This window comes from Cyprinodon tularosa, unplaced genomic scaffold, assembly GCF_016077235.1.
Source record: "Cyprinodon tularosa strain WSP-4 unplaced genomic scaffold, ASM1607723v1 ctg136, whole genome shotgun sequence".
NCBI classification, from domain to species: Eukaryota; Metazoa; Chordata; class Actinopteri; order Cyprinodontiformes; family Cyprinodontidae; genus Cyprinodon; species Cyprinodon tularosa.
In genome coordinates this window covers 131,175-253,694 of record NW_024038178.1, presented here as the reverse complement: position 1 = coordinate 253,694, position 122,520 = coordinate 131,175, and the positions used below count along the sequence as shown (strand labels likewise).

Here is a 122,520-nt window from a genome sequence, read left to right as displayed (position 1 = left end):
TTTAAAAACAATAAGGTGATATATTCAGTGGTATTGAGATAAGATCCCAGTTTTCATCTGGTAAATGTTTTTTCAAAACAAAAAAACACTCTAATTTTTAGAGCTGAATTTATCAGTTTTTCTTGAGTTCTAATTCAGATTTTATAGTAAATGACTGTTTTAACTTAAATTAAGTCAAAAATATGTAAAATTGTGTAAATTATTAATGTATATTGACCCAATAAGAAAAATTATTTTAATTAAACCTAATTTCACAGAAATGTATCTTCACACAGCTCTCTTAATATATTTGAATCCTTTGCCCTGTTTTATTTCATGCTTTTCTGTGCCCCCATGGAAACACACTGGCCCCCTCCTGGCCCCCTGGTACATTTGGTCTAGAACCGCCACTTTCTCTGGTGAATTTGGTGTTGTGACTTAACATGAAAGCTTCCCCTTCTTTTAGCTGGATTTTGACAAATGTGTCATCCACATATCCAAGCCATTGTTTTAGATTTATTGATATTTAACTCCAAACTAAATATTTATTTAAAAAAGTAAGATTTTTATAAACGAATGAATGACATAGTGAAAAAATGACCCCCTTATTTTTCTCTTAAAACACGCTAAATAAGCATAAATATTTCTCCTATTTTTTGACTCCTTAACTTTACAAATTACACCGCAAAGATTTACTTTATTTGACCATCCTTGATCATTTCTACACGTATCCTAATGACACGTCAAGTCCAAGAGAGATGAAGTTAGGAGGTGATTGGAAAACTCAGTTAGTTCCCTTTAAACCGGAAGACAGGGTCCTTCTGACCTAAATTATGTAAATTAGACCGGGCGCTCAATTTGATTGGCTGACAGCCCTCCGTTTCTCGCTTTTCATTGGCTGCTTGTGTGTCGGCCACGTCTCCTAGCCACGTCGCTCTCCACTCGCCTTTTTCCCCTCTTTACCCGAGCCAAAACCCCTATTTTTTTACTAGCGTCACGTTTGCTCACACCTTAAACAGGTGGAAGAAGGGGGGTACTGTTTCCGGACAGTAACGGAGTTAATCTAAGAGCTTTCAGATAGGTCGGCTACTGAGGGGGCTTCCTCCAACATGAACATCTTCAGGCTAACCGGCGACCTGTCCCACTTAGCAGCCATCATCATTCTGTTGCTAAAAATATGGAAAACCAGGTCTTGTGCCGGTGAGTACATTTATTTTAATTTGATTTAGACAGCTTAAACATTTCATTAATTTCTATCGTTAAAATAATTGTAGTTTTCAGTCTCCTAGTTAAAGCTTACTTATAGCTCCCAGCTAACGTTAGCTTACTTGCTAATAGTGTTGCAAAGCTCCAGTTTCTGTTTGTAAATCTGTCCTTCCATGCCGACACTTCTACAGTGAAGAGCATTAGAGCACAGGAATGGACGCCTAGAGCAGAATGGGTTGTTATGGTTTGACAGCTGAAGGTGCTTCCTCTAGTGTGTTAGTTTGACACCTAAGGCCCCTTTTTTTAAACTTCACTTATTCACTAACAATGAATGAGCCTCCACGTTCCTCTACAAAGCTCTGTTTGCTCTGTGACGTGGCAGCGGGCCTTCACAGTCAATGCTTGGGTCCACGGTTTGGATGCTGCTGCAGAGGCAATTTGCTGTGTTTCCATATTTTTTTGTTGTTGTTTTGATCAAAGGTTACAGATTGTTTCCCTGCATCTCTGTGTTTTCACTGCTAGTTGCATATGATTCACAACAATGGCTCTTCATCATTGGAAGTCAGTCTTGTTGAAACTCCAGTGACCCAGAAACAAATGCATCACAGTCAAGGTCTAAAAAGTTAGTATTTACTAAAAAAAAAATTTTTTCCTGATATGTTGTCACCTATCTACATATCAGATAATCGTGCTTGTATGATGAATAGTGCCTTTAATATAAAAGTAACTGAAAAAATGACCACAGATTTAATTTTCTTTCATCATTTTTTATTTCTTTTACGGTGTCTTTAGAGATTGTACGCAGAGAATGACATAAAACAGGGCTTGCAAAATCTGTAGGTCAGAAAACCTCACTGCATACTTTAGGTGTTTCACACCTGCAGCTTTAGGTCCCTCTAAATTTAGATCGACCTAAATTTGGTCCTCTTTGGGTCAGTATGAAACTATTGTGGCCTGAAGAGGTGGTAGCTCCAGCCCAACTCTGGTGCGCACTGGTTAATATCTGAAAACAACCGTACTCTGGTGCGATAATATAATATATTGCATAGATAACCTGTGCCAGATGAAGATTTCACGGTGCTTGTTGAGTAGCATTAATCTGTGCCTTCTCCTGAACTGGGCTGAGGTTTGCATTCCTCGTACCCAGAGCATCAGCATCTTATTTTCAAGCACAATCTTTTGCCAATAGTTGTACGTGCAAACCATATAGAAAAATAAAGTTGAGAGCTACTAATAACCGGTGTACCTCAGTCTCCGTAATGGAAGTTTGTTCCATTTATCTCTTGTTACTCTTTCAGTAGCAGTGTTTCTGGATTTCAGCCGGTCGTCATGGAGACATGACACGCTCCATGTACTGCAGTGTTTGGTCCAGAGCGACACTAAATTTGTGTGAAAGCAACTGTAGTAGCTGGAAAAATGAAAAGATTTATTATTTTAACATTTGGAGCCGCACTACTGCGTGCACTAAACATTTGTGAAAACACCCTTAAATTGCCTGCTCTGTTTAATCCTTCATCTGAATGTGGAAAGGATATAGTACTTCTGCAAACCTACCAAAGCATGACTGCTCACCATGGGGACTTTCGATGAGCTCAGATGAGATCATCTTTGAATCTATTGATCTAGTGCGTCTCTGGTTGGTCACTTTTGGAGGAACAGATTCAAGCCAAACCATTTAATGACTGTAGCAGCAAAACGATCAGCCCCAATGGGAAACATGGGGTTGGTAGCACCATGCTGAGGGAATGCTTTTCCTCTGCCTAGACAAGAAAGTTGGTTAGAGTTGTTGGAATAATATGTGGGGCTAAGTGCAGCGTATTTATGACAGAAAAATGGTGAAAGTTCACCTCCCAGCAAGACTCATCCAAATCCAAGATGGCCAAACCTGGATACTATAGAGAATCTGCGGCAAAACTGAACCTCCACTCCTCAAAGATGTTCCCTATCCATTTGAATGGGCAACAAATAGTTTCTGGATCAAATACAACGTTCTTGGTGATTTATCCTTAGAGACTTTCAGCAAATTAGGTTATAAAATTATTCTAATTATAGCTTGTTAAAGCTAATCATGACAAATAAATGAATTCACTCTTTTTCCACTTTTGAATTATGCAGTGCAAAGGGTTAGAACAACTACATCCCCAATATTAAATGAAAATAAATGAAGACTATTGACATTGGTGCTTCATCAGTGAACATCTTCTAGGTGTTAAAATGATTGAATCAGAAGATCTTTTTCTTTTTGTAAAATTAAATGAAAGAGAAGATGACAGGCTTCCTCTAAATCCCGGAATTCATTAACTATTAAAAGAAAGAAGCTCGCCTAACCTCCAGTTTCTGCCCTCTGCTGTCTGCTTGCAGGTATCTCTGGAAAGAGTCAGGTCCTCTTCGCCTTGGTGTTCACCACTCGCTACCTGGACCTGCTCACATCCTTCATCTCCCTTTACAACACCACCATGAAGGTAAATCCCCGCACCATCAGCAATTCCCTCCAGGCAGGAGCACGTAGTGCTGAGGTGTTTCTCCCTCTCTAACTAACACACCTGTGTTTGCTGAAGGATGATCCGTCTCATCCAACCTGTCGTACTGTTTACGTTAAGCTAGCATCCTCACTGTCGTCCTGCAGATCATCTATATCGGGTGTGCTTACGCCACCGTCTACCTGATCTACATGAAGTTCAAGGCGACCTATGATGGCAACCATGACACCTTCAGAGTGGAGTTCCTGGTGGTCCCTGTGGGAGGGCTGGCTTTCTTGGTCAACCATGACTTCTCTCCTCTGGAGGTCAGAGATTTCTACTAATATACTCAGTATTTCTATTCATAATTTTACTTAAACCCAGAGGTGGGTTTATTTTACACATCTGTTGAACATGCTTTTTAGATTTCAAGTTTTTCTTATTTTTGTTTAATAAATGATTTGTTCAAATATTCTATTCTAGTCTTAAAAATACCAGAATTGCTGATGATCTAACTCAGTACTTTAGTAGCCCTTTTTCCAATAAAACATTTATATTTTTGAGTGTTTTTTCGGTAGGCTACTTTTTACTATTACTTGAATAAAAATATGATTAGATGTCAGGTATTTAATCTAAATGGCAGTGGTGTTTTTTTGTCTCCCTAGATCCTGTGGACATTTTCCATCTACCTGGAGTCTGTGGCCATCCTCCCACAGCTCTTCATGATCAGTAAAACAGGAGAGGCGGAGACCATCACCACCCATTACCTGTTCTTTCTAGGCCTCTACAGGGCCCTCTACCTCATCAACTGGATATGGAGGTTCTACTTTGAAGGATTCTTTGATATGATCGCCATTGTGGCCGGAGTGGTGCAGACTATCCTCTACTGCGATTTCTTCTATTTGTATGTAACAAAAGGTGAGAACTTAACATTTTTACAGAAAAGTTTGAATCTTAATTTATTTTAATTGTTCTGCATTAAATATTTAGGGTTCTTACGTGGTCACATGGACGTGATCTGGGAAGGGGGACATGTCCCCTGCACGTTTTAAGGCCAATTTATGCTTCGCATAGCCTCTGCCACCGTCAAATCTGTCTCTGTGCACGACCATGCCCCCCGCACAGAGGTTCTGCATCCTTCTTCGCGCAGCTCAAAAAAATCCTGACAACACACGGTCGCAAACCCACGCAGATCTCAAGCGGAAATGTGCAGACAAAAAGCAGCTGTGATTGGTCCTTGTTATGCCTATCCGGCTGTCTGTGTGGTCGTCCTTTTGGATCCTATGCCGGGGCCCGCCATTTTTAAAAAACAAAGAACAAATACAATGAACAACTACGCCGAAAGGTTTATCGGCCTTTTTGCCAACTCCATTAACAGAACCTTTTCCTCTTCAATGTCTAGCAACTCTAGATCCATCTCTGTGACCGTGATCTCTTGCAGACGAAGATAAACACTCAAGTTCCGCCCAAGTTCTCGTGACCATCTGCAGAAGTTCTCGCGAGTTCTCGAATAGTTTGCGACTAGACCCAAGCCACATTTGATGTGTGCGGTTGCAGAAGTATAGTCTGCCCTTACTGTCCTAAAATAAAAAACTGTAAAACGTGCAGTAAACGGACATTTGTCGTACAATAGGACCTAGTGGAAAACCGCAGCTCAAGCTGAAGCACACTTCCCTGAGTTTAGACCGCCCACAAGCTTCTGATTGGCCTTCTGTCCTCTCTTGTGTGATTGACTGTCACTCCTGAGAAGCTCAATTTACAAACATCTGATGCGCCCAAGAATCGGGTCTATGATTAGACGGTCAAACATCCTGAAGTTAGTTATTTAAAAAAGTGCGCGATCAGATGTACTAATGTAATTTTTTGGCAGATTTCATTGGTTCTGCTTGAGTTTTATAAAACTTTGCTTGTATTTTCTTTCATAGCAGATCAACCAAACCAAAGGCTGTGTTATCGTTCTGATCACTGCTGGCAGCCCTAACCCTTTTGCTCTGTCTGGTTTCAGTACTTAAAGGAAAGAAGCTGAGTCTGCCAGCCTAAGCGCCAAACGGAAGCGTCTCAGCAGATTAGGAGCGAGGAGAGGAGGAAAAGCATGGGACATCTTTGGAGACAAAGATCTAAAAAAAAAATAAAAACGAATAACTACAATGAAACCACGTTCCCTCTCTCCTTCACCTCCTCTTCCTCTCCAGTGTAAGATGCCTGAGACAGAGAGATGCTCTGGAGCTGCTGACGGCCCCTCTCGATTCTGAATTGGTGGACTGCAGATTTCTGTTTGAAGCATCTTGCCTTAACATTTTTTTATTGCTTGGTATAAAAGGGAGAAAAGCAGTTCATGTTTTCTATGTAAGTGTTTAATTGGCAGGTAAGAGGCAAAGATGTAAAATTGCTGAGATTTGGAAATGTCTGTTAATAAAATGGACTTCTTGTACTGGGATAATAAACTTTGTAATATTTACAATGAAAACATGTTTTTCATAAAATAATTTGGAAGATTTGTTGAATCCTTTAAAATGTTAATGTTTTTCCTCCCTCTTTTTAAAGTTTTACATTCCTGATTGTAAAGTTCCTCCTGAAATATAAATGCAATACATCTTAATACTTTGTCCAAAAGAAGAAAAAAAACGAAACAAATCCAAATATGTTTGTTCAGATTTTATCGGAACAGATTTCTGTATTTTAACTCTCCATATTAAAGGCTTATGAAGAGCGAACACAGGAAAGACGTGTAAAAAGAGACCAGTTAACTAATTTCTGTAAATGATTTTTTTTTCACATGCTACTTTCATTAAGCACACCATGTCACGTGTGATTAAACTATATTGCCAAGCTTGTTTATTTCAGAAAGTTTTTTTTTTTTTATGCCAAAAGTCAAGCTTATGTGCTGTATGTGAAGCCTCACTACAGAAAGTTTCCATCTTTTAGATGCTGATGTATTTATTTTTTTTTGTTGCTGATTCCAATAAACAGTCCAGAGAATTTTAAGCATTGTTCATTTTTAAATTGCCTCGAGAAAATATTCACATTCTTGACAGATTTACATTTTATTTTAATCCAAGAGTTTTTGTTTCTGACTGCACATTGTAACCTGGAAAAATAAATTCATTGAAAATGTTTCAGTCTGAGGATGGAAGATAAAAAGGTACAATTTGAACCCATTAGGTTAGGTTAATCATGTGATTCCCAGATTTTAATCATCATAAAATCACTTTTTCTACAGAAAGTTGAACATGTTACTTTTAAGTTTAAAGCAAGTAGTTAAAAGATTTAAGCACCATTTTAGCTAAATAGTTGCTTAAAAAAAGACTGTGTTCACAATCATTCACTTGAGAAGGGTTCATCACATTACATCAGTTTTAGGTTTCAGGATGATCCACTCCTTTGCCACCGGTGCAGAGCTTAATGAACTTTGGAAGCAGATGGGTGCGATTGCATGACATTAAACACTGAAAGAAATATTTTTTTTCCATCCCTACTATGTGATGATCTTAAAATGGTCTAGCATTATGGCAGTATTGAGACCACTAATGCATGTGGAGCCAACAAACTTATCACATTCTCCCAGGTGAGAAAAAGCATTAGTCATGTCTTCCAATGCCAGATATCAGTCATATTAGGCAAGATGATAGAGGTTATTATTTTGAAAAAAAAAAAAAAAAAAACTGTTTTAAATACTGAGCATTTATAGATTTCATATAATTACAAATAAAAAACGTAAACCCTTTAATTTCTCTCTGAGTAGAATTAAAACATTTTCAACAAATATTAACCCCGGAATGATTTATCAAAGCACAAGGCAACACGGACAGATAAAAACGTCGGACAAAGCTGCATTCTAAAAATAACCGAGGGATTTTGTTCAGTATATATGTCTATTTTTTTATTAAATGAAGTATAATTCCAAAAGCAGCATGGAAGATAATATTTCTAAGGAAAGTTTGTGCCACTCTTCGGGTAAGTTACAGCCTGCGTATGCGCAGAAGTTTAGCTAGCAGACGTAGCTTTGCTGCTAGATAATGCTGTAGAATGCTAACTGCTAAAGGTAAAATCTATTTCCGATTTTTTACTGTCTAAATGTGGTCCGAAGCTTTGTGTAATTAGCTTTTTATATTAAGAGAGTCATATAAAAAGCTTTATATTTAGTGTAAAGCGTCCTAATTAAACTTTGACCAGCCTGTTTCAGATTGGGAAATTTCTTAAGCTCTGCTACTGTAAGGTGTAGATGTGAGTATATGTTTATAATTATTTATAAAAAAAATGAAATAAAAAATTTTCATCTTATTTAACAACTAATAGTTACTAGTATTCAGGGCTACCAACATTTCACCAAACCTTGGGGTGAGATTTTAAAATAGTTCGGTCATGAAACCCTCCCAGGGTTAGATGAGTATAGGTGCAGCTACAGGTTGGAGTTTTTTAGAGGATTTAACTGAAACAAAGCAGCAACATGTGGAATTATTATAGCACAGTAAATGTTACTGAGTAAAAATAAGTGTTCTGTAGTTACGTGGAACATTTTTCTCACAATATACATTATTTTCTACATTCTTGTAATGTTTAGAGAATTGAAGTAAAGCAGAAAGGGCCCTACTGAAATACTTGCATCTTAAATATACTTTCAACTACCGGTAACAATTTCACAACTTTGTTCATTATTTATTCTCTGCAGTTCAAGTAAATTAAACAATGGGGAACTAATAAGCTATTACTGGCACTGATTCAGGAACCAGTGCAGTCGAAACCTATGCAAACTACACTGTGTATGAATATTTGGTAATAGGCTGAGGATTAAAAAGCTTCATTCATTATGCTATTAGTTTTTTTTTTTTTTTTGACAAAACAGGTAAACAAGGCTGTAGATTTTATAAAAACTAACCATGACAGGAGACGGCACTTCTCTGGATGTTGCAGTTTGAAAGGTGCGATGGAAATGGACCAAAATAAAGATAAATTAATATGATAAGTAATAATAAAAGAAGAACATCCCTGTGGTTTCTCCTCTATGAATCCAGGATAAACAAATTGTTCTCCACATCCTCTCTGAATGTGGTTGGTCTTTTCTTGGGTGACTGATCTTTTGAAAAATAAAATGCAATGTTATTTTCCTTTTTGTGGACCTCCTATGGGTTTGAGAGGCAAACCTGAAAGCTTTAAGAATTAAAATATTTGTGTTGGTTTAATTACTCCTAAATTCCAATGGGAATTTAGGAAAAACATGGACTATAACTGGGACTTAAAAAAGCACTAGGCAAAGAAAAAACAAACAATTGGATTTTATCCTACAACCAGTCTTCAAATCAATAACTTAAGCTAGCTGCTGTACTTTAAGTCATATTTACTCAAGTACTAGATTGCTTAAAATCTTCAATAATTTTCAAAGAGAATTATCCTAGTCCAGATGAGATTAGATAAAAATGAAAATGACATACCTCTTAACAACTGTCTTTTTCAATATCTGACACAGTTAATAGGATGGAATGCAGACTGGATATGAACCTGGCAAGTCCTCGTGTGTTAGCACTAAGGTTGTATTAAAAACACGGATTGGATTTTGATCACAACGTCTGTCGTTTTTCAGTGTGAGAAATTGGGAATATGGAGTGAGAATGTGTAAAGACACTAAGATGGGTGAGTCTCACCCCCAATGGGTCTTGTGTGAGATTATTCTCCTGTCAATAATCAATAGTTGTTCAAGTTGTTCTAGCCTCTTATTTAACAATAGCATAATTGGGTTGTCCTCGACTCAGTGTCTCAAAGGTGTCAAGGTCCTTCCTGCAGCCGCCAATCCAAAGCATATTATTGCAGAAGTCTTGTTCTTTTAGATGTACTATAACTCTTAGAAAAGCTGTCATTCTTTCTTCTAAAGATAATTTCTCTTGTCAACTATAAGACATAGTTGTCTGGAAGGAGACTATAGTCATTGGAAAAGTCACAAACTGCACTAAACTCTTTGAAGAGCTGGATTCATTAAATAACCACATCACTAGCTCATTTTATTTGTTTGGTATTTTTTGAAAATGCATCCATGTTCTTAATAAAACAGTAAAAAATGATCCTCAGTTTAATTGCAGCATCTGTTCACTTTCAGGTAAACAGATGCTACTTCCCCTCTCCGCTCTTCGTCTCCTGATCCCGCCGCTAAGGCTGGCCTCCGCTGCAGTCTGGCAAACCTTCCAGCAGAAAGTTGTTGCTGACTACGGCATCCTGGAGGAATTTGTGTCGATGGTTACAGAGATCCTTCCTGAGCTACTTACCAGACGGCAGAGAGCCCAGCTCACACTGGGCCTTAGAGCACGGGTAGGCACCTTTTTTTAAGGCATTGCTTAGAAAAGGGCAATAAATAATTGGGCGTTAAAATATAACAGTAATCATCCTGCAGGGGAAAATGTCACAATCACTGTTAATTTCAAAGAGTAAAATAATGTAAGCAATCTGTTGTTATCTTGTTGTTGTTATCAGCTGATCCTAGACTTATGCCAGAGGGAAACTACTCCTGATGCTAAGCTTGTTGAGCCACAGTTGGACAGGATGGAAACGCTCATCAGGTCATGGCTCGAGGAGGTGACTAAAGCTCTTTCACATAATTTCTGTCATTATTTACATGATCTTGTGAGGTAGGTACACGTTTAACATTGATAAAACATCTCAGAGTATAGTTAAAACCTGTAACCAACAGGAACTCACCAGGGGATAGTACAGAACTACAGTGAGTGTGGCATAATTCTAAAACAAGACCACATAACATGTTAGCAGATTGTATTATGCATGCACCTTTTCTTGTACTTTAATCCCAGACTGCATTTTGACAGCCTATTTTAGGATTACAACTAGGGCTGAAATCATTAATCGGATTAATCGATTATTGAAATAATCGTCAACTAATTTAGTAATCGATTAATCCTTAACTAGAGTATAGAGACTCTAAAAAAACCTTTAACTGACTGAGCGAACCACTTATAGCAGCAATTATACCAAGATTGTAAAAATATATAAACATTTTCCATTTAAGATATCAAAAAAATGCCTGTTAATAGGCTCTATCCAGAACTGCACAGGTATTTTAAATTTAAAAAAAAAAGTATTTTTTAATGAATCTTCAGCTATCCGATTATAAATTGATTAATCGAAAAAAATAATCAAGGGATGAATCGATTTGAAAAATAATCGTTTGTTGCAGCCCTAATTACAACACAATGCTGAGACAAATAAAGGGCAGTTCCCTGTGACACAACGCTTAAGAAAGTGCCTGAACTAATAGACACCAGCCCTTTGGTGCTGCAATCCCAGATGTATTCCCTGACGTCACACGTTGTCCATAATCTAACTAACATGACTTGTATTTTTTGTATAAAAAAAAAGGAATCTCTACTGGTAGATTATAGTTGCATGTTTATTAAACTGCTTCCTGAAAGGGAATTATTTCTTTCATTCATTCGTTGTTCTTCATTTCCCAGTAAATAGCTTTTATTAATTTGTGGGATGTATCATGCTTGTCTTTCAGACTGCTGGTTCAACTCTAGAAGTGTCTCATCTAGACTTTGTTAATCTAGTTAAGAAGTTGCTGGAAAGCCCTGATGAGAGGGAACACTTCTTTCAGGTTAGTGTTTATGTTTTTTTTTTATGACTCTATGCTGTGATCACTATCGTTTCAGTAGTCTATTAAATAATCCATTAAGGCCTATTAAATACAGCCATCTACTGTTTATAGCAAGCAGTGTTAGAATTTTTAATTCATAAGGAAATGTGTTTACTCCTCTGTCTTTGTTTTTGAATAATATATATATATTTTCTAATTTTCAGAGGGTTTTCCATGAAGATTTCGGTGCAACATATGATGAAGCCATTCATGCACTGATGTGGCTGTTTTTGTCAAGACTTGAAAATGTCCTTCCTGTTCATACCTTCCATCAGGTATTTATTAAGGAATCCCTATTTTTGTATGATCTTTATTTAATTTTTTATTAAGAATGACCATCTAATCTTTACTTTTTTAATTATTTGCAGGTTTCATCCATGTTCGGGGAGGTTTCCTCTGTGTTAGCCGAATGTGTGCAGTCTGTGTCTCAGTGCAACGAGCTTAAACTCCTTCTGGAATATCATGAGGACCTTAGCCAGCTGGATAACAATGGTTAGTCAATAATCAGAGGCCTAAGAAAAGATGTATTACTGATAAATGTAAAACTATTACATAACCTAAGTCTCTTCTGGGCTTTGCCACAGCCTGACCCAATGCGAAGCAATATGTGCCATTCTGGTCGTTAAATTAGGACTGCTACTTGGGTGAACACCTCTAAGTTGTCTTCAGGGTGGTTTGCATTGTTTGTTGGGAGACTAGAAACTGATTTAGAGCAATTCTGTTTACAGGATGCAGAATACCTGGATGGTGATTCTGAATTGGACTTTTAATTCAATTCAGTTTGTTTATATAGCCCCATGTCATCTCAAGGCACTTTACAGAGACAAGTCAACCAGATCATCCAGTCAGATTGATTCAAAGTTTTCTATCTAAGGAAAACCAGTTGATTGCATCGACTCATTGACTTGAAAGCAATCCCTCACACTAAGCATGCTTGTAGCGACAGAGGAGAGGAAAAACTCCATTTTAACAGGAGGAAACTTCCTGCAGAACCAGGCTCAGTGTGAGTGACCATCTGCCGAGGCTGACTGGGGTTCAAGGAGACAGAAGCAGACATAAAAAAGAAGCACAAAAAGAAGGACAGAAGTCACTAGACTGAAAAACAGTTCGAGCTCCAACATCTATGAACATAGGCGTTGATGGCAGCAGCACAGCTAATATTTCTCTCCAGGATGGTGTCGCAGCCAAACAGGAACAGAACAGATGAAGATACTAACTATAAGTTTTATTAAAAAGGAAATTAAGCATACCCTTAAAAGTAGACGGGGTGTCTGTCTCATGGAATAAATATGTGGAATATACAGGAAGTGAATGATTTGTGGATCACTGTATGTATGTTTTGGTCTTTACATTGTTACTAACCTTGATCCTTGATTAAGTTTATCTTTATTTATTTATTCTATTCAGTTGTTCATCTTTTTCTTCTCTTTCCCAGATATTTCTCTTGATGGTACCTGCATCATCTCTGCCCTCAAACTTCCTCATCCAGAAACAGGCAAGCCTTTAGAAAGACAAGACAAAATCAGTATTTCTGAAGATTTTCCATCCTGTCCATCACCTGTGGGAGTAGACACTGTAGTTGATGGATCACAGATAAATCCTGCTGCAGCTTCAGGTCCATTAATAGAATCAACTGATTTAACCCTTAAGGAAAGTACAACACAAATTATAAAGAATGTGGATGACGTCCTAGGTCAAGGGAAGGCTTTGTCTCGTGTTCTAAAGAAGCGTAAAGTTGCGATAAAAGAAGTTGAGAAACCTGCCTCCACAAATTCTCGACCTGTGAGGGCCAACAGGGGTCTGTTAATGAAGAAGATTCTTGAGGAGGAGAAAAAGGAGCTACAGGATGAGACCCAGCCGGCTAAAACCCCTCCTTCCAGGAAAATTTTGCAGTTGAGCAAAACTACCAATACAGTGTCTGATAGGAAAGATTCTAAAAGCACCGACAAATTGTCTTTACAAAAGCCTCCTGCAGCCACATGCAGTGAGGATGATTCCTGGTCTTACTACTCAGAGGACTCTCGGCAAGACGATCCCAGTTTCAGTGAGGCAGATTCCTGGTCTTACTACTCAGACGATCGTTCTTCGTTTGCAGAGCATATCAGCAGTGCCGATGAAAGCGATTCAGTTTCTAGCTGCTCTAATAATGACGCCTCTAAAAATACATTAGCTCCAACCCAAAAGCCCAAATGCTCCAATACGAAAGCCAACACTCTGAAGAAGACTCGTAATTTCCTGTGTTTTATCTGCAAACAGCAGGTAAACAAAAAGCTAAATGCTCACATAAAAAGCCACTTTCCCAACAATGACTACGCTTGCCCTCAGTGCAACACCAAGTTTCAACTCCTCTCCTCGCTGGAGAGGCACTTGAAAAAGACCTGCTTCGAGTACAACCTAAAGAACGTAGATCCCGACAAGCCGGAGGAAACTCAGGACCTTTTCAGCTGCGACAAATGCAGAGATACATTTCAGTACAAGGTGTCCTTGCAGAAGCACATGCTGACCCACCATGAGCTGTACTGCACTGTGTGCCGGACGGTCCTGCGAGACGCTGCGACTTTAGCCCGCCACAAAACCGCCCACACTCCGTTTCAGTGCACTCGCTGTGACCAGACCTTCACAATTTTCAAGCGCTTGGTTGGGCATTATGAAATCAGCCACCAAATCGGCAGGCCCTTTAAATGCAATCACTGTCCAAAGATTTCACCTAAGCTCAACGCTTTAATCCGCCACGAATGGCAGCACACGGGTCGTCTGCCCTTTCAGTGTGCGCAGTGCAGCTTGAAGTTCAAATCCTTCTCATACCTGGTGTCCCATGAGAAGGTCCACAAGCAGGAGAAACCGTGCTTGTGCTCCGACTGTGGCAGGACTTTCAACCACAGATCCAACCTGTACCGACACCAAAGACTCATTCACAGTGCTTCTAGAAATGAGAAGCGATATACCTGTTCCCAGTGCGACAAGAGCTTCAAAGAAAAGTCGTCCCTGAAAGTTCATCAGAAGACCAAACACTTACATCAGCTGTTCCGCAAACAGTGCCCCTTCTGTGGGAAGATGGTGGCTCCGTCAACTTTGGCAAGGCACAAAGTGATGCATACGGGGCAGAGTCCCTTTAAATGCATCGCCCCTGAATGCGGCCGCAGCTTCCGAACGGCTTCTGAGCTGAAAAGGCACGTCCTTCTACACCACACCGATGAGCGTCCTTACAGATGTGATGTCTGTGGAAAGGGCTTTGTACGACTCTGCGATCTCAACGCACACGCAAAAATCCACTCCAAAGAGAGGCCATTTGTTTGCCACATCTGTGGGAAGGCTTTCCTCAAGTCTTTTAGCATGCTGAGACATAAAAGGCTTCTACACCCATCTGTGGCAGATTAGTGACATTGAAGAAACCCTCAGTGGATTGGAGACATTTGTGTATTCAGCCACTGGAATAGACTGGAAGAACCTTAAAAATTAAAATTCTAAATTTTTTTCTTCTCCTTTTTATATCAGTAGAAAACTTGTAAAACTAATAAAGCAATGAAGGACTGTCTGGTTTGTTCTGTTTTTCTTTTTCTTTTTTTATTTTACTCTTGTGCTTTTACTGTCAAAATACGTGATAAAAAATTGCAGATTTAGAATCTGAAAGAATTCAATTTATAGAGGTTAAAATATAGGAATGACCAAACATAAATGTTTTCATAAGTTTCCTAGAGAAACAGTTGTCTAACCTGGATCTTGTTAATACAATTCAGCTTTAAACTCCTTACTTTCTTTGCTTTTTCAGATGTTGGCAAAATTATATATATTATTTATATATCCCAAAATATATATCTATGTGGGCTGGATATCCAAATTTCATAAGAAAAATGAATATAGAGAGACACTTTTACCATTTTCACTGTACGTTTGAGTTAGAATTCGCATTAATTATGACAGTTGTTATTCTGTTGTATTATTATTATTATTTTTTTAGCCCCAAAGAGACTTTACCCTACATCTCGCCAAATGACCACCAGCCCCTCGTTGGACAAGCAGTTAATCACCGTCTGATAGCTGACTGGAAACCCAGAAATCCATACGAGGTCAAGAGGTTTTTCAAATATAAGAAAACGAACACAATTCCAAAAGATTTGAAGAAAATCTCCTACAGACGTCCTAAACCTCTGGCATTTCAGTGATACCGGCATTTAGCTTATTCAACCTACGGTATATGGGGTATATGCGGTGAAAAATATTAAATTGAATTTGCCTATGTTTTGTTGATATTAATATTGTTTCAGATGAGTTTAGTAATCTGCCCCAGCTTTTGTCATCATAGTTGGAGTTTAAGTCCAATTCCCATTTCAATTTTTTCGAGTACTTGTCATATGCTGGTGAATCGTAAAAAACAATTTTGTAAACACAAGAAATAAGTCCTTTTGTAGTGGTACGTTTGGAATCTAATAAAGATGATTCAAGCAGGGTTTCCTCTGGTTTATTAGGAAATATCTCCAATGTTTGACTCTTAATCCAGTATCTGATCTGCCTATGCAAGTCATAAAATTCAGATAATTGACCGAAGCTGGCAAAGACATTATTGGTATAAAGATTGCCAACTGTTCTGCCTTTTCTGACCCAGGTTTGTAGTATACCATCTGCTATAGGCTGAGGAATGCTGGGGTTATCTTCAAGTGGTGTGTTAATCAACAATTGTATGTTTAGGTTTAAAAGAGTGTGTAACTGAAGCCATGCATTGTAGGCAGCTAAGATTAAATTATTTGATGTAATTGTAGAGAGCTGCTTTTTTGAACCGAAGAAATGGATGATTGCCAGTGTCATGGATTTCAGTTTTTGTTTTTTCGAGACCCACCTTGCATCATTGCTATTTGAATAAATCCACATCCATAGTGTACGAGACTGGGAAGCTAGGTAATACATTCTGAATTTTGGAAGATTGAATCCGTTCTGTAAAAGTTTACAAAAAACCATCCACTGTACTTGGTTTTCAAGGTTTGAAGACGTTTCGCTCCCTCTCCAGGAAGCCTCTTCTAAACTTTTACAGAATGACTATGACCTGGATGACTGAGAATCTTCATCAGCAAGATTGAATCCGCCTTTAGTATAGGGAGCCTGTAAAGAAATAAGTTTAACTCATGGGACCTTCTTTCACCATAAAAATCGAGATATTGCTTGATCCAAACCTTTAAAAAAAATATTGGGACTTTTAAGGGGACACATTGGAATAAGTAAATAAATTTAGGTAGTATAGTAATTTTGATTGAGTTAACTCTGCCAATCAAAGATAGTGGGAGATCCATACATCCATCCAGCTCTGCTTTGGTTTTATTAATTAATGAAGTATAATTATTTCGGTAAATTTGATCATATGAGTAACTAATATTAATACCAAGGTGTGTAAAACCATTAATGCACCATTTAAATGAACCTGGTAGCAGTGTCTCCTGTTCTGTCGTATTAAGTGGAAATGCTTATTTCATATAAATGTTTTATTTGGTTTAACATTTGGTTTTTGGATATATTGTTCTGCAACATTTCAAATACCTTATATATTTTATATTTGGAGGTAAAACGTTTACCCTACTCTTATTCTAGTTTTTATTCTATCTAAGCGGCTATTCCTTCATAAGAAAAATAGGTCATTCAACAGGTCGCCAAAATGTAAGAAAGTACTGAATATTATGAGGTGTGTGATGGCCAAATCCATGGCCACACTCTGAAGCTGAAAAAAGATGGGGGGCCCAGGGCTCAGCAAATTTGGATGCTGATTGGACTGCACCACTGGTCCTTGCTGGCGGGGGAATGTGTAGTTTCCTTCTTTAGATGAGTTTTTGCATTTAGGTGAATATTGGTATTTGGACTTTAATGGTTTTGATTTTCATTTTGTGAGTCTTTAGTTTAGTCAAACTTAGCTGTACTGTTATTTGTTTTGTTTGTAATTGTATTCTGTTTAGTTACCCCTATTGTGTCTAAATTGGTCTGATCAGCCAGTATATATACCCCTGTCTGTCATTTCTTTGTAGGTCAGTTATGTTTGTTTGTACAGCCAGTTTGTTTACATTTTTGCCTGAGTTCAGTTTTGTTTCTTTGACCTCTTTTATGAGCTCAGTTTATCTTTTGTCATCTATTTTTTGGGTTAAAATAAAAAACCCTATTTTTCTAATTAATATCCTGTGACTCCTCCTGTTTTTTTAACTCGGTCCATCACATGTGGTGTCAGAAGTGAGGATTTTGGGTTGAGGAGCCAGGATTTTTTTTCTGTTTTTTTTTTTTTTTTTGTGTGAGCAATTTTTCCCCCACCAACAAACTTTTTGAGCCATGCAGAACGGTCTGCGCCCAAGAAAAGGAAATAAGGTGGAGACCAAAGAGGCTTCCCAGCAATCAGAGAGAGAGGAAATGGAAGGAGGAGCTTCAGCAGCAGCAGCTGAAGCCACTGATGAGGAGGAGCCCAGAGAGCCAACTCTGCATGATATTGCTGGGATTCTTCAGGCTTTCATGGGACAACAGGAAGTTCGGGAGAAAAAGCAGAGAGAAGTTTCTGCACAACAAGAACAGCGCTTTAGGAGCTTGCAACATCAGTTTTGGCTTTTGCAGATGGAAATACAGGCCAGGACAACCCCGCCCCCTGAGCCCACATCAACTGATCCACCACCTGTTACAACTCAAATTGATCAGATTCAAACAACATCTCAACCTGCAAGAGTTAGAGCAAGTAAAATGTATTAAATTTCTAGGATTATGGTTTGATGATAAACTAAAATGGAATGTACATATCCAGAAAGTTGTTGATAAAAGTAAGAAAATCTTAAATATTTTGAGATGTTTGGCTGGAAATGATTGGGGAGCAGATAGGCAATCTTTGAAACAGGTTTATACAGGTATGATAAGAGCTAACATAGATTTTGGTTGTATTGTTTACGGTTCAGCAGCAAAAGCACATTTGGTTAAAACTAAGGTAATACAACTCAATGCTTAAGATTGGGGTTCTGGAGCGTTTAAAAACCACACCAAGAGCAGCAATGAAGTAGAGATGGGAGAAATGCCATTAGAATTAAGAAGATTAAAGGGTTTGGAATTAAATTATTGGTTAAATTTGCAGAGCAATAATTCAGATCATCCAGCTATGGAAATTTTAAAACCATGTTGGAAAAAAGAAACAAAAGATATGGGGTCTTGGATGGACAATTGAAAATAAAATAAAAGAATTTTAACTGAATAATCTGGAAATTAGTCATCCCAACACCAACATCATAATACCGCCATGGATTTTTACCAGAAGCAACAGTAGATAGACAATCATGGAAAAGAAGCAGGATAAATCTTTCATCAATGATAGTAGTTCAGTACAGGTACATTTAAACAATTACTATCAGAATATTCAAATCTATTACAAAATGCATCAAAGATAACTGAAAAGTATGAATACGCGTTTGTGCTTAAGTAGTTACCAGGGGAATTCTTACCATAAAAATCGAGATATGCTTGATCCAAACCTTAAAAAAAATATTGGACTTTTAGGGGACACGATTGGAATAAGTAAATAATTAGGAGTATAGTAATTTGATGAGTTAACTCTGCCAATCAAAGATAGTGGGAGATCCATAATCATCCAGCTGCTTGGTTTTATTAATTAATGAAGTATAATTATTTCGGTAAATTGATCATATGTAGTAACTATATTAATACAAGTGTGTAAAACATTAAGCACATTTAAATGAACTGGTAGCAGTGTCTGTTCTGTGTATTAAGTGGAAATGCTTATTTCATATAAATTTTTATTTGTTTAACATATTGGTTTTTGGATATATTGTTCTGCAACTTTCAAATCCTTATATATTTTATATTGGAGGTAAATGACGTTTGACCCTATCTTATTATAGTTTTATCTATCTAAGGGCTATTCTTCAAAAACAATTAGGTCATTCAACAGGTCGCCAAAACTGTAAGAAAGTACTGAATATTATGAGGTGTGTGATGGCTAATCATGGCACACACTGAAGCTGAAAAAGATGGGGGCAGGCTCAGCAAATTGGATGTGATTGAGACATACACCAGGTCCTTGCTGGCGGGGGAATGTGTTTATAAAATTCTTTAGATGAGTTTTTGCATTTAGGGAATATGGTATTTGACTTAATGGTTTGATTTTATTTGTGAGTTTTAAGTTAGGTCAAACTTAGCTGTACTGTTATTTGTTTTGTTGTAATATGATCTGTTTAGTTACCTATTGTTTAAATTGGTCTGATACAGCAGTATATAAACCTGTCTGTCATTTATTTGTAGGTCAGATATGTTTGTTGTACAGCCAGTTTGTTTACATTTTTGCCTAGTTCAGTTTTGTTTACTTTGACCTCTTTTAATGAGCTCAGTTTATCTTTGTATCTATTTTTTGGTTAAAATAAAAAACCTATTTTTCTAATAAATATTGTGATCCTCTGTTTTTTAACTGTCATAATGTGGTGTCAGAGTGAGGATTTTGGTTGAGGAGCAGGATTTTTTTTTTTTTTTTTTTTTTTTTTGTGAGCAATTTTTCCCCACCAACAAACTTTTTGAGCATGCAGAACGTCTGCGCAAGAAAAGGAAATAAGTGGAGACAAGAGGTTCAGCAATCAGAGGAGAGGAAAGAAGGAGGCTTCAGCAGCATGCAGTGAAGCTGATGAGGAGAGCTCAGAAGCCAACTCTGATGAATATTTTGCTGGGGATTGTTAGGCTTTATGGAGTAAACTAGGAAGTTCGGAGAAAAAGCAGAGAGCAAGTTTACTGCACAACAAGAACCAGGCTTTAGGAGCTCCAACCATCAGTTTTGGCTGTTATGCTAGATGGAAATTACAGTCCGTGACAACCCGCCCCTGAGCCCACATCAACTGACACACCTGTTACAACTCAATGATAGATTCAAAAACATCTCAACCTGAGGATTCAGCTTTCAGCTCAACAGGTCAGTCTGTGCACCTTCCTCATCCTAAATTGGAAAAATTGACTGCTGAAGATGATGTTGAGCACTTTCTGACCACATTTGAGAGAATTGCAGCTGCTTATCGTTGGCCACAATCGGACTGGGTTTTCCATCTCATTCCTCTTCTGACGGGTAAGGCTCGCTGTGCCTATGTTAACATGGATGTGGATGATTCCCTGGAATATGGAAAGGTAAAAGCTGCCATTTTACAAAAATATGATATAAATCCAGAAACTTACCGACAAAGATTTCGCTGCCTTGATGTTCTTGATGAGAGTCCAAAAGAATTATATTCAAGGCTGAAAGAACTTTATGAGAAGTGGGTTCAGCCTAAAGATAAAACTGTGAAACAAGTTGGTGAACTGATTATTCTGGAACAATTTTTGAGAATGTTGTGTCCTGAGCTTCAGGTTTGGATCAAGGAGCACGATCCGAAGTCTGCTGCAGAAGCTGCTACTCTCGCTGACGTGTTTGTGGCTGCCAGAAGTAGGAGTCAGCCATGGAGCAACAGTGCATGGAGAGCTGCCAAAGATTCACGTCGGTTACCACCTTATCAGCCTCATCAGAAGCTAGCAAAGGGTGGGGGTAAGCCTTTTTTAGGAGAAAACCAGCCTTCTAAGGCAGGAAAAAGGCCTCCAGTGTGTTACCTCTGTGGACAAGAAGGTCACACCAAACCCATGTGCCCTAAGAATCAGAGTAAGCTAACTCAAGTGTGTTTTGTGCCTCATCAGAATGTGGATGTTAAACTTGAAATAAAGCAGTCAAGTAAAATCATTACAGTGAAGATTGCTGGGCATGAAATAAATGCTTTAATAGATACTGGCAGCACACAGACTCTAGTGCACAAGAACCATGTACCAACTAATTGTATATGCCCTTCTGAAACGATAGCAGTTCGCTGTGTACATGGTGATGAGAAATCATACCCCACTGCTGATATGTTTGTTGAGGTGCAGGGAGCTCCCTATCTGTTGAAGGTTGGGGTAGCTGATAACCTACCCTATCCTGTAGTTTTGGGGGAGGATCTGCCTGTCATCTATGACTTATTGAGGGATGTGCAGAGCTGTAACGTGGCTGTAACCAGAGCCCAAGCTAAAAATCAAGATGAGCATTTTGCAACACTTAGTGCTTTACCTTTTTTCGAGGCTGAGTTGCAGACGGAACCTGGGAAGTCTCGGAAGCCACGCAGTCAAAGAAGGCGTGAGAAATTTCAACATGCATTGGGTGAGACTTCAGTTGAAGTGGCTCCAGATATGCCACTGGGTTTTTCAATACCCACAAACATCAGACAAATGCAGCAGAATGATCCAACTTTATTTGCCCTGTTGCTGAAGGCTAGGAGGGAGGCCTCTGTAGGATCTGACACAAATAAAGAGCAGTATATACTGCAAGATGGCATTTTATATCATCAACATGGCCAGTTTAAGCAGTTAGTTGTCCCTAAGGAGGCTCGTGAAACAGTGCTGACTTTGGGACACTCTATTCCCTGGGCTGGCCACCTTGGGAAGTATAAGACCACTGCTCGCATCAAGCGATATTTTTTCTGGCCTGGTTTAAGATCAGATGTTGCTTTATTTTGCAGAAGCTGCCCTGAGTGTCAGAAAACCTCAATGAGAGTCCCTAGCAAAGCACCACTTCAACCCCTTCCCATTATTGGTACACCCTTTCTACGCCTTGGGATGGATGTAGTGGGCCCGGTGGAAAAAAGTAAATCTGGAAATCGCTTCATGCTTGTCATCACAGACTATGCAACAAGATATCCTGAAGTTTTTCCACTAAAGACTGTTAAAGCAAAACATGTGGCTTCCTCACTGGTTCAATTTTTCTCAAGGGTTGGATTTCCACAGGAGATTTTAACCGATCAGGGCACTAACTTTATGTCCACACTCTTGAAACAGGTCTATAAGCTGTTGGGCATCAGGAGCATGAGGACAACACCATACCACCCACAGACGGATGGCCTGACAGAGCGCTTTAACCAAACTCTCAAACAAATGCTACGTAAGTTTGTGAATGATACAGGCTCTGATTGGGACCAGTGGTTGCCATACCTCCTTTTTGCCTACAGGGAGGTTCCTCAGGCTTCCACTGGTTTCTCCCCATTTGAGCTCCTCTATGGTCATGATGTGAGGGGCCCTCTGACCCTGCTAAGAGATGCATGGGAGGGAGATCAGAGTAAAGAGGATCCAGTCAACATTATTTCATTTGTTCTCCATATGAGGGATAAACTGCAGCAAATGAGTGAGTTGGCTCAGAGTCACATGGCAGCTGCTCAGAAACACCAAAAGGTTTGGTTTGACAAGAAAGCTCGCCACAGAAGTTTTGCTCCTGGCCAGAAGGTTTTGGTAATGTTGCCAACTTCTGACAGCAAGTTGCTAGCAAAATGGCAGGGACCCTTTGAAGTACTGAGGAAAACTGGACCTACTACCTATCAAGTCTCTACACCAGGTCTCCAGCGAGGGAGTCGAGTGCTCCATGTTAACCTTCTCAAGGAGTGGGTTCCAAGGAAGGAGAATGAAACTGAGGTGTTGCTTATTCACAGAGTGGAGGAGGAGGAAGAAGTTAATGACTATTTGCCCTCAGTAACATCCTCTGTGCTGGACCTAAGCCATCTCACCAGCGAGCAACAGTCTCAGGTAACACCTCTTATTACTTCTGACATATTTCAAGAGTGTCCAGGTCGCACCACTCTGGTGGAGCACAGCATTGTTTTAAAACCAGATGCTGCCATAAAGCGTATGAGTTACAGGATACCCGAACGCTTCCGGGTGGAGCTGAAGGAGGAGATGGACCTCATGCTGTCTCTAGGAATCATCCAACCTTCAACAAGTGAGTGGTGCAACCCTGTTGTGTTGGTTCCGAAAAAGGATGGCAAAATAAGATTTTGCATTGACTTCAGGTACCTCAACTCTATATCAAAATTTGACTCTTACCCAATGCCACGTATTGATGACCTCATTGAGCACCTGGGGGCAGCAAGATACTTAACAACTATTGATCTGTCTAAGGGGTACTGGCAGGTGCCTCTCACTAAACAGTCCCAGGAGCTGACAGCGTTTCGCACCCCCTGGGGATTGTTCGAGTTCACAGTCCTGCCATTCGGTCTCCATGGGGCCCCAGCAACATTTCAAAGACTAATGGATCAGGTACTCTCTGGGCTCTCAGCATTCACCTGTGCATACCTTGATGATGTTGTGGTTTTCAGTGCAACTTGGGAAGAGCATGTTCACCATCTAAAGGAGGTCCTGGATCGGCTGCGTTTAGCAGGCCTTACCATCAATCCAGCAAAGTGTGCTCTTGCCAGGACAGAAATACAGTACTTGGGGTACACCATTGGAGGTGGTACTCTGAAACCTCAAGTTGATAAAATCAATGCGATAGCATCCTGTCCGCTCCCACAAACCAGGAAACAGCTGCGGTCTTTTCTTGGCATGGCTGCATTCTACCACAGATTCATTCCTAATTTTTCAGCTAGAGCAGCATTCCTAACAGACAGGACGGGCTCCAGAAGTCCCACTAAAATTCAGTGGACAGCAGAGGCTATTGCAGCATTTAAGGACATTAGCCAATCTCTGAGTAAGAATCCAGTTTTGCACTCACCTGATTTTGCAAAAGACTTTGTGTTGCAGACTGATGCTTCTGAAAGAGGCCTTGGGGCAGTGCTTCTGCAGGGACCACCGGAGGACCAACATCCAGTTGCCTACATCAGCCGCAAGCTGCTGCCAAGAGAGGGGCGCTATGCAACCGTGGAGAAGGAAGCCTTGGCTATTAAATGGGCCCTTGACTCATTCAAATATTATTTGCTAGGAAGAGAATTCACACTTCAGACTGATCACAGAGCCCTCCAGTGGCTGGAAAGAATGAAGGACACTAATGGGAGAATCACCAGATGGTACCTTGCTATGCAGCCATTTCGGTTTAAGGTTCACTACATCCCCGGCAAGGACAACACCACTGCTGATTACCTTTCTCGGAGCCAGAGGGAAGATCAGGAAGTGGGGGAGTGTGTGATGGCCAAATCCATGGCCACACTCTGAAGCTGACAAAAGATGGGGGGGCCAGGGCTCAGCAAATTTGGATGCTGATTGGACTGCACCACTGGTCCTTGCTGGCGGGGGAATGTGTAGTTTCCTTCTTTAGATGAGTTTTTGCATTTAGGTGAATATTGGTATTTGGACTTTAATGGTTTTGATTTTCATTTTGTGAGTCTTTAGTTTAGTCAAACTTAGCTGTACTGTTATTTGTTTTGTTTGTAATTGTATTCTGTTTAGTTACCCCTATTGTGTCTAAATTGGTCTGATCAGCCAGTATATATACCCCTGTCTGTCATTTCTTTGTAGGTCAGTTATGTTTGTTTGTACAGCCAGTTTGTTTACATTTTTGCCTGAGTTCAGTTTTGTTTCTTTGACCTCTTTTATGAGCTCAGTTTATCTTTTGTCATCTATTTTTTGGGTTAAAATAAAAAACCCTATTTTTCTAATTAATATCCTGTGACTCCTCCTGTTTTTTTAACTCGGTCCATCACAAGGTGTTTATCAGGAAGTATATGGGGAGCTGATCGTATGGCGTTGAAAAATGTATATATTGCATTAATTAGATCAGTTCTAGATTATGGTTGTATTGTTTTTGATTCAGCTGCTAGTTCATCTTTAAAAAGGTTGGACATAATTCAGGCTCAAGCGTTGAGAATATGTTGTGGAGCAGTAAAATCAACTCCAATATCTGCGCTTCAGGTGGAGGTTGGAGAAATGCCATTAAGCCTTAGAAGGAAACAGTTGAGGGCAAATTATTGGACTAATTTACAAAGTCAAAAAGAAATGCATCCAACAAGAAGAGTATTAAGTGAAAGTTGGGAAAGCAGTAAAATTAAACGGGAGGTATTTAGTAAGGGAATTATTCAGATAATCAAGGAGTTAGAAATCAATAATTGGGACGTTAGTCTAACTGTCTTAATGCCAGCTATACCATCATGGTTACTACCTCAACCTAATGTTGATCTTTCTTTATTAAAGAAGATAAATTCAAGAAATAACATGTTTAGTATACAAACTTATGTGAACACTTTGATTCATGAGAGATATGGGTATTATGTACATATATTCACTGATGGGTCAAAAAATCCAGAGAATGGAAAAACAAGTTGTGCATTTTACATTCCTGAATTAAAAGTTAAGGTGTTTAAAAGATTAACTGATCATTTCTATTATACTGGATAGAGGAAGTCAAACCCCTGAGAATATTAATATGTTCAGATTCAAGTGCAGCATTGACTAGTCTTAAAAATACGGTATCTAAATGTAGGGAGGATATTATGCTAGAAAATTTGTTATCATACCGAGTACATAATCTGGGGATTGATGTTCAGTTTTTATGGATTCCAGCACATAGTGGCATTAAAGGGAATGAGATGGCAGATTCGTTAGCTAAGAAGGGGTTGTCGATAAATGAGGTAGAAGTAAAAGTACCAATTAGCAAAACAGAAATCAAATCGTACATACGAAGCAAAATTAAGGTACAGTGGCAAAAATTATGGGATAATGGAAATAAAGGAAGACATTTATATAGGATACAGCAAAAGGTGGGAGAAGAAGAGCCTCTTGGGAAGAGCAGGAGAGAACAGGGGATGTTTAGTAGAATTAGGTTAGGCCACACGAGGCTAAATGCATCACTGCATGTTATTGGGAAGCATCCAACAGGAAAATGTGACATGTGTAGTCAACCAGAAACCATAGAACATGTGCTGTTTGAGTGTATTAAATATGCAAGTCAAAGAATAGATTTAAGGAAAGGACTGGAACATGAAGGAATCAAACAACTGGACATTAAAAATATCTTCTCAAATAAATCCAGAAAGACAGTACTTAAAATCATGTCATCTTATCTTCAACAAACTGGACTAAACCTAAGGATTTAAGGAAATATAAATAAGAACAAGTAGGTGGCGATAATGCTCCATTTGGTTGCAAGTCGCCAATAAAACAAGAAGAAGAAGAAGAAGAACAGGTCGCCACAAAGCGGAACGGAACGTAACGAAGTAGCTTTCAGCCCGGACGGTGTTTTCAAACGGAACGTAAAGCGACCACTGACGCAGAGTTAGCGCCTGAAAGTCTTTTGGTATCGAATAGAGCCGGTGATAAAGAAATCCCGTTGCCTACGGAAGATTCCCAAACGGCAAATCTACGTACTGTAATGTTATTACAGTGAGTGTCAACGATGGACGGAGGAAGTTCTGCGTTACCCGGTTTGTAAAAAAAAACTAATTGACAGATTTGTTTATCTAGGCCGCAGCGTACCCCGCGCGCGGGAATAACAGCGTATTAAACGTGTAAAATATATGTTTTTCAACATTGTTTTTTAATTAATTTGATTCGTTGGAGTTATATATGTTCTTATCCGCCTTCTTGTGCCCCTGCTTCGATGCTGTAAAGTTGAAATAAAACAGCTCGTGCTAAAGGTAGCTAAGAAGCGGTTAGGCTAACACGGCTAAGGCTAGGTTATTGCTAGGCCAGCTACAGAAATGTCTCCCGTGTTTTTGCAGCTGTCTCTAATATTTCCGGAACTAAGTTTCGAAGTTGTTTATATTTTAGTAATGTAAATTGAGTTTTACTTCTTTGTGATATATTGTCATTGTAAATTGTTGACTTTCATTAGCTCAGTAAAACGCAGATATAAACAAGATAACTTGACACTTTTTTTCTTTTATCCTGTGAATATGAAGTATTAACCTTACTACCACTACTGCGTAATATACAAAAGATAATGTTAAATTTCACCATCCCAAATTTATGAAGAGTTTAAAAACGTGATGAAGATGATGCCAACACAATAGGTACTTCTGTCTGGTGCTTTGGGGGGTTATTCATTTTGCTTTACTTAAACATGTAAAACGTTCTCAAAACCACCAAAAAACAAACCAATAAAGGGAATTTTGATAAACATCTAGGCCTTTTAGTGGCTAGAATAAGACTCCTTGTATTATGTGACTTCCTTACTTAAGCTGCTTTGTTAAGGAAATATTTAGCCTTTCAGAACAACATCAAATAAACATTTGGCTTGGTTTTCTGTCCAAAGGTCATCATACATTTAAAACCCTGAAAGTATTTTTTATTTTATTTTAAATCTGATGTAAGCCAGACATTTCCTGGGCCAAAATATCATGGACTTGCTCATCATATCAGTTTATTTTTCAATTTTAAACTTCAGTGGAAGACCTCTATGTACACCCTCAAAAAGCATATTAATTTATTCTCTTAACAAACTCAAAGCCTCGTCATTATGTTGTAGCTAATGATGATCCTCTGAAATCTTACTGCTGATGCATGTGTGGCAGCGCAATAAACAATTGTTCTGACCCACAGAGAGGCTTGTCTTGTTGATATGACCATGCAAATTTAGAGCAGTCAAATGCTCTTATTGTCTTACAAAGGGTAAATTGGATTTGGTTTATCAGACGAATGAGTCACAGAGTAGGATAATGCAAATTTAGTGGCAGCTAGGAAGTTTGTATGTGTATGTATATACAGGTGCTGGTCATAAAATTAGAATATCATGAAAAAGTAGATTGATTTCAGTAATTCCATTTAAAAAGTGAAACTTGTATATTATATTCATACATTACATACAAACTCATATATTTCAGATGTTTATTTTGTTTAATTTTGATGATTACAAATGACAACAAATGAAAATCTCAAATTCATCATATCAGAAAATTAGAATATTACTGAAGACCAATAAAAACAAAGGATTTATAGAAATGTTGGCCAACTGAAAAGTATGAACATGAAAAGTATGAGCATGTACAGCACTCAGTATTTAGTTGGGCCTCCTTTGGCCTGTATTACTGCAGCAATGTGGCGTGGCATGGAGTCGATCAGTCTGTGGCACTGCTCAGGTGTTATGATAGCCCAGGTTGCTCTAATAGTGGCTTTTAGCTCTTCTGAATTGTTGGGTCTGGTGTATTGCATCTTCTTCTTCACAATACCCCATAGATTTTCTATGGGGTTAAGGTCAGGAGAGTTTGCTGGCCAATTAAGAACAGGGATACCATGGTCCTTCAACCAGGTACTGGTAGCTTTGGCACTGTGTGCAGGTGCCAAGTCCTGTTGGAAAATGAAATCTGCATCTCCAAAAAGTTGGTCAGCTGCAGGAAGCATGAAGTGCTCTAAAACTTCCTGGTATGTGGCTGCGTTGACCCTGGACCTCAGAAAACACAATGGACCAACACCAGCAGATGACATGGCACCCCAAACCATCACTGACTGTGGAAACTTTACACTGGACTTCAAGCAACGTGGATGAAGTGCCTCTCTTCTTTTCCTCCAGACTCTGGGACCTTGATTTCCAAAGGAAATGCAAAATTTACTTTCATCAGAGAACATGACTTTGGACCACTCACCAGCAGTCCAGTCCTGTTTCTCTTTAGCCCAGGCAAGACGCTTCTGACGCTGTCTGTGGTTCAAGAGTGGCTTGACACAAGGAATGCGACAGCAGAAACCCATGTCTTTCATACGTCTGTGTGTGGTGGTTCTTGAAGCACTCACTCCAGCTGCAGTCCACTCTTTGTGAATCTCCCCCACATTTTTGAATGGGTTTTGTTTCACAATCCTCTCCAGGGTGCGGTTATCTCTCTTGCTTGTACACTTTTTTCGACCACATCTTTTCCTTCCCTTCGCCTCTCTATTAATGTGCTTGGACACTGAGCTCTGTGAACAGCCAGCCTCTTTAGCGATGACCTTTTGTGTCTTGCCCTCCTTGTGCAAGGTGTCGATGGTCGTCTTTTGGACAACTGTCAAGTCAGCAGTCTTCCCCATGATTGTGTAGCCTATAGAACTAGACTGAAAGACCATTTAAAGGCTTTTGCAGGTGGTTTGAGTTAATTAGCTGATTAGAGTGTGGCACCAGGGGCCATCAATTTTGAACCTTTTCACAATATTCTAATTTTCTGATATGATGAATTTGAGATTTTCATTTGTTGTCATTTGTAATCATCAAAATTAAACAAAATAAACATCTGAAATATATGAGTTTGTATGTAATGTATGAATATAATATACAAGTTTCACTTTTTAAATGGAATTACTGAAATCAATCTACTTTTTCATGATATTCTAATTTTATGACCAGCACCTGTATATATCAGCCAGAATGTAAAGATATATATGTACATATATGGCATATACGGGATATGCACTGTCCAACTGAAATTCCAACCAAAAATATGATTCAAGAAAAAGAACATAGAACTGTGGGATTAAAAATAGCAACTTTAATTTGGGCAGTGCCAACATAAGAACATAAATGCAGTACATTTTTGTGGTTCTGATTTAGATATTATTTAGACTCAAATCTGTGGTATTTTTTTCCTTGCTGGTGCTGGAGCCCTTACTAACTTTAACCCTGCAAATGCTGCGTCCAACAGCTGCAACATCCTTCATGAAGTGGCTCCACACTCGACTGTTTCCCTCAAGATTCCCAGCTGTTCTGTTTTTAACAGTCATCTGGCCTTTTTCTATAGAACATCCTTTAAGTAAAAATGGCTATCTTTGGGTGCCAGGTTCATTTATTGGATGCCTGTCTTCACACGTTTGTCTTGACAGCAAAGACGAATCTCCTGTATTGAAAGATTCAAACATAGTTTGTTGGTGAAATCAGACTTTGTGTTTAGTTTAACTATTACTTCTTATATGTCCTTAGGTTTTATCATTCATTATAATGAAAAAGTAATAAATATACCCATTAACAGAAACAGCTGAGCAACCAAAGAGTTTTTTTTTATGTTTTCTAAATGCAGACCAACTGGTTTATACATTATTGTAGTTGCAATGAACTGGTCTGTCTGCTAAAGTCTCCTCTGAGGCACAATCAATGGTTTGTTAGGCTGCCAGCAGATCTCGGAGCAGAAGTTTTAATTAACTTGAGCACAGTCTAACTAACCTTTGCAGGCTGTGAGCAAGGCAGGACTAATTTTTTTATATGCTATGACAGATTTTATTCTGGCAAAGTATTGACAAAACGGGAAAAGACAGAAGTTAAAAACATGATGCCAAACATTTAGAAAAATTTCTAGTACATGGTTTCCGTGGGTCATTAAAAATCATTAATTCAATAAATACTTGAATGGCATTAAAATTCATTAAATGTAATCATGTATGTAAATATGACGGTGTGTGTGTATATATATCACTGATTCTTGGGAATTTGGATAAAACAGGTTTTAATTTTGAAAATAAAAAGTTAGTTGGATTACAAAATCTGAAGGTATATTGTTATAGACCAAGGTCTTGGCTGTTCAGCAGTGTACAGGTGCAACCTCCTCATTTTGTATTTCTTTCATAAAATAGGCATTTTTCCAGTTATTACTTTGTTTTTGTCAACACCATCAGACACAATTAAAAGCTAATTATTTTTTATTTATTTGATCTAATAAGTATTTAGAGTTTTTAAATCTTTATCTGGCATTGTTAGCACACATTTATGCTGTTAAATGTTGAATATTAATTTTTGTTAATTTTTTTTAACTGTTTCAAGTGTAGTCCTTTAAAATATCTAACATCAGATAACGTTTACTTTAAGCCTAAATAGAAAAAGTCATGTTTTTTTATTTAACAAACATATTTTTGTATTAAAAGAGACTATTACTTTAATCAGAGAACAGCACTGAAGAAACATATTGCAAGCATATTCATTTAAAACGAATAAAAAGCCCTCTGACGGTGGTGACTTTAGAACTGACGGTGGTGACAGTGGCCTCATTTCAACATACAATTCCAAACTGTATACAATTCAAGTCAATGGTTTCTTGCTTATTAACTTTATTTAACTATTTGGTCCAAAAAATAACAATCATGAGCACTGTGACAAATATTTTTCAAGGAATATAAGGTACAATTAAGAAATATCATTATCAGTCAGAATCATTCTCTGATGCTTTATTTTCTTGCGTGTGATTGTGTCCTGTTTGTCAGTTGTCATTCGTGCTGCATTATGGTAGAAATTTTGAACCTTCTGAGTAATTGCTTGAATATATGTAGGTTTTTTGTCAGTAGGCCTTCACACTTCTTTTGATATTCCCTGTTTCTTTTCCTTCTTTCCTTCACAGATAGCTGCTTCCTAGCCATAACTTCCTAAAATACATAAAGTCAAAGTTGAGTGTAATGACTATGAAATTGGGGGGAATTACAGTAAATGTTAGATTTGGTTAAATGTTGCCCTGCCATAGCTTACAAGGAATATTGTATACTATGTGCTATGTAGGTAGGTAGTAGGTGCACTATGTGCATCCCAAATGATGTAAACCAAATGAACATGGCATAATAGTGAATTGAGAGACAGGGAAGGCACACCCCATCCCCTAGGGTTATACAATATGGAAGAAATCTAGGCGGAATTACATAAATAAAAATATAAAAGAGGTTAATGAAACATTACAGATCAACAATTATTTTCTAGCCTCCGTTGAGAACCATTTGTAGTTTTTTGTCACCACCGTCAGACAGAAAATCTGACGGTGGTGACGTCTGACGGTGGTGACAAAATCCTATTCTTTCACATGATATGCATGAGTTTTTCACATTAGCCATCTTGTTTCCCCTCCGTTGCTAGCTACTTTAGACCTCTTCTTAAAAAGTAAACATTTATGTCATAATCTAATCTAATATTTTTTATTCAAAAGAGACGGTGTTGACATGTTATGGTTGTGACATTAGCAGTGTCCAAAAATATGAACAAGTTTAAGAGAAAATAGCAAACTTACAGGAGCTTGAGTGACCTTAAGGCATCCAGTAGAGCTTAAGATTTGAAAATGGGGTCCTCAGGAATGTAGTTGACCTTTTAGTTTCCTGATTTTATTGCTTTTTATAAATATCTGACGGTGGTGACAAATATGTGGGACACATTTTGAGCAATCACAAAATAATGGTTATTATTGTTCAAAACTCACTGTTTGTAGTTTTAAAAACATATTAAAATGTACTCTTTCATTTGGTAAAGATATTATTCAATTCAATTATTACTTTTTGTTTTTTTAATCATGTTGAAATGATTATCTCCTATCCAAGGACAATTGATTTTATAGGCAATGGGCCAGCATATAATCATTAAATTAACAATAAAATAAAAAAAAACTTTAAAAGAACCGTGCATTTGTGCAAAGGACCCCCTGATTATAACCTTGATTGTTTTTATTCATGAAAATGTTATTTCTTTCCAACAGAATTAGCACTTTTCTTAGTGGGACATGTTTTTGCCAAAGTTTCAAGAATCAGTGATATATATATATATATAGAGGGGGGGTACTTGTTGATGGCATTAAAAGAGCTTTAAAAAGCATAAAATTACATTCACTCATCCATGCATAAACCCTGTAGTATCTGTTCTAGTGCTCTGGTGTTTGAAGGCAAAAAAAAAGTGAAAATGAAGCTGGGTTTTATCTTACTGAAGGGTCACTTTCTGAAATTGAGAAATCTCTCACTCGGTCTGTGCAGCCAGTCTGAAATTGCTCTTCAGGGGGTAATATGCTGTCTTCTCAATAGTCGCACTAAAGAGGTTAAGAATTGTCTGGAGCATCAGGTTTAACCTTCAGAGTTGTAATGAGACATTGTCTGTCTGAGACTGCAGAGAAAATCTCAAGGACAAGTCTTGAGGGGCCTGCAGTGGCATTTTGATTAAACAGTTTCATCCTTATGGAGCAGAAAGGAAGGTTGTTTCATCTTAGTTTCAGAAAATGCTAATCTGCAAGGCAAGATGTTTTCATCTTTAAAAAAGTGAAAAAAGACTTAAGCTTGAGCAAAGTTACATTTTTAGATATGTAGGGAATTTTTAAGAATGTTAATAAACCATGTAGTTGCTTTTATCCAAAAATCTAAACTTTTGAAGCCGGTCATCTTTTCTAAACCCTCCCTGACTGTGTCTGTGTTTTAGGTCCTACCCTTCCCACCGCGGCTCTGCGTCTGCTGGTGTCCCCCATCCGCCTGGTGTCTGCTGCAATCTGGCACACTGTGGAGCAAAAGATTGTGTCTGACTATGGCCTGCTGGAGGAGTTTGTGTTCATGGTCACAGAGATGGTTCCTCAGCTTCTTTCTACAAGGCAACGAGCAGAACTCATTCTGGGCCTCAGAGCACGGGTAAGTCTAGTCCGGTTGGGCACAGATCCTTTCAAGTTTTGTAGCTCAGTTGAGTTAGTGAAAATTCTCCAACATTTATTTTTTGTCTGTGCTCCAAAATTAGAGATGCATCAATCTGATTCAATACCAATACTTGGGCTGAAAATATTGGCTCTTATTGATCCGGTACCGCTGTTTAATAAATGAACCACGTACCTCGTCATGTGATCTAACCCATCAGGCTTGACATAAAAATGTTTTTTTTTTTATTAAAGTGGGGCAACAAATTTACATAGATGTTAATGCATTTTATGTTATTTATTTACAAATAAAGCAAAAAGAAATAACACTATGATATAAAGTGCACCGCAAACAGAGGTAAAATAAGGTAAAATAATAATATATAGCTGCTGCCAGAAACCTGCTTCAGATCACTGTAACTGTATCTCTGTATATTAATTAGAGATGGGTATCAATTCACACCTCAAGATTTGATTAAGTCATGATATTAAAGATTTAAATCCAATTCTGTCGGATCTAAAATTAGGTGACTGTAATTTTTTTAGGTGTGGTCTAAATTACATGACTAAAGTTCTGCTATGTACTGGTTCTATTGATATTTTTAAAGAAATGGTTGTTTGTGGAGATTGTAAGGATGCTTTTTTTTTTATTAAATTTTTTTTATTGATCTTTGGTTTAATGAATTGATTTTAAGAATTAATATTCAGAATTGGACATTTTTTTTTGTTTAGCGTTAAACAGCCCTAATATCTTGGTTGCCCTCCTGAGCTTTCTAAGCTCACCCAGAACGACATTGATCTTTTCTCTGATGAACAACCTTTGCTCTGATATCTGTTTGGTCCCAAACTTCACAAAGCTTGGACAGTTAATTTTTGTTCCAACGTTCTTCTCATTTCCTTATTTTTATTTGTGTTTGATGTAGTAGTAACTGGTGAAATGTTCTTCCAATGGTGCCAATGTTAACACCTATAACTGCAACCTCCAGAACATAATGTTAGCTTAGCATGAACAGACTACCAATGTAAACGACAATCTTTCACACAAAATTAGAATAAAATGGTGAGATTTTCCCCATCTTGACTACCCAGCAGCCCTTGTGGCTACTACAGCATCACAAGAAATTACAATGACTGCCTAAGTGACTGGTGGAAAAAAGAATTAGAGCTTTAACTGAGTGAAACAAAGCTTCTGACTGTAAACAGTTCATCATGACCTATTATGTAGGCCTACAGTTCAGAATCTGAATAAACACTTAGTAAACACAAATACATCTGATTGATTTGTATTTAATGTCATCAGCAGTTATCATAAAAGCTTTCTCAAGCAGTTTTTTTTATATATTTTGGAAACAGGTGATGAGCCCCTGGTCTAAGTACTTCTGATCCTTGAAGTCCTCTGGCAAAAACATGTATCTATGCCCACCACTAGTTTTTATGCTGTATATGTTGTGAGGGCATCTTAATTCCAAGAAAACCTTTCAAGTTGCCTTTTATGTTGCCACTCTGGCTGCAGTGTGTGTATAGTCTGGTACTATGCATAGGGGGAGCACATGTACCGAGCTCTGCAGGGCTGTTGGTCAAAGTAGCGAACCGCTTCATGACCAACCATCCGTAATAGAACAGGTAAAGGACTTTAATATTCAAAATATAAGCTATGTTTAAAGGGATGAAAAAGAGTTATAACAAAGGCCATGGAAATGTTTATGACTGGGTGAGGGCAGGGAAGGAGTTTCTCAGAGAGCCTTTTGTGAAGTTAAGCTACACGTTTTTAATAAATTTTCATAAAGTGGGGAGTGATATAAGTAATGCTGTCACACATTTAACCTTAGCGACTTTGTTTCTAAGCTCAAAGATTATCACTTTTTTTATTTCCATCTGAGCTCATATTGTGTGTAAACAGTTTATTTAAATGTTTTTACTATGTATGACAGTCTGCTCCGCTGTCATTTACATGTTGTTTTTCTAAAAACAGTGAACCTGGCTGCTTTACCTTGTGATTCAGACATTTTACTTCTTATTTTCTCCAAAACAGCTGTGTTTTACTTTGCTGACTTCCTGTCAGACACCAGGCATTGCTACAGAATTGCTACTAAACAAATTAGACCTGAGCTCTATGGCCTGCAGTGTGAATGTAGCCTAAGTTAGTTGGAGCTATGCAGGCACAGTGGCAGGAAATGGTGTGCAGTCATTTAGAATGAGCTCCTAAGTTGCCACAACAACATACATTTTCCCCCCTCAGATCAGATCTTTTAATTGCTCCTTGTGTCTTCAGTATTGCTTGTATCATTTGTGAAAGATGAACACACTTTCTTTTAAATTTAGGATTCTCAATAGCAGTTTATACCTATTTAGCCAGATGATGGCAGCTAACTAGAGCTTCACAACGACTTTGAAATCATTGCATTTCTAAAAGATTCTGCTCCTTCATTCTGTAAATAAAGTAGCAAGAGCCTTCAAGTAGCCCCCTTTAAGTAAACTTCCTCATTGATTATTTGTGCTTTTTAAATTGCAGCTGATCCTGGAACTCTGCCGTTCTGATGAGACGGCTGACCCTCAAGCTATTCAACCCCACCTGGACCGAATGCAGAACCTCAAGTCTCTGTGGAAGACGGAGGTAAGCTTTCTGATCAAAAGCTTGACGATGGATGTTTTCTACCAGTTTGCAAAAACTATAGATCTACACTCAAAAGATGTGGGAAGCAATTGAGATAACGTTCTTGTGTTTCTGCTTCCAGTCTGATGCAGAAGTGTCTGATTCTCATTTTGTCAGCCTTGTTCAAAATCTGCTCAGAGATCCAGAGGAAAGGAGGAACTTTTTCCAGGTAAATTAATATAAGCAACCCTTTCCCTATGTTATGGTCTTCATCCAGAAAACTTGAAAAATTAATGTAATTGTTGGGATTTCAGGATGTTTTCCCCGGAGACTTTGGTCCCACATATGACAAAGCGATTCAGACTCTGATGTGGCTGTTTCTGGCCAGACTTGAAAAGCTCCTTCCTGCTCAAACTCTTCAGCAGGTATGGACATAATCTCAAAGAGGAAATCTGGCGACGCATGTAAAATGTAGTTTTAAGAACATTGAATGATTTATTTCTGTCTTGATTCAGGTTGTGGCAATGATGAGTGACACCACTTCTATTCTGAACGAATCCATGGAGACGTTAGTTCAACCTGAAGATCTACGAGCTTTGCTGGACACACAGAAAAACCTCATCCAGCTTGAAGATATTGGTAAGTATACCTTTGACTCCCAGCATTTCTGTCAGTACCACATTCCACTTGAAATAATCTATTGTGTTTTTATTTTGTAGAGTCTTACGTTGTTGACAGCGGTATCTTATCAGCTCTGTGTCTACCTCGTGTGGAAAGAGTTGTGATAGTCAGTGAGCAGACAGAAACCGAACCAGGGAGCAGTCTTGTGTACACGGTTTGCTCAGAGATGGAGGTGGAATCTGATAACAAAGAAATGTACGTAGAGGTACCTGGAGGCACACTCGAGTGCGCCCAGCCGCAGTGGTTTGGCATCAGTGCCGAGGTAAAGGCTGAAAGCGACAGTGTCCTTGTCTCTGATCTAAATGAGGCCAGCGAAGGGGAAATGGTGGAAGACCATCACGATGTGCAGAGCGGGACTTTGATCATCGGGGAGGACGGCCAAGTGACGGTGCTAGACGGTGCGGAGAAGAAGCCGCAGAGAAGAGGGAGGAGAAGGAAATGCCCGGAAGACGACGATCAGGATTACGAGATGGAAAGTAAAGGAAGGGGCTTTAAGGGAGACATGGACACAGACCCTTCATGGGAGAGACCGGTGAGAAAGAACCGAGGGCTTAAGATGAAAAGGTACCTGTCGCAGTGGAGGAAATCCGGCAAGACGTTGGGCGGTAGTGCCGCCAACAACGTTTCGGTTCCGCAGAGTTCAGCCAAGGGCAGCGACTTGGATGACAGAACGTGCAAGGTGTGTGGCAAAGTGGTGACCCAGGCCAAGTTCCTACAGAGACACATGAATCAGCACACAGAGGAGCTGCCCATCGCCTGCCCAGTGTGCAAAAAGTTTTATAAAAGTTTACGCTTCTTGCAGCAACACAAGTGTATGGGTTCAGCTGAAATAAACCCTGACAAGGATTCTCAGGAAGAACAAACCGCCGCAGAGATCGGTGAACAGTCAACCAGCGGGGTTATTTGTGAAGGATTCGACGATGATCAGCCTCTAGACAGCGACACCCAGGATCCCGACTACATTGCTCCTGTGAAGTTGTCCGAGGAGCTAGGAGAGAGAAGTCCAGACGGAAGTAAGAGTGGCCTGGAAGGTCCGTTCTATTGTCCCCACTGCAGGGTGGAGTTCAAATGCAGACAAACATTCAGGTTCCATATGAGGAACATTTGCTACACCGAGCAGCAGGTGGATCCAGAGAATCCCCCAGATGATTTGAAACACTGTTTCAGGTGCGACGAATGCGACAAGGCCTTTAAGTACAAGTCAACCTTAGATTCTCACAAGCAGACACACAACCCGCTGTACTGCGAGGTGTGCATGAAGCTAGTCCGTGACTCAGAAGCCCTGGCCATGCACAAGGAATCCCACACACCGTTCCAGTGTAACCGGTGTGAGCAGAACTTCCCCGTGTTCAAGGCCCTTCACAAGCATTACATCGACGAGCACAACCCTACCGAGCCTTTCACCTGCCAGCACTGTCAGACGACCTTCTCCAGTTTGAAGCGCTTTATCCGACACGAGTGGAAACACACCGGTTACCAGCCTTTCCAGTGCATTCACTGCTCTAAGAGGTTCCGCTCGTACTCCGACCTCGTGGAACACCAGAAAAAACACACAAAGGCGTACCCGTACCTTTGCTGGGAGTGCGGCAAGAAGTTCCGGCATGGCGTCACTCTGACCAGGCATGTTGAGCGCGTGCATCACACTGGAGAACCGGTGGATGAAAAACCTGTCACCATCTTCCCCTGCACTCAGTGTTCGAAGACCTTTACCTCTAGAAGGTGCCTCCTGAAACACGATAACTTCCACCACAAGGGGATGCGTTTCCCGTGCGAGCATTGTGGGAAGGGATTCTTTGGGAAGGACGCCCTTGTGAGGCACACTTTGATTCACACTGGAGAAAGGCCGTTTAAGTGCGACGACTGTGAGAAGTCTTTTAGATCGGCAGCAGAACTGAAGATTCACAGAAGGTACCATACTGGGGAAAGACCATTCAAGTGCACCATCTGTGAGAAAGGATTTGTCCAGTCATGTTTTCTTACTCTACACATGCGAACGCATACTGGAGAGAGACCGTATGTGTGCGCAGTTTGCAATAAGGGCTTTTCAAGTTTGCACGGCCTTAAACGACACAGGAGACTTGTTCATTCCTAGTTTCTATTAACGCAATGCTAATTCTAACAAAATGTTGAACGATTTGTCTAACTTGTCCCTTATGAAGGAGGTTAGTTTAGCTTCAGCTATGTGCCAGAAATATAAAAACAAGATGCTTGTGTTGTTAAAGCTCTCTAGCAGTATGGCTGCTGCCTTGAGACATGAAAACTTAAACACCTTCAGTAATGTTCATAATAAATGTGGTTGCCACAGATTTGCGTCAGCAGAAATGTAAAAATGTACTGAGCTATAAAAAAAATGTATCCTTGTATTTTTTACAGACATGTTTTCTGTAGTTCCACATATACTTATGTATGTGATTTACAATGTTATTTCTTTAGAAGTTAAGATTTTCTCCTTGAATAAATGTCATTGGTCTCAAATATGATTGGGTTTTTTTTTTTTTTTTATTATTTAAGATATAAAAATGAATGGAGCATAGATTCATCAGCAGTGTGGTACTTGAATGTCTGTTACAGAATATCAGAAATGGTTTTGTAGACCCCCATTGTGACAATATGGGCTAAAAAAAAATTTGGGAGAGAGGCGGCCTTATGGGGAACTTTGAGGTTGGAGTTTCCAAGTTTTAGCCCCACTGCCACTCTGGGTCTCTAAGCAAGACCCTGCGCCCCACAATGGGAGCCCAATGCTCCCCAAGTGAATGGGTTAAATGCAGTCATATTTCTCCAATGTGATCAATACAGTTAATTTTTTTTATTATATATTGTAAATAAATCTTAACTATATAAATACACCAAAAAAAAAAAAAAAAGGAATTTCACCCCAGATGGGACTCGAACCCACAATCCCTGGCTTAGGAGGCCAGTGCCTTATCCATTAGGCCACTGGGGCTATGTGACACCATCACTGAAACAGAGCACGGATATAATATAACGGCCTCAGCCGTCATGGATAGTATTTTGGTGAATTTCTTGTTCGCCTGTGCACTTGTCCGTGTGGTACAGGGGTTTAACACTACACGCCCAGTCTTGCATTGCTTGTTTTTCCCAACTGTGTTCAGATATGATCAAAATTGATTAACTTTACACTTGGAGAAATTAACGAAAGTGTGTCTTGGTTGTCTCAACTGTGATTAATAACGATGACGTAGTTTTACTTCTTAGACAAATGCGTTTACGGCATCAGCCAGATACAAGCGAACTCCCTCCGATGCTCCTGACAGCCCGGGGTTGTTGTTGGCTCCCCCCGCCCTCCTCCTCTCCAGCAGAAATCCGACTCAGGAGGAGAATGGTAGCCAGCTAGCTAACGGTCAAAAACAGTTGGGTTTGCTCGTTTAACGCCGCTGGATATTTTGTCTCAACCATGAATTTACTACCATCAAATCCACACGGGAATGGGCTTCTTTATGCTGGATTTAACCAGGATCATGGTAAGAAACAGACTCCTAATGCTCTTTATTATATTTTCCACCCTCTGTCATATATACAGTTGAGGAACATCATACAACAAGAGCTCGTTTCCTGGCTAATTTGTAAACGTGGCACCAGGTCATCGTAACCAAAATCCAGCATTAAGTTTTCACTTAAAACTAGTATGTGCTAAAAGCTTCATGTTACCTTTGAACTGTCAGGTAAATTAATGTTAGCATTAGCTTCCCCACTGGAATTTAGCCAACCAAAAAAATATAGCTCCCACCTTTGTTTATAGCTAAACACCGTTCTCGTTAAAATAAAAGAATATAGTTTCCAAATCCCTTTAGCTGTCAAATATATTTAAACATTATTTAGGAAATTTGGTTATTAATATCCTGGATGCTAACTTAGCATAGATGCTACAGCTAGCTGGAATTCCTTTTAACATAGCGGCTAACGGCTATGTCAACGTTAGCACTGGGATTTTCTTAATTTCCACACAGTAATTTGTTTCTTTTATATGTTATTGGTTGTTTTTAGAAAAGAAATATGTTAAAGACGTGTTTTCTCCGACACCCACGTATTCATTTCCACCACCCACCTCCAGAGGCACAGAACAGGCCGTAATGTTTAATTTAATGTATTCTTTTGAACCGTTTGTTAAAGTGTGACACTTTGATATACCTAAAATTAAAAGAATAAAAATAATAACTCCACCCAGACCAGTGATCTTTTTTAACTAACTTAAAAAACAGTTAGTTTTCTATGCATTCCTAATGAAGTTTGATGGTTTTGTTCCCATTAATAAACAGGATCTGATATATATGGGGTTCCTCCTTTAGCTGCTTTATTTCTTCCTGTTAACCTGATTAAGTGGGAAAGACTCTAAAATGTTCCTTTTTTGGGGGGATCTTTCTGTTTATGTCCAGGATGCTTTGCTTGTGGAATGGAGAATGGATTCCGTGTCTACAACACAGATCCTCTCAAAGAGAAGGAGAAACAAGGTAACCAGACAGTTAACAGATCAACATTTTATTTATGCATCCTGCTCAATCGTGCAAAATGCTTGTTTGGCGTTTCAGATTGTACGCAGCGTTGACATTTATTACATTTTTACTGGAATATAACCTCTTAAATTTGAGGAAGCCTCCTTGCAAACACGTGACCCTGGATGTTAAGTTCTCTAAAAAGTTGCCTTTCAAGGCCTTTTTTTTATTTTATTTTTTAAGCCTTCACGTCACATTGCAACTTTTCTGTCGTAACAACTACTGTAGCTCTCATTCCTGCGCACAGATCTGTTTTTGAGATTATGGAAAATAGCCCTTTGTGTTTCAGAGTTCCTAGAGGGAGGAGTCGGCCATGTGGAGATGCTGTTCAGGTGTAACTACCTGGCACTAGTGGGAGGAGGGAAGAAACCAAAGTATCCGACCAACAAAGGTGTGTTTTCAATTCTTTGACAGATTGAGGGGGGATTTTAGGAGATAGATATTTAAAGATGATTTAGGGAATTGTTCATCTCCACTGTGTGATTTCATTAGATCTAATTGTAATCGTAATTAACATTTCTACGCGTTGTGATGTCCTAGTGATGATCTGGGACGACCTGAAGAAGAAGACGGTGATTGAGATCGAGTTCTCCACAGAAGTGAAAGCAGTGAAGCTTCGGCGTGACAGGTACGGTGGCCCAAAGGGAGCCATGTTTGTGTTTACTGTGGGAAATCAGGAAGATTTGACTGATCCTAGCTATGCTGCTCATGAGCGGGTTGTGTTTTTTTGTTTTTTTCTTTCAGGATCGTAGTGGTCCTAGACTCCATGATCAAAGTGTTCACCTTTACACACAACCCTCATCAGCTGCACGTGTTTGAGACCTGCTATAACCCCAAAGGTCGGTTCCAACTCCCATAAACTTACAGACTCCAGATCATCTGACTTGTTAATCATCAGAACAGTTCTGGTGGTTTAAGCCAATCCAGAAAAGATTTTTTTTTTTTCTTTTTTTACATTAACCCCTTCTGCCTGCTCCAGGTCTATGTGTGCTGTGTCCAAACAGCAACAACTCTCTGCTGGCGTTCCCGGGAACGCATTCGGGCCACGTGCAGATAGTGGACCTGGCCAACACTGAAAAGCCACCTGTCGACATCCCCGCTCATGAGGGGGCGCTGTGCTGCATTGCACTCAACCTGCAGGGAACCAGAATAGCCACAGCATCAGAAAAAGTATGGAGGAGCTTGCTGGCTGTAGCATCACCCCACCCTGAACTCTGACTTACTCCTGTCACATTTCCACAGGGGACGCTGATCAGAATCTTTGACACGTCTGCAGGGCAACTGATCCAGGAGCTGAGGAGAGGATCCCAGACGGCCAACATTTACTGGTGAGGATAAAAAGGCTCCTCTGCTCAAAGGGATGATCAAATGTTGAATTATGCTCATAGTCCTCTCTGGTTAGTGGAGTTTGTGCATTTTATTTTGAATATATATTAAACAGGAAAACGATGAGATCAAGTTTAAAAACTGATATAATCATGAGTTATAATGAATGAATTAGCCTAAGCTGCTTCCTAATCTCTAAAATCTGAAATATCCCAGCATTTCTCTATCTGAGATGCATCATCAAAGTTTAGAGCTGACTTTTATTTATTTATTTTTTTTTCTGTTCAGTATCAACTTTAACCAGGATGCATCCCTGATCTGCGTATCCAGCGATCACGGCACGGTTCACATCTTTGCCGCCGAAGACCCCAAAAGGAACAAACAGTCGAGGTGGGTCTGTCTGACAGGCAGGGGAAGAAATTCATTTTTTTTTTTTTTTTTTTTACAAATGTACATATATTTTATGAGGGCTTTGCATGCATGACCAACACAGAGTAGTGTCAAACTGTTAAATACACTCAGCATGATGCAGCCACCACTGTGCATTCTGCTGAATTATTAGAAATAGTGTCCAACTAGAGGAAAAATTTGATCATTTAGATTTTCCTTGAAAGAAAAAGTAAAGAAAAACTGATCTAGGTTTGTTTATGTAATGTGACAAAAAAAAACAATATCTCAGAGGATATTGCTGAATCTTTTTTTCAGTGCACCTTTAACCCATTAAACTCCTTGTAATCTTGTCTCTACAGCTTGGCCTCCGCCAGCTTCCTCCCCAAATACTTCAGCTCCAAGTGGAGCTTCTCCAAGTTCCAGGTGCCATCGGGCTCTCCCTGTCTGTGTGCCTTCGGAACCGAGCCCAACGCCGTCATAGGTAAGCTCACAGAGGGACGGGAAGGCGACTCATCTCGTCAGCATTTCCTTCCTTTCTGTCAGCCTCCCAGATATCTGATTGTTCTTGTCCTGCTTTTGTTTCCAAGTCTCCATTAGCTGCTGACTTCTCTCTCTCTCTCTCCTTCTTCCTTTATCAGCCATCTGTGCTGACGGCAGCTACTACAAGTTCCTTTTTAACCAGAAGGGGGAGTGCTCCAGAGACGTGTACGCCCAGTTCCTGGAGATGACCGATGAGAAAATATGACCCTCGTGACTTCCTGTTGAGCAACACGTTCTTGTTCTCTATTTCAACTTTTTTTTGGCTTTTCAATTTTTTCTCTGAGGAAATTAGGAGAAGTCCTACTTTGCACTTCACCTCATCTATAGAGACTCTGAGAAACGCAGAGCGTCAGATGAAGAGGACAAAGAAACAAAGCACAGACTTTTTTTGGGGGGGAGACCTGCCAGCTTTACTCCCAAAGCAAACCCATGGAGATGAGGGAAAGTTTTTTTTTTTCCTGGATTTAAAATAGCTTTTACGATGTCTTCCGAGGAGTTTCCAAAGGATGGCTGTTTTTTTTTTTTTTTATTATTCCCACCCTGATAGCTAGACGACTTGGATCACTAACACCACCTAACTGAACTATAGGGAGAGTGCCTCTAAAACTGAAGACAATACGTATGTGTGCTCATATTATTGTTGGTAGATATACACACATGCATCAAGTGTATAAAAAGAGGTGTGTGCAAGGCAGGAGGGAACGGATCAGAGCGGATAGCGATCCTGCTTTAACTATCACTTCAGTGTTTATAAGTTTTCTTTGTTGCTGTATATAAACACTCATTTGCTAACAACACAGAACAGTAACTAAAAAAATAACCTGTATTTGTTTTTTGTTTTTTTTTTTTATATCGGTTGTGCAATACATGGTTAATTATTATTTTTTTTGTCTAAAAATTAGTCAGTAGAGCTGGAAAAGTTCAATATATTTTGAGAGAGAAGATTCTGTAAAGTTAAATGAGATAAAAGTGGAGCCAAACAAAAACACTATGAGTTGGCCCTTTAGTTTAGTTCAATTATATTCAGATTTCCTTAAAGGTTTCCTCAAAGGCGCAGAAAACTAATCTAATTAGAATAACAGACTTTTTTGTTTGTGTTACTGATTGCGTCCATTGAAACGAGTTGACAGATGAACGTTTTTGTTATTTTTCTCTCCTTATATTGTCGCATCCTTCAGTTGATTTTCCGTTTTTGTTGCCTCCTGCATCAAACGCTGCTTTTGCAGGCATCGCGCTGAGAAGATGCAGACTGCAGGAGGGAGAACTCAGTCGGCTGGTTTCAGATATTTTCACAATGATTGTAAAATGTGGATTTAAATCTGTGAATAAAATGTAACATCTGCTTTTCCAGATAGGTTGGATGTTCTCTGATGCTCATTTTTGGGGGAAAATACAAGATGATCTCCCATGGCATAGCTAAAACCTTCCTATGAAGTGAATTTATTAAAGCAGAAAAGAGAAAATTTGACTGGAAACCAAAATGTTATTTTGAGCACAAGTTAAAATCCATAAGCAGAACTGCTGTTCAAATTGCAAATATTTATCATTTCTGAATTGTATTATAATTAGTTTATGAACAGATGGCCCAGCAGGGGGTGCCCAAGAGCTTGACATTCCACATTTACTTCTATTGGACTTTTAAATTTAATTTTAAAAAGTTATTTATTTCAATTTCTGTTTTTATGAAGTGCATAGAAATGTCAAGTTTCAATCAGAGGGAAATCCCCAGTTGGATTAAAACAGGCGAGTCAGATGAATAAACCTAAATTGAACCATTGGGTTACTACTGTAATCCCAGCTGCTGTGAGTAAAAGCACCACCCATTAAGGAAAAGACATGGCTGCATTAGAAGAAAACCTGATGGAGGCAGTTTATGTAGAGATTGGGAGAGAAGTTCAGCTTTCAGGAGAACTGCTTGAAATTAAAGTAGATTCCCAGGATCAGTTAGCCTAGTCAAAGTATTAGAATAGAATTTATCTTTATTATCATTGCACCGTCACAAGTACAATGAAATTACTTCTGCATTTGGCAGAGTGGGGCTAAGAAGGAGCCAGAGTGGCAGTCCGTGGGAGTGTAGCTCGAACTCAGAACTTCAAACCCTCTATGAAACTCAGTGGTTTAAAGTAACAAAGTAAATATACCGGTACTTGTTTACTCTATTGATCCCTTTATAGGTCATTCAGTGAAATACTTTGAAAACAGACATTTCAAGCCAATAGTGTTACTGGAATCTAGGACTATACCTTATTACCTTTGTAACATTAAAAAAAAATATGGATATTGCGATGGCAAAAATGAATGTCAATGTAATAAGAAAAAACAACTTGCCTGAAAATAACAAAAGTGCTTCTATAAGAAATTCATGAAAATACTCTTAAGAGTGAAAGAAAAACTTTTTTTGTGCAACATGCCCTTAGATGCATTAATGCTGATACTGGCACCTACATTTTTTAGTTGATAAACCCAAATATCATTACTAACTAGGCTTATTAACTTTTTAACTTTACTTTGAAACTTTTCAATTAGGTTTTTACCTTTTTTCTTGACTTGTTATTTTTTTCCCCCAACTTAATTTACAGTAGGTAAAATATTATTCAAGGGCTCATCTAATTGGTCAAATGCCAAAGTAAAAAGTACAGCCATGTAGCAGAATCTTTGCTGAATGACTGGATATAGATCTTGTGCTTCTAGACCTCACTGAGGGACAGGGGGGCTCCATTTGTACAGGGAATGCTAGTGATCAAAAACTGTGACTTGCCCTAGTACTTTTTTTGAGTATCTTTACTTGAGTCATATTTTTGGAGGGCTTTTAGAAGTTTCCCTTCACTACATTTCAGAGTTAAATATTTTTTTCTTTCTACTCCAATACATTTCTATGAACCTCCTAGTTACTGGTTACCTTTGGCTCAGCTTAGCTTTGTAATCCACTCTCGCTGTTTTTCTAGAAATGCAATTTCAACATGGCAGATAACAGCCGCTAGAACTGAATTAGGACAACACTGATTTAGAAATTTGCATGATGTTCAACAAATGTGAGAAACTCAGGGCAGTTATAATTTGTAGTTTGTAATTTTATGAAAGCGTTAGTTTGAATGTGAAGTTGTTCAGTAGGAGTTCTCCATTTCTTTGTGATTATAGTTTCAACCTTAAACTTCTATTTCATAGAGAAAATATGAGAAACAAGACACACTTGTTTTCATTTTTTAGTAGAAGTAATAAAAATAACTTTCCTCATTTTTTGTGGCATTATTTATGCTGAAGTTCATTACAGATGGTATATAATTTGTAGCGGAGTGGTTCTAATCAAGGTTCTTTAAAATTACACTGAAAATTAGAAATATAATTAGGTCTTGTCCTGGATTCCAGTAACACTATTGGCTTGAAATGTTGATGTTCAAAGTATTTCACTGAGTGACCTATAAAGGTATAAATAGATGGTTGATCAAGTAACTTTTAATTGCAATTGAGTAAGATTTTTAGGTGTTCGAGATCTGCCTGTTTTTCAGTGTAGTCCTGTTTCTCTGTGACTAGCTGGATGTGCTCTCTTCATCCTCTGACATGGGAGCTGGCTCAGAGCTCGTCTGCCTGGCTGTGTGTTTCCTGGACTGGGCCACCTTTCACAGTTGCTTTTTGTATCTCTGCTTCTCTCTCCTTGAACCCCAGTCGGCCTCAGCAGATGGACGCTCACGCTGATCCCGGTTCTGCTGGAGGTTTCTTCCTGTTAAAAAGGATATGTTCCTCTCCACTATTGCTACAAGCATGCTAAGTGTGAGGGATTGCCTTCGAGTCAATGAGTCGATGTAATCAACTGGTTTTCCTTAGATAGAAAACTTTGAATCAATCTGACTGTAAGATCTGGTTAACTGTAAAGTGCCTTGAGATGACATGTGTTGTGAATTGGCACCAGGGGTGGACTGGGACAAAAAAAATCGGCCTTGGCATTTTGGACTAGACTGGCCCACCACATTTTTTTACTTTTTGGTGTACTGAATGTGTATACCAACTGTGCAATACCTTGGGGCCAGGTTCATGGAAATTAGTGAGAGTGGACACTTAAAATACTTCCAAAATCTTAATTTATTGACACTGTAAAATGTAAACTCCACCACAGCACAGCAACAATTCTTAGATCAGGGAGAGAGAGAGCGGGAGAGAGAGCGAGTGAAGGAGAGAGAGAAGTCACAGTCAACCACACAAATTACGTTACTCTTCTCATGCTCATCTGTCCGCTGGTGCACATGCCTACAATCAGACATCCCAGTAATAAATGAGCTTGTGTCAGTGGTCTTTCCAAATGCAATACATACAAAACAAAATAAAGCATGACTTTTCTCACAATATGTGAGCCACCTCCTGTTGGTTGCATTTATAGTGGTAAATAGCTTTTGCACAACTGGATTTTTTGTGCTTTGTTGTGGGTGGTGATTCAAAAAGTTTTGTAAAAGTCAAGGATCAGGACATGCAAAGTAATCCATTTCCTCCTGCTCTCTGCTCTCATGCCATGTCTCTCCTCAGCTGCACTGACATGTTCACCGCTCGGTTCGCCGTCACCTCCACTACAACCGCAGACATCCCAAGTTCCAAAAACTCATTTCAGGGAGATGCTTAATGAAGATAAATTGTGCCTTCATCAGTAGTGGATTAGAGCTATACAGTGAAGTTCACAAGAGGGCCAATTCAATTCAGTTTGGTTTAGGTAGATATTTCATAATGCAGAAAATAACAATCTTATAGTACAATTTATTTATGATGCTTTATAATAAATATGTGCCATAAAATATTTGCTCACATGCTTGCATTAATTATCTGCGTCCATGTTTTTATAAAATAAATTGCCCACAATTTTTTTTTTGCTCAGGTGCTCTGTCTATCTCGCTCGCTCGGGTGCGCTCTCTCCCCCTCTCGCTCACTCAGGTTCTCTCTCTCTCTCTCTGTGTTAATAAATTAAGATTTTCTAAGTATTTTAAGTGTCCACTCTCACTAATTTCCATGAACTTGGCCTCAAGGTATTGCACAGTTGGTATACACATTCAGTACACCAAAAAAAAAAAAAAGGTGGTGGGCCAGTCTAGTCCAAAATGCCAGGGCCGAGTTTTTTGTCCCAGTCCACCCCTGGTGAGACAGTTAAATTTTGTTGAAGAAATAAAGTTCCTGAACTTACAATTTACAGCTTTCAAAAAGACATGTAAGAAGTGAATAACTTGTCCTTTCTCTTCTAGAAGCATCTGACATATTAAACATTTACTGATGTTTTAATCACATTTCACATCAAATAAAATGTATATGTTTTTACTATGAATGTTCAGACTCTTCCTGTGACTTTATGGAAAAGTAAATGGAAAGTACGGTAGGTTAAGCTACTTTCAGGGGTTCTTCATTCTATTGCAGGAGATATGTTAACACAGAAGAAATAGGACTGATTGGATGAGGATAACTGTGATTATCTCTGTGATCCAGCAAAGCTGAGCCGGATGCAGCAGTCTCCGTGCGTTTCCAATCTGGAGCTAGCGATGAACAGAGTCTGTTGAGAGTATTGTTGTGGCTTAGAATTGGTCAATGGAAATCAACCTTGTCATTTTAGAAATATCCACCTTTCCTGCTTGATGCCAAAGCTGATGTTGAAACAATTTAGGCTCAAGAGTCGGACCTCAGGCTGCTGCAGTTACAGTGAGGAAAATAAGTATTTGAAAACTTAGAAATCATGGAGGGGTCTGAAATTGTCATCTTAGGAGCAGGTTCACTGTGAGAGGCATAATAACAATGTATGATTATTTGTATGATAGATGTCAAATACTGTAGAAAAGCTTCATCCTCAGAACCCATAATTTCCTCACTGAGCTGTTTGCAGCAACAGATCAAATGAGCAGAGATGCCTTAACATCTACAAAAAAAATCTAAAATAAACATCCAAAAACTAGATCACAATGACGCAAACATGCAGCCTGAAAACTTTAGAATTGAGCTTTATTACAGATTTCTGGGTTACAGGCTGAAAATAAATTGTAGAAAAAAAAAGAAACTTTACAATTTGATCAAATTCAGATCAAACTTCTAGCCTGGGTGCCAGTCCGAACTTAGTCCCGCCCACAAGGTTTGAGTTCGGGGAAGTTCGGTCTGGCTCTGCTCCATAGTAGCGCGAGTATTAAAGCCCACTGTCAGGCGATCCAATCAAATTGTCAGGGCAGGCTTTATACGATGATGGACAGATGATCAACAGTAACGTAATCAACCACGTGACCAAAGCGCGCTTGGGTGACAACAATAATGGCTGCCGCTGGAGAGTTTGGGTGAGTAGATTCTGCTATTAGGTCTGTTCTAGAAGATATCGACAGCAAATAAATTTTAAAAGAGGAACAGAGAAACGCGATCAAGGCTCATCTTCTTATTCTAGGCGTGAAACTGCACGCTTTGATTTTTGTGGACAACAACTATGCCTCGCTTAACATACGTCACGCACTCCGTTGCTCTTATTGGTTGTAGGTCTATCCAATTGAGTGCAGAGGCATTTTTTTTCCTGGTTCGTTCAAAACACGCCCCATAATCACAGCTCTATGGAGCAGTATCAGACTCATATTCTGACTAGAATTGAGTCGGACTACGTCAGGCTATCAAACTTCAACAGAGGCACTGAATGGAGCTTAGCTTGAATTTCATCATCATTGATCCAACAATATCAGACACTTAATGACAGACAGGATCAAATAAAGAGATAAAAAAAAAATCTATAAACTCAGTTCATCCTCAGGATCCAGTCAGAATCTCTTTAAAATGCAGCTTCAACCTCTGTAGATCATCAGGACATAGATCAGCTTCTCTTCTCTACTAAGTTGGTAACTTCCACTCCCTGCAGAGAGAATAAGAATGAAGAGAGGAGATCAATGAGTGTTTCCAGCCTCTCTCTCTCTCCATCAGCTGTCAGTCAGTGATGCAGCACATCCAGGATAAATAGCAGCAGGAACTTTAGTCCTGTTCAGAGCAGCAGTGGAGCAGCTGGATTCACTCCAATCATCTACTTACAGAGTTGTCAGTTTGTAGTCTGGACTTTCTACAAGATCCTGCAGCTGCTGAACATCTGACTTCTTCAACCTGTTCATCCTCAGGTCCAGGTGTTCCAAATGTGAGGGGTTTGACTTCAGAGCGGAGACTAGGGAAGCACAGCTGATCCCTGACAAACCGCATTGAATCAATCTGGATTAGAAGAATAGAAAGATGTGAGCTGATCCAACAGGATGCAGGTTAGGACAATTAATACCAACATGATGCTGCTATACTAAAGACCTGCTGACTTCAGCAGAGAGAAGGAGAAATCAAAGGCATGATGGGCCCTGGAGGAGCCATCTGGTTCACCTAAATGGGCTTTCCTCAAAGCAGACAAAAACCCAAACAGGACTCCAGCAGTCATCAGCAGTATGTTTCAATAAAAGGGTTTAATAAACTCAGACTCAAATCCTCAACTCTGAATTGAGCTAACTGTCCTAAGGTTGGAATTTCTGAGTTTTCAGTTTCATAAAGGCTGCTGTGAATTAGTTCAATCAACTCCGACTAGAACAACTCAGAGTATAACACATGCATAGCAATAAAAAAAGTTTGTGTTTTGAATGGGTACATTGTAATTAAAGTAGATAAAAACAATAAAGTAAATAGTACGAATAAAACGTACGGTTTTAGAGGCCGAATCGGGTGTCATCAATGATAAAATGCATATTATCAGCCATAAGAAACCTACTAAAAGGTAGAGGAGGCACGGCTTGGAGCCATTTCATGGGATTGGTGTTTTCTGACTCTCTAATTTTATTTTATCTAAAATGCTGTCTTATTTTTATATTAATTACATCTTACTTCAATGTCTGCAGTCTACAGAGGGGAGACTCAAGAAACCCTCTGAGATCCTTCATTCCAGGGTTTAGGTTGGTCCAGCTTAGGTCCAGTTCATTCAGATGGGATGGATTCGACTCCAGAGCTGAGCCCAAAGAAGCCCAGCTGATCTCCGACAAACTGCAGTTACTCAATCTAAAAAGAAAGTAAAATATTATTGGCTAAATTTAACAGGAAGCAGGTGCGTTTCTTAGTCTCTTCTAGGAGAAATCTGTGTTGGACAAAGGGAAGCGCTGCCAAACAATCCAGAACCAGAATAACACAAGCCACATCAAAAAGGTAAGAAGAAATAGAAGCATCAGAACCGATCACTTCCCCCTTCCCCATCCATGTGGAGAGTTTTCAGAATCAGAGATCTTTGACACATGTTTGACATGTTTAAAATACAGATGCCTTGGTTGTAACACGGAATGAGTCACAATTTGAGATGGAGCTGGACAGAGATAACTCAGCAGATTTTAACACATTATGTAAACAAGGCAGATGAGTTTAAAATTATTTAAATTTGACCTGGTCTTGGCCTTTAGCCTTTATTTGTTTTGCATTTATATGTTTTATCTGTGTATGATGCTGCTTAGACACTGCCTTAAAACATACTTGATTGCTTTACATTTCTAATAAAAATACTTCCTCTAGTTCATTATTCATCTGACTGATACTAATATTCTTTTGCATGATTTAAAATTCTATAACTTTTTTTTCCGAATTACATTATTCACTTTTGACAATTTGATAGACTGAGAGAGCTTTTTGCATTTCTAGTATAGAGTATAGCGACATCGGAGCTGAAAGTGTGCATGTATATCAATTGAAAGCCTAATTAAAGCCGGGCATACAATGTGTGATTTTTTTACCCTTTTTGGCCCGACTTTGCAGTCGTGCAAGAATACTTCAATCGGACCGACTTACAGCTTGATCGTGCAACGTGCATTGTTTAGTGTAAAGGGGGTTACGAGGGGTGATCAGCCTCTCAAGATCAGGAATCGGGAGGATCGGGAGAAAAATCAAACGTTTGAATTTCAGTCAGCCGTCGTGGGCAAATTGCTCAGTGTGCAAACAAGGAATTTCTTCATCATCTGAGATGAAAACACAGAAGCATGGCAGGGGAATGAGTAAAATGTAGTCATTTCTGTAAAATTGACAGACCGTAGTAACCACGTCTGCTCAGCCTTGTCTTTGTCCAAATACATTGTCACCTTTTCTTTTTTGGGCTTTCACACACAAAATTGCATAAATTGCCAAGGCAGCGCGTTTCACTCTAGTGAGCTTCTATTCCATTCGAGTATTCTACTCGTCTGACTTCTGGATAGGAGAGTCTGAGTAGAGCCATCTAACTGCGGAGCTGAGTCCAACGTAGTTTGTAAACACTCAGTGTGAGGAGGTAGATCGCATAAGAGCACAGGGTCGTACAGTGTCAGAACATACATCGTGAGCTGTGAACTTTTAAACCCTGCGGTTTCATCATACAGTGTGAGCTGTAGCTGCGTGCAATCATAAAGGCAAATCATACAAACAGTGTATACCAGGCTTAAGGAGAATCATGAGAGTTTTGCTTGATTTTGTTCTTTTTCAGGTTTTGTGTATAGCAATTCCTGAGTGTTAAGAATTTTTCTAGGACAGGCTGGCAGCGTTTATTTTTCAGCATTTGTTTTGTTTTTATTGTCCAACTAAAATTTATGCCTCTAATTTTACTGTTGTTTGGACTGGACGGTTCTCTTTCTGATGTTCCCCGTTTCATTGCAACTGTTATGTCATGAGTTTATCGTAATGTATAGAAGTAATGAGCCAATTTGGAGAAACGAAGGAGTAGAACGTTACAGGTATTTGTGTACAAACGTAGGTAGTAAAAGTAAAAAGTTTTCTGAAAAAAAAAAAAAGTGGCTCCAACCTAATCTGTCAGCTCAGCTGACATATTGAAGAGGACAGGTTCTCTCTGTCCCAGTCCAACAGAACAGCAGCATAACGAGAAAGCTAAGATGGAGGAATCTGATGATGTTGTTCTTTAGATGTCTTATCTTCTAAAACATAACTTTTTAAGAACATGTGATTTTATTCTAGTTATTCTAACATGTTTGTGGTTCTGGTTTGTGCTTTAGAAGAACTAAATGTAATTCTGGAACATCTCCATCATTACTTAAAATCCTTTAACTGATTTTCCTAATTTTGAACAGCTTGAAATTAAAGTTCAATATTAAGAATATCTGAAATAGGAAAACAATGAATTTATAAGGTAAAAGGTCTGAGGAATCGTATTTGGACAGGAGCGGTTATTAGATAAAATATATCAGAAAAAATGAATGAATTGAAATAAATATGAATTTATCTGAACAATTTGAGTTGAAGAGAAAACTTACGTCAGTTTCTTCACTTTGCAGATTGAACTCTCCAGTATCTCACAAAAAGTCTTCATTCCAGAGTCTTCAAAGGATTCACCTCCATAGATCTTCTCTATTTCCACATCAGTCAGGAGGTCAGACTTCAGGGCTGAGGCCAAAACCTTACATTCAGCCTCAAAGAGATCACAGCCACCAAGTCTGTGATAAGATGAGAAATAAACTAATTTCTAATTAAATCAGACAATCTACATTAGAAACACAATTAAAAATATGATGAGCAAACAGTGATATCATCTGATCAACATCAGGGATCTATTTCAGAAAGCAGGTTTACTTAAACCTCTGTTCCTGTTACCATAGTAACATTGTCCCAAGAGCTAACTTGGTCGGGAGCAATTAACTCACAGCAGCCGTTTTGAGACTGAAAACTCATGTTTTCAACCTTAGGCTAAATCAATACAGAGTTGAGGATTTGAGTCTTAGTTTGTTAAACCTGCTTTTTGAAACGGACGACATATCAATATCCTGTGTTTGACACTATAGCAAAACTCTTCAGTCTTTTCAAGTTCTGGTTAAGCTGCAGACCTTCTGTGTCTCTACATTTAGCTACATTGACAAAGGCAAAAAGAGCAGGTTCAAAAGTGATGACAACTGCTGAATTCGAATTCAGGGGCTGCATCCTCCGAAGGCCAGATTTGTTAGCCTATTGCGTCATAGCGAGGCATCGTGGCCTGTTCACATTGGAAGACTCCTCATTATGTGACCAACAAATGCAGCCTTCTTTTTGCCTGTTTTGAAGGTCAGGCCTGGTGTATCCTACGAAGTCTTGGTTGTGAGTCTAAGTGAGCTGGCTGCTCCGTACTCAGAGGAAAAAGGGAAATGGTTCTGAACAATGGTGAATATTGTAAGTGGAGTTTAATATAATACAAGTATGTGGATAGTTCTGTCTGAAATTAATGAAAATAGTTTATGTAAATGGATATTGAGCCAAATATGTTGCGGGTAATGTTTCGTTTATTGAATAGTTTTATCTTCCCTGTGAAATTGACATGAACATGAACAGCAACTTCTAAACAGAACATGCACAAGGAGAATCAGGCTTGTGCATGCTCTTGCACACGTTTCATTGGTGTTCCCTCTAGGGAGCGGGTACAGGGTTGTGCATGTGCATTTTTTCTTAAATGTCCAGAAACAACTTAAACAATGAAGAACAAGGAGGACAATAAAGCTGAATCAGCATCACACAATGAAGATATCTGGACTCACCGAGCCTTTCTGCAGTTCCTGACAACTGAAACCAGTCTACGTCGTCCAGCTTCTGATGCGTTATACTTCTCCAGGTCTAACTCATCCAAATCCTCCTCTGCCATCTGCAGCATGTAGGCCAGAGCTGAGCACTGGATCTCTGTGAGCGTCTTCTCTGATCTGTTCTCTGATTTCAGGAACTGTTGGATCTCCTGATAAACTGAGAGCTCTTTCATCTCCATCAGACAGTGAAAGATGTTGATGCTTCTATCAGGGGAGACATCATCAGTGTCCATCTCCTTTAGAGTGTTGATGACTCTCTGGATGGTTCTTGGACTGTTCTCCACCTGACCCAGCAGGCCTCCCAAGAGGCTCTGGTTAGACTCTACTAAGAGGCCATGAAGGAAGCGAGCAAACAGGTCTAGGTGGCCATTTGGACTCTGGAGGGACTGCTCCATGATTTCCTCCATGAATTCCTCAAGAGATGTTTCACCATATTCGTCTCCCAGGAAGTCCTCCACCACCTCTGTGTTCCCGCTGGTCAAACAGTGGAACATGTAAACTGCAGCCAGAAACTCTTGGATGCTCAGATGAACAAAGCAGTAGACTGGTTTCTGGAAGAGCAGGCTCTCTCGTTTGAAGATCTCTGTACAAACTCCTGAATAAACCGAGGCCTCTGTGACCTCCAGACCACACTGCTCCAGGTCTTCTTGGTAGAACAGGATGTTTCCTTCCTGCAGATGTTTCAAAGCCAGCCTTCCCAGCTTTAGAAGAACTTCCCCATCATCCTCCCACAGCTCATATGGACTCGTCTCATGTCCTTCTTGGTACTTGTTCTTCTTCCTCTTGGTCTGCACCAGCAGGAAGTGTGAGTACATGTCAGTCATGGTCTTGGGCAGCTCTCCTCTCTGCTCTGTGGTCAACAGGTTCTCCAGAACCGTAGCAGTGATCCAGCAGAACACTGGGATCCCACACATGATGAAGAGGCTCCTGGAGGTCTTGATGTGGGAGATGATCTTACTGGACTTCTCCTCTTCATTGCTGAACCTCCTCCTAAAGTACTCCTCCTTCTGGGCGTCGGTGAAGCCTCGTACTTCTGTTACCCTGGAAACACAAGAAGGAGGGATCCGATTGGCCGCCGCAGGTCGGGAAGTTATCCAGACGAGAGCCAAGGGAAGAAGGTTCCCCTTGATGAGGTTCATTAGCAGAATGTTTACTGATGATTTCTGTGTGACGTCACAAACAAGCTGACTGTTGCTAAAGTCCAGAGAAAGTCTGCTTTCATCCAGGCCGTCTAAGATGAAAAGAAGTTTACAGACAGCCAGCCTCTCTACTGGGAGCTTCTGGAGTGTTGGATGGAAAACATGGAGCAGCGTGAGAAGACTGTGCTGCTGATCTCTGATCAGATTCAGCTCTCTGAAGGAAAGCAGAACCACCACACTGACATCTTGGTTCTCCAAGCCCTCTGCCCAGTCTAGAGTGAACTTCTGCACCGAAAAAGTTTTTCCAACACCAGCGACACCGATGGTTAGAACCACTCTGATGGCTCCATGTTGGTCAGCGAAGGCTTTAAAGATGTCATGGCACCTAATTGGAGAATCATGGAGGGTCTGTATCTTGGAAGATCTCTCCAGTTGCTTCACCTCATGTTGGGTATTAACCTCTTCACTCTGTCCTTCTGTGATGTAGAGATCAGTGTAGATCCTATTGAGGAGGGTTCTACTTCCCGTTTCATCACTTCCTTCAGTCACACATTCACATCTCCTCCTCAGACTGATTTTATGTTCCTCTAGAACCTCCTGGAGACCAACATCTACTGAAACAAAGAAGAAAAGAAAACAGATTTAGTGATGAAGTTAGAACCAAACCATCTGAAAAATGAGGTGGGATCATTAGTGAGATATGCCATTTAAATATGAATACTATCTGCGCCGAGACTGGATTGGATGTTACAATAAATTGTAACTTACCCCAATAGCTATAACATGCATATTTAAATAAATTATTTCTTGGCATATGGCACAACTCTGGTGAAAAAAAAAAAGAATCCATAAAATCCATTTATAAGTATTGAATTGTTCCTGCTAACAAACCAACAACATATTTTTTTGCGTTTTTGTCTTCAGTAAAATACCTCCAATGCAGAGGCTATCGATAGTCACTGCTCTCACATTCTGGTTTAGTGGGGAACTTCTTATTCTGACAAATATCCCTATCTCACAATGTTAGAGAATCTTTTAAAACAATACTGTATCCAGATTTCTATCTGGAACATCACCAAAATTGTATTGATTGTTCCTGGGCATGAGGGACCCCCTGGTAAAATGTTATTAAAATCTGTAAATTACTTTTCAAGTTATACCTTAAACAGAGAGAAAGACAGGCTAACACACAAACCCTCCTAAAACATAACCTCCTTAGTGGAGGTAATTAAAGACTGGAAATGACGCAGCACTGATTTGGTCCTTTAAAAGATTGTTAGACTGATTCCATGTTGTAAATATAAATATCTATCTTGTAACTAGAGTCTATTGTCAGAAGAAAATGAGATCTTTAGTGCATTATACAATGATATTAACCATGTTCATTGGTTTAGGGCAGGCACGGCAACCCTTGGCTCCACAAACTCTTGAGGCTCCCTGGAGCTTTTTCAAAAATGTATGAAAATGGAAAAATATGGATTTTATTTTGTTTGTTTTAATATGGTGCGCAGGAGTTCGAACAAACATTCATAATGTTTTCCAATGCTGTAATGTGAGTTTGGGATTGCATCTTCAAACTCCACTACTGCTGCTAGTTTTGTTGCAAGCATGGAAAGCATATTTGAGCTCTCCTTTACAAAACTAAAAGAAGATTTATCAGTGGGGATTCAACATTAATATAACGTTAACCTTCCTGTGATTTTTCAAATGCTCATTTAATTTTGTTAGCAAAATAATGAACAAAAAGTTATTTAATGTTTGCAAGCTACTAGCTCAATCAGAGAAGGTTAAGAATTAATTAACTAAAGGTAATTGGTTACTTATCAAGCAACATTATTTTTAAAATAATGTCACCTTTTGGGTTTGCATTGTAAATTACTTTGAACGTTCTAATTGCTCCAAATTAGTCAACAGATCATTTGAGCTCATTCAAAATTCTTAGTAAGAACATAAAATCCATGCTAAACTGTTTATATTGCATCAGTTTGGTGATTATCCTTTTCAACCATGCTTTTCTTTTTTGTGTAAATAGTAGTTTAGTTTATTTAAGCTTAACTAGTTTAGTCGAGAGTTTTTAACTGAAATTTGTTGACTTACATGCATTTAAATGCATTTAGCCCAAAGGGCTAAAAACAGAACTAGTTCTACAAACTCAAAAGGCTGTTGGTTGAAAACAATCATTTAATTTACAGCAGCTGGAATAATTGATCACAGAAAGACTTTGAACAGCTTGAATTCCAACTAAAGATGTGGAATTGGTTCAACAGAGAAGATAGAAGAAAACTTTGATGGGAGATGTTCAGTCTTACCTGCTGCACAGCTGCTCTGATGTGCTGCAAGCGGTCCAGCTATGAGTTTCTCTCCACACTGTGGTTTGCTCCTCGATCTGTGGAGACATTTCTTTCAGTCTGGACCATTGAAACCAGTTTAAACTTGAAGCTGCAGATGAGCTTTAGTGTTTTGTTGTGGAGATGTACTAAAATTAGGAAACATTTATTCTGAGTTCCTCAGATCAACTGCAACATGAATGGTAGCCGAGGTTCTGCTGAGCTCACAGCATGGAGCGAACAGAGAAGTGAGAAAGTTCTGTCTTCCAGCTGATCCGATCTGAGGGGGTGCTGGCCCCTTTGGCCCCTGCGAATAGCCAGCCTTGAATCTGACAGGTATGTGGGTGGAGAGAGCAGGAAGGACATACAGCTAATTGAACCAGAAAAGGAACCAAACGCCAGACATTAGGATGAGGGACTACAGCCATGGCACATGAAGCATCTACTCTACCACTGATCCACCCAAAACCCCAATAGAATTTGAATTGAATCAGAGGCAGGGTGACGCTAAGATTTGTTTGCAATTGGGAGGAAAGATATGCCACAGAGCAGCAGGTGAACAGCTGCTGTGAGAGTTCTGCTTTCTGAGAAACATGATGAAGATGTGGACAGACCCAACCTGCAACTCCACTGATAAGACTGTGTGGACAAAGACACCAAGGACCCTATTGCAGTGAGAGCTGCTTCTATAGCCCAGTTCACTCTGGTTGGAAGGAACCAGAACCAGTCTGCTGATTCATGGCACACCGAGTCTCTATCTCTGCTCATTTAGATTCTGATCTGAACAAGTTTTGGGATTTATCAGGCTGGAATGACAGAAAATGACTTTGGACCAGTCAGTAATCTGTTGGATGCTGATGAGAAACCAGCAGAACAAAGTCCAAACCATTGAGAAGCTGAAGATCAACCAGTTCAGATCCTAGAGATTCTGTCTCTACAGAATCACATCTATTAGAAATTAGTCCTTACTCTGAGTCTGAGGATCCAGGTTCTGCACTCAAGTATGGAGGTTCGTCTTTGGAAAAGTCACTCCTCACAGACGGACAGTTGGATCCTGGAGGTTGTGCTCTCTGTTTATGGTTCTGCCCTCTGAAACACAAACATGTACATTAGAATGAAGATATTTCCATAATTTTTTATGTTATCATATGAAGATCTGAATCAGATTTATTGTTTGATTTAAATTAAAAAAGCTCAAACTCATGAAAGAACATCTAGTCTGATGCTCCTTGAGGTGAATTAAACTGAACAAAGTCACATCTCAGTGGATTTATTTATTTATTTTTTTTAACTGCGTTCTTGATACGTTGTTTTTTGTTTGTAAATTAAAAAGTTTGCTTTGCTGCCAAACATTTTCAGGTAACCTTCAATTTAATACATCCTGATTTGTGCATTGAACAATGCACTGGACTATTTTTGTCCAAAGGCACACTTTAAAAATGTATCCCCTGGATCTGTTCCCCCGAGCATAGACACATTTCCACAAGACACTGAAGATCAACAAGTTCAGCTTCCAGAGATCCAACCACTGAAGAGTCACATGCATCAGTTAGAAACCGATTCCTTACTCTTTGTCTGAGGGTCCAGGTTCTTTACTGAAGTATGGAGGTTCATCTTTGGACCTGTCACTCCTCATGGATAGACAGCTGGATCCTGGAGGTTCTGCTCTGTCCTCCTCTATATCAAAATTATCCATCTTCTGGACTTCAGTCAGTCTAAGAGAGAAACCAGAACTAGTCAGTTCCCAGTGGTTCGGGTCCAGTTATTGTCTTGTAAAGCAGAACGCTGATTCCCCTCATGTGTAGAGGACCAGAGGAACCTGAGTCGAGCAGGTACCATCTGGATCTGAATGGTTCAAATTCACGGACTTTGGTGTTTTTACAGTCAAGCCTAATCTCTCCCAGACCTCCTGATTACTCTAAAGCAGAGGCGCTCAAGTCCATTCCAAGACCATCCTGTAACTTTTAGATGCATCTCTTTTCTAACAAACCTGATCCCCTCATTCAGTTCAACAGAGGTATGGTAACGAGCCACTCATTTAAATTTAGGTGGGCTAAAAACAGGATGCATCAAAAAGTTGCAGGATAGTAGCTCTTGAGGACTGCACTTCAGCACCCCTGACTTAGACAGAGCCTTTCCCAACAGGTCAGTTGATTAGCAGCCAAACACGGGGCAGCATACCGGTTGCCCCGTGTTTGAAAAAAGATGTGTCAACGTGTTATTTTCAGTGGGAAAGAAGTTTCGTTGAAAAGTCATAAGGGTGTTGCTCTAAGAGTTTGGCTATAGGCAACCTGTTGAGGCCTCCAAACTTTGGTTTTTACCCTCACACATGACGTTTTACTATCATATGACTGATTAAAGAAGATGACTCGAAAACTTTATGTCCACACCTCTCACTAAATATTCTTAATAGTGTGCTTCTGGCTGGGAATTAATAACAGCAGAGTTTAAACTAAATTCTAAATCATAACTGATCAATAGCCATTCTTTTTCTAACTAAGCTGACGAAGCCGATTATCAAAGAGGCAATTAAAATGGAAGAAAAGAGCAGATTACTCAGATTTCAGATGTATAATGATAAGTGTCTGAGTTCTGGGCTGGTGTGGTTAAACATGCTCTGGGGTTGTGAGGATGTTTGGATGTACTGCTAAATTCTCTGAAATGCCTTTGGAGCGGTCTTATCGTAGAGAAATGAACATTCAATATTCAAGCAACAGCTCTGTTTGATATTCCTGCTGTCAGCATGCCAACTGAACACTCCCTCAAATCTTGTGACATCTGTGACCCTGTTCTGTGTGATAAAACTGTATCTTTCAGAATGGCTTTTTATTGAGGGCAGTATAGTGTGCAATAGTCATGGTGTACAATCAGCACCTTGATTTGGCACCTGTAAGGTGGGATGGATTACCTCAGCAAAGGTTAAGTACTCACTATCACATAATTAGTCCGGTTAGTGAACAATATTCAAGGGAAATGATTATATTGTGGTTGTGTAAAAAGTTTTAGATCTTTTTAATTAATATCATGAAAATGGGAGCAAAACCAAAAGTGTTGCATTTATATTTTTGTTGAGTGTAATTCCCAGGCATCCAGTGAGATTTGACTTAAATCCACAGAAAATCTGAATTAAAGTCCAAAAAAATGGGAGTAAATCTGAATTTAAATCCAAACAAAAAATGAAAAGGTTTAATTCCAAATTAAAATCCAAATATTTGAAAGTATAGCCATTAGAGGAAACCGGGTTTGGTACTCCACACCAAAATGGATAGTCAGATCCATCCTTTGAGAACATCTAAAAAAATTTGAAAAGTAATACCAAAAAAGAAAAAAAAAATTCCCAAAGGCAGATCCTGAAAGTAAATCCACATTCCATTAAAGACTCCACTTCAACTCCACTGATCAGGTCAAAAGCATAAAATTATTTAACTGTTATAATCTGCTGAACGCTAAAATAAAACATATAGATGCAAGTTCATTGTGATCAGTATAGATTGACCCTGAACTTGTTTCGGACCTTAAACTATAAACACAAATCCGATTTTGCATCCTAACCGACAAAAAAATCGTGTCTGGTGAGGTCATGGGGTTTAGTGCTCATTGACTCATTGATTTTATGCAAGGGAACTTGCATAGCTCAGACTGAAATAGATTGCAGGTCCAGTTTTGTGCAAGTTCATAATAGAAAAAGAAAAGTCCCGCTGGGCACAGTTTGCAAAGAAATGTGAGTTTTTCTTTTCCTGTCCGAGTCTCCCTTTGTTCGTTCATAAAACTCCGCCAAGCCCTCTGCAAAATTGGCATCAGAAATACCAGCAGATGAGTCTGAATCGCTCAGACCACTGCTAGCAGTAGACATGCTGGTCTGTCATTGTGTTTGCCTTAATAAGTGCCCTTATCAATTGAATGTGAACATGAGCTATGTGTGTCACTCATTCTCAGAGTGAACGTCCCTCTCGTTCAAGTTCATTACTTCAAAACTGGTCTGTTCAGTTCACCGTTCACTAAAAATATGTATTCAGTGAACGCCGTTCATTGAACGCATTCGTGCACGACACTGCCCAGGTCTATATTAGTCGGACTACGCAGCAATTCACTGGCAATTTCATTGGCCTGGCAGGAAGAGAAATGTGATTAGAAACAAACTGAGGGAAAATCTCTTAATCTCAAAGGAAAACTGTCCGGAAATACTTGTGCACTAACAACTGATTAAACATAAAAAAAATAGAAGATTTTACACATGATATGACTTAGGTAGGACAGAAAACGGATAAGGATCCTCTTTGAGCTTCAGAAAAACAAGGGAAAGAAAGCGCAGTTTATCACTCTCCATGAGAAAGACAGAGCAGGTAAGCAAAGTTCATCAACCTCCCCCCTTTATGAAAAAAAACCCAAAACCTCAAAGATCTTTCTGAGTATCACCTCTCAGAGTTATTGCAGAGTTTTCTTTTCTTTAGAGGTAAATCTCCTTATGTATTTAATATAGGCATATGAACATTCTCTATGTGTTCTGTTTTAGAGAGATGCTGCACAGACTTGTTAAGTAGGGCTTTGCTGCGACTGTGTTCATTTTATTTATTAAATTATTTTAATTTGTGTAGCACGGAGAAGGAAGTGAAAAAAAAAAATCTGCACAGCTCTGCTCACCCTGCCTAGTTAGAGCCTTTCTATATGCAGTCAGTGAGACATGGGGAAAAAAAAGTTTGGAGATTAAAAGTCAGACCTTACCGGTTTGTTCAGGTCTTAATTATTTTTGGCCACAACTCAGCACACATCGCTCCCTGTCTGGACCCGTCTATGGAAATCCTGGAACTGCCACTGCACTTAAACTAGCAGAGATTTTAAAACATAAACTTAAGGAATATTTTGACTTGTACCTTTTATTTTCACTTCATTTTTGTATGCTTTCAGTAAAGAACTTTGTGACCCTCCTTTGCCTGTTAAAGGTGATAAATAAATTCTTCCTTCCTTATACTTGTCCTGAAAAAGTCTCTCCCTGTCAGGCTCTCACTCCCCTTTCAGCTTCATTTATCATTTTTGGCTCCTACATACATTAATCGTTTTGTGCACAAAGAAGCAACAGAAATTAGAATAATGAACAAGTATATATATAAAAAAAAGTTCACTGCTACAGCTACGACAGGAATGAGTACTCTATCCTTTCACTTCAAACTAACCAATCACACAAACACAGCAGAGAGGTTGTCACCAGAACCAAGCTACACGCCTCAATTACATGGTGATGTATTGGCTAATGCCTGACCACTGATCACTGGATTACTGATACGCCCAAAAAAAGTGAGGCCACTGGCCGCCATATTGGTACTCCCCACTCCAACAGAGACAAGCCATAAAAACAAACAGTTTGCAGGCTATGGGAAGACAATTCAGAGGTAACTTCACAGTCAGTGAATGTACTACCCAGGAAAATCCTAATATACGCCGATGTATCCCATAGTACAGTATGTAGCGTAACATTAGTCTGGCTATGTCGGACTGACTCGCAGATATTTTTAACTTAATATTCTGCACTCTGTGAGTTAAGAAGACGGGTCTCCAACCAATGGACAGTAGTTGACCCTCTAAGACGCAGCCTTCATCATTACGACAGGCAGAAGTAAATAGCACTGAAGAAATAAATAGGGAAAAAAATACAAAGGAAGAATAAAACAGAAAAATATAACATGCACATAAATAAATACTTTGAAAAATAAGCAATTAATAAAGTTGAAAACTATAACGGACAATAAATAAATAAGGTAATTATTACAACATTTCTACCTTCATTTATTTGTTTTTTGTATTTTTGGGAGCAATTAATGGTATGCTTATTTATGTATTGCACATTTATTTATTTCTGTATTCATTTTTAAATATGGTAGAGCTGGTCCTCCATAATCGACATTGTGTCCAATGTTAGAAATTACAATAAATAGAAAGTAATTCACTGTAAAATGTCAAAGTAGTAATTTTTTGCTAATTGGATAATGCTGTCGTTTTTGTAGTGTTTGTTGCATTTCCCATTTGAAAAAGTCATGTACTGAAATATATTGCATGTTATATTGACGGGAAAAAAAGTTACTCAAAAAGTTTTATGCATAGACAGAACATAAAAGTAAATAGCATCATGTATGCACAATTTTCAATTACAAAAAATAAAAAAATACTACAGCATTAACAGACATGTACTTGTAATTCAGTCTTGTAATTATATGCAATTACCACAACAATTTCATCACTACATGTACATCATCAATTTAGCAATTTTGGCACATCTGTAATATTGTGCTCCATTAACACATTCATTTCTTTTTTTCTTTTTTAATAATCATATTACATGATTTATAGACTTCATAATGACTATGCAATGTGATGTGCCTAATTTTTTGTATAATAAATTACAGTGATCTAATGATGCAATGAAGCAGCTTGTGTGTCCAAAGTGATATATTTATTTTTATGCATTAAAATGTTAAAATCATCGTTGATCGATGCTGTAGCGCACGTATTGTTTACATTGCGACCGGTCTACCTAGGGCGTACCAATATGGCGGCCGGTGGCTTCACTTTGCCTTGTACTACCAACGGGCTATCAGCAATCCAGTGAATAAAAAGACATCGGTGTGTCTGACGCCAAAGGTAGCTTGTTTATTTCTAGAACAACTTTACCTTACGCTGGCTAACGCTCCTAGTGAAATTATGAAATCAGTAGAGCCTTTTAGGAGTGTGTGGAGTAGAGGAGGGCGTTTCTGCTTCTTCTTCTTCTGTATGGAATTTTACTGGTCGTTGGCACGCACGAAATGGCGCATTACCGCCACCAACTGGTATGGAGTCTGGAGTGTTCTTAAAGGAATAGTACACCCAAAACATGATTAGCCTTCATTTTCTACTCACCCCCATGCTGAACAACACTCTGGAGTACTTTTTTGATATCTCAAATGCATCTGGAGATCTGGGAGGCTTCTTGCTGTCTGCTGACATTCAAATAATGGAGGTCTATGGTGCCCGAGACAGAAAGGTCCATAAAAGTCCACAAAAAACGTTTCAATATTCCTCCATACTGCTCGTCCAATGTATTCCAAGTTTTCTGAGTGGGTAGCATCCAGAATTTACTCGAAACGAAGTCATTTAGAATGTTTTTAGAGCATAAACAGTAGTGTATAGGATTTCCTGAAAGCGCGCACATGCGCGCTCACGACGCTACGGAAGCCGGCAGACCAAACCAGCGCATTCAGCTCGGCAAAGAACTCATGCTCTTCCTCAACACTGAAGTCCTCAGACATTTTTCTTTCGTTGTTTCTTTCTTTGCACAGGTAAACAGCACATTTCTTCTTCTACGCTTGCATTATTGGCAGAGCAGACGCTGAATGCGCACTTTCATCTGGTTTGGTCTGCCGGCTTCCGTAGCGCCGTGAACGCGCAGGTGCGCGCTTTCAGGAAATCCTATACACTACTGTTTATGCTCTAAAAACATTCTAAATGACTTCGTTTCGAGTAAATTCTGGATGCTACCCACTCAGGACACTTGGAATACATTGGACGAGCAGTATGGAGGAATATTGACACGTTTTTTGTGGACTTTTATGGACCTTTCTGTCTTGGGCGCCATAGACCTCCATTATTTGAATGTCAGCAGACAGCAAGAAGCCTCCCAGATCTCCAGATGCATTTGAGATATCAAAAAAGTACTCCAGAGTGTTGTTCAGCATGGGGGTGAGTAGAAAATGAAGGCTAATCATGTTTTGGGTGTATTATTCCTTTAATACAAAAAAGTCAACCTTCAAATAATTATGTAGTTATGCACTCAATACTTGGTCGTATGGAGGACCAACTCTGCCATATTTAAAAATACAGAAACAAATAAATGCTCAATAAATATAGAAGCATACATTATTAATTGCCAACAAAAATACAATAAACAAATAAATGTAAGTAGAAATTAAATTATAAAGTGAGACATAAATGTATATAACTCTTAATTAGCTTCTTTATTTACCTTTTTAATATTTACCTTATTTATTTTTTTGTCCTTTATAATCTTCAACTTTATTTTTTAATTACTTATATATTTTTAAGTATTTATTTATGTGCATGTTATAATGTTTTTGTCTGTTTTATTCTTCCGTTGTATTTTTTTAACTTAGTTATTTATTTGCCGCTGTTTATTTTTGTCTGCCCTTTTTACATTTCTCTCTGCCCGTTTCACATTTCGGCCAGTCATGTTTACATTTCTGTATGCATTTCTGTCTCATTATGCAAATTAGAAGGGGGGGGGGTGTCCTAGAGAGTCAACTTCTGCTCATTGGTTGGCTTGGCGGTCCATCTTCTTAACTCACAGAGCTCAGAGTACTAAGTTAAATGTTCTCTTTTCTGTTGCTGTTGTTCAATAAAAGTACGTTTTAAGACCATTTGAGGCGAGAACATTATATTTTTAAGTATCACCATACGGTCCATTCACAGATTTAATGTGTAATTTAAAAGAAAATGTGACGAACTTGAGAGGACCACGGCACCAGCGGAGTTCCGAGGCTGACTGAAGCCAGGTCTAACCGCAGCCAGTCTGCAGCGGCCCTCTCTCGGCATAGCCGTATGTGAAGGACCGCTGGCTATGAGAAGCCTTACAAGCCAGCGTTTTTATGAGGCACCGTGTGCGTATTTATAAGCGTATCAACGCTACAAACAAGCAACATTTCCCGCAATCACGTCTCAATGCCTCATCAGCGCAGCACATATTCTATTCCCAACAAGATTAAACGCAAGCTTACCGGCTGTCTTTTAAGTAATTCGGTTCCTCAATACAAACTTTGCACAGCTTCTTCCACTGCCCGAGTAAAACGGCAGGCTTTTTATTTTAAACTGCGATCCTCTGCTCAAACTAGGAAGTTTGAATCACTTTCATTTGATTGACTGATTGCACGCAGGTAAGCTGCGTGCGCACGCTCATACAGCTGATGAAAACAAAAGGGGCGTTACTCCATTACTTATTTTTATTCCTACTTTTGACTTCTACTCATTACATTTTTCACACAAGTATCTGTACTTTCTATTCCTTACATTTTTAAAACAAACGTTACTCCTTACTCTTGGCTTCGGTTTAATGTTAATAAATATTTATTTCACGTCATCTGCGTCATCCAATGCAGATCATTGGTTCCATCCACATCTAGTGAAAACTAGTGTAATTGGATGAGTCATATAAAGCAAACACTCATTGGTTAGTTAAAGGAAGCAAGCAGATGTTCTTCAAACTGCAAACATGAATTGTCTATTCCATGCTACAATGTCGGAATCAGAAAAAGATGTAGAAATGTCTGAAAGGTCGGACACAGGCAAGAGCGTATCGGGAGATGGAGACCAACAAGACCTCCCTCATCCTTGGCCCTATCTCAAAGAATATTTCTAAATAATCGAAAAATTGAGCTTTCAATTCAAATAGTGGCATCTGGCTTTTTTTTTTTTTTTTAAAGATTACTTTTTACTTTTATACTTTAATTAGTTTTTGGAGCACATACTTTTTCACATTTACTTGAGTAAAGAGGTCAAGTTGATACTTCAACTTTTACCAGAGTGTTTTTAAACTGCAGTATCTATACTTCTACTCAAGTACTAAATGTGTGTACTATTGACACCACTGGGTGATATGGAGGCCCAGGATGCTTCGATAGCGGCCTTTAGCTCATCCACAGTGTTGGGTCTTGCGTCTCTCAACTTTCTCTTCACAATATCCCACAGATTCTCTATGGGGTTCAGGTCAGGAGAGTTGGCAGGTTGATTGAGCACAGTGATACCATTTACCAGTGGTTTTAACACTGAGAGCAGGTGCCAGGTTGTGCTGAAAAATGAAATCTTCATCTCCATGGAGCTTTTCAGCAAATGAAGGCATCCAAAATCTCCTGATAGCTGGCTGCATTGACCCTGCCCTTGATAAAACACAGTGGACCAACACCAGCAGCTGACATGGCACCCCAGACCATCACTGACACTGGACTCCTTGCATTTTTGCATTTCCTTCTCCCCAGTGTTCCTCCAGACTCTGGCACCTAGATTTCCAAATGACATGCAAAACTGAGCAACAGTCCAGTGCTGCTTCTCTGTAGCCCAGGTGAGGCGCCTCTGCTGCTGTTTCTGGTTCAAAAGTGGCCTGACCTGGGGAATGCGGCACCTGTAGCCCATTTCCTGGACACACCTGTGAATGGTGGCTCTGGATGTTTCTACTCCAGACTCAGTCCACTGCTTCCTCAGGTCCCCCAAGGTCTGGAATTGGTCCTTCTCCACAATCTTCCTCAGGGTCCGGTCACCTCTTCTTGTTGTGCAGCGTTTTCTGCAACACCTTTTCCTTCCCACTGAGGTGCCTTGATACAGCACTATGGGACCAGCCTATTCATACAGAGATATCTTTCTGTGTCATACCCTCTTGCTTGAGGGTGTCAATGATGGCCTTCTGGACAGCAGTCAGGTCGGCAGTCTTACTCATGATTGGGGTTTTTGAGTGATGAACCAGACTGGGAGTTTTAAAGGCCTCAGGAATCTTTTGCAGGTGTTTAGAGTTAATTTGTTGATTCAAATGATTAGGTGCATAGCTCGTTTAGAGACCTTTTTCATGATATGATAATTTTGTGAGATAGGAATTTTGGGTTTTCATGAGCTGTATGCCAAAATAATCCTTATTAAAGGGATAGTTCGGGATTTTTGACATGAATCTGTATGGCATCCCCATCACCAGTGTCATGCAATCACACTGACTTACCCCTGGCAGCATCCCGTGAGCAGAGTTCTCGTCCAGCTTTGGTCAAGCCGAAAGTAGTCCGGCAGGTTTGCTAGACCCAGCGAAATAAAACGTTTCTCTTCCCAAAACATTATGTGTTCAAAAGAGCGATATTTTTGCATCCCAAAAACATTGTAGTGGAAAAAGTCACACGTCGTTATCACTTGGTCCTATTTTCTCTCTGTTCGTATCAGTGCGCGCGACACCATGACCTGACAGCTATGGCCTACCTGTTTGATTCGCAATTGTTTACTACTGGGGAAGATGTCTGACTACGAGAGTGACGAGGAAAACATCGACTTCCACTTAGAGCCAAAGGGATATCTTTATGAACCCGAGTACACTGACGATGAACTTCGACAAATGGAGTTAGATCGGGCAGAAAGAGAGAGGGTGGACAGAGAAGTGATGGAAGCTGAAGCCGGAGCCGCAGGAGCCACAGCTGGAGCTGCGATATCCAGGGTGGCCGACAAATCATGGTGCACTTGTTTCAAGTGCGAATTAATGCAGACAGAGGTGGAATGCTACTGTTGCCACGAGTGGGATTTAGTAATGCCCGAGATACAGAACCTTTCCATTGATGAGGATGTCGGAGTTGCAGCAGCTGCTGTCTGCATCACTGAAAGCACTGAAATGAGCTGGAAAAGTTGAGCTCGCTGTCAGAATGACGGCGCGCACTGATACGAACAGAGAGAAAATAGGACCAAGTGATAACGACGTGTGACTTTTTCCACTACAATGTTTTTGGGATGCAAAAATATCACTCTTTTGAACACATAATGTTTTGGGAAGAGAAACGTTTTATTTCGCTGGGTCTAGCAAACCTGCCGGACTACTTTCGGCTTGACCAAAGCTGGACGAGAACTCTGCTCACAGAATGCTGCCTGGGGTAAGTCAGTGTGATTGCATGACACTGGTGATGGGGATGCCATACAGATTCATGTCAAAAATCCCGAACTATCCCTTTAAGATAATAAAATACCTGAAATATTTCAGTTAGTTTGCAATGAATCTAAAATATATGATGGTTCGAGTTTTATCATTACATTATGGAAAGTAATTAACTTTATCACAATATGCTAATATTTTGAGAAGGACCCATACTTATACTGAACAAAACAAAATCAACAAAAAAAAACCCCAATAAAACCAAATTAAGATTCAAATCAACGTAAATATGTTGCCTAGAAGTTATAAGCAGGCAATCGGAAAAAATACTAAATAATATCATATTAAAAACCTGTATTTCTAAAACTGGAACTCCTCTGAGTAACTCCCTTATAATCACATTTAAACTCCAGGAATTTGGAACACCCATATTTCAGTGAGAAAAACAGCCAATCCCAGGCTGTTCTCTACATCCGGTCTATTTTCTGCCTTGTTTTGCTAAACTCAAAAATACTATTTATTTTTTGGTTGATAAAAACTTGTTTCATTTTTCTATGGGGTCCTCACGAATCAAAACTGATCCCCATTTTATTTTACAACCTAAGAAATAAAATATTTTCATAGACTCCTTCCAATGCACTCATGGACCACTAGGGGTACGCATACCCACAGTTGGGAAACACTGTTTTATGCTGCAAACACTCAATCATTGTTTGATGGTGGATCCCTTTATGCATCTTTGAAATAAATAAATAAAAAGAATCATTCATTCATTATTTTTCAACTTTATTCTCATAATATAACGACTTGACTATTCTCGAAATGTTGTGACTTTATTAAAAAATCTATAGCCTGGCCCTAATACTCTGTTATTTGTATTTGGGCTCTAATCATAGTGGCGATCGGAAATAAAACACCTCTCTCATTCAGAATAAAATTTATTTTGAATAAAATTTATTTCCAAATCTGAATTTGGAAACAGATTTTATTCAGAATAAGATTTATTTCCAAATTCAGATTCAGGTTTATTGTACAATATTTCAAACTATGGTAGAAAACCTTAGAAAGTGAGCAGTGAGCTTTAGAACTCGCTCCTTTGCCTTATTAAATGCAAACTTTGACTGAACTCCCGTTGAGCTGATGATGAAACTTTATCATTGTAAAAAAAAACCTGCTTTGTTTGGTTAATTAGCTGCTGCAATTAGCAAGCTTCTCTAAATCCTCTCAAACACGAACGCGCATGCGCTGGCCCATCGGTTGCCATGGACACGGAACGCCTATCTCTAACGCTCATTTCTAACTTGGACCTTGAAGGTTGAACTTGCTGCAGTCTGTGGTTTGCTAACCTGCTAAAGATGAGCAACGCACCAGAGGAGAACAACTTGTCGGGACATCACCTGGAAGGTTTATGTCACTCTTTTACTATGTTAATTTAGAAAAATTTTAGGAGAAAAATTATTAATTTGATGTTTTTTTCATGAAGTTGGCTACATGTAAGCTAGCTGCTAAGCTAGCTTAGCTTGTAGCATCTTTGACATCTCAGAGATTAAATGTTTTTAGTCAACTGAATGTTAACAGCGATTTAATGATTGGAAAATAACTCTTATTTCTGTTTGAGAGAAACACCTTTGTTGAATTAGATGTGAAATGTTTGAAAACTAGATGGCGCTAGCTCTATGATTTTTATAAAATGCATTTTGCTCTATATGGATATGTTGGTGAAATTACATTAAATAAATATTAAAATATATTTGAAGGATATTTAACCTTATATATTTGCAAGCCAAACTGTTTACTTTCTGTATTTAATTAAAAAGTTATAATTATAATTATAATTTTTAGTATTTTGGAAGTCGACTGAATTTAAACCTGTTAAACAACTGGAAAAAATAAGAGATGAAGTTTTTTAGTTTAGTAAATGTGTTTAGGAAATAAGTTTTTAATCAGTGTTTTAAAAAAAGGTTTTTAAGGGATAATATGTATTAAATAGATTTTTTATTGGTTGGAAATAGGAGGAATGATAACAGAAATGTAATGATATAAAACAAAAACACATTTTGGTTTAAGAGGATAATTTTTGATTAAGTTAATCTGGAAATGGTTAAGAGATACAAAATAAATTGTTTTAGGATAAACTTAATATTGTTATTTACATTGGAACTTGAAAGGGGAGGGTTTTTAAAAAAATGCTTTGGTAAACATGTTGGTCTCCATGGATACCTTAGTGGAATGCATTAAACAACGTTAAGGCTTTTTTAAGGTGGCATATATTTTATAATTTAATGGAAGGCCAAAGGTGTTAAAAATGTTTCATTTTCAAGTTTCTGGTTTCAAAGGGTCATTTTTGGTAAATTTGGTTTCCAATCCTTTAAAAACAAGATGAACAAGTATGGTCTCCATGGATACAACAATAAACAACTATAAGGTTTAAAATTATTGTGAAATAAAAATGAGATCCTTTAGATTTTTGGGCTGTAACATGTTTAGAAGTTGAGTAAGTTTATTATAAGTGCTGCCATTGCTAACTGTGTGAGGGAAACATAGAGAATAAATGTTTAATCAAGAGTTTAGAAAGGAGGATGATATGTTTATGTTTACAGGGAGAAGGTAGAATTAAAACATCAATTTAGAACAATTTATTATTTAAACATATTTCTGAGCTCATTCTTAATTTTTCTTCAGGCCTTGTTTGGATCTTCGGGTGAATGTAAAACATTTCATCCCATCTGTCACCAGTAATAATACAATTTGTTCATTGAGGACTCATTTTCTAGATCTCAAAACATTCAACACTGGAGGGTTTCGCTAAACCATTAAAGGTTCTGTATCGGTCTCCGCCAGTCACGTGACTTTTGTTGCTAAGACGCCATTTTAGTTGGAAAAGGTGTAGTGTAAACAACCGCAGCATAGCTAAACGAAGGACTAAAGGCCTGTTTACATAGCAGCCTGTCCAAGATAAGTCATTACAGTTAACATAAGCCTGAAAACAGGGGCGGATTTAGGAAAATCGGTCTCCGCCAGTCATGTGACATTTGTTGCTAAGACGCCATTTTAGGTGGAAAAGGCATAGTGTACCGCGCCCGAGGTAAACAATTGACGTCACTTGGCGGAGACCGATAGGACCCTTTCTTAGAGTTTTTAGAAAAAGTACAAAAGTTTGCTAAAATCCATTTCTGCTCTGGGCTTTCTATGTGTTAATAAAAGTCTTTATTTCTACTCTAGGATGCATTGAGGAAGGGGTCTGATAAGCCTAGGTTCTGATTCTGAGAAATTATAGATCTGAAATTTAAAGCCTGATGTTTTTAAGCCTTTATTTCTGTTAATTAGGACAATTTTCTGCTTATAGTTAATTAACCTAAAAGATTCATGATTATATTACCAAATCACCCAGTGAAACTTTTTCCCCCGATAAAGAATAAAAAAAAAGGTTTGTTTACAAACGTCCTTTAATCTGAACTAATCCGAATGAATAATCTGGGTCAGCAGCTCCCAAAGGGGTGACGCGTGCCCCCTAGGGGGAGTTTAGTGTAATTGTAGGGAGCGTAATAGAAATAAAATAAATAAATGGATCATTTAGAGTGTATTTTTTATTGTTAACATCCTGAAATAAAAATCTAAACCCCATTAACCAGTAAAAAAAAAGATTTGAATTGAAAATTAACTTACAATTTAATGTTGGTCTTGTGATTTAAAGGATATTGTAGTTTTTTGTTCTTAAATTAGCCGTCAGCAAAAAAGCTGGTGAGGACGAGCAAAATGTCCTCCCTTTACAACGATCACTCCTCATTGTGACGGTGAAATCAGAAAAATGCTCCTCCCACTGATGCTGAGGATCATATACACAGATATATAGATATATATAAATACTTGTGTGTATTTTTGTATGTATGTGTTCTTTTAGAATGATTTAAATTTTTTCTTTTAACACTAACCAAACCACTAGCATTGATTAGATGTTTTTTTTAATTAGTTTTAGCTCACAGATTGATGTTCTTTTTTATTAAATCTACTTAAATCTGACTAACTCACACAGGCACAGCCAGCAACCTAAAATAAAGCATTGAGTTTTGTGATTTAATGTTCCTTAATTAATGTTCCTGGTCTAATGATTTTTTTCCTCATTGTTCCAGACGCCCCGCTTCCATCTGATCCTCCCCTGGAGCTCTGCATCCTGATGACGGATCAGGTTGATTTCCCTTTTCTTATCAGGATAGAACTGTCCTCCAATGACTATGAGGAAGATTTTACCGCGGATGGTGCAGAGATTGTACCTGGGTTTTCGGTGTATGACAGGATAGGGGATTATCATGAGGTTGGTTGGCCTTTTAATGGTGAGTCTCTTGATGGGTCTAGTGAAGGCTCCATGTATGGTCTCTGCGATAGCTCTGAGACAGAAGACGACGAAGACGATGACAACGATGACGATGAAGACGATGACGATGAAGACGATGACCACCTTCCACCACAGGGCGAAGAAGACCACCAACCTCCAGGGACCGGCTCTGTCTCCAGGAAGAGGACAAGAGAGGAAGACGAAGATGAAGAGGAGCCCCCTGCGAAGATGTTTGGTCGTGGGAGGGAATAGGGATAGGAATTTCATCAAGGAGTTTGTTAAGGAGTCTGGCAGGTCTAGGGATGCCTCAGGTAGCGTCTTGCACTGTGGCTTTTCTTTATCCCGCTGCTAGATTTAGTTTTTTTAGATGTTAAGGAGTCTGGCAGGTCTAGGGATGCCTCAGGTAGCGTCTTGCACTGTGGCTTTTCTTTATCCCGCTGCTAGATTTGTTTTTTTAGATGTTAAGGAGTCTGGCAGGTCTAGGGATGCCTCAGGTAGCGTCTTGCACTGTGGCTTTTCTTTACCCCGCTGCTAGATTTTGGTTTTACGATGTTAAGGAGTCTGGCAGGTCTAGGGATGCCTCAGGTAGCATCTAGCACCGTGGCTTTTCTTTACCCCGCTGCTAGATTTAGTTTTTTAGACGTTAAGGAGTCTGGCAGGTCTAGGGATGCCTCAGGTAGCGTCTTGCGCCATGGCTTTTCTTTACCCCGCTGCTAAATGTTAATTTAAGTTTTAGATCTTAAGAATTTTCCTTTAGCACAGACATCAGAGCAGAGACTGGAGACGTGCTACAATTTATAAAAGCTGTGAAACATGAGAGCTGGTTAAAGCAGAAATAATCTAACATGCTCTACGTCTAATGACAGAGCTGGACCATCTCCTAGGTAACAGAAGGCAAACCAAACAATCTAAGGGTTAAGAACAAGGTTTTACAAGAACAAAAACAGAATGGAGCCAAATGGAAAAAAATAGATAAAAGATAAACACATAAATCCTGGTTGAAAACAGGCGAAGCACAAGGAGGCAACCCAAACTGAGGCAACAGCTGGACATCGCTGCTGGGGACACATCAAAACCTCTAAGGAGTGAGACATCGCTGCTGGGGACAAAAACACAGGAAGTCAAACTAAGAATCTAAAGGTCTAAAAGTGGAGATGAGGAAAACTTAAAGTCTAGAGGCAGAGGGACAAGGCTGTAGTGGAGACTGATTAGCAGCTCTCTAACTCCAGTCCTCTACAGCAGTGCTTCTGCAGCTTTCAGGTGCATCTCTCCTCCAACACACCAGGATCAAACAAACAGCCTTTTACCAGACCTCTGCAGAGCTGAATGACTGATGAGGGAATTCAGCCGTTCGATTCAGGTCTGATGGAGAAGAGATGTGACTAAAAGCTGCAACATAGCAGCTCTGGAGGAGTGGAGTTGGAAAGCCCTGATCTATAGCAGGACAATGCTGCTGGAGACCAACTGGATCTAGAATAGAACAGTGACACAGCTTGTTAAGGTCATCAGTTGAACTGTTCTCTGGGATGATGGTGAGAAGGTAAAGACGATGCTTGGAGGGACTAGTTGATTTCAGAGCAGTTTGAGGCAGAGGACAGGACTGATGGAAGGATGTGGGTTGTGAGTGACTGTGATTATTAGAACCCGCTTTCAGCTGTGAGTTGATCTAGTTCTAGATGTTCCTCTGGTCAGTTGGTGAAAGAACCCTCTGCAGACATACTCTCCATATGATCTAGGCCAGTTCTGACCACAGTGGATCTCTTCTGTGTTTTCTGAATCCCATGTCGGACCGAGCCGCTACAAGCTTTTGGCCGTCAGAAGATGCTGATGAGATCTACGGCGACCAAACCAGAGGAGCAGTAAACAGTGAGAGCATGTTCAGTAAGGAGCAACAATGATCCATCATTTAAATATAAAGTCAACATTTCAGGTGGCCTCACTTAGTTTTTCATTTATCTTCAGACTCTGTGGACGTCCAAAAGCAGAACTCCTGTGAGGAACCGGGACCTCCAGGATGCTGAGGAGCCTCCCAGTCCCCACCTGAGGACGACACAGAGGAAAACACCTGGAGTAAGCCTTTATTAACACGACAACAGAAAACTCAACTTTAAAATTTGTGTCGAGGAAATTCTGTAGATTAATTTAGCCTCTTTTGTTTTACAGGGAAAGAAGGTTGAATATGGAAGCAGCGTTCTAGCAGTCGGATCTCCGTGGAACAGACTCCATCCACACGTGTTTGAAGGTATGTTGGTTGTTAGACTAGAGAGGAATCACATGCAGACAGTTTCAGACTCTGACGACGCTTTGCTTTCATTGATGAAGGAGCTGAAGCAGAGGATGGAGAACACAGACCACCAAGGAGGAGAAACATGGCTCCTCTGCTCGTCTCTCCAACATTCTGGAGTCCTGGAATGAAAAACGTCGACGACCCCGCAGCTAAACCATCAGTCTGCTCCACCCAGAAAGAAGGTAAAGAACCTTTATTGCTTCCAGATGTTCATCAGTATTGGTGATGACAATAAAAACAGATCCAGAACAAATAGATTTAAAAGCCAAAACCATCCCATCAAGGTGGTCTAACCTTTAATCCTTATCTTTCCATCATGAATGGATGTTCATCTAAATTTTCATCTCTTTTACCAAAACTTTACCAGAACCAGAAGTTCTGACTTTTCCATTAGACCACAGATAAACAGTTCAGAAGCAGCTTCTGATCCAATATGGGAGAATTTCCCCCTGGTTGATCTCTGAAGGGTTTTTAGAACTTATTAAAGCAGAGAAACGACCCTGATGAAACCGACTGTAGACTCCAACAAATGCAGCATTTTCAGGCATTTTCTCCAAGCATCCATTGTCTACAGTTATCACTGCTGTTAGCTTTAGCTTCTCCCTGTGTGTTTTCCTCTTCTCTTGGTTAAAGTTCCACCTCTCTCAGTCTTTCTGTGTTAAATGTCACAGACCAGCGTGTTCTCTCACTAACTCCTGTTCTTCTTTTCCAGAGATGGTCAGCTGCTCCTTGGACCGGCTCCTCTGTGTCTGTTGGACGTCTGCTGTCCTGTTAAAGACTCGCTCGGCTGCAGTAGATGGGCGCTGACATGGAGCCGGGTTCTGCTGGAGGATCCTTCCTGCTTAAAGCTAGTTTTCCTCTCTACTGTCACCACTTCATTGCTCAGGAGGAGGGACTGATGGAAGATTGGCTGAGCTTCCCTGGATTGAATATGTTTCTTTAAACGCCATAATACACTGAATTTATTTTCATTATGCTGTAAATAGGATCTAACTTGACTTTTATTATTGAATTTCATTCTGTGTTTGTGTTGAATTCTGTTACATGTTTTTGTTTTAAAGCTCTCATGTAAATTGCCTTGATATCATATTAGCTGTGACTTGTTTTTATTTTTAAAATTGAATTATATCAAATTCTGCCTACTGGGTCTGGTTCTGTTAAAGGATTCCTGTCATTCTATCTTCATCTGTTATTTATTATTACTATAATAAAGGTTTGATTTTTGTTAATTTTTCTTGAAATAAGTGTTTGTAAAATGTTTTTTTTTTATAAATAAACAAACTGAAGTCAACTTGAGCAAGAGTTTTAATATTACTATAGTGCAGCTCTTTAGCATATGTGTGGTTATTATTGTTTCTCATGTAAACAGAACAATTGTTCTGGTCATCTTGCAGCGTTTGAACAAATTAGGTCTATAAAGTTTGTGGTCTTTGTTCATCAGTGGAGGTTCCAGAAAAAATATATAGGTTTGCACAGAGGGGAGGATGAAAATTAAAAGATGTTAAAAACATTTTAAAGTCAATCTCTGCTGATCAAAATAAACAAGAGCATAGTTCAAACATCGTTATTTTCCAAATTAATCAGCAAATAACAGACCAGATTTCCATGAGGTCCTTGGGAATGAAGCTCCGCTCATATTTACATTAGTGGAAGTTAAATAAGAACGTTTTCTAAATAATCACTCGACCTGTTCTTACAACTTCTATGTCATTTGTTTTTTTAACTTCAAATTGCGTTAAAAAATCCTTCCACGTATTAACCCATCACAGAGGTTAAATGCTGTTTGTGGTCCTTAAAGAGTCCTTGCATTGGATATGGAAAAGTTTAGAAACCCTGCTTAAATAATCGCACTGCTTTACCAGCAGCAACATCAGAGCCTTAATGGCTTTTTTTCATCACAAATGAAAGATCTTTTTGGCCAATAAACTGCTGCCAGTTTTCTCACCTAAACGTGTTTCTGAAAATTAAAAACCATCCAAATTTCCCTTGTTGGTTTATTTTAGAGTTTGCAATTAGGTTTTTAAACTTCTTTGATTTTTTTTTTTTGTTGATAATGGGAATTAGTTTGAATAATTATTTTTCATCTGTTGTAAAACAAATGCTCTCTTCGTTATTCCTTTGAATCCAGGAGCAGTGAAATACCTGGAAAGCTCAGTCAGTCAAATAAAAAATCTGAGGTTTTTGGGTTGGAGTATATGTACTAATCCTGAGTGGCCACTAGATGGCAGCGTTCTTTTTTTTAATTATTATTATTGCCTGAAAATAACACAAGTTCTGACTTCTACTCATTACATTTTCACACAAGTCTCTGTACTTTCTATTCCTTACATTTTTAAAACAAACATTAGTCGTAACTCTTGGCTTTGGTTTAATGTTTATAAATATTTATTTCAGGTAATGCATGCCATCCAATGCAGATCATGGTGCCATCCACATATAGTGAAAACTAGTGTAACTGGATGAGTCATATAACGCAAACACTCATTGATTAGCTAAAGGAAATTATCAGAAGCAAGCAGGTGTTCTTCAAACTGCAAACGTGAATTGTCTATGCCATGCTGCAATGTCGGAATCAGAAAAAGATGTTGAAATGTCTGAAAGGTCGGACACAGGCGAGAGCGTATCTGGAGATGGAGACCAACAAGACCTTCCTCATCCTTGGCTCTATCTCAAAGAATTTTTTGAAATAGTCGAAAAATTGAGCTTTCAATTCATATAGTGGCATCTGGCTGTTTTTTAAAAGGTTACTTTATACTTTTATACTTTAAGTAGTTTTTGGAGCACATACTTTTTCACTTTTACTTGAGTAAAGAGGTCAAGTTGATACTTCAACTTTTACCAAATTAGCTTTAATCAAATTAGCACTGCTCAGTGGAGCATTGGATAGCACTGCCGCCTTGCAGTAAGAAGGTTCGATTCCCAGCCTTGGGTCTTTCTGCATGGTGTTTGCGTGCTCTCCCTGTGCATGTGTGGGTTCTCTCCGGGTACTCTGGCTTCCTCCCACAGTCCAAAAACATGACTGTTAGGTTAATTGGCTTCTCTACATTCTCCTTAGATGTGAATGGATGTTTGTCTCTGTGATGTATTGCTACCTGTCCAGGGTGTACCCCGCCTCTCGCCCGTAGACAGCCAGAGATTGCAATGAAGGGTGACTGAAAATGCATGGAAAAATGAATGGACAGCAAAAAAAATATACAGAATCCATTGGATAAGATCCCACAGACTCCCAAATGCGTGCTATTCCTACACAGATGCTGTAGTGCATAAGAAGTGCTGTTTATAATATTCAAAGGTCAGAGCTTTTTCCAGTATTTATTTATATGAATAATCATTATCAATGCTATTATTATCATGGAACAAACAAGTTCAATCGTGAAATTATGCGGACAGCTAAATTGTAGTTCTGATAGCTATCTAGCAGATGGAGCAATTCTAAACTGTACCAAACGTATCGAGATGGTGTCGACTTTAGGTCAATTGTGTTTAATTGGTTCATGGGGCTTCGAAATTGCCATCACTAAATCAAGGCTGGCTTGATGTAGGGGAGCGGCTGAACATGATGACCTGCGAACATTCATAGCCGTGTCAGATGAACCCAAATATATAAATAACTTACATTACATACATTCACATGCCAAACTTTCAGGGTGAGAATTCTTCTCATAACTGTAAAAATTAGTAAAAAAAAAAAAATAAAATAAATGGTATCATCCTTACTTAAAGCTACAGTGTGTAATTTTCAGCGACATCTAGCGGTCAGACTACAGACCGCAGCAACATGAACATCTCCCCCCCACCGCTTCTCCCCCCCAACAGTACGGCGAGCGTTACGGGACAAAATTTCTTCTACGACGTCCACATCACCTACCCTCTCAAGTGATGAGGTTTGTTTACATAGATAATTTTACAGATAGTATTTCATTAGTCTGTGTAGGGTATAGATTTCATGTAGACTTAAGATAATAAATATACCCGTTATTTTTTCTACATCGTTGTGACGTCTTGGTGAGCTGCTTTGCATGGTGATATAAACAGACGAAGTAATTGTAGTCATTAGTTTAACAGCGAGATTGTGTTCGCTGGAAGAATATATATCCCCCGTTTACAGAGTCCAAGTCATTTTGGTGGCACGGGGGTTACAACGCGAGGGAGAGGGAGAGGACGAGGGCGAAGGCAGGGAGGCTGTGCAGCTAGGGCCAGGCGAGAGAGGGGAGCCAGCGGGGTGAGAGCAGAGGAGGAAAGGCTTGAAGATCTCCAAAGGAGCCGGAGAGAAGTAACCGAGGTATATATCCAGAAAATTATTTTACAGAAAATTACTGAATCATTACCTGTGAAACGTCAGGGACGTTGCTGAATAAGTATACTGGAGAGTAACAGCATCATCACGCAGCATGTTATTGTTTTAGACAGGTCTGAGCATCCTGTACTCCAAAAACTGCAGTGATATTAGACAATTGTGTGTGTAGGATTAATTACCTGTCCAAGAGAAAACTGGCAACTTGAGCGTCACTTTGAAAACCTTTTTCCTCCATCAGTGACTTCCATCGTGTAAATGCCGTGCCAATGTTGATCCGTGTTTTTTGCCGTTTCTTGTCACGCTTGCGTTTATTCTCGTCGTGTTTCCGCTTCTTAGATGACGGGGGTTCGGTGTCCGCCGCTTTTCGTTGTGATACAGAGTAGGCATGATCCTCCATTCGTCTGATGTTTGGCCACACAGTGCCAAACAGTTTGCAAAGTCACTCACGCCTGCCGCCTTGTTCACCTTTCTTGTTACTGAGGCGCAGTATACCTGCTTCTTCTTCTTCTTTGGTTTCAGGCAGACTAAACGCTTCTCAGGCATAATACTGCCATCTACTGTTCAGTACCGTCTCAGTTAATCTCTCTCAACTTGCCGTAGTTATTTTTGAGCGTCATGGGAGATCTCGCAATCGCTAGTTTGTTGCCTCTGCGCTTGCCGTAGCGCAAAGATGTCAGCCTCCATGGCTGCGAGACCCGCTCCTATGTAATTATAAATAACGAATTCTAAGGCAACGCAAATATTATGGTTAAAAGGCTGAGCTCATAGGTGATGATAAACAACATAGTTATGTATAATATATTAAATTTCTGACTTTATATGCCTGTAATTATTACACACTGTAGCTTTAAACTGGGTTCAACAAATTATCCATCTGCTTGTCATTTCTGCAATACTTGGTACAGGTGTAAGAAAAAAAAACATCTAGAGCAGGGGTGACCAACCTCTCTAAGGCTGAGGGCTACTTCATGGATACAGTCATAGGCAGAGCTACCAACACTGACCTATGAACTGGATGGATCAGTGTTTACCTTCACTTCATACATAAATACAGGGAAGGAAAGGAAAGAAAGGAAGGAATAGAGAATAAAAGGAAGAAAGGAAGGAATGGAGAATAAAAGGAAGAAAGGAAGGAATGGAGAATAAAAGGAAGGAATGGAGAGAAGGATAGGATGAACGGAGGAAAGGATGGAGGGAGGGAGGAATGGAAGGAGGATGGAGGAAAGGATGGAGGGAGGGAGGAATGGAAGGAGGAGGGAGGAAGGAGAGGAGGTATAGGAGGGAGGAATGGAAGGAGGAAGGGAGGAAAGGATGGAAGGAGGAAGAAATGGAAGGAGGAAAGGATAGGATAGAGGGAGGAGAGATAGGATGGATAGGATGGAGGGAGGATTGGAAGGAGGAGGAAAGGATGGAGGGAGGAAGGATAGGAGGGAGGGATGGATGGAAAAGGGGGGGAGGAAAGGAGGGAGGGAGGAATGGAAGAAGGAAAGGATGGAGGGAGGAATGGAAGAAGGAAAGGATGGAGGGAGGAAGGATAGGATGGAGGAATGGAAGAAGGAAAGGATGGAGGGAGGAAGGATAGGAGGGAGGGAGGAATGGAAGAAGGAAAGGAAGGATGGAGGAAAGAATGGAGGAAGGACGGTTCAGCATTCACCTTAACTTCATACATATTTTATTGTATCATAACTCCTAATTTTCTTTATACTGTCAATTTGCAATCTCTATAAATGCTTAAATACTCTGATGATGAAGATCTGTATGAAATGCTCTATAAATGATTTAAAAAGAAGAGCAACAGAATAAAATTAAAATGTCTATCTTAGCCCACTGGTGAGTTGTGCTGTTTTCAGAAGATGCCCCCCCTGAGGCCTCTTTGGTATCCATGGGCACCACGTTAATGACCCCTGATCAAAATAAACATTTGTGGTTCTTTTACAAAACAGTCACATTCACACATTTCTTCTTTCCCCTCATGCTTGAACGGCCCGTATTAAAACCCAACGAGTCACTTTATTTCAGCACATAGAAATAAAGATAGAGTCTGTATTTGCTCAACTGAAATGGTTTACTCAAAGAAATACAAACTGAGAGAATCTGTGTTTAAATAAATTTATAAAAAAAAGCATTTCTCCACTGAAGCAGAACAAACACCTATCACTTGTTTTTGCTCATAGAACATAGAACACAAGCTGAAAAGCTTTACTTTTGTCACCTGAAATAAAAAAAAAAAAAAAGACAAATGAACCCCAAAAAAACAAACACAGCCGACGATGACAGGGAAAAAACAAAGTGAGCAAATACAAATATGAAACGATGGAAAAAAATAATAAATTTAAGAGGTTAAGTGCAGCACAGGTCAGAATCGTACAGCGTTAGATTCAGTCGAAGTTTTTCTTCAGTTCCATATTTCAGATTATCAGCTCTGGTACTTTTTGTTTCTACATCTGTTACATGCAAGCTCAATGACACGTATGCTCAAATACACACGGGAATATACTTTTTCTTTTTTTAATTCATAGGATATCTGGAAAATATGACAAAGATCTGTTGATGTACAGCGAGAACCACGTTTCATTTGCAGAAACTGCAGAGAATCCACTCCATAGTGTTTTTTTCTTTAAAGGAAAAAAAAAGAAAAGAAACTTAACAAAAAAAGTAAGACTACATTCATGTCACCGAACAGTCCACGTACAAAAACAGCAACAAAAAGGTTCCCGGAATACCGTGTCGAGATGTTTGGATGTTCTTAAAGAGCTTCCTGCTCTGGATTATTACTAGACAGCATCTGTGCCTTGGAAAACGGACTAACACTCCATAAAGAGCCAAAGATACAACGGAATACTGCATTTCTACTCGTGACTCGGTTAGGTAGGTCGACGTGGAGGCTAGCTGCCGGAGATGGGAATGTGCACACGTCCACAAGCCTGCCTACTGATGATGTCATTTCTGGGTTAATACTTGTCCGTAATGCTACCTGGAGGAGACTCCTGTTCGTCTTTGGGGGAAGTTGCACAGATAATATTTTGTTCTGAACTTTCCTTACTTCCATCTTGGTTTCTTCTTGCTTTCTGGATCTCAAACTTAGAAGGTGGGTGGGGGTGGGGCGGGGGTGTTTCACAGTCATCAGCTACGCTTCTTTTTCACTTTCAGTTTGGTCTCTAGTTTTTGCATTGAGTTTTCTGCTATTAAATACGTGGCAGATAGGGAGGGTTTGCACAATCGTCAGTGCTATTTTTTTGGCACCTGGGGGGTGGCGACGGAGGGCGGGATGGACGGATGAAAGGATGGAGGCCCGGCAGAGCTGGGTTAGGGATCAGGAGGCTACTTGTCGTCAGCCTCTCCGGTGCTGTGTGTGGTGCCGTTGTTGCCGACGTTGTTGTTCTCCTCCTCGGTTTTCATCCTCTTCGACTCGGGCTGATCCTGCAGCTCTCCATTCTGCCTCTTGGTGGGGAGGGAGGCTGAGGCGGACGCGTGTGTTGCCAGGAGATGGAGAGGGTTTGCTGCAGAAAAAGACAAAAAAAAAAAAAGAATTTACTAAAAACTATCACTGGCTGTAGAGAGCGGCTGTTTGATACTCAGTGGACGGTTGCTGGAGCGACAGACGCAGGAAGGACGATAAACAAAAGGCTGTCTTTAGAGTCAGAGAGCAGAGACAGGCTGATTCCAGCAGAAAAGTTATGTTGATATAGTGCAGCTTTAAAATCCCTCCAAAAAACATACTTTGCAAAGCGAACATTAGCTGCTCCCAGATTTAACCCATTTACCCAAGTATATGTGTGTATGTTAATTAGACACCTGAACTAGCAGCAGTGCTGATGGGCACCAGGTGAGTCCCATTTTGCGTTATAGCCTTTATAGGAAGCTGGTGCTGGCCAAGCGGGGCTTGTTGAACGATGGTGACGGTGGTCAGAGGAGCAGCCTGGGAGCTCTGCATGATGCGGCCGACTCCACCTATAGAAGAGGCGCTGATGGACGGCACCGGCTCCACTTTGACTGCAACACAAGGAGGGAGAAGCGTGAGACGGCGGGCGCTGCCGGCGTGTTCTCTGATGAGAACGCTGCCCGTCAAGTCACCTTTGATCTCCTGGTGCTCTCCTCCTCCGTTCTCTTGAGGCTCCAGGCTCTCTGTCGAGGCAGGCTGCCCTCCGACGGTCGCCATGGTGACAGCCGGGATCTGGTGGACCAAGTGCACCGTCTGCATGACAGGGGAAGAGCTTACTGATGTTGTTACCATGGCTGTGGTTGCCATGGTGTAGGTCACAGGCTTCATGGTGGTTTGAGGCATCTGGCGCTGCACGGCGATTAGGACAGGCTGGCTGCTGAGGGGGGAGCCTGGGAGTTAGAGGGAAAACAAACTTTATTAGCAGCACAGACAATGAACGGTGAATTCGTTGGTGAAGCTGCTAGGATTTACCTGGAGAATTCTGGGTAAAGCGAGCCTCCTGGATAACAGCCAGTTTGGGTTGGACTGCCTGAGCAGGGGGGGCGGGGGGGGCCTCTGGCTCCATGGGGACTGGGGACCCTTCTCTAGATAGGCTGTCTGGGGTCTGGACCCCGCTAGAGTGGGCAGACAGCACCCCCATGTGGTTGGGAGAGGCAGGGGCGCTCCTTGAAACGCAACAACAAAAAGCAAGTAAAAATCACAGACGTGAAACATGGAGCACATAGATGAAGGTGGGTGGGGGGTAGCAGGAGATACACCGCACCTGGAGGAGAGGGGCCCCACTGGGGTCCGGAAGCAGGGCACTCCCCTGGGCCTGCGCTTTCTGAAGGCTTGCTCTATCAGCTTGCCCTCTGAGGCGGGGTCGATCCTCCAGAATGAACCTTTGCCGGGTTCTTCCTGGGACCTGGCAACTTTGATGAAGTACCGGTTCAGCGACAGGTTGTGGCGGATCGAGTTCTGGACAAAACAATACACATTCCACTGTCACTGTGACGTCATTCTGTTTCAAACAGGGACAGCGAACACAGTATAGAAACACTTCAAAAGAGGAGGGGGCTCCAAAATACCCGGTTAGAGCTCTAATGCTGGTTTACAATAAGATGATGTGGTTAGCAGATGATTAAAGACCGGCGCTCTGTCCTGTATTACATTTAGGGTCAGATTAGACTGGGTCACTGAATCCAGTTTGTTGATATGATTTAAAGCAGTGAAAAACATGGCTGAAAAGCAGAAACACTGATGTTTCTAACATTTTCCATATTGACAATAATGCTGCTGTCCTTTAACATTTTGAGCGCTGAAAATTAAATTAGTGCAGTTCTGCTTCAGCTCTATATGCTGAAGGGAAATTTTGTTTCATTCCCCTGCTCTGGTTCAGGGCCACATAAAACTATTCCTGGGGCAACAAACAGTCCCCAGGTAGCCCCCTGGTGTCTTTACAAAGTTGTTTCCAAAGAACATATTAACGTCTTTTAAATCCCTCCTGTTCTGGAGGGATTTTTCTTTATATTTAGCACAAAAAGCTCTATAAATCACTCTAGTCAGCAGATAAGACAGTTTTGAAAATACTGAACAGAACTATGGCTCACATCGTCTAGGTAGGAATGGGATCTAGACCTGCGTCTAATGATAACACGATGAAACACACAAAAGGTTCTGGACAGCCTTTTAGCTGGCAATGCGTTCCGCTGTAGTTTACAAAAAATATGACAAATTGTACGCCCTGTTTTTTTCCAGGAAACTTTGCTCAAATGCTGGAAAAATTTAACTTTTGCTGCTTGACACGCCACATCAACCAATCAGAGAAGCCGATCTGGGAGCTGGCAGGGAGAGAGACCGGCTTGTTTTGTTTGTATGACCGCCACGATTCGTGTAGATAGACCAGCTAGAAGAGGGACATGTGTGTGAGAACGCTGGGACCCTTTTTCCACCTGGATCCCCGCTCTTTTTCGCCCTCATGTCCCTCCGTTGTCGCATAAACTTGCCTCCACTTCCTCACCACCTCGGCCGTATCTAAACCCACAGCTAGTTTGTGATTGGCCCTCTTGCGTTGTGGCGTGAAATAACATAGCGCAGACCATGCTTCAAAATTGTGCAGAAAAATATCTGCTTCATACCTCCAACAAGCTCACTGCGACACACTGCTGCGGGAGTATAACCAGCCCTTGAGGAGGCTGCTGCTGGGGATTCCCAGTGACAGTAAACCACCGGTATGTGGGGGTCTGAGCTGCTCTGACAGCGAAATAATATTTTAAGGCAGGATTGTAATCTTGATGAACTGAATACACAGACGATGTTTTTAGGTGGACTTTTCTTGCATAAAATATATTAAAACTGCTCTTTACCCACTGATCACAGCAAATATAGTAAAGCCGCTCTCTGCCATTAAACATAGAAGTAGCAATCTGGACACACTTTACTGGACGCGCTTCAGCAGCATCAAAGATGCTCTTAAGGCGCGTCTTACCTTAATGTGTACAAGCTTAAAAAATGAAGAAGCAGATGCTTTTTTGCTGCTCAAATCGTGCTGTGAACGTAGCATTAAACTATCTGATAGGTTTGAATTAACCTATAAAACTTAAAATTGAGCCTTAGAATGATCTCGTATCATCCACATGAAATTTTGACCTCTAGCCAAAACACATACTTCCCATAATCAGGAGGAAAGTAGTGGTGGAATAAAGACAGAAACTTAACTGCATTCCACCTCAAAATGCAGGAAAAAAGCATTTCAGAGAATCTAAATTATAACATTTTCCAGGGAAGAATATGCGGAGAAGAAACTACAAAACAGAAAGAAAGGCTCAACTACTTCATTCTTTGTTAAAAAGCAAAGATTTGGACTCATTTTGTTTTAAAATGAGCTCACAGATCAATTTTTACTAAACAATGGAGCACCTCAAATATGCAGGCTGACATTATGGGGATTTAACTGGAGTTAAAGGACACAGCAGAGTTAGCTGCCAGCAGGAGACCAGCTCACCCTGGTAGCGGTTCACCAAACTCTGTCAATTACAAGCAGGCAAACAAAACAACAACAACCCAGGAGTCTCACCTGCTTCATAACCAAAGACCTAAGGCCTTAGAGTGTGATGGATAACATGGGTTTCATCTGCATGTTGCAGACGATGGAGCCAAGTTTTGCCACACCATCCTGTTAGTCTTTAACTGAGACAGCTGACTAGGCCTGGGCAAATATAATTGCAATATAATTACAATTTAAGAAATTGCAATTTCAAAATCGCAGAGGTGCTCAATTTTGGTCAAGTTACATTTAACAGGACTAAGAGACACATTTTTTTCTCTCGCTCCAGCACTTTGTGGTGTCCATATGTTTAAAGTTAATTTGCTGCCACAAAAAAAGCAAAGAGAAACGTCTAGCTAGCACTCTGATCTAAGCTAGCAGGTAAAGTTAGCACTTTTCCAAACAAAGGTTACAATAAGGATCTGCATTATCGCACTATAGACAAGCAAGCTTTAAAGGTCATTAAAAACTGAAACCCTGGAGTGAAACATCTACATGTTTATGAGGACTGCAAAAGGAAATCAGGGAAAAAAAACAAAAACTATCGCAAATAATAAAAAATAATCGCAATTTAGATTTGTGGCTAAATGGTTCAGCCCTACAGCTGACCCAGTGCTTTAATCAAGAGACTCAAAAAAAGGTTGCGTACCTTCACCTAAATGACCACATGGTTCTAGCATGAAAAACATAGGCATAGAGATCAACCCAGTCTTCAGTGACTCACTCTATAACAAATACCTGGCTGCTGGAATCTAGTTTTTTGTAAACTCTTATGATGCAAGAAGCCACATGGTTCTAAAGGTCAACATCATGTTGCAGTCTGTCTTTGAAAATAGGAGCCGACTGTCACAGATCTGGTGATTGTGACTCATAACACCAACATGCTTGCCGCTACAGACTGACAACTTGGCACTGAACCGACTCAGAATTGAATCATGGCTCTAAATAATATTCCCACCTCCGATAAATATATTAGCTTCACCAGCATCCTTCTTCAGGGTGGAAGGAATGCTAGCACTGTGAAGCGGCTCCGGCCTCTATCTGTTGAATAAGGGGGGCTAAAGATTAGGGTGATGGAAAGCAGCCCTTCCAACCTTAAAGAAACAGAGCTAATTGCTAAACATAAACTATCCAAAAAACCAAAGATGCATACGGTGAAATACAACAAGCCCAAAGTATTACAATCATTGCACAGTCAGGTGAGTTTTGCTCTAACTGATGAGCCTCCCACAGACCCCGTAGAACCACTGACCTGCCAGCCTTTATCAGCCGTTCTGTAGTAGGGGTAGTTCTTGGTGATGTGGGTGTATATTCCATTCAGTGTTAACTGTTTATCTGGAGCCATGGTGATAGCTTGGACTATTAGCTGTGCATAGGAGTACGGAGGTTTGGAGTCATCCTGTGGAAACAACAAAAGAAATAAAAAAAGTGAGTTTGTGGAGGAAAGTTTCTTTCTTAGGCCTGAACAATAATGCTTAAAACAACATTATCCTATACAGACTAACAAACAGAAAACAAGCAGAGTCATAATGCCTTTCTTTTTATGAATCACAAAAGCAAAATCCCAGAGGATCTGGGTGGAAAAACTAAGTCCGTGATTCCACGTTTCTCCAGTTTATGGATTTGTTAAAAACTTAACAGCAAAGCTTTTCAAACGCTGTTTTCTCCTTGACTTTATCAGTCTCTCGCCTCACAGTGGAGGAGTTTTCACCCATTCCTCTTAAGAATGTGCGTTCAGCTCACATTGAGGTTCACAGCCTTTCAGACACAGGTCTGATGCAGTCAAAGCCCAGATTATTTTGTCCCCCAGAGCAATAGAGTAGTTTGCTTTGCAGTTGGGCTGCTACTAACAATTATTTTGCAAAAACCGATTAATCTGTTGATTATTTTCTTGATTAATCGATTAATAATCGGATAGCAAAAGGTTCCTTGCAGACTTTTTGCAAAATCTGGATAGAGCATATTGACAGATGAAAGATTAGTCTGTATACTTGTTAACTATACAGCTAATGATTAATCGATTACTAAATTAGTTGAAAAGTATTTAAATAATTGATTAATCACAATTAATCTGATTTATTGTTTCAGCCCTACTTTACAGAACTGTGGGGTTGTCCTTTCATGAACTTGGCGAGCTAACCTGCTAGCTGAGGCTAACCTAGCGATTACGTCTGAAATGACAACCTTTAATGTTATAAACTTGTGATTCATTTTTCTAACAACGATGATATGCTTCAAGTTGTAATGAATTCATCCTGACTTGTAATGTTAATCTAATTCCAAGTGATCAGTAATCGATTAATCGTTAGCTGTATAACCGTTTCTTTAAATAGCCTTTAAACACTGAGTGATCTCCTCAAATCTGCAGAATCCTCTTATAAAATGAGGGGTTTGTTATTTTTCTGACCATGACTGCACGAACAACGTGCCTTTTAAGAGAGAAAAAGTTCTGGTTTCTATCAGAATCAGCTTCTGTTCAACTAGAAAACAAATAAAGCTGCTGGTCGTGCTTCACTTCTCTCAGCACCATGTTCTCTCACCTTTGGGCTGTCTTCACCTGAGGCCTCCTTATCGTTTTCTGATTGCGAGTTGTCTCCTATGATTTCTGAGGTGAGAACGCGACTCGTTCTGTAGCTGGAGAGTCCCGCCCCCCTGGGACTTGATGGACACGAGTTTGCAGCGCTAAACAAAACAAAAATAGATCCAAATTAAGCGTTCATATTTGGACTCATCGCTGTGATGGCGACACAAACGACTAAACAAGGCTCCTACCTGATGGTGCCGGTGGGCGAGGGCAGAGGGCTCATGAGGTGGGCAATGTTGTCAGGAATGTTGATGGTTAGCGGCGAAATTTGGGGCTGGACGGGTTTGACCGGTGATTCCGGCACGTTCCTTGGCTCCTTCTTGTCATTTGACAGGGCTGTGAAAGTGATCTTTATACTTGTGCTGGGGAAGCGGAAACAACACCTGCAAAAGAACGTGAAAGAAGGGGGTGTGACGGCGGCAAAAATCAAGCTGTGAAACGACACCAGGGGTGAAGTCGCTGTGTTCCACCCAGGCCTTCTGCCAGGCAACAAGCAAGCTGGGGGGCTCCAAATGAAGCCCAGAGAGGAGCAGAGAGACAGCTTCACAACAATCTAAAACGGGCATACACCAACACCATTATATAACAGATCCGTCTTAAAGCGTCCAACTTTCTATTAATGTGCTTGGCTATATTTAAAACGTATGTAGCTCAAACGAAAATAAGAAAAAACTCGTTACGGGTTAAGAAAAAACAAACAGAGAAAAACTAAGAAAACTGAAAAAGAGGAACACGACTAAACCTCTGGGTATGTTGTTAAGAATGTCTACGTCATCATTACTTCTACTTTAGAGTCTGGATGAAATTAAAAATCTTGCCTTTACTCAGTTCTAAACATTTCCTTTTGGTTTGTGGAAATCGTTTTTGCACAAACATACCATGAATCTAACTCAGCATTTCAATGAGACTGAGGTCTGGATATGGAATTCTTAATTTCATAGAAGGCACAAATATACTTGTTCAGTCCTTTCCCAATTATGAATGAAGAAATTAATAATAAATAGGATAACCAAGGTTTATGCAGTTAGATTTTACTGCATTGTTTCACCAAGGGGAAAACTCTTCAGCAGGTCTATTTCTGGGATGACAAGGACTTTACTAACCTGAACTCGATTAGTGCATAAGTATGTATCAGAAGACTAAGGAGTCTTTCTCTAGCTGTTACTGGGAGATATAGTTGGGGTAACATTTCAGCTGACTCTCATCCAAGGTGCTTCCAGGTTTACAAACAGCCTCGACTTTGAGACTTTCTACTACTGGTTTTCATTCATTCTGCATCAAGACACAGATATGTAACTCAGCTTTCTGCTTTTAAGGACATTAGCCAATATTTCTATGTATTGCTATCCTATGTCAGTGGTCAATGCTTTGTAAAAATAAAACAGTTTGCTTGATTAAATTGGGTGACTGATGTATTGATAATCCTCTAGAATATTTGTCTCCCAATTATTAGGAAGCAACTTTATCACACATGAAATGGGTGCTGTTAGCCATAGGAAATGGTTAAAAGGTCATACTTGGGGAAGATATTCCTCTTTTTTTCATTCTTTAAACATAAGTTTGGCCCAATGGCTAAGGCTAATGGCTAATCTGAGATGGGCCAAGATCAGCTGGATTAAAACAACTCAAATCTCAAAAAAGCTCAAGTTGTTTATGCAAGAGCTGTACAGTGAAGCCTTTGTTAAAATGTTGCCTAGCAGCACAAAGCTGTTGTGTGAATCCCAACTGGGTGCTGTTTGTATGTTCTTCTTGTGAACATGTGGGTTCTCTCTAAGTACTCCTCCTATACTCCAAGGACATAAAGGTTTGACTAATTGGCCTCCAGAAGAGCTAGTAGGTTTAACGTGGAGCGTGCATGGATGTTGTTGTCTTTGGAGCCCTCCTGCTTAGAGAAAATGTATGGATGAAAGGGTGCATGTGACTCCTTTTTAAAATTTTATTCAGTATAGCTTTCACAAAAAAGCTACAGTTTTTGTGGATTTAAGCATAAAGTGTAGAGAGGGGTCATGACCATGCTAGGGCAAACTATTAGCCCACATCATGTATTGCAGAGAACAGGTCCTCGCCTCCAAAACTACTGAATTTTTCCACTTCAACATATAAATTTACACTCTAGATTTAGTTTGTTTGCACAAAGCTTTTCTATTTAAGCTTTGTTTAATTCAGAAATATGTTATGAAATCTGCTGTATGGATTTCCAGACTTTAGGATATATTTTATGAACTTTGGATTCAGGTAAACAACCCTTGTTTTTACATTTTTTGATGCATAAAGGAAAACAAAAAAAAACTTCTAAGACTATTCAAAATAAGACCTATTACCTAATTTCTTTTTGAGGTAATTGTACCCAAACAAGAATAACACTTACTTTAGTAAAAAAAAAAAAACTATTGATGGTAGCAACACAGTGAGTTTTAAAAGGACTTTACTTTAACAGAGCCTTCTTTAATTTTACGTATTTTTATTTTATTTCACCAAGGTGTTTATAAAGGTGTGGTATAAATATTAAAGGCAGTAACTCTTGAATGTGGCACATGTAAAACAGCGGAAGTGGGGAAATAAAATCAGCTAATGTCCCCTCTACCTCCCAAGCTAGCTGCCACATGTTAAAAAATACCACAAATAACCTCAGGAACATGTTTTATGACAACATAAAACAATAAGGAAACGTTATCAACACGGGTAGAATGTTTTTGGGGTAATATTTAGTGGGGAAAGCAGTAATATTGTCACATTAGCATGTCTGACATGGAGATTTCATGTGACGTAGCTGCTGTACACACGAACAGCACGTAACAAGCTAAACACAGCACGTGCGTCAACGCTGCAGGCTAACAACAATAACAATACACACCTATATATATATATATATAAAAAAAAATAAAAAAAAACACGAGTGGGTTAATTGGTGGGAATCATTTCACACAACTCGCCCTCTAGACTTACATTCGTGGAAGCTGAAGAGGAGGAGCCCCTCTTCTCTGGAACACCCCATCAACAAACACCCCGTTTTTTCCGAGGCATCGGAGGTAGAACTCCCTCGTGCCTGAGCCATCCTCCCCGGCCGTGAAGATTTCGAGGTGCCGCCGGGATATGAAGCTCGAGTGGCCCATGCTGACGTCCACTGAGCCCTGGGAAGAGTTCCGGCCGATGGTCACCGACCTTTTCTTCATCAGATACTCGAACTCTCGGCCCTCCAGCCGGGCTATAGCCGACCCCAACATCCCGCTTACCACCGCCATCTTCCAGTCCGAGGTGTCTGGTGCAGATTTTTAGGTGTCTACAGAGCGGGGATTAAGTGGCAAATATGATAAATTAAAGGGGTTCGTTTTAGGGCCTGGTTAAATTAGAGGGGGGGCCAATTTTACACTGTAGAAGATTTAGCCAGGAACGTGCCAGACCGGGGACACAACCAAACCGCTTAGACACACCACGATGAGGAGGAAGGCGGGGTCAGAACGACGGGAGGACCAATCAATAGCCGACAAACGGGCGGAAGTCGTGCGAGAGACAATTAATTCCGCCAATAAGAAGGTGGCTTAGGCACGCAGATGAGTGATGTTTACCAATGACAACAACAATAAAAATAGCCATGTTAGGTCGGTTGCAGTGCAACCTGACACGCAGATGGAGGAAAGGTGCAAAACCCGGAGATCAAAAGAAAAGAGATCAAGGCATATATATATATATATATATATATATATATATATATATATATATATATATATATATATATATATATATATATATATATATATACATATAATATGCGCATATATATAAACACAAACATATATACATACACACACCCATACTCTTTCTGCCATCATAGTGAGGACCATGTGTTGACTCCCATTGACTTCCATTGATTTTCAGTCATTTTCAACCCTTTCTATGCCCTAACCCTAAAATTAACCCTAAACCTAACCATTATGCATACCTAACCCTAGCCCTAACCAATTTACACCTTAGCCCTAAAACTAACCATTAGCAAAATAGCATGTGAGAACCAAAGAAAAGTCCTCACTTTGCAACAGCTGGTCCTCAATTTGATGGTGAAATTGGAAAAATGGTCCTCACTCTGAAGGCTAGACAGGTACGTACGTACGTTCATACAGTCATACAGAGAGGAAAATAAGTATTTGAAATCATGGGGGGACTGAACTTGTCATCACAGGTGCATGTTCACTTTGTCCAGAAATCACAATGTATGATTGTTTAACTACTTATCTGTATTTGAACACCTGATATAAATCTATGTTAATATTTGGTACAGCAGCCAGAGGTCAACGTTTCCTGTAGTTTTCCAGGTTTGCACGCAATGCAGGAGGGATTTTGGCCCACTCCTCCTCACAGATCTTCTCTTGACCAGTCAGGTTTCTGGGCTGTCGCTGAGAAACACAGAGTTTGAGCTCCCTCCAAAGATTCTCTATTGGGTTTAGATCTGGGCTAGGCCAAGCAATGAGCTTGATATGCTTCTTTCAGAGCCTCTCCCTGGTTATCCTGGGCGTTTGCTTTGGCTCATTGTCATGTTGGAAGACCCAGCCTCGACCCATCTTTAATGCTCTAACGGAGGGAAGGAAGTCGTTCCCCAAAATTGCAATGCATTTCATGCTCTCCTTAATAGAATGCAGTTGCCCTGTCCCATGTGCAAAAGAAAACACCCACGAAGCATGATGCTACCACCCTAATTCTTCCCAGTGGGGATGGTGTTCTTGGGCTGGTACTCATCATTCTTCTTCCTCTAAACACGGTTAGTGGAATTATGACCAAAATGTTCTATTGGCTTTCTCCCATGACTCCTCTGGATCATCCAAATGCTCATTGGCAAACATATGATGGGCCTTTACATGTGCTGGTTTAAGCAGGGGAACCGTCCATGCCATTCCTCATTTCAAACCATGACGTCTTAATGTATTACTGACAGTAACCTTGGAAACAGTGGTCCCAGGTCTTTTCAGGTAAGTGACCAGCTCCTCCTGCGCAGTTCTGGACATTTTTTCACCAAGCTGCTTAGCCCTTTCCAGCCTGGTGGAGGTGAACTATTTTGTCTCTAGTGTCTTTGAACAACTCTTTGGTCTTGGCGATGTTAGTAGCTGGATTCCAACTGATTTTATGGGGTGGACAGGTGTCTTTATACAGCTAACGACCTCAAACTGGTGTATCTAATTTAGGATAATAAATGGAGTCGTGGTGGACATTTGAGGGCCGACCAACAGGTCTTTGAGGATCAGAATTCTAGCTGATAGACAGGTGTTTAAATACTTATTTGCAGCTGTATCATACAAATAAATTGTAAAAAAAAAAAAAAAAAAAAGATATATTGTGGTTTCTGATTTTCTTTTTAGATCATGTTTCTCACAGTGGATATGCTCCTACCAGGACAATTTCAGACCCATCCATGATTTATATATATATATAAAACTCAATCCAAATATACAGCATTAACAAATGTTGAAATGCATAAAACAAGTCGCTGCAACGGGTGAACATGGCTGTTGTGAAGCTCTCTGAAATAATAAAATCCAGAAACCAAGAGTTTAGCACAAGATAAATGTTCTGACTGAATGATCACTTTTCCCTCACGACTCATGAGGAAAACCTCCTCGCTGTCTGGCCACTGTCAGTCAGAAATCCTTAAGTATGTTTTCCATCAGCATCGAGCAGGCAGCTTCCAGACCCGCCCCTGTTACACAGACCCTCTGGCTGTATTTGATTTCGGCATCTGGACCCAGCCTACTTGGATTGGATCCTTCAAGGGCTGTGAAAATAAAGAAGTGAGACGAATTGGGCTAAAGATTTAAACTGCCCTTCACTCAGTGTACTCTCTGTCACCTTGCAACTGTGACAGTTGGCTCACAAAGCAGACAAAGAATGGATGCCAAACTTCTCACTACTGTTCTGTGGACTAATTTAATATTTTTAAGAAGCTTCCTGGAGCAGTACTGTTGTCATTGATATCAGATTTCTAGTTCCCACACTGCAGAGATCTTAGAATCTCATTTGCACAGGGATAAAACCTTTCAATGAACCCAAAATATTCCTGCGACATATCTGACTCACTAATCATTTAAATGAACTATTTCCATTAATTTAAGAAGAAATCATTCACAATCTTCTATTTTATTAAACTGCACTTACAATATTCAGCACTGTTTGTCGCCATTTCCCTTTTACTTGCATAGCTTGCATGGACTCGCAATGAATCATGGGATACCCAAGGCCATATAGGATACGCTGGACCTGTCGTTCCTCCAGGAGGAAAATAAGGCTGCATTTTTCAGCTGCATAGAAGGAGTCTTTGAACCCCAAAGAGACCAAGGCGCTGCGCTATGATGTAATTGACGGACAAATCTGGCCATCAGTGGATGCAGCCAATGCAAATGAACACAGCCTAAGAGGTTTAGCCTTACTGGAAGTGACATATTTTGGCGTGTTATCCAATCAAGGCTCTTCTTTCTGGCTGCTTACCTCAACACACAGAGGCCCAAACCTCAATAGTGATTTCTAATGGAGGCTGACAGCCAGCGTACTGCTACTTCCGAGAGGTGGGCTCAACAGCTGATTAATGTGCAACATTGTTATGAAATTTGGCACATTTGAGCAAATATTTGATGCAGGTCAATGACGACATTTAAAAAGTCAACAAATTTTACGAAATTTACAGGGGTGGTTTAGCCTTCCTAGTATTCAATGAGAAATCACCACTGCCTAACACATACCCTCATAGGAACCCAATTATCATATCCCCACTTGGATCTAACCTAAACTTGATTCACACACTTGTATCCTTAACTTAACCCCCAACCAGAGATGGCAAAAGTACTCACTTTCCGTACTTGAGTAAAAGTACAGATACTTGTGTTAAAAAATACTCTGGTAAAAGTGGAAGTACTGATTAAACTTCTTTACTCAAGTAAAAGTAACAAAGTACAGGCTTGTAAATTTACTTAAAGTATAAAAGTAAAAGTAGAAACCACTTTTTTCATGCCGTTACCTACATTTTAAATGGATGTCTGCCAATAGGACTAGATCTTCGTTGTGTTCATTTTCAATCATCTCGTCGTCCATACTACTATGCTAACGCCACCGCCACCAAGCTGCAATGATTTGCCGCAAATGAATACTGCCGAATCTGTCGACTCATCTTGTAGTGGTGCGTCAAATGCAACGTAGATTCCCATCCAATTAGATTGAATTTGGTATTGATGACGTGAAAAATAATAACAGTAACTCCATTGAAATGATTCAAAACTAAAGTAACGAGCCAATTTTTTAAAATGTAAGGAGTAGAAAGTACAAATATTTGTGTAAAAATGTAAGGAGTAGAAGTAAAAAGTCACCATAAAAATAGGTAGTAAAGTAAAGTAAAAATATCAGAAAAATCTACTTGAGTACAGTAACAAAGTATTTGTACTTCGTTACTTCCCATCTCTGCCCCCAACCCAATAAGAGAACAATTTTCCTCATTCTGGGGACCTCTTACCTGGTCCCAACAAGTACCTGTAAGTCCCCAAAAAGTAGCATATTCCTTTGATGTTGGCCTTACAATGTCACTATAAGGTAACAAATACTTTACTCAACATACGCACACAAACATGTAAATACACATCCCACATCTATTTTATTTGATAGATAAAATGTTATAAATAATCAACATTGCTATGCATTGGTAGCGAGCTTCGTTATTATGTATTCCACTTTTATGGTTTCAACATGACATGTTTTTCTTTTTAATTACATTCGTTCTCACAATGCCTTTTGTATCTTTGCTTCTTTTTCTATGTCTGCTTCTGTCTCCTTGAACCCCAGTCAGCCTCAGCAGATGGCCGCTCACCCTGCGCCTCGTTCTGCTGGAAGTTTCTTCCCGTTAAAAGGGAGTTTTCCTCTCCACAGTCGCTACAAGCATGCTTGGTGTGAGGGATTGCTTTCGAGTCAACGAGTCGATGCAATCAACTGGTTTTCCTTAGATAGAAATGTTTGAATCAATTTGACTGTATGATCTGGTTGAATTGTCTCTGTAGAGTGCATTGAGATGACATGATGTGAATTGGTCCTATATACATAAACTGAATTGAATGGGTGAGGAAAAGTTACCTTTAGTTGCAGGCAGGCTCGAACAGGTAATCTGTTATACTAGGCATTTGCCCGGTGGGCCGGTCCTAATTGCAGTGTGCGAGGGCCGGCCCGCCTTAATTCATACCGGCCCCAACACTCACTGTCCGGCCGAAGCACCTACCTGTGACTGTCAATAACTCAAATAACCGGTCCATAAGTGGGACGGTGTAGATAGAAAAATGCCGGGGCCAAAAATGATTCCCAGTCTGAGCCTGGTTGCAGGACTAACACTTTATTGATGGTTGTTTATACAGAAAAAATATTCTTGAGCGAGATATTTCAATGATTTTCAGACTGAAATGTTTATTGTAGAGATGACCAGCAAATACAACAATCCCCATTTAATCAGCTGAGATCTTTATGCAAAGATCCTTTCTCACGTAGTTGCACTGAAGCGCTATATGAACAGCTCTATTTAGTATAAATTGCAGTTTATTTATTTGACCTTTGGCCAAAAAGTGACTCACCTGTTCTTCCTTCTAATTACCTCAGAAGTTTTCCTTTGCTTATGTACAGTTTTCTAACCTGATGGAAATTTAAGTGTGCATGAAACATTAAAAGTCCTTATCAATCAACCAACATAATAAATACCCTAATGTATTATAATTATTATATTTCATCAGCAAAATCTGTTGTATAGATTACATACACAGAGTGCTTGAATTTCTTTACAACACAGGGATATGGTGGACTTTATTTTAAGCCAGGATGGTTGTAAAACATACCTTAATCCTCATTCCTCCATAACTTAATGTTACATAAGGTTTTACTGTTATAAATCCTTTTAAAAGTCTTATTATTCATAGAGTAACAGATTATAATAAAAAATGTCTCTGGACCTTTACTGGTTGTTTATTTTCTTTATTCGGACCCCACTGATTTTTAATTGGTTACCCCTGATATAGGTGAAACACTGCAAAAACTAAGGTGTTCTGCTAAATTCTTGTTAGAGATAATAGTGTTTTTCCTGGAAATCCTTTAAAAGAGGCAATACTTGCAGTAAATTCCCCAAACATGAAGTTAAAAGTTGAATCTGTTGATGCTAACTAAGGCCTGTCGGATCTAAGATGGAGATTCTGTTTTTTGCTGTTGCTGCCACTCTGGGGAAGATTGAAGGCTGGCCTGGATGAGGTTCACTTTTTATATTTTCTGTGTGGGAAAATCAATGTTACTAGATTTCAGTTTTGTTCCTGTAGCTGTTTTTCTTTTAAATACCTCTTAATGTGCTTCTGTTTATTATAGTATTAATTAATTTCTATTTTACTTTAACCTACTTTATTTATTACCATATCTACTGTCCCTTGTAGTGCACTCTTGTGTCTTTGCATGTTTAGGAATATCAAATTGTTGTTTTTCTTTTAACCATGTTGATGCTGGGAGTACTTCTCAAAAAAAAAATGTGGCTCCAACTTTAATCAATTGGTTCAATTGGTAACAACTAATTAAATCACGTTAATCTAATCTTAATTATTACGTTTATAAATTGAAAACATATGAATGAAGTTAAGTAAACTTAATTTGATTAATTGATACAAATAAAATGTATTATTATTATTATACAAATTAAAGCAAATAATTGAAGCTGGAGCTGCATTTGATCTTTAGAGTGCATTTGTTTTGTTTATGTTTCATTTCTAAGGTTTGATTAAAATTGTTTTAAAATGATTTAAAATTATTGAATTAACTGTTACTCATTTTGTATTCAATTGAATCATTAGGGAAATGGTACACAGACCTTAAAATATGCCTTTTGCTGAAAATAACCTACTTCTTTTGGGACAAAACTCAAGAAATACATGTTTTCCATTTACTGTTTCTCTCAATGTATAATTACATAATTTTTAAAAGTTTTTTGCCATTTTCAACTAATTTGAATTGTGCATTTCTAAACGTTTGTTTTTATTTCGAAATGTTAAGTTGCTATAAGTAACTCTTTTTAGTTTTTCGGAAAAAAATATTAATTAAATAATCCTTTACTTGCTGCAGAAGCTGTCCTCTAATCCTTAAAATCTTGTTAAAGTTTGTTGTGATAAATTTCATTTTTCATTTTAACCACTTTTACAGTTTTTTGGCTTTAAAAATCAAACAGGTATTAGTTGAAGAGATTTTCTAATTTAAATAAATCATTTTATGTATTTCTTGTGTAAAGGTGGCCTCTCTAAGTCCGGTCCCCTTCCTCCATCCATGCAGCCATGGTTTCCGAGCTGCGGGTTTATTTTCTCTCTCTCAGTAGCTGTAGTATAGAGCCACCACGCTGTGAAAGCATGGATGTAGGTCGTGTTAATGACTGGGATGGGGCTTCTGTGCTGCATAGAGCCGAGCTGCTTCTGACAGAGCCTCCTAAGCATCCTCAGGCTGAACACCATGTTCCTAGATACAGCATTAATATTTAAGAGGATCTACTTGTCGAAGGAAGCGGCGTACACTGTCTCATGACCACATAGGGGTTTCTTGATGACGTAATCCAAAAACTTAGTGCAGTATTTTTACATTTTTATTTTGGGTGTTTTCATTTTTTATATCTAGGATAAATTTTTTATTTTATAGCAATATATATAATTATTTAAGAGAGTGAATAAAGTTTCCAACAATATTATTTTTTTCCTACTGAGTCTGATTGAAAATGCTCGCTAATAGAGACATTAGTATTGACTTAAATTGTCTTACGTCTGGGTTACTGGTTCTTCACACTTAAACAAACCATTTCACTAGTAAAGTTTATGATAATTGGCTTTGGCTGACACTAAATATGGGCATGTGCTGGTTAAGATTCTCAGTCATCCAGGTCATATTCATTTGAAAAAGAAAAAAAAATCAACAATCCACTGGACTTCGTTTCCAAGTTTGAAGATGTTTCGCTTCCCATCCAGCAATATTTAAATTGAGGCTAACAAAGAACCCAAATGACCCCCATTCCTAAGGGGCGAAAACGTTTATCCGGTTCAATTTGAATGTTTTCTAAACCAAAACAAGGCTTTGTTTTAGGTCCATTCTATAAATCCTTGAACTCAACGCTATTTCTGACATTTTCAATTGAAAAAGCTTCCTGGATGGGAAGCAAAACGTCTTCAGACTTGGAAACTAAGTCCTGTGGATTGTTTTTAATTTTTTTTTTGTAATAAATATGGGCATGGGCAGTACAGGGGCCAGTAAGGGCCAGCACCCTTGTAGAAGTGGTCGTGGCGCCTGTTATGACCCCTGTACCGAAAACACAGAGAGCAAACGTTTAAATATAAGTAATAAAAGTTTTCTTGAAGTGTATTTCACATTGATTTAAATTGGTTAAAAAAATTGACCAATGAATCACATGACTTATGTTTTAAAAAACGAATACAACTCCATTAAGTTCAGAAGACTTAACTTGGGATTGAATCTTTGGTACTTCATGGAAGTCACCTCAAAATAAAATAGCAGATATACAAAGTGAGACTTATTCAAGAAGTGATTCAGGGAGGCATTCAGGAAGCATAGATAATGTGATTCAGATAATATATGTATGCATTTAATAGTCAGATCTATAACTTATTCGAACCTGATGATTTTCATTAACACCAATAGCATTAGAAATTTCTGTATCAAAAATGAAAAAGTTAGTCCACCTGTTCCAGTTTCCTTTGTAGCCAAATTCATTTTAGCTGCTCTATTGTGGAATCCTTCCCCATTTTAGTTCATTGCTCGGTGACTGGAGAAGATTATACACCAAATATGCCAAATACACACTTCTGAAAGTGCAGCATATAGCATCTTTGCTCAGATTTTCACTGCATACAAGAACAAACCACTAGAGGGAAATCTGAGCCCAACACAGAGCAGCTGTGTTACGGTAAAAGCATGGCTACATTTTGTGCAGAGATTAATCATGGGACCCTGCAGTCTGGAAAAGTTGTGGATGTCATCTCTATGAATGATATATCTGTCATGTAGGCACTCATCTGGAGAATAAAATCAAATATTGGTATTTCTTCAATCCCTTCAACATAGTCCATCAAAGGCTTTTCTGTCAAATTTAGAACAAACGCCATCTTTGTATAGACTACATATTGAACAGTAACAGTGTCCATGTAGTAAGTTTATAATGATATAGGCTACCATAAAATAATCAAAGTACTTAATGACAGTATATATTAGTGGGTTTTAATTTAGGCTTATGAAAATACCACAAGATGAAAATAATGTCGCAGAATGAATGATTTCTGATCAGTGTCACAGCCGGCGGAGCAGATAAGGCACCAGGGTTGAATAAGCCTGGTCTGGAGGAGGCAAGCTGTAAAGAATAAATCACCATGGTAACTGACATGTTACTGCTTCTGTGAAACCCAGTTGAGGCTTAACTGGGCACATAAGATTCTGACTTAATCCCTTATCCTGGTTTCAGTGAAATAGACCTCCAGGCTGCTAAAATTCAAATGACAAATATATTGATCTTAACCACAATAATAAAAGAAAATGTTTTAAGATATTATTGTGTCAAGATAATGCATTTCATCAATTTATTTATCATGAAGAACATGTCAAAACATGAGGCAGCTTTACTTATTGAATAACAGAAAGTCATTAGATCGTTTTTAATCAGTTGCCTTGGCTAAAATTCACATCCAGACATATTGCAAAGTTGCAGATACTATTGAGGGCTGATTAAAAAAAATCTAATATCTCTCATGGATTAATTTACAAGCCGTGGGACGCCGTTAGAATAGCCCCCACAATCCAGATTCAGAGAAGCTGTAAATACTGATGGATGGTTTCTACTTTTTACAGGATGATCAGGGGGGTACAAAGCCTCGAACTTCTGCTTTCTGTGTGAAAAGTTACAGGTATTATTACACATAGCTGCTAAATGTAAACATGATTATGGTTTCGAGGTTTATAAGCAAAGCTTTCTCATAGATTTCAATTATTATCCTTTTATGAATTAAGTTGATTTCAGAGAGTAGAAGCCAACTTTGGTATCTGCCCCATTTCTACTACTGTATGTGTTAACATTTGCCTTAGGGCTCAGTTAATCCGTGTTTTTAAACTAAATTAAGCTGACAGGAGAGTAATCATTGTCACCACTGCTCTTATAAGATTCTGTTTTTTCCCAGATAGTTTCCTTCGGTTTGTCGATTTGGGACAGACCTACCCCCAAGTTTTACCCAGCTCCCTTTTTTTGTTTAAATCTCTGTTAAGGAGTCACTCAGACGCAGTTTATGGGTGTTTGGGTTTTGAAGAGGATGGATTAGCTGTCATGTTAGTTATGGCACAGCCACTGCTAAACAAGCCATTATAATAGTCAAAGGACCAGATAGATTTGTGAATAATTTTGCCAACAAGTTAACTAGAATCTTTTTATTTGAAAACAGCATCAGCAGGTTTACCGTGTGTTTTGCACATGTCCTGATGTAATAGTATATAAAATGACAAATCATCAATCCTGGCCTCTAGAGGAATGCTGTACAGTTAGGTGTAGTAAGATAAGCAGTACAAACAGATTATTAGCTTATCTGTTTCATTATTTAACACTGATTTGTGAACATACCTTTAGTGTTTGTCCACTATTGGCTTACATTTTTTTAAATGGAATTTATCCTAGTCTCTTAACCCGCTTTTTTCAATGTGATGGTAGAAGACAGTTATGCTGAGTATCAGGTCATTCCTAAACAGTTCATTTTGCAATGTTAAAGTAACACTTTAAGAGGTAATTTTAACACCAATCTGAGTGCATTTGGTTAAATTAACTCTCTACATAATGAATGAATGAATCTTATTCCAGTTGTTGTTGTAAAAACTCCACAAGAGTCAATATACTTTGACTTCCACATGGATTGTGGATCATACCTTTATGATAATTATCTTTGAATAATCTTAATATGGTTGTAGTTACAACTGAGGATCATTACCCTTCCCTAACAATGTCTTTCCTAGCTTTTTTACCTGTTTTATTACTGCTATGTTATAACTTGACACATTCTCTAAAACCATTTGACTCTTATCAGATATGACCAATAAGGACATATACAAACCAAAATAACTCTGAGGTCATAAAAGCACATTTTCCCCTCCAGGCTAAAACCCTAAATAAACTATCTCAAGTCTCATTCAAGTCAAAATGAAACATAGGGCATGCTGTGAAAACATGCCTGAGGCTGGTGGAGAACTGCTGCCCTCTGCTGGTGAAACTCGGTATGTGTTGGAATCTGTGTTTAATGTTAATGCAAATTTGAACAGGAGTTAAACTTTGACTAAGAACTGTGCTTTTTTTTCTGTTTCTTCCTAAAAAGGAAAGAAAATCTGTGGGTTTAACTTAAACAGGAAAACTTATCCACATTCCTATAATCATAGAAAGTGAGACGTTTTTAACTTATTTAAAAAATAATCTGATTGCTCCATAATTTATTATTCAAGTTCTAAAGCCCATTAGTTAAAAACATGATTGGTCTGATTACCTAAACAAATATGAGGAATTTATTTAAAGCATTCACACTGTTTATATTATACTACACTAAAATGTGAGAGGCAGGTACTGAGTTGTTGAAATGCGGATTTTAATGTGTCACAAATTTCTGATCCCAGTTCTGCACTTGTGGCTCGGGTTCATCTCTCCCTCAGCTACTTTTCACTTCTGCTCATCAGGGAGGACTGTCTCCAAAAAAAAAAAAAAAGCAAATCTCCATGGAAACCAATCTAATGAAATGCTTTTAAGCGTGGTAGGACCTCATTACCGTAGTGAGAAGCCAGCACCCGCTCTGTGAAAAGGATACTCGGGAATAAATTAGATCCTTAAATGGGAAATTAATTTCCAGGAAGTGAGGCTGAACAGTTCTGTAATTAATTTTGAACATTGCTACCTAATATTTATTAAAGAATACAATTGTCTGAAAAAAGGCTGTTCCTGGACATGTAATTGGATTTTTCTTCAGAACATTCCTGCTTAAATTCAGACTATAAGTGCTTTTACTACTGCTGCATTTAAAGAACTAACTAGTGAAGGCAGTAAAAGGTTTTCACCTCCACCCAGTTTATGATGAGGTGTGTTTGTTTGCCCTGTGCTGAATCATGCACCACATAGAAGTTATAAAGACACAAAATGGAAGACGAGTTAAGTCCTCATGCTAAAAACATGGAGAGGTGAAATAAGTGTATGTTTGTGTGGAGTGCAGGAAGTACTATTATCCTTACCTACGATCCCCCGACAGATCTAAGTTTGAATCTGTAAAAGATTTTAGAAAAGCTTTCATGCTGTTGATGTCAAAAGTAAGACAATTTTACATGCACTTTAAAAGTTTTAGATCTGAATAAAATGAAATGTTGCTTTAATGTGAAACGAGTTTTTAAACCTCTGAGGAACATGAGATCTGGGTAATGACCGAAAGGACAAGATCGAGAACACAAGCAGCCAAAATGAGTTTCCTTCGCAGGGTGGCTGGGTGAATGCTTTGAGATTGGGTGAGGAGCTCAGTTACCCGGGAGGAACTCTGAGTAGAGTCGTTGCTCCTCTCTGTCGAAAGTAGCCAGCTAAGGTGGTTTGGGCATCTATTCCAAATGCCTCCTGGTCGCCTCCACCAGGAGGTGTTCCAGGCATGTCCTATTGGGAGGAGGCCTCGTGGAAAGGCTCAGGACGCACTGGAGGGACTATGTCTCTGAGCTGGCCTGGTGTCGCCTTGGGGTCCCTCCAGAGCTGCTGGAGGAAGTGTATGTAGATCTGGAAGTCTGGGCATCTCTGCTTAAGGTTGGTTTATGCTCAAAAACCAGGTCATCTGCGTGTATGTCGCAGTGAAAACAACTATGCCCCCGCCCCTTCCGCTGACACTCTGGTGCACATCTCCAAAATTGTAGGTGACCACAGACAGGAGGCCTCTGATTGGTCAAATCTACATCCACTCTACACTATGCATATTTCCTGTTTGGTACCTTACCAACTAGTTTTGTTTAAATGACCGCCATTGTGGAAAATGACTTGTGAACTTGGACCAGCTAGAAGAACTAGGTGAGCGAGAACGCTGGGACCCTTTTTCCACCTGGATCCCCGCTCTTTTTCGCCCTCATGTCCCACCATTGTCGCACAAACTTGCCCCTTTTGTTTTTCCACTTCCTCACCACCTCGGCCTTATCTAGTCCCATAGCTAGTTTGTGATTGTCCCTCTTGAGTTGTGGCGTGGAATAACAGCCCAGACCACCTCAACATTGGGATAAATCAAAAATATCTGCGACGTACCTGCGACAAGCTCACTGTGACACACTGCTGCAGGAATATAACAAGCCCTTTAGACTGCTGCCTCCGCAACCCAGATCCGGATAAAGCGGAAGAAAATGGATGGATGGAATGATGAACACTTCTTTCTTTTAACCACACTTTTTCTTTTCACTAAATTTTCCATTAATTGACTTGGGCACAGCACTTTGTTACAACCAGCTTCTGCAGCAGTGACCATTCAAAGATTACCGGGAAGTATCAATCAGGATTCTTCAGCTTGATAGTCTGTAATAGGGCTCAAACAATTAATGTGATTGATTATTGAAATAATCGTCAACTAATTTAGTAATCAATCGTATACTGCAGTATAGAGACTCTAAAACATGCTGACAGAACAATCCACTTAGAGCAGTAATTATACAAAGATATAAGATAATGTCTGTCAATATGCTCTAACAAGAACTCCTTTAGTGGAAAAGTTTTAATTTCACCTGGTTTAATTTTGTAAAAAATCTTCGTTAGCTGCAGCCGTATTCTGTAATAACATGGCCAAAAACGTGTCTCTCTATAAATAAAACCCTTCCCGATTATGAAAGTTTGGTGTCTTTCTTCAGAGTTTGCAGGTTTTCCTTCTCCAGCTACCTCTTAAAACACAAAGACATGATTGTTAGAGTAACTGGTTATTTAAGATGCTTGGAAATGTTGATCATGCCTCCACCTTTCCCCTTCAGGACTAAACCACTTATCAGCTTCTGATCGCTGTCCTTATAGATCTGCAGATTCTAATCTATAGGCAGAAACATACGCAGCACACATAGGGGAGGACAGGGGACAATGTGTGACTGACATCCATGAAATCCCTCAGTTTTTCCTCAAAGCTAAACATTTGGCTGCCTGTTTTTACTGCCAAAATATTAGGTAATTTTCATTCTGGCAACTGAGATGTTTCTCTTATGGAGAAGATATGATTTACAGACTAAATAGATTTTGCTTTAAATATAGGAGTATAAGCAGGTGAAGTTAAAGCTATACCCCCTGTATTCTTGTTGGGTCATATTTACAGTCAAATAATGTTTCATCTTAGATGCTGAATGTGTATTTTGGTAAAGTTTTGGTTTTTATTACTGCTCTGGGTGGATTATTCTTTCAGCAAACAACATTATTATGAATCTGTATACTCCAGTTAATGATTTTAATACAATATTAAATAACAATTATTTCCATACTTACAATAATCAAATTAACTGTGCCCTAAAAAAAAATCAATCTTTATGTAATTTTTATTTATCAGCTTTGGAAATAAACAGTGTCAGAAAAGTACACTTTTAGAGTAGAATATTTGTTGAATTAAACTAGATGTTTACCTCATTATCTACTCAAACAGGATTTCAGAGTGTGGGAACAACAAGTGAGCATAGATCCAAACTGATTTTGGGATAGAGATGAAAAAAGCAGATCAGAGCATCCATCTTCTACAGCTTTCCTGTTATTGGACTGTAGGAGGTAGGAGGAGTACCAGGAGAGAACCATGCTGGGAATCAAACCCAGGACCGTCTTGCTGAAAGGCACTCTACAGTGTTGGATATTAAGTTTTCAACCAGATTGTTTGTTAGCTTATTATTTGTAGTTTTTTATTCGACGTTTTACAGATAAATTATTGTTCATCAAAAGAAACTTGCAAAAATACCAACATTTTTTTTATTTTTTTATTTATGGTTAATGTATGTTATTTAGTTACTAATAACATCTTAATTTTTCTATTTAACTGAGGTATTAATTTAGTTTATTTCAGAACATTTCTAACACAGGAAATGCACGCATTGCTTAAAAAAAAGAAATAGCAAAACTAAAAAGCCAATTTATGTTACCGGTTGATTTTATAAAGTACTGATTTGTATAGATCCTTGAGAATGAATCATCCCACTGTTTAAAAAAGTGTTGCTTAATCCTGTAAACACTATATTATTTTTAACGCCCACTATTTCATGGCCAAGTGAAGACAAACAATAACTTAAAGCCATTCCTTTGAGCTGACCACTTGGAAATTAGCTGCTTCACAAAATGTAATCATTAATATAAATTAGGTTAAAGGTTAAATTAACCCACTCAGTGGCTGTTTGGATTTATGTTGGGCACCAGGAAATGAATTTAAAATGCTCAGACAAAAATCGATAAGTAAATTTAACTGAAATGCATTGGTTTAAAATATATTTCATAAAAATAAATTTCATGCTTTTTATTTGCTCTGAAAGTGAAAATGCAGTTGATCTATTTTCACTTTCTGTTCTATATAACATAAGAAAATTATTTTGCATGTTTGTCAGACATCTGGATCATTTAGCTTCAGACTGATCAAGCAAAGATTCATTAAATTAGTTTCACATCAAGTTAAACTTCTTTAACTAGAACTTGGTAATAATCATTAACAGAGGTGGGTAGTTACTAGTTAAATTTACTCAGTTATTTAATTTGAGTCACCTTTTAAACAACAGAAAAAGGAGTAACTATGTTCTGTAATTATTTTACATCTTTTTTTGTGAAAAAATTATATAAATTCTCTTGATTTGAATTTCTAGAATAAAATAATAAACTATATTTTTTTGCTTATAACAGATTCCTTATTGGTAAAGAAGAATTCACTTATTAAATGCATTTTGCAGTGAGTTTCAGATCGACTGATTTCAAAGTTTTAATATAATTTATAACAGTTTCATATCTCAGCATCGCACCCCTTTGATTTCACAGTGAAGCTGAATCCCGTCACATGCCACCATGCTGCTGCCGCAGTGTGAAGTGCTGGCAGCCGTGACAACAGTCTAACACCACACCGGAACCTAATCCCTGCTACCTTTGTCAGCAGTCAGTATCATGTTCGTCAGGGCTGAGCCGTGTTTGCTCTGTGTGGCAGTGTAATGAAGAGACGTGGAAGGTGTGAGGCTGAACACGAACACCCACAGACAAGGCCGGCTGCGGCATTGTGACACCTTATGGAGCCTCGGCCAGTTCAAATAAACTCTTCCTTGAGCTGCTTGGCTCAGTGAGGTTCTGAATTAGTAATGGTGTTGACACAATCCCAAGCACTGCCTCTTGAAAGGAAAAAAAAAAAAAACGTGGTTCTTGAAAACACAGCTGCTTTTCAAAATAGATCAGAGTAATGACTGGTTTAAGATAAGATAATAGTTTCTAATGACAGCTTTGTCTTTAAAACCCTTATACACAGGTTATGTAATGAACCATTGGGGGCATCTTTCATTCATTCTGTGTCGTTTCCCTGTTAGTTTGTTATTATAGCCTCACTCTTCTTCCAAACAATGGATAACAGGGGATTATTGTAGGTGCTAAGCTCAGATATCAGTCACTCTGTAAATAGGGTGTGTATTTCGACTTGAGAAAAACAAGTTGTATGACATACCTGAGATAAAGATTATACTGGAGCCAAACAGCAGCTCTATAAAACAGCCAAGTTTAATTCCATCATAAAATCTTTTTCTGAAATAAAGAAAACCCTTATTGAGCTGATTGGAGTAGAGACCCAGTTCGACTGGTTCTGTTTGAACGGTTTGAGCGACCAATACTCGGATTTCACAACAAGCAAATCCCTAAAGAGCGATCAGGAACAACAGCCTATAGTTCAAAATCAGGAAAACAGACATGGTAAACGACCGCAGGTTTCCAACACAGAGGAAGAGGAAAATGTAGAGGTAGAGTAAGTATCTTACCTTGAGTATATCAGTCTTTCCCCTCCATTTAAAGTACTTCAAAACTGAAGTTTGGTTTGAAAACTACGAGACTAGGATTTAGTTTTAACCTGACCTCAAAAGCCAAACCTCTCCCTAAATGTTGGCTGAAGATGCTAAAAGGAGATACCTATTCTATAACTTTTTTCAGGACTTCAAAAATGTATATGACTAGAAAAATTTAAAGGAAATTTTGCTTTTAAACTAAATATTTAAGCAGTCATGGGGTAAGAGTGGACAGGAAAATAAAAGGAATCTGGAACCGAAGGAGGCTATGAATTAGAAATCAAATATTTACACTAATGCAAAAAGGATAATAAAGAGCAGAGTTTATGAAATAAATTTGGCAAAAAAAGGCAGCAAAGCCTGAGCCTTGCTGTTACAATAGAAATACATAACAACAGCGTGGGGGTAAGTAGGAGATAAAAAGCTAAAAGATGAATCAAACAACAACAATGTGTATTTAAAGAGTACACAAAAGATGAAACATGGGTACAAAAGAAAGCAAAAAATGTAATTTAATATTCACTTGCAACAAAATGACTCAAAATTCATGCTAATTTAAATGACTGCAGTCATTTCCTATTGTGTTGTTCCTTTTCATCTTGGCTTCATTTGGATAAGTTGGAGAGAACATCGCCCAGGCCTATTTATCAAAATACCCAAATGTCTCCATAAATACTCATTTTTTTCCCCCTGGCATAAAAATGAAAGAGCTTTTTATTCTCAACGGTCATATCTAAAAATTGTAGCTCCTTGTTTGTCCTTCCACATAAAGGTTAAACACACAAACACCTGAAAGTGAAAAAAAAGAAGAGTTTTTAATTACAGAAAATACTTTTTTGAAATACTTAGATTTCAAAGGAGAAGATTTGAACCTGTGGATGGTGCTTTAATTTCCGTTTCTAGCGATGGTGATAAAAGGAGACGAATGAAGAATCTCAAACCACAAACAGCTCCTCTATCGACACCTCTAGGTTTCCAAGATACCAGAAAATCCAGCACACCAGACTGAGAAACATGATTAGCGGCCCTGAGAGGACAAAAAAGTCCCAATAACTGATGCGAGCTGCAATCCCAATGAGGAAGAGGATGAGGCCGACTACATCCAGGAGGATGGCTATGAAGAAAAACACCGCGCAGCGGCCGATCGAGGAGGAGTAATTCATGACAGAAAGCAATTTTATTCCTTCCATTCTTCAGCTGAGAGTTAGCAGACTGACTTATGACCAGGAAGAGCTTAAACATTCAGGTCACATTCCTTCCATATCTACATCTTTGTTTTTCACACCACCATTAGGGAGAGAAGAAATGCGTTTCCCCAACGATGATGAGAGATTCTATTGCTCCTTACAGAAACTGCTTCTATTCCAACTCTAAGATATATATATATATATATATATATATATATATATATATATATATATACCGTATATATAGTACAGAGGTGTGTCCAAAAGTTTGGACACACCTCCTCATTCAAAGAGTTTTCTTTATTTTCATGACTGAAAATTGAAGATTCACACTGACGGTGTGAAAACTATAAATTAACACTTGGAATACTTTATTTACCGTAACAAAAAAGTGTGAAACAACTGAAAATATTTCATATTCTAGGTTTTTCAAAGTAGCCACCTTTTGCTTTAATTACTGCTTCGAACACTCTTGGCTTTCTCTTGATGAGTTTCCAGAGTTAGTCACCTGAAATGGTCCTCCAACAGTCTTGAAGGAGTTCCCAGAGATGCTTAACACTTTTTGGCCCTTTTGCCTTCACTCTGTGGTCCAGCTCACCCAAAACCATCTCGATTGGGTTCAGGTCCGGTGATTGTGGAGTCCAGGTCATCTGGCGCAGCACCCCATCACTCTCCTTCTAGGTCAAATAACCCTTGGGGTAATTGTCCAACTAAATGCAGACCAGAATAGCATGCCACTGCAAGATGCTGTGGTAGCCATGCTGGTTCAGTATGCCTTCAATTTTCAATAAATCCCCAACAGTGTCACCAGCAAAGCACCCCCACACCTCCTCCATGCTTCACGGTGGGAACCAGGCATGTAAAGTCCATCTGTTCACCTCTTCTGCGTCGCACAAAGATAAGATGGTTAGAACCAAAGATCTCAAATTTGGACTAATCAGACCAAAGCAAAGATTTCCACTGGTCTAATGTCCATTCCTTGTGTTCTTTAGCCCAAGCAAGTATCTTCTGCTTATTGCCTGTCCTTAGCAGTGTCTTCCTAGCAGCTATTTTACCATGAAGGCCTGATTCACGCAGTCTCCTCTTAACAGTTGTTCTAGAGATGTGTCTGCTGCTAGAACTCTGTGTGGCATTGACCTGGTCTCTAATCTGAGCTGCTGGTAACTTGCGATTTCTGAGACTTGGATGAACTTTTCCTCTGCAGCAGAGGGGACTCTTGGTCTTCCTTTCCTAGGGTGGTCCTCCTGTGAGACAATTTCTTTGTAGCGCTTGATGGTTTTTGTGACTGTACTTAGGGATACTTTCATAGTTTTGCCAATTTTTCGGACTGACTGACCTTCATTTCTTAAAGTAATGATGGCCACTTGTTTTTCTTTAATTAACTGCTTTTTTTCTTGCGTAATACATATTTTTAACAGTTTATCCAGTAGGACTTACAGCTGTGTATCCACCTGACTACAGCACAACACAACTAATGGTCCAAACCCCATTTGTAACACAACAAATTCCAATTTTGTTGGATTAAACCTGACAGGGGACACCTGTGAATTGAAAACCATTTCAGGTGATGACCTCTGGAAGCTCATCAAGAGAATGCTAAGGTGTTGGAAGCAGAAATCAAAGCAAAAGGTGGCTACTTTGAAGAACCTAGACTATAAGACATATTTTCAGTTATTTCACACTCTTTGGTTAAGTATATAATTTCACATGTGTTAATTCATACAATTTTCATAATCATAAAAAAAACAACAACAACTCTTTGAAGGAGAAGGTGTGTCCAAACTTTTGCTCTGCACTGTATGCATGTATATATACGGTATATACACACACACACACACACACACACACACACACACACACACACACACACACACACACACACACACACACACACACACACACACACACACACACACACACACACACACACACACACACACACACACACACACACACACACACACACACACACACACACACACACACACACACACACACACACACACACACACACACACACACACACACACACACACACACACACACACACAAAGAAATAATGGAACTGTAATTTGAATACAAAATATAATTCATATATATGATTCATAATTATAAAGGAAACCTCTAAACTTGGGTGAAAAATCTCAGCTTTTCCTTTGAGACTGAAAATCTAAATCCGGAAACCGGACAATGAGCAAGAGGAGAAGAATTCATTTCAGTAAATTAGACATCATACGGTATGCTGCATTCCAAAAAGTCCCAGAGCTGCACGTAAACATCTTTGCACTTTATTCCCTAAAATAATTTACAAATGCACATATAGACACAGAAAAAAAGAAATGTCCATTTTCTTCCTTTGTTGAAATTCTGCCCACTTTACACTAAATAAGATGTTCTCATACAGATGACTTTACCTCACAGGTTTAAATTTAAGTCTTTTGATATTCAAGGAAGGGAAAGAAGAGCAGTACTTCCAGGAGCAGTGGGAAAGTTAAACAGCATCTGAAATGGAAAAACAGCAGAGAAACGACAAAGTTACATTTTTGGAAAGGTTAAATTAGAAAAAAAGGTAATGGAAAAAAAAAAAAAATCTTTGGTAAAAGGTTATTGCTTATCCACAAGAGGTGACCTTTTAAAGCTACACAAGCTAAGGGCTGCAAAAGATAATAGGTACAAAAATTGATGCGACATCTTCAGATTATTCGTAAGAAACATTTTTCCAAGCAGGGAAAGATTCAGAGATTAGAGGTCATTTTATATCACATACTGCACAACTTTTCTGTTGCATCTCTTGCTTCAGAACAAGTATGTTAAATTTGATCTATATGCACAATAAAGAGAGAAAACCGACATCACAGAGGTGGTTGAAATCCTATTTATTTACTGTTTGGCTCGCTCATACAAATGAAAACCTTGGAAGACCGATTTTAACCTGCTGGTCTAACTATTCCAAGCATGATGCTGGCGTTTGTTCCAAAGATTCAGATCTATAACCACCCGAAATAGCTTTAACCATGGTGGCTCTGAAATATTCTGGATTATCAAAGTTATTGGATGATTTCATATGTAAGCAGTCAGTTTCTTTATTGTGCCAAGTGTAAAGTTATGTCTTCACATTCATCCAAGGTTTGAAGTCAGGACGCCCATTTCAAATAAGTTTTAAATGTTTTATAAAGTCAAGAGTTAAGTTTCTTGGTTAAATCAAATTCTAGAGCCGAGTTAAAACAGCTGAGTAAGCAGTGTATTTTATTTGGTGTTTATTAATGAAAAATCATCATATTTGTAGCTTTTTTCCATTAATAAAAGCGACTATTGCCTTTAATAATAGGAGGTTGGAAAAAGAAAAAAGGTACGCTCAATATGACAATTTCTATAAATCATGCTTAAGATTGATGAAAAAGCAATTTTTGTGTAATGCACTAAGTTTTCAGACCTGCACCGAGTGGAGACAAAAACCCAGATCAGACATCTGACACCATAACAAGAGATGACAGGTGCTGATCAGCCGTCAGGTGTCTAAATGTAATAATTATATTATAATTTTTATTTTATTTTGAAATACGCAATTGCTACAATTGTATGGAACTTCTAATCTATATCATATAATATTAACTAGTTTACAAAAGCGACCTAAAATGTTAATCTTTATTTTTAGAGATGTAGTCGCAGAAGTCTATAGACTATACATGACAGTCTGTAGCCCCAACAGATCCAGCTGTGCTAATGCATAGGTTTTTCTTCCAGAAGCAGATTTTTTTTTTTTAAAGCATTAATCAGAGAAACAAGGCAGTATTCCATTTTTAAGAGTACAGATCTACTGGATGAAAGATGTTTGTTTCAAAGTGTCTTGATAATTACATCCACACAAACAAACAAATCAGCATGTCAACATTTCATGGCATGCTTTCACCAAAACATTGTGCAATTTTACACCTCCCTATGGGCAGCTCAAAGCAACATGCGAACATGTAAGCATGCAGCAATCTGAATCTAATCCCGACCAATCCCTCGATGTGTTACAGCAGTGATAAATTATCCACAGATTACCCAGCCAGACAGAGAATCTCTTCCAGGCTGACAAAACATACCTCCTGTATAGCTCCGACTGCAAAAATACCTCTCATAAGGTGGAAAAAAAAAAAAGTTTCTTCTACATTAATGTTATTCTAAGGTGGAGCCCTTGGCTAGATGAAATCTGCACTAAAACAATCATCAACAATGTGTGACTAAAGGGAAGGGAGCCTTCAACACAAGGAAGGCAAAGGTCTAATCTCTGCATTTCAAACCCAACAATGTGAAAAACAAACAGCATGGGCTTACATCATAGACAGATCAATGGCCTATTGAGACTACTATCATTAACTCTAGATTTTAATCTCAAGGAGGTGGTTTACTAGTTACAAAAGTCAATGTCTTAAGTAACATAGGGAGGAAATGGTCAGATTAAATAAGTACTTTTTGCCTTTTTTACCCACACCAAAAAAAAAAAAAAAAAACACTCATAATGAGCAGGGAATTTTTACCTTGTTTCTTTTTTTGTGCTTCTCAGTACAAAGTTTTCCATTAACTTCTTAAAAGCTAATTTTATTCTGATGCCAGATCAAATCACTGTTAAAATCTGATGAAGACCAGCACCACCAGACTTACAAGTAGCTTCATCCACCAAGCAATCAGGATGCTGAACACTCTACCCACTCTCCCATCACTGACAACCCACTAGCCAACCAGGAACCTAGGATCTTTCTTTTTTATATATATGTTTTATATAATTATATATGTTCTATAATTCAGTCTCGCACCATAATGTCGGTATATTTTATTTTTTTTATTCTCTATGTCTTAAGTATGTCCATGTCTGTATTTTAAAGTACCGGTATGTCTATGTCTGCATCGGAAAGTAAGAAAGGTAATTTTAATTCTTTGCATTTTGTATTTTTTCATTACTTTCTAAATAAAGATAAAACCATATGACTATAATCTAAAAACCCTTTAAAATACTGTAAATACTACTGACATGTTCTCGACACGTTTTACCAATCAAAAGACCAATTTTAAATCCCAGTTATGGTTTTTACACTGGGACCAGACTTCACATGAATCTGGCTAAAGAGGAGCCTATTTGAAGAAGAAATATATTTTTTGAACAGTTCTTTTAGCACATAAGACATTAAGGGCATGTTTGTCAAATGATGCCAATGTTTATGCAAATGATTTGACTCTCTGTGGAATCACATTAATGTCAAGCTATGTGCTGTGAAGATAAACATGTAGGGTGTTACCACAGTGGGAATAAAACACCTAAGGTAATTTCCAGAGATGCCCCAAACAATTAACCAGCAATTTTTATCATATTTCCCATTGATTAACTGTAAAAATGATTACTTGTTTCAACAACGTATCAACTACACCACATTACTTTTCATTGGAAGCCAAGTTTAATGAAAAATGTTGCAGATATGCTAAATGATTCCTCTCTCCCACCAGAGTTAATGAGTTAGAATTATCCATAAAATGATCAAGCTACTACAAATCAGCCTATGTCATCTTTTAGGGTATTTTACAATATTGCATTAATGAAGAAAACAGCTTACATAATCAGATACTGTTAATTTAAAGAAAAAAAAAGGCCTTTGTTATACCTTAGCTGTTACTATCCTTTTTTTCTGTTTAGATTCAGGCGAAATTAAGTCCAATTTGAATATAAAGGAAGTCTTCACTTTTAGTTGTCTATACAAACATTTTTATACAGAACAGAACAGTAGAACGAAGCATTAACTTTTAAACCTTGATTTAAATGTTTCCTTATTTTTTCATAGGCTTCACCCATATGGGTAACAATAATTTGAACCTATTTATCCAACACCATAATACCACCACCTCTATACTTTACAGGTGAAGTGGTGTTCTATTGATACATGTTTCTCTGTTTGGCTCAAATGGTAATTTCGGCCAAAAATAAATTCTCACCAGGCAACATGCATCTCAAAAGATAAAGGGATTTGGTTCTCAAGTGATAAGTGTACTCTAACCTTTTCTATTACTTCTGGATAAATTACTGCTTCCTCACCAAGGGGCATTTTACCCTATGTCAGAAAAGGATTAATTTCACTCTGGATTATGGCACTCTCCATATATGTATATACACACATTTCCGTCTAGAACAATATGGTACAATGCATAAAAACAATGCAGTCACATTCTGCATGATGCAATGGTAATTAGTTAATGAAGGATAAAGCAATAAACCAAATATTAAACATCTTGGTTTTGTGCATATGTCTTTTTTGGAATTTACACAAAAGAAAGAAAGAAAGAAAAAAAAAAACACCAAAGTGCGTGGCCTGACTGTCAATGGTCTTCTGATTGTTCCTCTGACCACACCCCTTTATCCAGTTCCCCCTCTGAGGGCCATTACTGAGATCAGATCACATCAGAGTCGTTCAGAGCTCATCAAAAGCAATGACCTGAACTAGTGGGATGGTATCAGTGGGCATTGAGCAGAATTATATAAGATCCCTGCATTCCTTCAGTGGCTCAGTGACGAGGCCTAGCTGCAGCTAAACCCACCCACCGTACCGACCGCACTCCATTCCACCGGATCAATAAGTGCTGCAGAGTTCCATTAAAATGCAATTGTGCCTTTATGCCCAAAGGGTGTCTGACTGGCTGGCCGCTTACAAGCAAACTGACGGCGAAAATACTGCTGGAGTGTGAAGGGGAGCACAAACGGTCAGGCTCATTAATTAAAAACTGTCATGGGTCAGTGAGGATCTCTGCACAGGGGTGGGGGGCAGGGAAAAAATGATTATTGCAGATATTCATGAGCAGGTTACTGGGCAGCACCCTGGAGGGCCGATGAGGGTGGAAAAGGTCCATATGGGTGGGTGAGGAGGAGGGTGACGGGTTACTGTTAAGGACCAGCTTCACTATGAGTTTCATCTGATCCCTGCCAATAATGTGAGATATTTCCCTTGTTAAGACTGGGTCGAGCCCGACGAGGGCTGCCATGACAACCTGTGACAGAATGATGGTGGCAGCAGTGATTAAGAGGATTTGCAAAGCTGAGTAAGTAACCGAAAGCAAAGTAAAAGCAGACCTAAGGTAAGGAGCAGATTAGGGTAATTTACTTTACATTTTCTCAGCCCTTAAACTTTCCCATTACACCTTATAACCATACCTTTCAATGTATCTTATGTGGAAGACCAACGCAAAGTAGTACACACAGTCCACAGCCTACTGTGTATATAGTATATACCTATGTACTATATATTGTCTGCACCATTAACGTCAAGTCAAATTCCTTGTAAGTGCAACCCTACTTATTAATAAACTTGATTCTGATTCTATATATCTGAAGAGAAAGGATAAGTGTGACATGAATTTTTACTCCAGCGGCTATTTTAGCAGTTTGTCTTTAGAGGATACCTAATAAGTAAACAGTAATTATTATTGTATATTAAGAAAATTCATCTATTCTGCAAAAGCCTCACAGGTTCATTACAGAAAATTAACCCAAAACAACATCCTGAAGACCAAGAAACATAGTTTAGGGTCTATTAGTAAGACAACTATTAGTTACACGTTCCATGAATCTGTTCTTTATGGAAAAAGAGTTAAAACTAAGCCACTGTTAAAATAAAAACGTAAAAACCTGAGACTCTTTATCCTAATAATATATCTGCTAATACATGACATTTAATGCTGAATAAAATTGTAAAGCTCTTTGATGCATGTTTTCAATAAAACCAAAGCAGAAAGGAATTCAGACTGTACTTAATAACCCAGTTAAATATGGAGAACAAATGGACCACACTTAACAGAGTTTATACCCAGATAGCAAAATATGAAGGAATTAATGTTGAAACTGAATTTAAAAGAAATCCATATTGAAGTTTGATATTAAGACAGCGGGGAGTTGGAGGGTTGTAGCTTAAGATTCAACATCGATCAGGGAATTGGCATTTCAATAAGTATTTGACCACAAAACAACCTTGGTTGAGTAGCGAGAAGTAGATGATTGTTTGAATGTTGCTCCATCATCAATCACTGACCTTAACCTAAAATCCACCTTTCTGACCCATAATTCAACATGTAATTAACATCTGGATATATGGGTACCACAAACCATTGACCCATTTGTCTTTGGTCTATCAAAATAAAATACATTAAAAATTCTTGTTGCTATATGCCAAAAAAAAAAAAAAAAAAAAAAAAAAAAAAAAAAAAGGGGCGGGGCTAGATGAGGGGCCAGGGTTGGTCATGGCCACCCTTAGCCGATTGTTGGCCACCCCTACTATTTTTTCCCCCTCTAATACAGATGGTGGCAGCAGTAATACTCTCAAGTGGAATATTGATTTTAATTTTTCATGTATTCATAATTTCTTGACAACAAAAACACTGTGGTTAATTATACACATCAATATAGCAACATTAAAGATAAGTACAGAATTTATGTTCTTTTCAGAACCGGATTTTGTGTTTCATGGGGTAAAGAGAAAATGACATGTCGCTGCGAGTCTTTAGTGAAATCATAGATAAATAACTAGTTTAATAAAAACGTATTAAATAATCAATTTATGTCGATATTAGTACTTGTAAATATCAATTTCATGCAGAATGATTATTGATACAAGTAGGTGAGTAATGACAAAGGAAAATATGTTTGCCCCAGAACTCAAACCTGAAAGAATTGTATTCACTATACCTTTTATTTCTAGAAAGCATGGATGTTTAAATATATGCATCTATTTGTTAGCAGCGTTTGTAGGACAGTTTGTTGTATCTCTGGCTTGAACCTGAGGTTCTGGTGCCTATCCACTTCCGACCACCCATTAGTGTTCATTGGTTATTGCCTGGGCACCCTTATAAAAATTTTCTGGCTACGCCTCTGCAAAACAAAGAAACAAAAAAAAAAAAAAAAAAAAAACCAAGAACCCCCCCAAAAAACAACAACAACAACAAAAACAGACAAACAAACAAAAACAATAAAAACAATTCAACACTGAAAATGATTATCTACCTGTTTTTTCTGTTTGTAATGTTTGTCCAAGACTTTCAGAGGTTTTTACAGTGTGGCCTTAGCTTGGCACCATTGATCTATACGCACCATGATTGAGTGTCTCCTGCCTGCAGGGCCGCCGCCTCTGATCCCTTTAAAACACCCATCTCCACGTTTTTATCAGCTGTAGGTGCGCACTCGCTCCCACCGTCAAAGCCCCCGTTATCCTGGCCCCGGGTCCCCGCTGCGTCACCGCCGTCCTCCCAGGTAATCCGAGCTGGCGCAGAGACGCGCACAGTCCGGTTCATCTCCACCTGCTTCCCGTCTCTCAGGCTTATCCTCTCTTTCTTGAACTCCTCGTCCTCCACAGCTTCCAGGGGTTTGATCCCGCCCTTGGAGAACCTCTCGGACAGCTGCCTGGCCCACTGCGTAAAGCTGGCATCCAGGGAATCCTTCCTGTAGCCCGGCGCGTACAGGTGCACGTTTCCCGTGTACCACATCACCCACCACATCAAGCTGAAGAAGATGACGACAGATCCCGTGTAGATGAGGAAATCTCCATAAAAGCGGCCGTTTGAGTTCAAGTTGCCGAAAATGCCGACGAGGAGCACCACCAAGCCGGCGGCATCAAACGCCAAGGCGAGGAAAAACAGCAGCGAGCAGTTCCCCACACAGCTGGGGGCCATACCTGAGCACAGACTGCAGGTGAGGAGGAAGAGGAATAACGGCTGCCAGCTGCTCAGCTTGTTTTTCTCCAACCAATCTTCCACCTGAGCGCCGCTCACCTGTGCGCAGGCCACGCCTTGATTACCTGTATCAACGTATCTAAGTTGGCTCCCTGGGACCTCAGAGCAGCATGCTGCCTTCAGATGCAATTGTCATGCTCTGAACGTAACAGTCGGGAAAGATCAGAGGTTTTTACATCCAGATCACGTAAAAGGCAACAAACCACAGACCATTTAATTTTGATTACTGAAGATTGAATAAGGCCATAAGCAAAATCTCATTTGGTACCCACTTGCAGCTCAGCCTATGAAAATGATTCTGTGTATGTGAGAGTTGGACAGACTTGGACAAAGTTTCACATTATTTTCACAAGAAACCAATGGAAAAGGGCTAATATTGACTAACTTTACTAATAGATGTGACAGGGCCTCTTTGTTAAAGGCAACGTTGTGTTTGTCTCTGTGTGAACGCTTTAATGTTTTTCCTGTCACTGTGTTTTCCACAAGTACCATAAGAAATTAAACCCATTAATTGGTAGTGATTTAATATTACTGGTTATTTCATAAATGAATGGTCCATTTACTTTTTTAAAAGTACAATGTAAAAAATCCTATAGAACACAATCTGTGATGACTAAAACAAATCGCATACCAGAAAGCATTTCTGTGATATGCTTCTGATTAAAACTTTCTGAGATTGAGACAAGTGTGAAGGCCAAAGTATTTACCGAAGATGGATCATTCCAAGTAGTAAAGACTATCTATCTATATGTGTGTGTATGTATTTGAAATCAAAATACATATCCCTTTATATATATATATATATATATATATATATATATATATATATATATATATATATATATATATATATATGAAGTTCATTTGCAAAAACAGATAAACCCCATTTAAAAAAAAAATGAGCTGAGGCATGTTATTTACTCTGTGCATGGAACTGATAATAAAAAGTATGTGCTTTTTGAAAATTTGTAAAGACTTTGTTATCTGTTTTTGCAACTGAACTCTTCATATACAAATATAAGGTGGCCTTCTCCAACAAAGCTTAATTGCTGCTGTAACTTTCAGAGGGGAGGGT

The 122,520-nt window shown here is 39.1% G+C and overlaps 8 protein-coding genes, 1 long non-coding RNA gene and 1 other non-coding gene across 13 annotated transcripts; 7 read left to right on the top strand and 3 right to left on the bottom strand.

Moving 5' to 3' along the window:
• Positions 1–886: 886 nt before the first annotated feature.
• On the top strand, positions 887–5,846 carry LOC119778612 (ER lumen protein-retaining receptor 2). Its single transcript, XM_038277938.1, has 5 exons — positions 887–1,179; positions 3,547–3,647; positions 3,812–3,970; positions 4,310–4,562; positions 5,650–5,846. Exons 1-5 carry the CDS (start codon positions 1,089–1,091, stop codon positions 5,682–5,684), a joined length of 639 nt encoding a protein of 212 aa, XP_038133866.1. The 5' UTR covers positions 887–1,088; the 3' UTR covers positions 5,685–5,846.
• Positions 5,847–7,442: 1,596 nt separating this feature from the next.
• Positions 7,443–14,815, top strand: LOC119778611 (zinc finger protein 184-like). The gene is made up of 7 exons (XM_038277937.1): positions 7,443–7,598; positions 9,733–9,941; positions 10,104–10,205; positions 11,146–11,241; positions 11,445–11,555; positions 11,649–11,772; positions 12,716–14,815. The coding sequence occupies exons 1-7, from the start codon at positions 7,532–7,534 to the stop codon at positions 14,656–14,658; spliced, it is 2,652 nt and encodes an 883-aa protein (XP_038133865.1). The 5' UTR covers positions 7,443–7,531; the 3' UTR covers positions 14,659–14,815.
• Positions 14,816–22,381: 7,566 nt separating this feature from the next.
• On the top strand, positions 22,382–23,703 carry LOC119778629. The gene is made up of 2 exons (XM_038277965.1): positions 22,382–23,044; positions 23,115–23,703. The coding sequence occupies exons 1-2, from the start codon at positions 22,432–22,434 to the stop codon at positions 23,201–23,203; spliced, it is 702 nt and encodes a 233-aa protein (XP_038133893.1). The 5' UTR covers positions 22,382–22,431; the 3' UTR covers positions 23,204–23,703.
• A 2,562-nt stretch (positions 23,704–26,265) lies between these two features.
• LOC119778610 (zinc finger protein 99-like) lies at positions 26,266–39,092 on the top strand. Its single transcript, XM_038277936.1, has 7 exons — positions 26,266–26,456; positions 33,137–33,339; positions 35,851–35,952; positions 36,074–36,160; positions 36,246–36,356; positions 36,447–36,570; positions 36,651–39,092. Exons 1-7 carry the CDS (start codon positions 26,429–26,431, stop codon positions 38,702–38,704), a joined length of 2,709 nt encoding a protein of 902 aa, XP_038133864.1. The 5' UTR covers positions 26,266–26,428; the 3' UTR covers positions 38,705–39,092.
• Positions 39,093–39,483: 391 nt separating this feature from the next.
• Positions 39,484–39,556, bottom strand: trnar-ccu. Its single transcript has one exon. It is a non-coding gene; the product is annotated as a tRNA-Arg (tRNA).
• Positions 39,557–39,814: 258 nt separating this feature from the next.
• wdr45b (WD repeat domain 45B) lies at positions 39,815–44,733 on the top strand. 2 transcript variants are annotated; one of them, XM_038277934.1, is made up of 10 exons: positions 39,815–40,094; positions 41,007–41,081; positions 41,398–41,514; positions 41,664–41,751; positions 41,868–41,962; positions 42,103–42,293; positions 42,366–42,451; positions 42,738–42,839; positions 43,199–43,320; positions 43,478–44,733. In XM_038277934.1, the coding sequence occupies exons 1-10, from the start codon at positions 40,028–40,030 to the stop codon at positions 43,582–43,584; spliced, it is 1,050 nt and encodes a 349-aa protein (XP_038133862.1). In that variant the 5' UTR covers positions 39,815–40,027; the 3' UTR covers positions 43,585–44,733. The 2 variants fall into 2 exon arrangements, with proteins under 2 accessions (XP_038133862.1, XP_038133863.1); XM_038277935.1 differs by having other exon boundaries at positions 39,825–40,094; positions 41,413–41,514.
• A 5,262-nt stretch (positions 44,734–49,995) lies between these two features.
• LOC119778607 (NLR family CARD domain-containing protein 3-like) lies at positions 49,996–67,285 on the bottom strand. Of its 3 annotated transcripts, none has more exons than XM_038277929.1 (9): positions 67,124–67,285; positions 59,933–60,079; positions 59,334–59,453; positions 58,347–58,423; positions 54,857–56,651; positions 53,609–53,788; positions 51,219–51,389; positions 50,397–50,567; positions 49,996–50,223 (listed from the first exon to the last, which is right to left on the bottom strand). In XM_038277929.1, the coding sequence occupies exons 2-9, from the start codon at positions 60,058–60,060 to the stop codon at positions 50,202–50,204; spliced, it is 2,664 nt and encodes an 887-aa protein (XP_038133857.1). In that variant the 5' UTR covers positions 60,061–60,079; positions 67,124–67,285; the 3' UTR covers positions 49,996–50,201. The 3 variants fall into 3 exon arrangements, with proteins under 3 accessions (XP_038133857.1, XP_038133859.1, XP_038133858.1); XM_038277931.1 differs by having other exon boundaries at positions 54,857–56,648; XM_038277930.1 differs by lacking the exon at positions 67,124–67,285 and adding an exon at positions 65,028–65,133.
• On the top strand, positions 67,262–74,854 carry LOC119778608 (calsequestrin-2-like). The gene is made up of 3 exons (XM_038277932.1): positions 67,262–67,279; positions 71,326–71,415; positions 74,142–74,854. Exons 2-3 carry the CDS (start codon positions 71,367–71,369, stop codon positions 74,594–74,596), a joined length of 504 nt encoding a protein of 167 aa, XP_038133860.1. The 5' UTR covers positions 67,262–67,279; positions 71,326–71,366; the 3' UTR covers positions 74,597–74,854.
• A 710-nt stretch (positions 74,855–75,564) lies between these two features.
• Positions 75,565–77,886, top strand: LOC119778631. Its single transcript, XR_005280096.1, has 5 exons — positions 75,565–76,225; positions 76,307–76,414; positions 76,508–76,586; positions 76,667–76,813; positions 77,344–77,886. It is a non-coding gene; the product is annotated as an uncharacterized LOC119778631 (long non-coding RNA).
• A 5,137-nt stretch (positions 77,887–83,023) lies between these two features.
• On the bottom strand, positions 83,024–93,935 carry LOC119778606 (forkhead box protein K2-like). The gene is made up of 9 exons (XM_038277928.1): positions 93,427–93,935; positions 90,669–90,863; positions 90,437–90,578; positions 89,149–89,295; positions 85,635–85,828; positions 85,343–85,536; positions 85,003–85,260; positions 84,724–84,921; positions 83,024–84,428 (listed from the first exon to the last, which is right to left on the bottom strand). Exons 1-9 carry the CDS (start codon positions 93,720–93,722, stop codon positions 84,250–84,252), a joined length of 1,803 nt encoding a protein of 600 aa, XP_038133856.1. The 5' UTR covers positions 93,723–93,935; the 3' UTR covers positions 83,024–84,249.
• Positions 93,936–122,520: the final 28,585 nt, after the last annotated feature.

What these genes read in the sequence shown, in the direction of transcription:
- LOC119778610 (XM_038277936.1), top strand. Translation starts at nt 26,429, where the DNA reads ATGGACGGAGGAAGTTCTGCGTTACCCG. An exon ending in AGGAAGTTCTGCGTTACCCG is followed by an intron (nt 26,457 to 33,136) that starts GTTTGTAAAAAA and finishes TCTGTGTTTTAG; the next exon opens with GTCCTACCCTTCCCACCGCG. An exon ending in CATCCAGCTTGAAGATATTG is followed by an intron (nt 36,571 to 36,650) that starts GTAAGTATACCT and finishes TTTATTTTGTAG; the next exon opens with AGTCTTACGTTGTTGACAGC.
- LOC119778606 (XM_038277928.1), bottom strand. Translation starts at nt 93,722, where the DNA reads ATGGCGGTGGTAAGCGGGATGTTGGGGTCGGCTATAGCCCGGCTGGAG. An exon ending in GTGGGGCCCCTCTCCTCCAG is followed by an intron (nt 85,537 to 85,634) that starts GTGCGGTGTATC and finishes TTGCGTTTCAAG; the next exon opens with GAGCGCCCCTGCCTCTCCCA. An exon ending in CTTTACCCAGAATTCTCCAG is followed by an intron (nt 85,261 to 85,342) that starts GTAAATCCTAGC and finishes TCTAACTCCCAG; the next exon opens with GCTCCCCCCTCAGCAGCCAG.
- LOC119778629 (XM_038277965.1), top strand. Translation starts at nt 22,432, where the DNA reads ATGAGGGATAAACTGCAGCAAATGAGTGAGTTGGCTCAGAGTCACATG. An exon ending in AATCATCCAACCTTCAACAA is followed by an intron (nt 23,045 to 23,114) that starts GTGAGTGGTGCA and finishes CATTGACTTCAG; the next exon opens with GTACCTCAACTCTATATCAA.
- wdr45b (XM_038277934.1), top strand. Translation starts at nt 40,028, where the DNA reads ATGAATTTACTACCATCAAATCCACACGGGAATGGGCTTCTTTATGCT. An exon ending in AAAGTATCCGACCAACAAAG is followed by an intron (nt 41,515 to 41,663) that starts GTGTGTTTTCAA and finishes GTGATGTCCTAG; the next exon opens with TGATGATCTGGGACGACCTG. An exon ending in TAGCCACAGCATCAGAAAAA is followed by an intron (nt 42,294 to 42,365) that starts GTATGGAGGAGC and finishes ACATTTCCACAG; the next exon opens with GGGACGCTGATCAGAATCTT.
- LOC119778608 (XM_038277932.1), top strand. Translation starts at nt 71,367, where the DNA reads ATGAGCAACGCACCAGAGGAGAACAACTTGTCGGGACATCACCTGGAA. An exon ending in GTCGGGACATCACCTGGAAG is followed by an intron (nt 71,416 to 74,141) that starts GTTTATGTCACT and finishes TCATTGTTCCAG; the next exon opens with ACGCCCCGCTTCCATCTGAT.
- LOC119778607 (XM_038277929.1), bottom strand. Translation starts at nt 60,060, where the DNA reads ATGGATAATTTTGATATAGAGGAGGACAGAGCAGAACCTCCAGGATCC. An exon ending in CCTGGATCCTCAGACTCAGA is followed by an intron (nt 58,424 to 59,333) that starts GTAAGGACTAAT and finishes ATGTCTCCACAG; the next exon opens with ATCGAGGAGCAAACCACAGT. An exon ending in TGTAGACTGCAGACATTGAA is followed by an intron (nt 50,568 to 51,218) that starts GTAAGATGTAAT and finishes CTTCTAATCCAG; the next exon opens with ATTGATTCAATGCGGTTTGT.
- LOC119778612 (XM_038277938.1), top strand. Translation starts at nt 1,089, where the DNA reads ATGAACATCTTCAGGCTAACCGGCGACCTGTCCCACTTAGCAGCCATC. An exon ending in ATGACTTCTCTCCTCTGGAG is followed by an intron (nt 3,971 to 4,309) that starts GTCAGAGATTTC and finishes TTGTCTCCCTAG; the next exon opens with ATCCTGTGGACATTTTCCAT. An exon ending in CTATTTGTATGTAACAAAAG is followed by an intron (nt 4,563 to 5,649) that starts GTGAGAACTTAA and finishes GTCTGGTTTCAG; the next exon opens with TACTTAAAGGAAAGAAGCTG.
- LOC119778611 (XM_038277937.1), top strand. Translation starts at nt 7,532, where the DNA reads ATGAAGTATAATTCCAAAAGCAGCATGGAAGATAATATTTCTAAGGAA. An exon ending in AAGTTTGTGCCACTCTTCGG is followed by an intron (nt 7,599 to 9,732) that starts GTAAGTTACAGC and finishes GTTCACTTTCAG; the next exon opens with GTAAACAGATGCTACTTCCC. An exon ending in TAGCCAGCTGGATAACAATG is followed by an intron (nt 11,773 to 12,715) that starts GTTAGTCAATAA and finishes TCTCTTTCCCAG; the next exon opens with ATATTTCTCTTGATGGTACC.